The sequence below is a fragment of the Phascolarctos cinereus genome, unplaced genomic scaffold, assembly GCF_003287225.1.
Source record: "Phascolarctos cinereus isolate Bilbo 61053 unplaced genomic scaffold, phaCin_HiC Scaffold_5;HRSCAF=322, whole genome shotgun sequence".
In the NCBI taxonomy this organism is placed as follows: Eukaryota; Metazoa; Chordata; class Mammalia; order Diprotodontia; family Phascolarctidae; genus Phascolarctos; species Phascolarctos cinereus.
In genome coordinates, this window is record NW_027555958.1 from 301,147,103 (window position 1) to 301,279,098 (window position 131,996).

At 46.1% G+C, this 131,996-nt stretch overlaps 6 protein-coding genes, 1 long non-coding RNA gene and 2 other non-coding genes across 12 annotated transcripts; 4 read left to right on the top strand and 5 right to left on the bottom strand.

Annotated features, from left to right (window-relative positions):
* Positions 1-3,081: 3,081 nt before the first annotated feature.
* PSMD3 (proteasome 26S subunit, non-ATPase 3) lies at positions 3,082-13,939 on the top strand. The gene is made up of 12 exons (XM_020997685.2): positions 3,082-3,519; positions 5,163-5,353; positions 6,675-6,812; positions 7,314-7,450; positions 7,917-8,107; positions 8,327-8,430; positions 11,754-11,868; positions 11,954-12,073; positions 12,187-12,290; positions 12,588-12,743; positions 13,262-13,312; positions 13,497-13,939. The coding sequence occupies exons 1-12, from the start codon at positions 3,096-3,098 to the stop codon at positions 13,572-13,574; spliced, it is 1,809 nt and encodes a 602-aa protein (XP_020853344.1). The 5' UTR covers positions 3,082-3,095; the 3' UTR covers positions 13,575-13,939.
* Positions 13,940-27,914: 13,975 nt separating this feature from the next.
* CSF3 (colony stimulating factor 3) lies at positions 27,915-35,535 on the top strand. The gene is made up of 5 exons (XM_078156026.1): positions 27,915-33,057; positions 33,328-33,479; positions 33,964-34,071; positions 34,325-34,471; positions 34,823-35,535. The coding sequence occupies exons 1-5, from the start codon at positions 33,045-33,047 to the stop codon at positions 34,985-34,987; spliced, it is 585 nt and encodes a 194-aa protein (XP_078012152.1). The 5' UTR covers positions 27,915-33,044; the 3' UTR covers positions 34,988-35,535.
* Positions 35,536-36,797: 1,262 nt separating this feature from the next.
* On the bottom strand, positions 36,798-48,806 carry LOC110215670 (mediator of RNA polymerase II transcription subunit 24-like). Its single transcript, XM_020997301.2, has 9 exons — positions 45,235-48,806; positions 44,745-44,831; positions 43,702-43,739; positions 43,202-43,284; positions 42,542-42,720; positions 42,333-42,432; positions 40,983-41,930; positions 38,136-38,216; positions 36,798-37,745 (listed from the first exon to the last, which is right to left on the bottom strand). The coding sequence occupies exons 2-7, from the start codon at positions 44,813-44,815 to the stop codon at positions 41,319-41,321; spliced, it is 1,083 nt and encodes a 360-aa protein (XP_020852960.1). The 5' UTR covers positions 44,816-44,831; positions 45,235-48,806; the 3' UTR covers positions 36,798-37,745; positions 38,136-38,216; positions 40,983-41,318.
* On the bottom strand, positions 43,349-43,453 carry LOC144458138 (small nucleolar RNA SNORD124). Its single transcript, XR_013487689.1, has one exon. It is a non-coding gene; the product is annotated as a small nucleolar RNA SNORD124 (small nucleolar RNA).
* A 266-nt stretch (positions 48,807-49,072) lies between the features above and the next one.
* LOC110215671 (uncharacterized) lies at positions 49,073-50,003 on the top strand. Its single transcript, XR_002326590.2, has 2 exons — positions 49,073-49,161; positions 49,264-50,003. It is a non-coding gene; the product is annotated as an uncharacterized LOC110215671 (long non-coding RNA).
* LOC110215667 (mediator of RNA polymerase II transcription subunit 24) lies at positions 50,004-86,812 on the bottom strand. 2 transcript variants are annotated; one of them, XM_020997294.2, is made up of 26 exons: positions 85,984-86,812; positions 85,809-85,891; positions 83,373-83,411; positions 81,849-81,922; positions 81,119-81,348; positions 76,042-76,153; positions 75,595-75,745; positions 74,854-74,967; positions 74,271-74,318; positions 73,658-73,740; positions 73,168-73,254; positions 72,792-72,903; positions 72,273-72,415; positions 71,377-71,414; positions 70,895-71,025; positions 70,236-70,414; positions 70,027-70,126; positions 69,449-69,624; positions 68,093-68,357; positions 62,663-62,844; positions 61,864-61,954; positions 61,332-61,431; positions 57,003-57,083; positions 56,464-56,612; positions 56,147-56,276; positions 50,004-50,190 (listed from the first exon to the last, which is right to left on the bottom strand). In XM_020997294.2, the coding sequence occupies exons 1-25, from the start codon at positions 86,111-86,113 to the stop codon at positions 56,160-56,162; spliced, it is 3,015 nt and encodes a 1,004-aa protein (XP_020852953.1). In that variant the 5' UTR covers positions 86,114-86,812; the 3' UTR covers positions 50,004-50,190; positions 56,147-56,159. The 2 variants fall into 2 exon arrangements, with proteins under 2 accessions (XP_020852953.1, XP_020852955.1); XM_020997296.2 differs by having other exon boundaries at positions 70,895-70,977; positions 85,984-86,809.
* Positions 71,042-71,124, bottom strand: LOC144458139 (small nucleolar RNA SNORD124). Its single transcript, XR_013487690.1, has one exon. It is a non-coding gene; the product is annotated as a small nucleolar RNA SNORD124 (small nucleolar RNA).
* A 7,476-nt stretch (positions 86,813-94,288) lies between the features above and the next one.
* Positions 94,289-119,823, top strand: THRA (thyroid hormone receptor alpha). 3 transcript variants are annotated; one of them, XM_020997298.2, is made up of 9 exons: positions 94,289-94,544; positions 106,899-107,265; positions 109,463-109,524; positions 109,995-110,095; positions 110,497-110,644; positions 113,468-113,673; positions 114,304-114,450; positions 115,330-115,588; positions 116,230-119,823. In XM_020997298.2, exons 2-9 carry the CDS (start codon positions 107,213-107,215, stop codon positions 116,478-116,480), a joined length of 1,227 nt encoding a protein of 408 aa, XP_020852957.1. In that variant the 5' UTR covers positions 94,289-94,544; positions 106,899-107,212; the 3' UTR covers positions 116,481-119,823. The 3 variants fall into 3 exon arrangements, with proteins under 3 accessions (XP_020852957.1, XP_020852958.1, XP_020852959.1); XM_020997299.2 differs by lacking the exon at positions 106,899-107,265 and having other exon boundaries at positions 94,290-94,544; XM_020997300.2 differs by lacking the exons at positions 94,289-94,544; positions 106,899-107,265 and adding an exon at positions 108,112-108,764.
* Positions 119,824-119,960: 137 nt separating this feature from the next.
* Positions 119,961-128,021, bottom strand: NR1D1 (nuclear receptor subfamily 1 group D member 1). The gene is made up of 8 exons (XM_020997297.2): positions 127,387-128,021; positions 124,021-124,377; positions 123,653-123,741; positions 123,303-123,447; positions 122,024-122,670; positions 121,369-121,554; positions 120,731-120,941; positions 119,961-120,430 (listed from the first exon to the last, which is right to left on the bottom strand). Exons 1-8 carry the CDS (start codon positions 127,418-127,420, stop codon positions 120,231-120,233), a joined length of 1,869 nt encoding a protein of 622 aa, XP_020852956.1. The 5' UTR covers positions 127,421-128,021; the 3' UTR covers positions 119,961-120,230.
* Between the last annotated feature and the right edge of the window lie 3,975 nt (positions 128,022-131,996).

Here is a 131,996-nt window from a genome sequence, read left to right on the forward strand (position 1 = left end):
CAGATCTGATCATATCATTACCCTGCTTGTAAAGAAAGCTCCAGTAGCTATTGCCTCTAGGATAAAATAACTCCTTTGTTAACCACTTAAAGCCCTTCACAATCTGGCTCAGTCTACCTTCCCAGGCATAGTAAACACACTCTACAATCCAGCCAAATTAGTCTCCTTGTGATTCCTCCTGCACAACAATCTTCCATGTTTGTGCCTATGTCCAAACTATACCGCATGCGTGCAAAGCACTCCCCCATCTCTACCCCTTCTTAGAATCTTCAGCTTTCTTCCAAGTTCAACTCAAGGGCTACTTCCTTCAAGAGGCCTTTGTTGATCCCTTCCAGTTGTTAGTGCCTCTCTTCTCCTTCCCCATCGTTTCCTGTTTACTCTGTATATTTTAGTCCTCTCTATGTATTACTTCCCCAAATATTTGTTAGTTTCCTAGCTTTTGTGTGCTGACTTGTGGATGATCTGAAGTTCAAGAGTTCCTAGGTTAAAGAATTCCTGCATGGGTCTCCTAAGTAGAGATCTTTTTCAAAGGCAAACCTTTTGGAGAAGGAAGAGGATCCCCAAAGCTAGGGGGAACAGCAGATACATCACTGGGCCTGCAGTCAGGAAGACTTGAATTCAAATCCAGCCTCAGATACTTATTAGCGGTGTGACTCTGGGCAAATCACTCAACCTCTTCCTGCCTCAGTTTCTAAAACTGTAAAATGGGGATAACAACAGTCCCCACCTCACAGGATTGTTGTGAGGATCAAAGGATATATTTGTAAAGCACAGTGCCTGGTACATTGTAGGAGCTTAACAAATGCTTATTAAAAAACAACAGAAGAAACCCTGAAGCTGAAGGACTAACACATGGGAGGACCAGATCTGGACCTTCCCAACCTGCCCAGATCCCATGAGTTGCTCAGACAGGACAGGTTTCCTGCTTGTTCAGTAGCCCCCAAAGTGTGCTTATGTCTATGTGGGATACTGGAACAAAATGAGACTCTGAAGTCATCAAAAATTAGGAAAAGATTGACTTACCCTTAGCAGGTGGATTATAAACAAGTATAGGCATTAAGGAAATCTTGGGGTTGATTCAGCTGAGCAAAACTCCCTTTGCCTGAGCTGCCCATCTCGTTTTCCACCAACCAAACATCAAAGAGAATGTCTGGAGCTCCTCAATTGTATTCAGGTGACCAGGAAGTGAGGTCAATATCACAGGGAGTCTAATGGGTTATTTGAGTGCTTTACGTTTCTGCATTTGTTCTTGGGCTCCTGTCTTTTTCATCTTACCCATTTTGTGAGGAGTGAAATGCCTTGATGTCCATACTCAATGTGTTTTTAGCAGCTTGAGCACCTAAGAAGGAGTCAGGGAACCTGATACATAGATTTAAGGAGACTTAGACACAAGTTATACCTAAGCTTTGTTTCTAGGATTTCCCCTGGAATATGAATACAAAGTATGAGACAAGGAGAGTAAGACTCCCAGGGCTGGATTTGGTTCACATGAGCCCTGAAGTTGTGAAGCACTGGGCCAGAGGTTATACACGCGCACACACAGACACACAGACAGACAATAATACCATAAATCAGAAGCTTCTTCTGCTGGGACTCTGAAAAAAAAAAAACAGATTCAAGGGACTTCTTTCCTGTGAGGGATTTTTGGTGATGGGGAGGGAGCAGGGGTGAAAGGGAACATACTAGTACAATAGAAGGAACACTGGATTTGGAATGAACCACCAGTTACTTCACTTCCTCAGCCCTGTTTTCTTCCTCTGCAAAATAAGAGTTGAAATAGGCTAAGGATTCTTAACTTTTTTGTGATGTGAACCCTTTTAGGAATATGGTGAGGCCTATGGACTCCTCAGGTTTGTTACCTACATTCATAATTAAAGGCATTGCTAAATTTCAAGTTCTAATTATAACTGTTTAATTACATACTATAATTACTATATTCTATTATTGCATATATTATAAGCAACATATAACATTATAATCAATATATAATCAATACAGTATAATATATAACAATCAATATATTATGTCAATGTGATATTTTATAATAAAAATATTGATTACGTAAGATATAAAAAACTTAAAATAAAGATGTATATTTTCCCATCCAAGTTCATAAACTCTCCTCTGAAATCTATCTGCTGACTCCGTGTTAAAAATCCCTGGACTAAACAATCTTTGTAAGGTCCCTTCCATCTAGCTTTAAATCCAATTAATCTGAACCTGTCCTCCAGATAGAGAAAATGCAAAAAGCACTGGAATTGGAGGCCAGGAGAGACCAGGAGTCAAACCCAAGCTCTAGCACGGACTCCATGTGTGTGCCCTATAACAAATCCCTTCCTTTCTCCGTGCTTCAGTTGCCCCCCAGGTAAAAAGGGGAGGTCGACCCTCCTGGGACCCCCCTGAGTGCCCTTCCAGCCTTGGTTCCTTGGGGTCCTGTGAGGGCCCCACCCCTGGGCCCTCGCCCGTGGTCCTCAGCCATCTTGGGGTCTCCCAACCCCACGACCTGCGGCCTCTTCAAAATAACGTGGGGACCTCCCCTCCCCCTATTCCGTGACTCCATGCCCACGGAACTCTTCCCACCCCGCTCCGTCGCCCCGGCTTGGGTTTCTTTCTCTCCTCCTCGCCTTCTCCCCGCGTCTCCCACTCCTCTCCACCGGGATTTTTCCCCACACTCGCGCCGTGCCGCGGGACGGCGGCAGTTGACAGACGGACACGCAAGCGTACCTCGAGGCTTCCGGAGCTCGCGTGAAAATCCTGCCCAGCAACTCATGCTGTATTGGAGATGAGCGCTAGGATTGGCCATGCCTAATTTGACAAGCGAGATGAGCTAAAAGCAGGGGAGCCGAGGAGTCTCAGTTTGAGCCTACGGTGACCCCTGGTGGACAAGCATAGGAAAGTACACTCGAGAGGAAAATAAAAACAAAATAAACAAACCAACCCAGAGCGGGCGGCAGGGCGGGGCAGGGCGTGAAGCCGCAGATTGGCTCCTCCCCGATCCTCCACCCCTCTCTCGTTACGTCAGCCTCAGGCCTGAAGCTCGGTGCTTGATTTCTTCCCCCTGTTCCTACTCGGCTATCGGCCCCCAGGGCCTGGGCATGTCCCAGAAGCCCCAACGCCGGGGAAGGGTTTGCAGCTGCTCCGTCATCGTGCGCCAGGACCCGAGCCCGCGCGCGCGCGCACAGGCCACGTCCGGCGCCCCCGGTCCCCGGCGCGAGCGCTCACGAGAGGCCCCGGCTCCGGCCCCCCAGATTAGGCCGCGCCCCGGGACTCCGGGCGCCATGAAGCAAGAGGGCTCAGCGCGGCGCCGCGGCGCCGACAAGGCGAAGCAGCCCCCGGGCGGGGGAGAGCAAGAGCCGCCGCCGCCTCCGCCGCCACCGCCTCCCCCGGCCGCCCCCCTGGATGTGGAGATGAAGGAGGAGGCGGCGGCGGCGGCGGCCGGCGGAGCAGCCGGAGAAGGCGAGGGCAAAGTGGCCTTGGCAGAGCGCTCCCAGCGGGAGCTGGACACAGTCACCTTGGAGGGTGAGGGTCCCGGTCCGGGCCGCGCCTGCTACGGAGGGGTGAGGGAGGGGTGTGCCGGGACAGGGCCCCTCCCCCAGCCCCCAGGGGTCCCCGCGCCCCTTCTCCAACCCCACTCCGGGATGTCTTCAGATCCCTTTGCCCACCCATGCCCGCATCTCCGGAGATGGCTTTGCTGCCCCCTCCCAGAGGCCGGCCCGACGTGAACGTGACATTTGGCGGGGACCCCTGCATGCATGCATGCTCGGCGGCCGGACCCCACCTTGCCCCTTTTTGTCCGGATGGCTTTGGGCAGGCCGTCGTAAGGAGGGCTGTGCTGCACATTCCCACTTCCTTGTTTCTTTTGCTCCAAGCCCTTCCTGGCATCAGATCTCCCAGTCTCTGCTGGCACATACGCGGACCCATACATCCATGTGGGTCTTCTCCTTGACTGGGGGGGCAGCTCCCGCCACCACCGCCTTCCTTGCTACCTTGTTTTTTTTCCTCCCAAGACCTTCGGAGTTCTTGGGTTATCTACCCCCACTTGCCTTGTCCTCATTGTAGAAGAGAGGTGTTTTGTGTAAATCCCTTAATACCAGGGAATACTCTATAATCTTCACAGTTCCTTAGACCCCACTTTTTTAGGAAATCATTTCACATATATCCCACAGGTATTGGGGTTATCTTTCTGTTGAACCAAGTAAATTGCCTTCATTCAGTATTAAAGTCACCTTTCCCTGGTCAGAAAAGGGAATTGGGAATCTCTTCCTACCGTACTGATCAAACTTCTTCCATAGTAATAGAAAGATTTTCACATTTCTAATATGGTGAATATCAGTAGATATAAAGCAGGTAAACAAAAGCTTTTTGAGAGGGATCCTCAGTGGTTTTTAAGAAAATGAGAGACCAAAAAGTTTGAGAATCAATGGTCTCCTTTCCAGCTATTAGTGAACCACTTAGGTCTCCCAGAAACATTGGTATTGGTGCATCTGTGCTAACAGTTGGTACATTTGTGGTGGTGGCAGTTTTGACCTCTTCTAACCATTACAAAATCAGACATTTCTTTCTGATGATGATGTTTTTAAAATTGGTTCTGTGATTTCATAGATGTGGGAAACTTAATTTAACAAGTTTGAATCAACTTCTCTATAACTTAGAGTCCTAAAGAGTTGCTGGGAGACCTGATGTGATAGATTAAGTGACTTCCCGCTGGTCACATATTGAGTATCTGTCAGAGGCAGGACTGTACCAGGTTATTTGTCATATATATATTTATGCTCTTTGAAATTCTATTTAAATAGTAAAGACAATCTCCAGAGCAGAAGTACCACTGATTGATTATTGTTGGCATTATTACTTCCTTTTAAGTGAATTTTTCATTTTTCACTCCTCTGCCCCCTTCCTTTCTTTACTCCCTTTGTTTCCCCATCTTCATTTTTTCCTTGTTTTCTAGCTGTGCTTTAGAACTGCAAACAAGTTATTTATAAACACTCTACAACCCTAATAGTCGAATTTAGGGCTAACAAGGTTGCCATCCCCTTCTGTAAAAGAAAGTCCCATATGTAACTTTTCTAGGAGCCTAAAGTACTGATTAGTGCTTCGGCAGAAGGGCAAGCTAGGGGTTAGAGGGGGGGAGTAAAGGGGTATCTTTAATCGGTCCTCCACAGACATCAAGGAACATGTAAAGCAGCTGGAGAAGGCTGTGTCAGGCAAGGAGCCTCGCTTTGTACTGAGGGCCCTTCGGATGCTACCTTCAACTTCACGCCGTCTCAACCCCTATGTTCTCTACAAGGCTGTTCTTGGCTTTTTCACCTCCTGTAATGCCACCCGTGATTTCTTACTCGCCTTCTTGGAAGAGGTGAGTGGGTCAGACCATCATAAGGAGTGTATATTAGGCAGACTTTCTTCCCTGCAGATCCCCTTAACCAGGTCAACATCCATATCCTCCTCTCATATTTGATTTTACCTAGCCCCTAAGACCCCTATTGTCCTGAATATACAGTGTGAAGAGGTGATCAAGAAAGTTTTGCTTGGAAAGTTAATGTCTCAGTAACACCTTCAGTTAGCCAAGGAAACCAATTTTCTTTTAGCCTTACAGTCTCCTTTCCCTGGTCAGAAAAAGCAGGGAATCCTTCTATTCCCCAGCTTATACTTCTTGTATGACTAGGGTTATCTTACTGTCCCATGAACGTGTCATGCTCGTTCTTACTTACCTCTGTTTATATTTTAGGCCTCCCAACCACCCAGAGCTCTCCCTTCTTCCTTTCTCCTACCCACATCTGAACCTATCCTTCAAGGCCTAGCCCAAGTCCTAGATTTCCATCCTGAGTACTTTGTGATCTGCTGTTTCTAAAAGCCTTTGATATTCATAGTTAGCACTAGATGTGAAAGCCTAGGAAATGCAGTGATATAATAATGGAAGAACAGAACTTTTTTTTTCCAGAAAAACTGAAAAAGAAGGGTAAAAAGTAATTTCCTCACATTTTAATGAGTCTTAACATCTCTAAATGTGTCAAATGGGAATTTTTTAACAAACTAAGTTGTAAATAATACATATTTATGGTCTTGAAGCAACATAGTGACTTAGATCTGTGAGTAGCATATAAACTGGGCGTGGTGGTACACACCTGTATCCCTCATTCTGGGGAGGCAAGGCTGGTAGATCACTTGAGCCTGGCAGTTCTGAGTTGCAGTAGACCAAGACAGGTGTCCACATTAAGATCAGCACCAATATGATGACCCCCCCCCCTTGAAGTGGGTTTGTCTGAGGAGCAAAGAGGCCCAAGTTAGAGAAAAGCAGGTCAAATCCTATGTTGATCAGTAGTAGGGTAGGGTCCATTGTACTTCTAGCCTGGATGAGATAGGGGAACCTATTCTCCCCATCCTTCCTCCCCACCCAAAAAGGCAGTTTACCATTTCTATTTTTCCCCTTGAAACAAATGCTACTGCCTTATGACTTTAGAAGGTCCAGGTATTTTATATTTCTTGTTTGTCTCACAGAATTTAAGTTAGTTGTAACCTCTCTCATATCCTGTTATACAGGGTATTTTTGTTTCTCCTGCCAAATTGTAAGCTTTTGAGACTTAGAAATATGTCTTATATGTCTGAACTAATAGTGCTGAACACATTGTAAGCACTTTTAATTGGGGTACTTCCTAAGTGGCTCTGGTCTCTTCTAGCCCATGGATACAGAAGCAGATTTGCAGTTCCGTCCCAGGACAGGAAAAGCTGCCTCAGCCCCTCTCTTACCTGAAGTGGAGGCATATCTCCAACTCCTCATGGTCATCTACCTGATGAACAGCAAGCGCTACAAAGAGGTATTAAGCAGAGAAAAGTGGCAGTGGTGAGCATGGCTGTATGCACTAGACTGGCATAAGGGATTTTGGAGCAAACTATATGTAGAATGATTGGAAAAACTGGGTCCAGTTTCTGACCGTTGGGTCATTAAGAGCTCTTTTTTACTTTACAATTTACTGATTCTCCGATGTTATTATTCCCTTAACTTTCCACCAAGGGAGGACCTCTCATTGCCATCCTGAATAGATGGTAATGTCATTGGACAGGCAGTCATCGTTCATCCCCTGCTTATTGAGGGCGGTAGAGTTGGTTACTGAGGGTCACTCTGTTCAAGATACCACTAGATTCTTCCAGCCACAAGTGAACGGTCCTGCTACCCTTCTGGAGCACAAGAACAAGAGAGTAGCAGCCAGGTTCTTGGACTGGGGGAGCTGTAGATGCTTAGTTCAGTCTTCTGTGTTATATACACCAGATTACACTAAACATACACACACTCATACTTCTTTTTACTGCCTTTCTAGGCACAAAGAGTTTCCGATGATCTCATGCAGAAAATAAGTACCCAGAACCGCCGAGCCCTGGACCTGGTCGCAGCAAAGTGTTATTATTACCATGCCCGTGTCTATGAGTTCTTAGACAAGCTGGATGTGGTACGCAGGTAAGGGGACCTCTGGCCAGGCTGTGAGCAATTAAGGGTTGGGCCATTGGTGTGTAATCTACAACTTTGGGAACTGTACTAAGGCAGAGCACTGGCCTGTGACTTAGGGGCCTAGGAAAGGCAGGAATTGGAATGTGAACCCAGATCTGCCCAACTGCATGCCCACTGCTCTCTAGACTATGCCATGCTGCCTGCCTCTTAGTCCACTGAGATTATTGAGACACAGACTATTTGTTATTTCTGGATAGAACTCCATGTTCATGGAGGAAGGGAGACTGGAGGGGAAGGCTGTCAGATACCAAAGGAAACATGACCTCTACTTTTCAGTTTTATTTGGAAGGTGCTTGGTGACACTTAAGAGACATGTGAGGAGGTATAAATTATGTGTAACTGTGCTAAGGGGGCAAGAGTAATGAGTAGTTAGAGGGATTGGTCTTGTCAGCACTCACGGACGCTCTCCTTGCAGCTTCCTGCATGCCAGGTTACGGACGGCCACCCTTAGACATGATGCAGATGGCCAGGCTACTCTGCTTAACCTTCTGTTGCGAAACTACCTGCATTACAGCCTGTATGACCAGGCTGAAAAATTGGTGTCCAAGTCCGTGTTCCCTGAGCAAGCCAACAACAATGAGTGGGCAAGGTACCTCTACTATACAGGTGAGCAAGGGGACCCTTACCTGCTCTCCAGAAAAAGCTATGGGATATGCTACATTCCTCTGCCTGGAGAGTAGGCATTCCCCAGGGGAGGTCCATAGTGTGGATATGGGAGGGGGGACAGTTCAATTGGGGGCATAGGTGCTCTGGATCAGAGGAAGGGTTGGGATGGTACTTTCTGAGTAGTTCATGCTCTCCCTCCTTTTTTCCCTATACATGCAGGGCGAATCAAAGCCATCCAGCTGGAATACTCGGAGGCCCGAAGAACGATGACCAATGCTCTGCGCAAGGCCCCCCAGCACACAGCTGTAGGCTTCAAACAGACAGTAAGGAGCAGCCACCGTTTCTCTCTCTCTCTCCTCTACTCCTGATTGTCCCTCGTTAAAGTTTTAGTAAACATCTTTTTGTATATAACACTAATAACACTATACTAAGAGACATTTACAAGGTATCACCCCTTTTTTCTCAAAACTTACTGTTTAAAAGGAATTTTAGAATGCTGTTCCTGATTCATAATTATTGAGAAATGGGCATGGAGCCATTTGTTGTAGTTGCTCTAATCCAGTGATAGGCCCTCACTTAGACCAGGGCTGACCAGGCGAGTGCTTTTCTTGTGAGATGATTAGCCTAATCTGGAGGTGCTCTCTTATGGCCAAGATTATTTCTCTATGATACTAACCTGACCAGATAGGGAGTAAATTTGGCCTTGTAAGCACTTTGGCAGTTCACAGATATTTGGTATTTACTATGTTCTCAGCATTTTAGGAGATATGAAAGACGTGTAAGACCTGATTTCTGCCCTCAGATAACTCCAAACTTGGTGTTAGAAGACCTGGGTTGGAGTTTCAGCTCTGCCACTAACTAGCCTGTGTCTTTGAACAAGTTCCTGAACTTTACTTAATTTCTTAATCAGTAAAGTAAAGTTTGTACAGTCTGTATCTAGATTGTTTTGAGGATCAAATAAGATCATGTAAGCTAGTCCAGCATGAGTTGTATGGGCAGAGGACTACCTCCAGAGAAGGCTTTATGGGGGAAGAAGATAGGCCTAGAAAGATAGGTAAAATTTTGACCAACCGAGAGAGAAGTTGGAGAGAACATTTCATATGGAAGGGAGAGTAGATGCAAAGGTACCAAACAGCTTATCATCAAAGCTAGAAATATTAAAATCTCTTTACAAGCCACAACCAACTAAGACCTTTACTTTTTAACATCTTCCTTCCTAGGAAGTATGGGGTAAAAGATCATGGGGAGGAGCACAAGAAAAATAGATGTGCATAATTGGAGGGGAGTGGGGTAGGCAAGATCTGTGACGTGAAATGAGGCCAGACATCTGATGAGTCATGAAACTAGCCCTCCCAGGTTCCCCTCCAGATTCTTCAGATAACAAAGGAAGAAAGATTTGGGTTTTTAATAAGTTTTTTATTGGTATTTTCCTTTTCTTACATCACCATAGCATTGCCTGTATATGTCCCTCTCCCAGACAGCCATCCATTTGACACGTACTTCTTAGAGAGGAAAAAAGTCAGCATAACTGATCAGTACATTGAAAAAATCCAAAGTCATGTGCAGCGTTTGTGTGTAAGACCCCTGTCAACTTCCCACATTCACAAAGGGGTGGCTGGGTGTCTTCTCCCTACTGGAGGAGAGATTTGTGGTGGCTTTCTGCTTTGCCAGTCTGTCTGTGGCCCTGAACTAAAAGCAAGGAGTGGAAAATTTCTTTCAGTTGACAGTGACAGTGATAATTTTTTATTTGTTTTTAGTTTTCAACATTCACCTCCGTGAGATTTTGAGTTCCAAGTTTTCTCCTCGTCTCTCCTCTCTTCTTACTCGGTGTACAGTCTGATACATATACATTCGTATTGAACCTATTTTCACATTAGTCATGAAAAAAAGAATTAGAACCAATGGGAGAAACCATGAGAAAGAAGAAACCAAAAAAAAAAGAGAGATAAAATAATGTGCTTCAATCTGCATTCAGACTCCATAGTTTTTTTCTGGATGTGGACAGCATTTTCCATCATGGGTCTTTTGGAGTTGTCTTAGACCCTTGCATTGCTGAGAAGAGCCAGGTCTATCACAGTCATCGCACATTGTGGCTGTTACTGTGTACAGCATTCTGGTTCTGCTCACTTCACTCAGCATCAGTTCATTCAGGTCTTTCCAGGTTTTTCTGAAGTCTGCCTGTTCATCATTTCTTATAGCACAATAGTATTCTAATACATTCATATACCACAACTTGTTCAGCTATTCCCCAACTGATGGGCATCGCCTCAATTTCCAATTCCTTGCCACCACAAAAAGAGCTGCTATAAATATTTTTGTACATGTGGGTCTTTTTCCTATTTATAGAATCTCTTTGGGATATAGCCCTAGAAGTGGTATTGCTGGGTCAAAGGGTATCCACATTTTTGTAGCCCTTTGAGCATAGTTCCAAATTGTTCTCCAAGATGGTTGGATCATTTCACAACTCCACCAACAACGTATTAATATTCCAACTTTCCCACATCTTCTCCAGCATTTATCATTTTTCTGTTTTGTCATGTTAGCCAATCTGATAGGTGTGATGTGGTACCTCAGAGTTGTTTTGATTTGCATTTCTCTAATCAGAAGTGGTTTAGAGCATTTTTTCATGTGAGTATAGATAGCTTTAATTTCTTCATCTGAAAACTGCCTGTTCATATCCTTTAACTGTTTATCAGTTGGGGAATGACAGTGATAATTTCATTAAGGTTCACAGACAAATAAAAGGCAAGTTTAAACCAGCCTTATTGAGGCTTTTTTGAGTAGAACAAAAATGTTTAATAATTCATTTTAAAACTGCAAGTGGGGAACATAAAACTTTAATCAGGCAAAAAAAAATGTTTAAATATACTTAAATTCATTTAAGGGAGAGGCGGGTAGAGCTAGCAATTAAATTTTTCTGCCTGGGTAGCTACCTTTTCCTTTTTGACAATCTCCTATCCCCCACCCCCCACTCCCTGTCCACACCATCCTTCTCTCTTCCACTCTACAGATGCCCCAGACCTTCAGCTCCTGTCCTTCAGCCTCCAATCCCATCCCACACTAATGCTCAGGGGAGCACATTTATGGCCTTTAGTCCACTGAAGTTGCCTTTGTTTGCCCCCATTTCCTAGCTAACACCTTCCAGCTCAGCCACCTTTTATCTGTCCCCAGGTCTAATCTATCACTTTCTCCCTTCTTCTCCCTTCCCATTTCTTTGACAACCCTAAACTACCATCCCACCTGACCTATGGCTAGCATTTAGCAGGTCTTTGAACCTCCTGAGTTTTGATGTCCCTGCCACTGCCATGAATGCCTCTCCCATTCCACTAACAAGTAGCCTTGAGGGTAGCTGTCTCACCCTCTTTGAACAAGACTGAGGTGCTGAACAAGCATGTAGGTAGGAAATGGGAACACATGTCTTAAAGCTTTTGTCTCAAATCAACATGGGATAGAAACCTTCCCTGTGACCAACTGAAATTAAGTTGAGAGCTGGGTGCAGCCAGTGAGCCTGAGGTTCTTAAAATTTGCCTCCAAAGCAGGAGGTTCTGCTAGCCTGCTGGCACCTTTTTCCACTACAGGAGTAAGCTTCTGTCTAGTGTTTCTTATCTGAAGATCCTAGCTTTTCGTTTCACCATTCCTTCTCCAGGTACACAAGCTGCTCATTGTGGTGGAGCTACTGTTAGGGGAGATCCCAGACCGACTACAGTTCCGTCAGCCCTCACTCAAACGTTCCCTCATGCCCTACTTTCTTCTGACCCAAGGTAGGGCTGGGCTACCTCATGCCCCTGAGAGTCCTGCTTTGACCTACCTCCTTCCACCCTCATCCCAACTTTTGTCTTCTCTCAGCTGTCAGGACAGGAAATCTAGCCAAGTTCAACCTGGTTCTGGATCAGTTTGGAGAAAAGTTTCAGGCAGATGGGACCTACACCTTGATCATACGGCTGCGACACAATGTAATTAAAACAGGTAGGATCAAGGTTTGGGGGTTTAGTGAAAGAACTTCTCCATGGCTGAGATTCTTCAAAAGGACTATGTTTGGGAGAGGCCTGTGCTCATTCTGCCTTTCCTTCCTCTCCGAGGTGTGCGTATGATCAGTCTCTCCTACTCCCGAATCTCCCTGGCTGACATTGCCCAGAAGCTGCAGCTGGATAGCCCAGAAGATGCAGAGTTCATTGTTGCCAAGGTGGGCATGAGTCAGAGATCAAACTGTGGCCCAATTCATTATCTTCCTAAAGGTTAGGGGACATAGGAGTCCTAGGGGACAGGGAGGAAAGGAGAATATAGTCTTTTAATGTTGTCAGGTTTTTTTGGGAAGAAACTACAGTAGCTGTTCCAACATAGTCAAGTGGATTCTTTTACTTAACTTCCAGAGGCAGAAACAAGGTGAAGGAATAATTGTGGAAATATGGAAGCAGGAGGATATGGGGACTTGAAGGATTTTTCTGATAATCCCTTTTTGTTTTCACTGTGGGGCGTATAGGCCATCCGAGATGGTGTCATAGAGGCTAGCATCAACCACGAAAAGGGATATGTCCAGTCCAAGGAGATGATCGACATTTATTCTACCCGAGAGCCTCAGTTGGCCTTCCACCAGCGCATCTCCTTTTGCCTAGACATTCACAATATGTCTGTCAAGGTGAGCATCCCGAGGTTGGCAATGGGAATTGATGCCAGTAAGACAGCCATCTTTATGAAGTATCTGGTTGTCGTGTGCTTTTAACATAGAGTTGGTTAATACTCTCTAGTCCCAGCTCAGGTACAAGAACTGAGATATTAGAGCTGAAAGAACCTTTAAAGGTCATCTATTCCAACTTTTTCATTTTATAGATAAGCAAACTAAGGCCCATAGAGCCTAAATGACTTGCTTGGCGTAACGCACTAGTTGCAACAAAATAAGAATTTAGTAAGCCACATGTAAGGCACTGGAGGTAAAAATAAAAAAACGTAAGACTGCCCTCTAAGAGCTTATATTATACTTATTAATGGTTATAACAGCCAGAATTACAGTTCGGGTGTCCAGACATCTGATCAAGTGTGCTTCACACTACATCAGGATGTCAGTCTTTCTGCTTCTTTAAGTGAGTTGAAAAACACTAGGTTTGTAAACTTGGTTCAGCCTCAGGAGTCTTAGCTTCTGACCATCTTTCCCTTTAGGCCATGAGGTTCCCTCCCAAATCTTACAACAAGGATCTTGAGTCTGCAGAGGTAAGCCTTTACATCTTTGATTGTGAAAAACCTTGCTTTGCAGCAGGGAGAAGAGAGTCGCAGATGTTGGGGGACATTTGAGCTGTTGCCTTCGGGGTGCATTTTTATTAGCTATTGTAGTTGGGAGAGGAAGGAGTGATTCCACATAGCCCAAGACCTTGATCCCTTGACCCCTTTTCTCCAGGAGCGGCGTGAGCGAGAGCAGCAGGATCTGGAGTTTGCTAAGGAGATGGCTGAAGATGATGATGACAGCTTCCCTTGAACAGGGCGGCTGGGGAAGGGTAGGGGTGAGTGGGGGCTGGCTCTGCGTCTTCCTCCTATGGGGCCCCCCGTTTCCGGAGAGCCTCCTCCCCCACAGTGTCTCACAGACTCTGCATGTGCAGGGGTGGGGGACGGGGACTGACCCCCACCCAACCACTGGGCCTCTCTCCAGCCAGTGGCTCGGCAGGTGGAGGGCAGGCAGGCAGGCAGGTTCCCCAGGGCAGGGTCCTGGCCAGCAGGATAGGAGGGGGCAACCCCATGTTCTCCTCTGGGGAGAGGGGGTATGGGGGTGGGACACGTTGGGTTGTATGTTTTTTGAAGCTTCAATTATGACTTTTAAACAATAAAACGTTCTCCAAAGCTCTATGTCAGTTGATTACTATGCACTTATCTAGGGATTTATGCCCCTATAGGAGATCTGGGAGCCCAAAGTCTCCTGAGGGGAAAGAAAGTTGAATAGAGAGTAGGGTGAAATAAGGTTGACAAGGCTGGCAGAAGAGGAAAGTGGGAGATTCTGGTTGGGAGACAGGTAAAGAGAGGGGAGAAATGGAGCCTAGAGGGACAAGATTTTCTGTTATAAATGTGTGGTCATTGTAGTCTGTCAGCAACAGTGGACCAGTATTTTCAAGGTGGCTCCTTTGGAATCCCAAGGGTCGAACTGACTTGGAGAGCAAGGTAAAATGTGGCTATGTTCTGGTCATCTCAGGAACTCCTGAGAGCTGAAGAACTGCCCCCATCGGGTCAGACATAACCCAGGATTCTGACAGAGAAGAGTGCTACATGCGTTGTACAAAAAACTTAGGGTCCAGGGCAGCTAGGTGGCACGGTGGATAGAATGCTGGCCCTGAAGTCAGGAGGACCTGAGTTCAGATCCGGCCTCAGACCAAACACTTGGCGCTTACTAGCTGTGTGACCCTGTGTGACACTTAACCCCAATTGCCAAAAAAAAAAAAAGCTTGGGGTCCAGTCCAACTGATAGTATTCCCAAAGCCCTCCTTTCACAGGCTTGCCTTTGTTTACTGTGCTCCTTCTACCTGACTCCCTACTTCCATCTTCTGCCCAGTTGAGTTCTGTGCAACTTTCAAGGACTATTTCATCTGACTCTTGAAGCCTTCCTTGACCATCTTAGTCCCCCATGATTTCTTCTTCATCCAAACTCCAATAGTCCTTAATGTCTGTCCCACTCATTTGATATGTACTTAGATCCTGTCTTATGGTAAGGACTTAAGGAAGACTTTCATCCATGAAAGTCTTCTCTCCCCAGCTCCTGGATAAATTCTTTGAAGTCATGGATGATTTTGGCTACAAGTCGCTTCAAGTATTTTAAATACTGCCTTTATGCCAATCACCCATGACTTCCCTCTCTCGATCAGTGATGTGACCAAGATGACCTTTCTGCTCTTCACACACAGTGCCCCCTCCCAATTGTACCAGCTGTTCCCAGGCCTGGGATAATGCCCTCCCTCTCTTCCAAGACACAAGTACCACCCAATACATAAAGTTCTCGATCCACTGAGCTGCCAAGGGCTTAACCAAAACTTCGTGTGTAACTATTATACTTATTCTGTATATATGTAGTGTATGGCCTTGTCTCCCCCATTGGAATCTCAGTTCTTTGTGAGTAGGGATTGTTTCATTTGTTGTATCACCGTCTTCTAGCACGGTGCCTGGCACCTAGCAAGCAGTTAAATACTTCTAAATTGATCGTAGAGCTAACTGCCAGGCCTTAGCTTTCAAACAGAGGAGCTTACATTTCTACCTTTATTACACACCTTGTCTGCACTGAGCCATAGATATGGCCATGAGGCTATGAGAGGCCTTGCTCTCAAGGAGCTTACAATCAAAATTCCTTCTTTAAATCTCCTGTAATAAGTAAACGTTAACAGATCTAGAGGTGGAGAGAACTTTGATAGCCACCTCTTGTTTTTAATACAAGGATCAAATCCAGCAAGATTAACTGACTCAGCCAAGGTCATGTTGGCAGCAAGCCTCAGAGGTGGTATTTGAACTCACGTCCTCTGACTGCAGAACAAAGTACACTTTACTCTTTAGATAAACGTTGTCACCCTTGACTTTACCTACAGAAGTTGGAGATGGCCCCAAAATGCCATTTCCTTCAGCCTGTTAGGATCTAATCTTCCATGTTTTGTTTTGTTTTCAATTTGCATCATTTCTTGATTCTGTTCCCTTGGGAAATTGTAAAGTTTCTTTAATATCTCCAAATTTCTCCCCAAAACAAAGGTCCATTTTTTAAAATGCCAATATTCTTGTACGACAGTACAGCTGCCAGTCTTGTAATGCCACAGTCACCTATATAAAATGAGTGTCACCTACAAGGCAATGGGAAGGTGAGTGTGAGCAGGGTATAACACATAACCCAAAGAATCATCAAAGAAATGCATGAGGAGGGAAAACTGCCTATGGATAGTCCATGTGCTCTACTGATATACTTGGAATATGAAGAGAAGATGAAAACTGCCAGCATGTTAGGTGCATCTATATCAAACTTAAGGGAAGATGTACAAGAGTCCATAAAATGGGTGGGCATTGAATTTTGCATCATTGCAAATACCCATTTTGATAAGATCATAGATCTACATGGGTATTACCTCTTAACATAAGTTTCATGGTTTTTTTATCCTAAAGAACTTTATTAATCCTAAATTTATCCCTCTTCAGCTCATAGAATGCCCTCTTTTAGAATTTTGAAATTTGCTTAATAAGAAGCCCTGGGTTAACCTTGTCCATACCATTTGTGGTTATAAAGAGTTCAGTGCTATCCCTTTAGCTTTTGTCTATCCAGTATGGAATTCTGAAACTTTAAAAATCTGTCTTCATATGGATGCCTCTGGATCCCTTTGTCATCTTTGATGAAATTCTTCTAGTTCTCTCTGGTGCAGTATCATCAGAGCTGCGGGTAATATTCCAGGAAGAGCTGCAGTGTTCTTAGGGCAAGATGACATTTTCTCTTGTTTCCAACACTTCTTGATTATCCACAGCAGTGTTCTGCCTGCAGTAAACACTTAACAGATGTGTAGATAAATTGAATGCCTAAGATTTTGTTGGCCTTAGTAGCAGAGAGTGAAAGACATACGCACATCCTGGGAAAAGTTTTGAAACTGCCCTCCTGTGCTTGAAAATTATGACCATGACATAATGCTGCCCACCCATCTATTCCAGCCCTCCCAAGGTAATACATGTGGCTTGATATCACAAAATAAATCACATGAGAATTGAAACTTTCTGTCCTTAAAAGTGTATACTTTAGCAAATTGTCAGTAACTGCTTGAAAAATGCCCAAACTTTAATCAGCTAAATATGGAATTTAAACAGTTTTGAGGTACTGCCTTTACACCCATCAAACTGATAGTACAAAATGATAAAATTCTGTCTTGGGGACAGTTGTGGAGGAAGATTTGCTTATGTTTATGGAATTGTGAGTTGGTGTAATCTTTTTGTAAGGCAACATGCCAATATACAGTGTTATAAAACTGCTAAAGACCTTTGACCCAGATGTCTTCCATACTAGAACTATTCAGTAAGGATATTAAAGTAACTAAAAACCCATCTGTACAAAAGTATTCAGAACAGTTTTGTTTGTAATAGCAGAAAAAAAAAATCCATCCATTAGGGAATGATTGAATAAATTGTGTAACATAAAAATGATAGAATATTGTAGCATCTTTAAAAGTTTCAAGCATGAAGAATTTTTTAAATGTTGGAAAATATGATTGGATGCAGTAAAGGCAGAACCGTGACAATAATGGCAGACTGATATAACTAACTAGAGGAGACTGGATAATAAATGAATAATGAAAAAAATTTTTTTAAAACAGAAAGCCATCAGGAGCCAACTTTTTTTTGTCATTTTATTAACATGCATGTTCTTTTGACACATGATATTAGAAGTTACTAACCATACAATGAGCCAATCAGTTTCTTCAAGGAAGTGACTCCCAGATCCCTTTCCTGAGTGTAATACACAAGATGAGGAAAACAAATGTAAAAAGATGAGGTGAATAATCTAGTTTACCATAATCTAAGTCTTCTGAATCATTCTGTGACTATGCTGACTGGTATTCACAGAATGAATGAATAAAACTATCAGTCACCATTTTTTTTAAATTTAACAATTTTCAACACTTTCTTTTAAAGGCTTGTGGCATTTTAAACAATAGTTATGCTCTTATGATTTTTTTTAAGAAAAATATTTTAAATGTAAAGAGGGAGCATGATATTTAAAGGAATCCTGTTGTCAGAACAGAAGCTAGCACTGGGAAGCCAGGGTTCTGCCCCAAATGCTGAGTTCCTTCCCTCTGCCTCCCTGTTCCTTACCCCTCTCAGAACATTGTCCAACTAACCAGCCTGATCCCTTGTTTGGCAGCCAGGTTACCATTCCAGGCTAGAAGTCTCTGGCTACCACACCCTTCAAAACAGCTAGGTGGTGCAATGAACCTGGAGTCAGGAAGACCTGAGTTCAAATCTAACCTTAGACATTTACTAGCTATGTGACCCTGTGCGTAATCACTTAACCCTTGCCTGCCTCAGTTTACAAATCTGTAAAATAGTTCTAATAATAGCAGTTACCTTCCCAGGGCTATTGTGAGGATCAAAGGAGATACTGGCAAAATGCTTTGTAAACCTTAATGCATTGTATAAATGCTAGCTATTATAACACTCCTCTCCCAGAAGAATGGCCTTAAGTGCCAAATTGGCCTGGTGACTCACACCACAAAACCATGTATACACTGTTCCAAAGTAAACTCAGTCCTAGCCCTCCCCAGGCCCTATGGTTCTCTCTAGTTCTTTCTTCCAAAACCCTTGGCTCTGTTAACAAATTCCCCTTCATCCTAGATCTCATAGTACAGTGCCTGAAATACAATAAATGCTTAATAAATGCTTGTTTCCTCCCTTCATTCTTCCTATATCTCAGACACTCAGATCTGGACATAGGGTTAGAGCTGGAAGTCTCTTAGAAGTCAGCTGGTCTCATCCTCATCATTTTATAGATAAGGAAAGTGAGCCACAGAAAATTAAGGTGACTTGGTCAGGGTCACATGGGTATTAAGTTATAGAGCCAAGATTCCAATCCAGGTCCTCTGACCCCAGAAGCAGAGCACTCCTTAATGCCCCTTGTTCTCTCACATTTCTCCCTTCTTCTGGTGGTCGCTGAAAGCTAGTTTTCTCCTGAAGATATCATTATCTCTAGTCATCTCCAAGGCCAATGACTCCATCTCTCACACTCTTTGACATATAGAACCCCAGGAGGAGGAGTTGGCATACTATGTGCTCCCCATTGCCACTTTCAGACCCTCTCTTTGCCACCACTCGGCAGGCGTTGCCTCCTTTAAAGTTCACTCCATCCTTTCCAGATCTTCATTATTGTCATCTCTGACCCTCCAGGTCACTTTCCTGCTCTCCTCCCCAGCCCTGTTGTTGTTTAGTCTTTTTCAGTTGTGTCCAACTCTTTGTGACCCCATTTGGGGTTTTCTTGGCAAAGAGACTGAAGTGGTGTGCCATTTCCTTCTCCAGCTCATTTTACAGATGATGAAACTGAGGCAAACAAGGTTAAATGATTTGGCTAGGGTCACACAGCTGGGGAATATCTGAGGCCAGATTTGAACTCAGGTCTTCATGATTCTAGGCCCAGGAGTCTATCCATTGTGCCACCTAGCTGCCCTCCCTGGCCCACCCTGAAGCAAATTCAGTCCTTGTCTCACCATCTGCCACTCTGGCCTCCCAGTTACTTAACTTCCTCAGCTCTCATGACATCTGTCTCCAGATGTCTGTCTCTTAGCCATACATGTCCCTTCTGCCAAACATGACAGAATTTGCTGCAGGGCCCAGAAGTCCTAGTTATGGCTCTGCCTTTTGTGATTGTTTTAGTGAAGATTCTACTACTAGACCATAAGCTGCATAAAGATAAGAGATATGTCCTATTTATATCCTCCTATAAATATTAGAATCACAGAATGTCAGAGGCGGAAGAAACCATCTAATCCAAAACTTTTCAACCTGGGATTGATGGATAGATTTCAGCAGTCTTTGGATGGGGAGGATGGGTGGAATTACATCTTTATTTCAATGACTGGCTTCCTTTGTAATCCTGTGCATTTTATTTTGTACATTTAAAAACATTCTGCAGAGGGGTCCAGAGGCTTCACTAGGCTGCCCAAGGGGTCCATGACACCAAAAACTTTAGGAACCCGTGTTCTAAACCAACCCCCCTATTTTTAAAGAAGATAAATCTGAGCCCCAAAGAAGAGATGGAAAGAGTTACAGAAGAAGTGTTGTTAATAGCAGAAGGGAATTCCAGGAAAAACAATGGAATAATAGAAGGGAAGGAAAGAGCTGGATGGGGGCGAATTGTAGCCAGAGAACAGATTTTTTTTTTTTTGGCCTAGTTGGTCTTTGACTCTGAACCACAGGGATTCAGATGAGGAAGAGGAGAGAATTTCCCAGTCAAAGGACAACAGATTGTCATCCCCTTCTCAGTAACAATAATTCTACCTCCAGTCCACCTTGAGTGTTAATTTTATTTTCCCCTTCGGGTTTTCTAACTCCCAGACCAGTACTCTTTGCATACTCCACTAAGTATTCAATATATATATTTGTTGAATGAATGAACATAGCTATCAGTCATAGGAGCTAATGCTGAAAAAGGCGATAGAAGTCATCTAATCCAGCTCTACCATTTTACAGATGTCTGATTACCCCAGAGAGACTTAGAGACTTATCCAACAACAGAAAATCAAATCAATATCCGAGCAGAAGGCTGATGTAGAGCTGCCATTGAGAAGGATGAGAAAAGCAACCAAGATAAACACCAGGCCTCTCATCAGCACAGACTCAGGGACTCAGATTCTATCCCCAGTACCCTTCTCCACTTGTCATTCCGTCTTCGTTTTTTGGAGAGTACCAATGACATTGCAGAGTATCTTGATTTGCCTGTGAATTGGATTTAAGTGAGGCAGAGTTGCATGAAGTCATCAGCATCACTCTCTCTTCCAAAGTCATCAAGGTCCAGTGATGAGATGGCTGGTGATGGCCTGGGATGCAGTGGATGACCTTGGCTTCTTTGACACCCTAAGCACTCCACAGCACCTGCTTCAGCCGCCTTCATGGCAGTTGGAACAAATTGTTCTCATTGGCCCATTCTGCTGGGGAAAGTCTTCACATGCTTGGGGTAGACATCCCCCTAAATCACCAGCGGGTTTGAGGCCTTTTGGTTACCTTCAGCCTGGTTTAGTCTGTCTGCCAAGAAGGTTTTACTAGGGTGTGGCTGTTGCTCATGCTACAGCTTCTTGGTGCCACTGGTGAGAGTAGCTATCAAATAAACATCTAAGCTGGACCTTGGGGCAGAGCTGCTGTTGCCTCCTAAAAAGGAGGTGATCATCTATTGTCCTTTAGCAAGTAAACTCCCTCCTCCTCTTCCTTTTCTGAATCTCTGTTGTTCAGAATCAAAGGCTACCTGTTGGAAACTCTCATTTCTGCTCTCTCATGCTCTTCTATCGATTTTGCCCTGACCTCCCTTTCTGTCATCAATATTTGTTTTGAAATTCCCTGAAACACCCTCTATTCCCAATCTATCTGCCTCTCAAATCCCATGAACTATTATCTTCCCTCAACTTGTCACATACAGGAATATCCAAACCCATGATCTCACCATCACCCATGACTATTCATCACCCAGAGCTCTGAGATTCTGCTCTGACCATTCCCTCTTACAATTCTACCTCTTCCTTCTGTCTTATTCCTCCTAAATCCATAGTTCCTTCAGTCATATCACCTCTCCCTGCTTTCTCAGCCCATCAGGACTCTGGCCTCACTTTTCCTCTGTTCCCGATAATGACCTGATAGTTAACTGCCACCTTTATACTGTTCTCTACCCTGAAATCTCTTGTTTCTGTGTTTTCTGCTACTCTTAACTTTCTGAACACAACCTCTGGGATTTCCCCACCATCTGTCTTTTCTCACTCAAACTCATATACTGCTGAATGCCACTGGAAGAAGTCATACAGTCATGCAGATTAGGTCTACTATAAAATTATGTCATCTAAGCTCAGCTGGGCCTTGGCTGGTAAAGAGTAATTCTTTTAATTGTTCCTGACTGATTCTATCACAGTACTCACAGCTACTCTAACCTAGTAGAATTAGAAAGAAGGGTCTTCATGTGTGGCTTCTGTTTTATTTTTTAAGAGCATTGACTTTAGCATCAGAAGACCTAGGTTCAAATCTCATATCTGACCCTTATATCTCCATAACGTTGTTGTTTGTCCTTCATTCTCGAAGAGGACCAGTGATATCAGGAGAATGATATCTCAGCTTCTCAGGGAGTTGGATTTAAGTGAGGCAGAGCCAAGCAAAGTCATCAGCCTCACTCTCTCCTCCAGAGTCATCAAAGTCCAGTGGAACTTCAGACAAGTCTCTTAACTCTCTCAGCCTCAGTTTCTTCATCTGTAGAATGAGGGGGTTTTACTAGATGGCCTCTGAGGTCAACTCTACATCTATGATCCTTTGATTTTTCTCTTTAAGCCATCTACCTCATTCCTCCCCTTTTCTCCTTCCAGAGGAAGACTTCACCTAAAAATGAAAAAATCTCTCTCTGGGTAGAAGAGGTATAAATTTGTAAGTAAAGATATTATAAAAACAAAATATATCAATAAATATTTTTAATGGTGTTAAGAACACATGATAACACATGTTAAGGTTAAGTGGCCTGCCCAGGGTCATGCAGCTAGTAAGTGTCTGAGGCCAGATTTGAACCCAGATCTTCCTGACTCCAGGGCTGATGCTTTATCCACTGTACCACCTAGCTGCCCAATAACATGCCTTCTTAATAGAAATAAAATAGAAGCCACACATAGATTGTTCCAATCTATAAAGAAGAGTAGTCCCTTCTCCTTGTCAAAACCAACCTCTCCACTTGTGCCCTTGATCTCACCACTCTCATCTTCTCCAGGAGCTTGTCCCTTCTAGCATCCTCTCTTGCTATGTAAGCTTTAATCTTTCTTTATCTACTGGTTTCTTCTCTGCTGCCTACAAACATATCCAGATCTTAAAAATCCTTAAAAATCATTCACCTGATCGTTTTATCACCTAAAGCTCCATCCTGTGTCTCTCCTCTGGTTCTCAGTCAGAATCCTAGAAAAAGCCACCCACATTGGCTGCCTTTACTTCCACACCCTCCCACTCACACCTCAGCCCTTTGCAGTCTGATCTCCAACCCTCCTACTTGACTGAAACTGCTGTCTCCAAAATTACCATAATCTCTTGGGGAGAGAGAGCGAGCGCTATGCATATATGAAAATATATGTGTATATAAATGTGTGAATATATGTGCATGTATGTGTATATACATTTTATATATATATATTATATATATTATATATATATTATATATATATTTTATACATTCATATGTTATTGTTCAGTCGTTTCAGTTGTGTCCAACTCCTCACGACTCTATTTGAGGTTTTCTTGGCAGAAATACTGGGAGTTTGCCATTTCTTTCTCCATTTTACAGATGGAGAAACTGAGGCAAACAAGGTTAAGTGACTTGCCCAGGGTAATATAGCTAGTAAGTACCTGAGGCCAGATGTGAACTCAAGTCTTGCAACTCCAAGCCTAGTGTTCTATCCGCAGCACCACCTAGCTACCCCCATAATGCATATAGATAAAGATATATATTTTTATCTATACACGCATATACATTATATATGTATGTATATATGTGTGTGTGTGTATATGTATGTATGTATATATATATAAAATGTGTGTGTGTGTGTATAGATAGATAGATAGATAGATAGATAGATAGATAGATATACATATGGAGAGAGAGAGAGAGCGCACACTATCTCTTTCAGTTAAGTGGCTTGGCCAGGATCGCACACATGTGTCAGAGATAAGACTTCACCCAGGAGTTACTGGCTTTAAGGTAAGCTTTCTAGCCACTATATCACATATAAATATGCATATTTAACTCTTAGATATATGTTCTCATTCTCTCGCTCTCCTTCTTTCTCTCTCTTTTTTTCTTTCCCCCCTCCCCATATGCAGACATATGTATATGTATGTATATATGTATGTAAGGGGGCAGTTGACCATTGACCAACTGATTTGCCCCACCCAGAATGTAATCCCAAATGATGAGGTTTTAATATAACAGTAAGAAGCTAAACACCCTTTTACTCCTTTTCATACTGAGAACGCTTGGACTAGAAGTGGCACCATTGGCTGGTCTAGACATGAGCTCCACCCCTGGGGACCTTTGAATAGGTAAGACCTGAAGAGCTGGAAGCATTTCAGGCCAGAAGCAGCTCTGTGGAGGTAGATCTTTGCGCTTATACCAGAGGGCATCTGGAGAAGGAATCTTCTCCTCTCCCTACCTCATCTGCCATAGTGTTTTTTAGTAGAACTAGGGGATGCTTAGGAGGCATTCCATCCTACAGGGAACAGACAGACACATGTACAAAAAAAGCAGCACTCAGCTGATTAAGAACTCTAACCTTATTGATCGAGAGTTGAGAGGAACAGCCCAGGGGAGCCCAACTGTATGAGCTGCCCAGCGGAAGACACTTCATCAAGTGTCCTGATACTTCTACGAGTAGATAAAGGACTAGTTCCAGAATCATGAGTTGCTTTGGCCACGTGTATTCCCTACCTGTGCGCCTCATAAGTTTGTTTCCACTTTCCTCACGGGTGATGTGTTTATTTATGATAGTGCACCCCAGATTTCTAGAGAGGGATGCTTTTTATCTACTTATTAGTTGTTCTTACTAAGTCATTATAGTAAATTTCTCTGCCATGACCTAAGTGGGTAGAGCGCTGGTTCTGGAATCAGGAAGACTGAAGTTCAAATCCAGCCTCAGACACTTTAGCTGTGTGATCCTGGGCAAGTCATTTAACCTCTGTTTGCCTCAGTTCTCTCAGCTATAAAATGGGGATCATAATAGCATCTTCCACAATTGTTCTGAGAATCAAATAAGAAAATATTTGTGTAAAGCGATTAGCACAGGGCCTCTCACATAATAGGTGCTATATAAATCCTTATTATCTTCCTTCCTTCTATTGTCTATTAATGGAAAGTGAAGGTTTGTGAGCTATATATTTTAGAAGTTCAGACCCATGGGGTGCCCAAGAACCTAAACAGTAACAGCCACTCTCTAAAGACTCACACTGAGTGTGTGCTGTGAGTACAAGTTAGGAAAGTAGCCCAGATATGCATATACACATATACATCCCCATGCACATACATCTGTGTGTGCATATATACAGACATTTATATCCACACATTTTATTAATACTTTTGGTCTATACATCAGTTCTTTTAACCCTCTCCTATCCATATTGAACCCTTCCTTGTGATAGACAAGCAATTAAGCAAAAACCTCCAATCCAGTAATAATTTATACAATATTCTGTCCTAGTTATCCCCCTCCACTTTCCCCTGAGAAAAGAGGCATTTTTCAGTATCTGTTCTGAAGCCTTCATTCCTTTTTGCCATTATCCACAGTTTTACTACCTTTTAATGATCTTTTCATTTAGGAAGCTCCTCCTGATTCCTCCAGTTGCTGGTGCCTTCTCGCCGAGAAATTACTATATGTATAATTTATATTGCATTTTCTAAAAATCTGCTATTTTCTCAATGTAATGTAATACCTTGAGGACAGGGACTATTTTATTTCATGCTTGTATATCCAGCACCTAGTCCAGTACCTGGTACATGGCAGAGATCACAGACTAAAGCAGCCAGAGACCCTACATGCCATCTAATCCAAACCCCTTCATTTTATAGAGAAGGAAACTGAGGTCTAGGAATTTTAAGTGACTTTCCCAAGGTCACAGAACTAGTAAGAGTCAGAGGTGGGATATGAACTCAGGTCCTCCAACTTTTGAGCACATTAGCTACTGAACTGTGCTGGGCGCTGTAATAAATGTTTATTGAATGAATGAACAAATAAATTAATGAATGGACATTGTTGCAGGTGTGTGTATTATTCCTATTTCTGCTTATTTCACCCTGCATCTGTTCATATAAATCTTTTTGTGTTCCTTTAAATTCTTTGTATTCCTCATTTCTTGCTGCACTGTAATATTCTATTACATTAATACGCCAGAGTTTTTTAAGTCATTCCCTAATTGATGGGCACCCTTTTTATTTTCAGTTCTTTGCTACCAGAAAGAGTGCTAGAAAGGATATTTCTGTCTTTGACTTCTTTAGTTCACATGATCCATAGAAGAATCACTGAGTCAAGGGGTATAGACAGTTTAGTCATTCCTTGCATAATTTTATACTAATATTTATAAGTTAAAACAATTCATCACCTCCCAACAATGTATTAGTGTGTCTTTACTCCCACATTCCTCTAACTTTGACTCTTTGTTCCCACTTTTTTAAAATTTTTGTACCATCTTGTAGGTAGGGTAGAAGGGGAAACTTCAGAATTATTGTCATTTGCATTTTTCTTACCACTAGTGATCTGGATCACAGTTTCCTATGGCCATTTATATTTTGCAATTCTCCTTTTGAAAAGTGTTTGTTCCTCTTCTTTGGACTAGTTAGGGATTTGGAAATGTACTCATGGTTTCTTCATTTCAAAATCTAATAATTGTTTTTCTTTGTCATCACCCAATTTTGAACTCTCTTCGGCATTCAATGTGACAATCTCATCGTCCTGGATATTTTCCTTTTGGGATTTTCATGACACTTCACTCCCCTGATTCTCTTCCTGCTTTTCTGACTCAGTCTCCTTTCCTGGCTCATTAGACATGCTCTGCCCTGCTCTATGTGAGTGTCCTGAAGGACTCTGTCTTGGGCCTTCTTCTCTTGTCTAGCTCAGACCTTGACCTTTTATCAATCCATCTTATCCTCTCTTCTGGTTCTTGCATGAATTTAGAAATAGGTTCGACTAGCTCACACCAACTAAGCCAGAAGGAATCAGAGAACAGGGTTTATTACATTCAGAGTCTGTGTGTGTGTGTGTGTGTGTGTGTGTGTGTGTGAGAGAGAGAGAGAGAGAGAGAGACACACACACATCCTACCTACAGGTGATGGGAAAGTGCGTCTTTCACCTTTCAGTCTATTGCATTTCATATACTTATATGAAACAAAAACAAGCAAAAAAAGATGGTTGCTCATTACACAAACAAAGTGCTCATGTTAAGAGAATGTATGTCTAGTCTTAGCTAGAGGAGATAGGTTAAGGGATGTGTCCTTGCTAGTACAGCTGGTTTTACTAAATCAAAAGGAGCTTCTTGAAAGGCCAGATAATGGAGGTAGACATCTCAGAAGATGAAATCCTCTCTTCTTAGCAATTTAGCCTTTTTGTGCTAATAATAGAAACAAAGGAAGACACTGAAGAGAACCAGCCATTGCTTTGGTCCTACAGTTCATGCAGGGGTCACATATAGCAAAATGTCAATTATGTTCTCCCAAAAATTCACTTTAAACAAAAGTTAAGCCAGAAATTCTCTTATGACATGGTAACCCCAACAAGTTCGGCAACCATCACTATGCAGATGGCTCCTAAATCTCTACAGCCATCTGAAAGGCAGCTCTCATGGAGAACATGTGCACTGCCTCCATGCTGAACACACAGAAAGCCTTTGATTGGTTTCCAGTGACAGAGACTCAGTGGGACACACTCAGGTGCCATCTCCTTTCTTGGACCTGTGGGTTATAAAAGTGAGTTGAGAGGGCCTGCATCCCACTCCCTTTCTAGCTGTCCAGGACTCCCTCGTTATTTTTTCCCTCGCATATTCTTCAGAAATGCAGCCAGCATGGTGGGAGAGGGGGGATAAAATAGGAGGAGAGGTTTTTCCTTATCTACTTCCCCACAAGAGGTAATGACAATTGACAGCAGAAGCAGCACTTTTTTTACAGTTACAGACTTTTTTCCACACTGCCTGAGGAAGGAAGTGCAAAAATTCTGTTGCTGAATCCCAGTGTCCTGCAAAGGAGGGATTTTAAAATTCCCTAGGTAGAACGATCCTGACCTTCTGGTCTGAAAAGATACTGGGAAGCCCCATCTTTGGAGTTAATTCATGGGTGACCTCAAATTTGAGAGTGCTTGGGTTCAATGATTGGGGCAGGAGCATTCTCTAAGGAGAATTTCCATTAATAATGTGCTTCTTGGATAAGGAAGAGAATAAAAGGTCAATAGAAGCTGACCTTTCAGCTAAAGCACTAAAACTATGCTATGGGACATCTGGACCTTAATAACTCTCCCTGGTGTTGCTTGGGCAGTGCAAATTCAAGATGAATGGGAAATGCCGTGGAGCAACCCCAGAGTATCTTTACCTTCTGGCCTGATGGTTTATGTTTCTGTATTTGTCCACAGGCTCCTATGAATTCTATGCATTTTCTGTGGTGGTAAAAAAAAACAAAACTGGCCCATCTATTGAGTGCCTGTATAAGAATTCCTGCTACCCATATTGTGCAAAACTTAGAACTGAACCAAACCTAAGCTTTATTCCAGAGATCTCCCCAGAGTAAAATGTATGGGGTTGGGGCAAGAGCCAAGGAGAGAAACTAACCCTTCAGGGGGTCTAGCCTCTGGAATCAGACCCAGATGAGCCCAGAGTTTCTTGGGGAGCCTTGAGCCAGAGGTAGGTGTTTGCTGGTAAATTTTTAACAACCAGATCTTGGCAGGCGTATGTATGCACAACTTATTGAATTTAAATCTAATCTGCATTACTAACATCTTCTCCATAACTTTCTTAAGTCTAGACAATCAACAAGATGATAATTCAAGCCCTGATCTGCCTATTTCAGAAGGGTAAACACACTGAAAATTTAATAATCGGCCCTCCTGAGCACAAGCCAGCTCAAGCACACCCCTGCCAAGTTCACTTTTATTGATGTTCTTTCCTTCTTTCCCTTTTCTTTTTTTAAAATTTCATTACCTTTTCCAACTGAATCCATGCATTGGCCATATCTGAAAACGTATTCTTCATTTGGCTTTTCTAATCTACCACCTTTCTGCCAAGAAGTGGGAGGGGCACTTGGCCATCAGTCTTCTCAAGTCAGGACAGCTCACCCAACTGACCATAAATCTCTCAGTGCTCTTTTCCTTCATGGTATTGTGATCAACCTGGAGATGGTTCTACCTTTGGTAAGATTGCTCTGTCTCAGTCGTAGGAATCTTGGCAAGTTTCTCAGAATTATATGCATAATTTCTTTTTTTTCTCTTTAAATATTTTATTTTTTCCTAATTACATGTAAAGACAATTTTTAACATTCATTTTTTTTAAATTTTGACTTCCAAATTCTCTCCCTCCCTTCCTTCCCTCCCCCTTCCCTGAGTCAGTAAGCAACTCGATATAGGTTATACATGTACAATCATGCAAAACATATTTCCATGTTAGTTGTGTTGTGAAAGAAGACAGACCAAAAACAAACAATGAATAAAATAAAGACAGTAAAAAATAGTATACTTCAATCTACATTCAGACTACATCAGTTATTTCTTTGGATGTGGATAACATTTTTCATCATGAGTCCTTTGGAATTGTCTTGGATTACCGTATTGATCAGAATAGCTAGGTCATTCACAGTTGATCATTGTATAATATTGCTGTTTACTGTGTACAATGTTCTCCTGGGTCTGCTCACTTCATTCTGCATCGGGTCATGTAAATCTTTCCAGGCTTTTCTGAAATCAGCCTGCTTGCCATTTCTTGTAGCACAATAGTATTCCATCACAACTTGTTCAGCCATTCCCCGACTGATAGGTATCCCTCCCAATTTACAATTCTTTGCCAATACAAAAAGGGCTGCTATAAATATTTTTATACAAATAGGTCATTTCCCCCAACCTTCCCCCTTTTTTAATCTCTTTGGGATATAGACCTAGTAGTGGTATTGCTGCATCAAAGGCATGCTGTTTTATAGCCCTTTGGGCATAGTTCCAAATTGCTCTCCAGAATGGTTCACAACTCCACCAACAATACATTCCAATTTTCCCACATCCTCTCCAATATTTATCATTTTCCTTTTTGGTTACAATGGCCACATGTGAGGTGGTACTTCAGAAATGTTTTAATTTGCATTTCTATAAACAACCGTGATTTAGAGCATTTTTTCATATGACTATAAATAGCTTTGATTTCTTCATCTAAAAATTGCCCATTCATATCCTTTGACCATTTATCAATTGGGGAATGACTTACATTCTTACAAACTTGACTTACTTCTCTATATATTTGAGAAATGAGGCCTTTATCAGAGACACTTGCTGTAAAATTTATTCCCCAGCTTTCTGCTTTCCTCCTAATCTTGGTTGTATTGGTTTTGTTTGTGCAAAAGCTTTTTAGTATAATCAAAATTATCCATTTTATATCTAGTAATGCTTCTTATCTCTTGTTTGGTTACAAATTCTTCCCTCTTCCATAGATCTGACAGGTAAACTATTCCTTGCTCTTCTGATTTGCTTATGGTATCACCTTTTATGTCTAAATCATGTGGTCATTTCAACTTTATCTTAGTATACATATAATATAGTGTAAGATGTTGATCTATACCTGGTTTCTGCCATACTGTTTTCCAGTTTTCCCAGAAGTTTTTGTCAAATAGTGAGTTCTTGTCCCAAAAGTTAGGGTCCATGCACATCATTTTTTACAATAACAAGTCATCCTTAGCAAATAATTTGCCTTCATCCCTTTCTACCCATAAACCGGACCCACCTGTGGGCCCCTTAGCTAATTGGTGAATTTTTGTCTTAACTTTCAGGGGCCCAAACCACTTCCTCTGCTCCAAATCATGCCCTGCATCTGTAACTCATCCCCTCCCCCTTGCCAGGGGTATTGTCTTTTCCCATTAGAATGTAAACTCCTTGAGGGCAGGGACTGTCTTACTTGCTTGTATTTGTATCCCCAGTGCTTAGCACAGTGCCTGGCACATGGTAAGAACTTAATAAAAGCTTCATCTCTCTCTTTCTCTTCCCTTTGTCTGTCTCATCCCCTCTACCTTTTTCTGTCTCTGTCTTTTCCTCTCCCTCTCTGCCTCTGCCTCTCTCTGTCTCATTCTCTCTCTTTGTCTCTCTGTCTCTCTCCATCTCTGCCTCTCCCTCTCTCTATCTCTCTTACTCTCTCTGTATATACATATATATATACACATACACATTTTTATATCATATATATATGTACATATGTATAGATGCACACACACATATATAGGCAGCTAGGTGGCACAGTGGATAATGTTGGACCTGGAGTCAGGAACTCCTGAATTCAAATCCTACTTCAGACTCTAACTAGCAGTATGACCCTAGGTAAGTCACTTAACCTGTCTGCCTCAATTTTTTCATCGGTAAAATGAGAATAATTTTGGGGGGGTTCTTTTTTCATTGTATAATTCATTTATACAGACATTCCCAAATTTGGTTTCATATATTTATAAGTTTCTCCAATTCTCCTTTCCACTGCAAAATATTTACATTTTGATTAAAATTTTAGCCACTGTGGGGCTGCACTGAACTTGTATGTTTTTATTTTTTTTTAACAGATGGAAAACAAAACTCTAATTACTTTTTCTGATACATTAGCCTGGAAACATTTTGGAAATACCTTACAAGCCTTTACTCCTTAGTGTGAATAACCACTAAAATAATGCCATGAGCCAACTTTGTCAAGATAAAATGAGAATAATAATAGCACCTACCTCCCAGGCTTGTTGTGAGAATCAAATGAGATAATATTTGTAAGGTGCTTAGCACAGTACCAGGCACATAGTAGACACTGCTAGCTATTATTAGTACTTAAGCTCTGTCTGCCTCATTTTCCTCAACTGTAAAGGGTGGGAGACAGGGAGGAAGGGAGGAAGATGGGGGGGAGGGGAGTGCGGAGTAATAGCACCTACCTCCCAGGGTTGTGGTGTAGATCAAATAAGAAATCTGTAAAGCCTTGGGATGCGCACATAGTAGGTGCTTAATGAATGCCTGTTTCCTTCATTTCTTAAGTACCTACTATGTGCTGGGCCCTGTTAAATGCTGGGATACAAAGGCAAACTGATAACTAGCTCTCAAGGAGCTATAATTTATAAAGCACTTTCCTTTCAGCAACCTAATGAAAGTGTGTTATTAACATTCCAAATAATCTAACTGAGGCTTGAATAAGTGAAATGATTTGTCCACTAACAGACTGGGGAGTTGGAATCAGAGCTCAAGTCTCCTGACCCGAAGTTCAGGTTTTGTTTGATACCTGCCAGGTGTGGCCACCAGGTGGAGTGAGAGTCCCAGGTACGGCCCCCGCTTTAAGGGGGCACCGCTCATCTCAGCAATGAGGGGCAGAGCTATTCTTGAGTGTGGGGCACATGGTGGGAAAGACAGGACCCTGCAATCTTGGTCTCAAATCACTTTCCAAGGCTAGAGCTGGTCCCCATTCCCTGCGCTTTCAACAAGACACACACACACACACACACTGCCAACCTCCTTCCTGAGGGGAAAAATTCCTAACAGGGCTGTGAAAGGGGACCCACAACCTGTGACTCTCCAGGAAGATGATGAGTGCTGGGGGGGAGCGAGAACATGACCAGTACAGTCAGGAGCTACTGTGATTCTTGCTTCACTCAGGACAGATATCCGGTGTCAGCCAGCTGGGGAATTTGGGGGCTTAGGAGAATGAGTCATGGTTTGGGGGATGTGCGTGTGCTATGGGGAGTTCCCGGCACAACCTGCTCAAAGCAGCCTGAAGGTTGGAATTGTGCCTGGCAAAGAGGAAGGGGGGATGGGGGGAAAGGGTAATAGAGTTAGAACATGGTGGTGGAGTACCCTATGGTTTCTACTATGTGTCCCAATTTCAGATGCAAGAATGCAGTTATTTCCACAGGGAGAATAGGCAGTCAGACCCTGCAAAGCTTGAGGAACAAGAGACGGTCACAGGGGCCAAAGAACTATTCCCTCCCTTCTTAGCCAGGGAGACCAGCCAGGCTGGGAGAGTTAAAAGAGAAGGCTACAGTGGGAGACCGGAATGGGATAATAGGATAAAGGCGTCCCAGAAGGGTCTTTCTTCTCAGACTCCATCTGTCTTTATTGGCCTCAATTCAGTCTCTGGCTCTATTTCTGTCACCACTCTATCTCTTAGCCTCCTTCCCTCCCTCTTATCAGGCCCTTGATTCCACTGTTCTCTTGAAAAGCCCCAGGGCATCTCTGGGCTGTTGGGGTGGGGCGAGGAAGGGAGGACAGGACGTCAAAAGAGGATGAGATATTCCACAATTTCACAAAGTTTTCGCAAACTGAGTCCTTGGTGTCCCAGACCCCTGCCCTCCCCCCTCCCCACTCCACCCTAAAGCATTGTCTGGGCATTGATTTGCATAAACCTGGGAAGTCATTACTAAGAACTTTCAGCACCAGGTAATTTCCTCCCCGAATGGCCCATCTTATAAAGGCTTCAAGCAGCCAGCCCCAGACACAGCCCAGCGCCTGCAGCTCCTGACCCAAACAGGCCCCATCGACCAGACCAAAGCCCCATGAAGCTTCCCAGTGAGTCCGGTGACATGAGGGCCCTTTTTCCTTCATCTCGCAAGATGGGACTGCCTGGACTATCTATCTGTCTAGGGTTAGGAAAGGCACCTAAATGAGGAGAGTGTGGGATTCCCATTGACTTTGCAATGGGGCAGATGGGGAGAATTAGGGACACTAAAGGGACCCCATGTTGGGAATGAAAGTCTTGGAGTCTTGGGGTGGAGGAACTGGGACCCTTCTCTCACGAAAGTCTCTCTCTTGATAATTCCCCTCCCTCTCATTCCCCAGATCTGTTGCTATTCTGGCTGAGTGCACTCTGGCCTCAGCTCCTGGCCATCCCCCTGAGCTCCTCCAACTACCTGCCCCAGAACTTCCTTCCCCAAATCCAGGAGCAAGTGAGGAAGATCCAGAATGACATCGAAGAGCTGCAGCAGAGATTGGTGAGAAAGGGACCCACGGGGTAGGGAAGTAAGAGGCCCAGGGGCAGATCAAGGTGAACGTGGTAGCACCTGACCGAGAGAGCCTAGGGAGAAAAAACAAGGGTGAACTAGAACTGAGACCAGGAAACCAAATGAATGGATGCATTAAGAACAATCCCATTGTGATAGAGAGAAGCTGAGGAGGTACCAGAGGCAGGGGGAGGATAAGGATTGTAGAATTTCCTGCTGGAAGGAACTTTAGAGATCCCCTGGCCCAAGCTCACATTTTACAGGGTAGGATATGAAGAGAAGTTGAAATTGTCCAATCTTGCCACATAGTTTAAGAGCCAGAATCTGAATTCTGGCTCCAAATTCAATATTCTCTATCCACTGCCATCAAGATAGACAGTCAGACTGAAGCTAAGAAGCAGAGACTACATGTAGGGCCCAGGGGGGGATCTCCCACCACCAGCTCTACTAAGCACTCGATTCCTGCCTCTCCCAGTGTGCTGACTACAGCCTATGCCATCCAGAGGAGCTGATTTTGGTCGGCCAGTATCTGGGCATCCCCAAGCCACCTCTGAAAAACTGTTATAGTCAGGACTTGAGCATGGTAAGTGCCCCCAAGCTCTTCTCTGATCTCTGGAAGGTGAAGGAAATATAAATTCTTCCTTTCCTCTGTGGGGGTGGGTGGCAACAACAACAAAATCCTGAAGGTTTGGATTTCACTCACTCTACCCTGCCGCTCAGTGCCACAGGTTAGGGAGGGGAGGCAGGGATTTGAGAATTTCACGTAGGGAATGTGGGCCTGGAGGGTGTTCAGCCCAGCCCTGGGTCCTTTCTTCTAACAGTCTGCCAAACCCTAGGTAGCCTGCCTGAATCAGCTGCACTATGGACTCCAGCTCTACCAGGGTCTTGTGAAAGCATTGGGGGGCATCTCCCCTGAATTGGCTCCAACTCTGAACATCCTGCAGCTCGATATTGGTGATTTTGCTGCCAACATCTGGCAACAGGTGAGATTTACTACTGCCTAACTCTTCGTGATGCATTCCCTTATCTGTCAAATGAACATCCTTCTTTTTCCCTTCCTGATATTATAGATATAAAAGAATGTTTTTGTTCTTTAGGGAAAATCGTATTTAGAAGAGTTGGCTAGGTGAGGTATGGGTCGAAGGTCTAAAATGAACCCATCCCTACTATTGGTCTCAAAGGACTGTTACGGTGGGATTTGTCAAGGAGGCAGGAATCGCCTAAAGCTTGAGGTTTAGCCATGGAAGGCAGTCGGTTAAGAAGCAAGCCCCTTGGACACAGGCTTGCTGGCTTCCCCTCCATACTCTACCTCTGACACCTTCCTTCTCCCACAGATGGAAGATCTTCAAGTGGCACCTGAGATCATGCCTATCCAGGGCACCCTGCCCACCTTCAGTTCCTCCTTCCAGCGTCGAGCAGGAGCCGTCCTCATCTTTGACTACATGCAGGGCTTCCTGGACATGACATACCGGGACCTGCGCCATCTTTCCCAGTCCTGAGTTAATCCCATATTTATCCCCTATTTAATATTTATGTATTTAAACTTAGCAAGATATTTAAAGGGTGGAAGGGACTGGAGTCCCCCCCACCCCAATCCCATTCTAGGTCACAGTCAGTGTCCCTGCTCATAGCAGGGGAAAATCCTGACCAGCCATCCTGGAGGCTGGAAGATTAATAGGTAAATACCAAGTATTGCCATAAAATGACCAATCTCCAGGTGGGAGATGCTTCGTTGTTTAATATTTAAACAGCAATGTTCCCTAGGTAAATACTGGTACCCACTCTCCTGGCCTGGCCCCGGCTGGGTTGGAGGCAGAGCCTAAATCACCAGTCTTGCCAGGGTCAATCCAACTCTTCTCTGGTTTTTCCTTTGCCTCATGGGAAAAGCTCTTTGCAGAACAAAGGAAGCTTTGGCTGGGAGGTGCTGAGAATGTAAGCTCCTTGAGGGCAGGCACTGTTTTTCATTTTTGTGTTTGCATCCCCAGCGCTAAGCACATTGTAGGCATTTTAATAAATGTCTGTGGAATTGCACCTGAAATCCTACTAATTCTGTGTGGAGTAATTTTCTTTTCAAGAATTTGGGGTATGCAGAAGGTATTTATGGGAGATCAGAGGTGGTCCCTGAAGTCCTTCTAGGCTCAGGGCATTTGTGATGGCCTGTCATTTTTAGTCCTGGTATCTAGCTGCTGAGTAGATCCCCAGCTAGCTTTCTGAGAAGGGAAGGTAGGGCCGGGAGGGGCTCCCCAAACCGGAGGTCTGTCTCCTTCTTTTACACTCCTAAACAGCCTGCCTAAACCAGCTCCACTGTTGATTCCCTCTGAACGGAGAAGGGATTGGGCTTGAGTCTTCAAAGCCTGGCTGTTTCTACAAGCCTATCTGGGTTGTAACTGTTGACTTAATTATAACTGTGATCATTGTAGGACAGGCAGAATGGGGCAGTAAATAGAGATATTCTCAAAACCAGGATGGAGGGGAGGCCTATGAATGGCAGCATCTGATAAGGTAGGCTCTGAACACTCCCCACCACCTCCATGCAGACTCTCCTCACTAACTTCCCTCCCATCCCCACTTTTGTTTTGATTCTGCTGAGCCAGACAAGCAGCCTCCAGTCTGGTAATCACCACGTCGCAGGGTACTTCCACTGGCACAAAGTGCCACAATGGCTAGCTTTCTCCCTCCCTGCCTAACAACTGCCTACCCTCTAGTTCTTTAGTTTCTTTTTTTGCTAGGCAATGGGGTTAAGTGACTTGCCCAGGCTCACATAGCTAGGAAGTGTCAAGTGTCTGAGGCTGGATTTGAACTCAGGTCCTCCTGACTTCATGGCCAGTGCTGTATCCAACACACCACCTAGCTGCTCCCCTCTAGTTCTTCAGAAACCAAATTTCCTTTCCCAGGCTAGTTTCTAGAAAAGGATAATTTCTCAGCTCAGAATTATAAAGAACTGTAGGGTGCCTAGCTGTAATGGACTAGGAATTAAAAGCACCCTTCTTCCTAATCCCTCTCCTGAAGAAACTAACTAAACCAGAAGCCAACTTTGATTTGGCCTCCCAAGTAGTGTTAATGAGGGTGAGGGCTGGAAGGAATTACATTCACACATATATGAAAGCTGGGCGAGAAAGAGAGAGAGACAGAGAGAGAGAGACAGAGAGACAGAGAGCGAGAGAGAGTGAGCGCACACACAAGAGCCTAAGAGAGGGAGCAGGTAGCATTTATCTCTTTCCTCCAGCTGAGACTCTAAAACAGCACTGAGCTCCTCTTGGATTCCTCGAGGAGTGCAGGCCAGACCTAAAGAAGGACAAACACCAGTCCTCACAAGGAACAGCAGAACAGCACATTCTTTATTTATAATGAAGATGGGGTGGAAAGTGGACCCCAAAGGCATACAAAGAAATATTTCTCAACCCCAGCAGGTTAATTAGCACTTGGAAAAGCAGAATACAGGATTCTGTCTTACTTGACTGACTACATTTGTTTCAAGGGTTTTGTTATCCTTACGTTCAATGGGGGAAGGGAGAAAGGGAGGGACAGAAAATAAATACTTAGTATGTGTAAAAATTTTAATTAAAAAATAGAAAGAAAAGAGGTAAGGAGGAGGTTTAAATCTACAGTCTAATGAACTAAGGTACGATGAGAAGCTCTCCAGGAATAAAGGACCAGGTGTCAAGGAGGTAGCTGGTGGCTCAATGGATAGAACTCCCAGCCTGGAGTCAGGAAGACTCATCTTCCTTCCAGACACTTACAGGCTGTGTGACCCTAGGCAAGTCACTTAACTTGTTTGCTTTAATCCAGTGGAGAAGGAAATGGCAAACCACTCCAGTATCTTTGCCAAGAAAACCCCATGGACGGCTATGGTCCATGGGATCCCAAAGAGTTAGCCATGACTGAACAATAACAACAACAAAGTCAAGGAGTGGACATTATAAAAAAGGCTCAGAGAAGTCTCAGACTAGAAGTCAAAGGAATGATTTGGAAATTGTACAGACATCTCATCTCAGATAATTCTTATGCCCTCTGTGAATGCTAGGGGTACACTGCCCACACCTCCCCAAATTCACTCCCCAACACCAAAGAGCAGAGCTGCCAGCTCTCCACTCTGCCCCACAACTTACAGTGGTGAAAGGCATGAACTGCAGGATGCTGCCTCGCTGCCCTGCTCCAGGCAGTCCACACACTCCTCCATGAACCACTGCACAAACTGGGTGTGAGGGCCTGCCGTCCTGGCCCCCAAGATCGATGAGATGAGCAGGAACAGGTTTGCTGCGCAGCAGCGAGGACAAGAGAACATGAAGGTCAGTCAGGGCACAAGGGATGAAGGAAAATCTGGAGATGGAGAGGGAGTGTAAAGTGCAAAGGAAGGGAGGCAGGAAGACAGCAAGGAAGGAGGAGGCAGAGAGCAAAAGGAAAGGAGAAATCAGGAGTGGGGGAGAACAGATGAGAGGCAGGAAGAATGACAAGAGCGGTGACAAAAAAGAAGATAAAAAGGAAGAAACAGGAGGAGGAGAGAAGAGAAGAGATGATTTGGTACAGGGGACCACAGGACGTACTCAGGGGAAGATGAGCAGAGTGTGTCCACCACCAGGTAAGGGAAGGTGGAAGAAGGGAGTCTCATGCCCAGCTGGCCAGGCTTAGGGAAGAGAAGGAACTTACCAAGGACTCGGTTCAAAGGGTCTCTCATATTGACTGTGTGCATCTGAGAGGCTGAGAGAGAACTGCTCATGGACCTATCAGCTGGAGAGGATAAGAGGAAGAGGCAGAGGTGAAGACTACAGTGTTTGCTCAAAATACTTTCCCCCAAGGGAAGCCCTCCTCCAACCCTGAGGCCTCCCCAGCCTCCCTTCCTGGCTGACTGGTGAGATGAACCCCACTCTGTTTAAAGGTCCTAGGGAAGACCCGAAGGCAAGGTACACCCCTTTCCTCACAGAAGAGCCCCGAGAAGAAGACAGCCTCCTGGCCTAGGAGGAACACCACAGAGGGAAAATGCCTGAGTGTTGAAAGGAGGTCTCAAGGAGGAGATGAGGAAATGGCACCACAGTTGCACAATGGGAAGATAATGAAATCAAAGGAAGAGTGGACAAGAGAGGAGGGGAGGAAGGGACACCCAAAGGACATCAGTGCTGAAGACGTCATGGGATGGGGGGAGGAATGAAACCTCTGCAGTCAAGTACTGGAGGGGGACAAGGCGAAGGAGGCTGCAGTTATCTGCAATAACTAACATTTATGCTGTGCTGATAACCTGTGTGATGAAGAAAAACTGAAGCTGCACAGCCTGGTGAGTGAACTCTGGGGGCCACCAGCTCTCACTTACAGGAGCCTGCTTCTCCTCTCAGGGCACAGAGCTCAGGGACAAGGAAGCTGAGCAAATGAGGCTCCCAGGAATGGACACAAGGTGGGAGGAAAGGAGTTGCAATCCTCAGATTAAGAAGTCCCCATACCGGCCTCTCTGCCAGTCAGTGGGAAAGGGAGGGAAGAATACCAGATCCAGAGCCAGAAATCAGCTCAGGGACCAGAAGCAGGCAAAGCCTGGCCATCAGGCCACTTTCCCTGTGCCCAGCTCCTTACAAGAACTTGGGAAACTGCTCCCAGAACTAGGATGGCACCAGAACAACCTCCTTTGGGGACATCTGCTCTGAAACCTACTTTCTGCTCTACTGAACACTGTCTCAGGTCCACAAAGACTTCCTTGTTTAAAAAAATACTTACATGAGATGGCTCTCAAGGAGGGGAAGAGAATACTAGAGGAAATTTAACATATAAAAAAGAAATCAATGAAACTTATTCTTAAAAAAAAAGATAGGAATAGTGAGCAGAGCAAGGAAAGCGACAGATGCACTGTAATTCTACTCTGGTTGGACAATATCTGTAGTATTGTATTCAGTTCTAGGAACTCCATTTTAAAAAAGAGACTCAAAAGGAGGAAAGAACCCAGAAAAGGGTAACCGGGATAGTGACCAGCAGATGTCATAAAATCAATTGAAGGAATCAGGAATACTTAACTTAAAAGAATCAAGCAATCAACAAGCATTTATTCAGCACCTACTACATGGCCAGGAAAAGAATAAAACAGTCTCTCTTCTTTGAAGAGCTTATATTCCACTTGGAGAAGAGTTGACCTAGAGGTGAGGGCATGTGGGAATCCTCCCAGAGTGCCGAAGACCAATTATGTGTTAGTAATCAGCCTTGTCTGCTTGGCTCCAGAAGAAGCAGGAGCAACAGAGAGAACTTGCAAAGATGTGATGAGGTAGAATGTCTCTGTGAGACAGAGAACTCACAGGTCAAGGAAGGACCAAGAATAGGTTTAAGAAGAGTAAGGCAGTTGGACAGGCGGGATCAGAGAGACACATTTTAGAGTTCTGGGAGGTAGAACAATTCGGGATGATGGTGAGATCTAAGACGTGACCACCCTGGGGATGGCTCAAGGGCACTGAGGTTGGTGAACCTAAAGTCTCGTTACCATGCACACTGAAATTATCAAAAATGGGGGCAGGGGTTAGGGTAGCAAGGAAGACCTTCAGCTAAGGACTAAAAGCATCAAGGAAAGAGAAGCCATATGGACCAAAATATTTATAGAAGCAGGTTTAATAGCAGCAAAGAAAAGAAGAACTCCTTTCTTCATTGTAAAGGTGAGGGGTCAAGGCTATGGAATACTGCCTACATAGTCACAATTCACTGACAGGTTGATTATTTTCCATGAACTGCTTTTTTCTTTCTATGGATAATACAGAATGCAGATTAAGGCAGATGTGATATTTGCCAAAGAAGGGAAACACTATTATGGTTAAACCTTCCACCCCATACTCTCCCAAGATTTGTGTTATAGAAGAACTCCAGATCAATTCATCTACACTCTGCAGGGGTGAACAAGAGGAAGCTCCCAGTGGCTCTGCTACCAAGGCCTGTTTTATTCCACAGCAGAACTGCACTGGATGGTGAAAAGGGACCAGAAGCACTCTATGTTAAAAGGGGAACTAGCCCCCTTCCTACACAGCATTCAAGCCAGCTGCTCCTTAGCCTGGGGCCCTGCCACATTTAGTGTAAATAAACAGAAGTCATTTCCTATATACCAAGCGCCTGGGTGGGGAGGTGACGGGGGCAGAGAAGGGGGGGCCTCATATTTCTCAGGCTCTAGCCCAGGCTTGGCCCCCACCCAAAACAAACTCATACTTCCAGGAGAAGGGACACAAGCAGGGACTGCCCCTCTACAGCTCTTCCCGCTCCGGATTAGTTGCCAGAAATGGGTGGAGCCAGAATTCTTTAAAGAACAAAGAATCTTTACACCCAGGTAATGGTGTTAATCCAGTTCTGAAAATATTAACTGATCTTTAAAGAACATAATCTCTCTTTGAGCCAAAATTTGTCCATGGTTCAATGGATAGAGTGCTGAACTTGGAATCAGGAAGATGTGAGTTCAAATTCTGCCAAAGAAACTCGAAGTCTGCAGGTCTCACTTAATTTCTATCAGCTTCCTGAATCTGTATAATGACAGATAGCACCAACCTGTTAAGATTGTTGTGAGAAGAGGCAGCTAGGTGGCACAGTACACAGAGCACCAGCCCTGGATTCAAGAGGATCTGAGTTCAAATCTGACCTCAGACACATAACGCTTACTAGCTGTGTGACCCTGGGCAAGTCACTTAGCCCCACTGCCTAGCCAAAAACAAAACAAAAACAAGATTGTTGTGAGAATCAAATGAGATGACCCAGGCAAAATATTTTGCAAAGTTAAAGTGCTATATAAATATTTGCTATTATTATTATTACACTGAAATTCTTCCTTTTCATGTAGAATTTTAGCAGGAGAAATCCTTGAGCAGAGGCACAAGCTGAAGATTCTTACATCCTGGACAACTTTCCACTGAGGAGAGCAGAAGTTATCACAATGCAATGGACTCTACAGTGACAGTGAAAATATTTTAGCTGAACTTTACCATCTCTTCCCTTTACAAGACATTCAAAACAACTGTTTTCCTCATAAGAGGTGCTCAACAAGTTATTTACTGAATGAATGACTGAAAGAAGGTGAGCTCCCCAGGACCCTAAAAAGCCCAGGAAAAGGGAAAACGACCCAAGGATCAAAGGCTGGAAAGCAAGGCAAAAGGCCTCTCCAGTCCACAGATCTCCAAGATAAGTGTTCCCTCCCATATGTATGTAGAGTAAGCAGCATAAGAGAAATGATTGCTTTTCTAGCCCAAAAGCCATCATGATGATTGAAGGCACTGTAGACAGAAGTGCATGGAAAGGCTTGGAGGGGAAAGGGAAGATTACAGACCTCTCACTGTAGAACTGCAGGGTATTCTCACTGCAGAGAGGCCCTACCAGCTGTCGAATCATCTGCAATGATTTCTCACGTTCGTTCAGGCCTAGCATACGCACATGGGCCACAAGCCAAGCAACAGCACACACTGCCAGGCTGCACACCTTTCCCTTGATGTTGTCTGTGATTTTCTGGGATGGGAAACATGTTAGCTGCAGCTACCAACCCCAACCCCAAGCCCTGCCCTACACCCTTTCCTTGGACACTGCTGCCCCTGGGGAAGCATCAGATCTCAGCAAGATGAGCCCTGGGCCCACCATAATCCAGGATGCTCACACTGACACTGAGGGCTGGGAGGGAGAGGGAGAAGTGACCTAGAGACCCAGAAATGACCAAGGCTACAGAAGGAGACACCTAGGTCTTACAGTTCTACAGATGGGGAGACCCTCTACCCTAAGGAGATGCAGTGATATCCATGACTGGCACCTGGAACTTTGGAGAAGAGAGAAGAGTAAAGAGTGGTATGGGTGGGAAATGAGGATGTCACATCCTGGGACCAAAGGGCATTACTGGGCACAGGGGGGAATGGCTACCTGGATGGACTCAAAAGCCAGGACTCCATTCTCCCAGGCATTCAGAATCTCCAAGATGGCAGCTGAGATGCTGAGACAGGCCTCATGCCACTTCATCTGCCTGTTGGGAAGAAGTGGGAGGAAGGTCACCAAAATGGGAGCAAGAGCATGGCCCTGAAGGAGAAAGACCCCGACTGCTGCCCCCACTTGCATCCTTCCAGGCCACCTACACTAGCTTCATTTCAGAGGTGTTGTTGAGCAGGGCAACCAGGGATTCCACGTTGGTGGAGTCAGGCCGGAAGCAGGGGTGGTCAGGATTCAGGATCTTGCCCTCCTCAGGCATACACGTCTGCATCCAGGTCTCAAAGAAAGGCACTTCACCCACAGTGCTGGATTCTGACAGAATGACCTAGATGGATGAACAAGTCAAGGAGAGGGATAAAACATCTGCCCCCCAGGCACCCTTTACCACACTGACAATAGGGGAGTGTGACAAAAGCCCTCAGAGGACCACTGCCACCCCCACCCCTCTGCCTGGGTGGGCCCCAGCCTTTATCCTGCCAAGGCTGATATTCTCTCCTACCCACCCAAGAACCAGGTAGTTTTAGGGGAAGAAGAAAATGAGGCCTATGCCGCCATCTTGTGGTCAATATAGTCCCTAAAGAGTCTGCATGAGCCTGAAGGGCAGAAAGAGGGAAGAAGGGATCCCTGTCCCTCTCCTGAGGATCTGGGCAGCCTTTAACCAGTGGCATAGTGTGTCATGATTCCTGAGATCTGGTGATCTAGGAAGTTTCTTTGGCCTTCACAAATGGTTTCTTCCCCATTTCCGTGTCACCAAACCCCTTGTCATCCTCTACCCCACTCCCTGCTGCCCTTCCCCTCTCACTGACCTCTGAACCATAGGTCTGGGCCACATGGCACAACATGAGGAAGGAGATGTCAAAGAGCAGAGCACGGACTGAAGCTGCTTTGGCTGTAGGGAGTAGACACAGAAGTGAGGAGAAGCCTTGTTGGCCCAGGGCTGAAGGCAAGAAGGGTTCAAGTCAAGGAAGGTCAGAAAGAGAGCAGCTCCATCATAGACCTGGGACTCAGGCTCCTTTTCTTGGGGTTTCACTTTGAACATCATTCCTCCCTTGAAATATGGGGACTTCCCAAAGGTTCTGAGCCCCTCCCTTTGCTCTCTCCTCTCCATCCCAAATAGCAGAATTGGGTTCACAAAGAGGACAGGCAGGCACAATTTTAGAAGAATCTTCTGCCTACCCTTACTTGCCCTTTTCAGGGTCCTTATACAACCCTGATTAGTCATCCTTCATAGGGCAGAGACCACCCCCTCGGTGTATGTGTGTGTGTGTGTGTGTGTATTTGGGCAGAAGACAAGGAAATAACTTACAGTTTTCATTACTGATGTTCTTCATGAATTCATTCAAGCTGTGAAAAAGGGGAGCTGGGTCAAAAGAGGGGCCTGGGACAACAGAAATAGCTAGAGACAGCAGAAGAGGGAGGAAATCTGTGTTTCTCAAAGTGTTAGCCATCAGCTTTAGGGTTATAAATCACATTACACTAAAATATAGCTTTATCACCACAATCTCTGAAAACATCAAATGCCAGGTGATCGTCCACTAAATACAAACAAATTCTTGTACACTTGAAGAGCTGCCTTCCCCTGGAGATGGCTGGAACAAAATTTCATAGGAATAATAGAATGGCATGAGCTGGAAAGATCTTTAAATATCAGTTAGTCCAGTCCCCCTATTTTAGTGAGGAAATTTATGCTCAAAAGGGTCAAGTGAATGGCCAAGGTCACGGAACTCCTTATAGCCGCAGAATCAGAACTTTCTAGGTCTCCAGGTCTCCTGCCTCCCTAGTCCAAAGCTCTTCCCAGTATAGCCTCTTCTAACTTGTATTTCGTTACTGATTAGTTACCTTGTGCCCGACATTTTTTAAAATGTTTTTTCCAGTTATGTGTAAAATTTTTTAACATTAATTTTCTAAAATTCTGAGTTTCAAATTCTCTCCCTCCCTCCTCATCGAGAAGGCAATTTGATATGTTATACATGTTATGCCTAATATTTAAAGTGTCTTCACTGCCACTGGCCTAATTCCATCTTCTCCCCTACTCTCATCAGAGGGAAAACTGAGATAGGACATGGAGAAGGGCAATCCAATGATGCCAAAGGAAAGAGGGAGGAGCAGAATGATGATCAAAATCAATTCCTCATCTCCTGAGGTAGAAAGAGGTGGCTGAGACTCTAAGGGATAAGGAGCACCTAGACCCCAAGCATACAGCACATGCATTTGGCCCTTCCCTCAGACTCAATAACCCAGCCACAGTCACAAACTCAAACACTAGGCAAAGAGGCCCCATCTGGGTCAACAGGCACAGGGAGTGGAAGGGACAGCAGCCAGGGTTGGCCCAACTACACATACACTCACCGCTTGGCCATCAGGCTCTCTTTGTTCACCTCAGAGAGCAGTCCTTGTTTACTACACTCCTGGAGTAGCATGTTGATACAGTCACAGCTGGGAGAGAGAAGAGGGGGAGGGAGGGAGAATGTCTGAATAGACACACAGGGGAGCCTTCAGAGCAGAGGGCATCTGGCTTCTTCAGACCTGCTCCAATTCTAGAAGCAGAGACTTCTAGAAGCTTCTCTAGGGGTCTGAGAAAGGACAGCAAGGAAGCACTAGACTGTGGGCAGGCTGCAGGTTTGCCTGCCCCACCTGGAACACATCTACCCAACTCCTGGGGAGTTCTGTCAAACCAAGGTCTTTCCTCCCACTCTTTCTCAAGGAAGGAGGTATCTAAGGGGATCAGGAGATGAGACATCCTGATGTATAACATTCTAAAAGTAGGCGCAGGGAGCCCTAGAAACAGAATGGCTTCTCTTGGGTACATCAGCCAAACAGAGGCCCTGGGAGAACTCACTTGCACCGATGGTCAGCCTTGTCTAGCAAGGGTGTGAGCTTCAGCAGGAACTCAAAGGCACAACTGACATCCTCAGTGAAGTCCTACAAAGAGCCAGAAACCCCAATCTGGGCTCCATGCCGCCTTTTCCCTTTCTAGTCACACATGGCAATGCTGGGCACAGGCCAACTGGCTGGGTGTGCCCAATGTTGCGATGGAAGGAGAAGTGGCATCTTGCCTATTCTGCTAGTAGGATGATGATGATGATGATAATGATGTGTGTCTGTACATGTGTGTTTACTTGGGGATGAGGCTTTTAAATATAACAAGTAAAATCCATAGGATTACAAAGGAAACCAATTATATTGAGTTATCAAAATATTTTATACACAAGTTTACTAGGAGCATTCAAAAAATTCAACTCCCTGAAGAATTCCCAGTTGCTCAACTTGGACATATGATGATGAATTTCCTTCTTTCTAAATAGCATGCAGATCCAGGCTGGGCTATAACCACTCCCTCACTTCCAGTTCTCTTAAGGCAGCGATTTACACCTGAAAAGTGCTTATTTGTTCTCTCCAGTCTGCAAAAGCTTACCTTTTCCCTCTGAAAGTATGTTTTCACTTTCACTCAAACCTGAGGAATCTGGAGGGAAGATGAAGAAAAAAGCCACATAGCAATCAATTGCTTCACCCATCTTCCACTTGGCTGGTGGGAGGTAGGGAGAGTGGAGTGGGGAGAAGCCCCATCCAAGGCATAGCCAGGAACATGTCTGTCCCAGTAGCAGACAAGAATTCACAAGTGCCAGAACAGAGAGACTAGTATGTGTCAAATCATCCTGGGCTTGCCAACCCCCAACTTTTAGGGGCTATGGCTTTGGCCAAAGTCATGTAATTGGAGTTAGCAGTAAATATGACCCTGGAAAGCTCTAGACAACTCCATGTGTCTTCATGCTCTGGCTTCCCACCCTACTTTCCAGCACTAATATGGCAACTGTTGAACTAAATAGGATCCCTGTGGTGAAAAACAAAGGGGTCAAACACAGAGCTCAATTTAACTAATTTAAAGCTCAAGAAAAATGAAGAGGAACCTGGCAGAGGCAGAAGGTGGACCTGGAAATCTGGACAAGGTGGTCAATAGCAGTGAGGGGGAGATTACTTGGATTTCCTAAGGTAGCCATCTTGTGCCCATCCCTTCCCACAGTGATAAAAGGGCTATGGGAATTTGGGAGGGAATTCAAGCAAACAGTCAGGGTCGTGCCAGGATGAGAGAGCCCTTTCCTAATCTCCATTCTAAGAACTAAGAGATTAAGGGTTGACCTCAATCTATATTAGAATGGGGGTCCTCAACCACTGAGCTCTCTCAGTAATGGTCCAGAGGCTTGTTCTCCCAGTGCCAAACAAATGCAGATCAATAATCTGATTTCTAGCTGGCTGGGCTGCCCCAGGGATGAAGGCACAGCTGTTCAACCAATGGTTGCATCTCTCCTGTCAGATTCATGGTGCCCTCCAGGGGGACCACAGCATGCACTGTGGGGAACCCAGTCTTTTGCTGCTGCTCTGACAGCATGGGGGATGCTGAAAGGAAGACAGACTAAGTTCGGGTAAGAGAGTAAAAAGCACAGAACAGAGAAGAGTTCAGACCTCTAGGAGACATCTGGGCTGATGGAACTCTACTTTCCCCTGACTGGGCTCATATTCCTTTTTTTAAAAAACTCAACCATTTCCTTGATACATTTTTTTTAACATCACATACATTTCCCAATGTATTCCTCTACCTACCCTTTCACACCCAAAAAGTCATTTCTTTTGATAACAAAGTAAAAGACTGGTACTTTCCAATCCACTGAAAAAGGAAATGGCACATCACTCAGGTGTGTTTGCCAAGAAAACCCCCAATGACAGTATGGTCCATGGAGTCAGAGTCAGACAAGACTGAACAACTGATCAACTTTCTAATGAGCTCTTTAGAAAGCAACACACTCTTCTGCTTGACCTTGGAGATGGCAATTGCTGAGGCTGGCTAAGGTCTTCCCAAGCTTCAATGGTGACTGCTCAATGGCTGTCCAGGAGGCTGCTGGAGAAGACTGGGGCAGGTAGGAAAAGTGGCCTCTTTACTGTATACTTTACAGGCAACAACTCACAAAACTAGATACTCTCAGAGAACAACAGGAAATGCACCCAGAGGCCTGAGTGGTAGAATGAACTTATTGCCTTTTTCCAAACAGGATAGGAACAAAGTGGCTGACATGTCTAGAAACCCTTCCTAGTGGTCTGGCATCATGAGGATGTAACCGCTGGACCTGAGGATGAAGTATGACGTTATGACAAACAACCGGCAGGTTGAGAATTGATGGCAGCTGGTATAGCCAAGATGTCCCACAAAGTACTCCTGTCTCTGAAGCCAACCCACAGGTGGCCTTTGAATCTTGTGTTCTAATCAAGCTGCTCTTCTGGCTCTCCCTCACAGTCTCCATGCCTTTGTATTTGTTCTTCTCTCCAGAATGCCATTCCCGTTCATCTCCAATTACCCAAATCCTATCCATCTTTCAAGTCTCTGTTCAAATCCTTTCCAAATAATTTCAGCTCAGATTGATCTTTCTGGTTCTTCTCTGAACTTCTATTGTATTTCACTTAATTACATGAAAAAAAGAGGAGTATGGTGGATCTATGAATTAAAAAGAGATGCATACTTGAATCTCAAGCTCTGACACTTAATAGGTATTTGACCTGTAAGTTCTGTCTTCTGGGACAGACTATAAGCCCCTGAGGATGGACAGACAGACAGACAGACACACACACACACACACACACACACACACACACAAAACATTTGTCTTGTATCCTCAGTAGCACTGAACATATTAACAGGTACATTGTAGTTACTCTTTAAATATTTGTTTGATTGGTGTGGAAGCCAGGATGCATAATGTGACTGGGGACTCGATTAGGTGATCTGTGATATCCTTTCCAATTTTAAGTCTATGATTCTACTGTGGTAATAGAATCAAAATCCTCAGAACATATCCTGTTTACAGGAAGAGGAAAAAAAGGACATGGGATGGTTTTACAACCACTAAAGAGTGTAAAGCAGTTGTGTCTCATCGCCTTTCACTTCATATATACCGAGTACAGAAATGGTGAAAGATATTATCCACCTTCATAGAAACAAGTGGCAAGAGGAAATAAGCATAGTACAGTCTTAATATATGTGTATGAATGTATATGTATATACATGTGTATGTTTATAGATATCTACGTACATTTATTACATATATCCACACTCAATTGTAGACTTCTTTAGGGTGCTGCGGGAAGAAGGAAGGAAAAAATAAAAGGTGCACATAAGAGAACAAAAAAAAACCCACCAAAGAAGCAAAGAAAAGCTGGGCAGCTTTGAATACAATGTGTATTTATTACAAAGGTTTTCTTGAAATAGAAATGTATTGTTTTATATTGAATCCTCTCATAATGGTCTGTTGTGTACGTGGTAATGCTTTTTTTTCTTTTCTCATTTTGCATTTAAATTTAAAATAAAATAAATTTACAAAAAAACATAGGAAGCTTTTAATAAATGTTCCTTGCTTGTTTGCTTTAAGTACATCATGACTTCAGCCCATTAATTCCAAAGCTGTCCCACTTGCCTGTGTCTCCCTCTGAATCTTCTAGAGCTGGCCCTTCCTGGGGAGTTCAGATACTGTAGTTCCTTACTTCACAACAGGGCAGCTAGACGGCGCAGTGGATACGGCCCTGGAGTCAGGAGCACTCGAGTTCAAACGCAGCCTCTTGCACAAGAAAATCCCAAATGGGGTCACAGAGTCGGACAGACTGAAACTTCCTAATTGCTCCCCTTCCATACCCATCACCAGCAGCTCCCGAGTTTGGTGGCCACGGACCAGTCCCCCGCTGGTTGTAAAGAGCATCCCTGGGAGCTGATGGCACACTACAGGTAGGACGGAATGAGAGCCTTGGGGGGGGCGGGGCGCTCGGATCATGGCCTGCCCCTCCTTTCCCCGCTCCACACAGCCGTCCTCTCCTTTCCTCCCTCCAGACCTTCCAAGAAGGATGTCCCCGGTGGCTTGGGGAAGGATTTCTTCATTTGATCGCTCCTTCCACACCTGCAGGATGGCCGGCTTGGGAACAAGGAGAAGTCGGGGCAGGGCCAGGGAGGCTGGCCTGGAATCCCTACGGTCTCGGAATGGCCCAGAAAGGGGACTCTGGGGCCAGCTCTGGCTGTCGGCAGCAGCCTCTCAGTGCAGGGGTCCTCTCACTTACCCACCCCCCACCCCCCCACACGTTCTCGCCACCCCGACTTCTGCTTTCCAGACCCTTGCCCCAACTGCGGCGTCTTTCCCTGAGGAACCTCAGCCACAACAGACACACACATGCCGGAAGCGAGTTCTCCGACCAGGAAGCACGGCCATTTCGGCTTCCGCCAAAGAGCTCATATCTGATTGGTAGGGCGCGGTCGTCGAGAGCCAATGGAAAATCGGAAACATGAATTTGGTCTACCCTAGCTTGATTTCTGGGGAATTGCAGTTTTAGACCCTGGTAACCAGCCAGAGAATCCACCGAGCAATTGGATTTTGCATTGGCCTCGTTCCTACTTCTCTTTTCCTAGACGCTGACCTCACTGCAGGACCCCGCCTGTCTTCCAATGTTTTCATCACGTTCTAGAGCTGGGGTTCAGAACCATTCTTGTTCACCGGTAGCCTGGTGAAGCCTATTAACCTCTCCTAAGAATGTTTTTAAATGCACAAATAAATTACAAAGGATTACAATGGAAACCAATTCTACTAAAATATATTAATTTTTTAATCGGTCAATTATTCCAGATTAAGCTTTTGAATTCTAGCAGTTGGGTTGAGTGACGTCATACCTCGTCGTCGTCTAAGAGATCGTACCGTTAGGGGTGGGATTAAAGGTGGTGGATAAGGAGAGCGCTGAACTCTGTACCTCCTGCCTCTGCGCATGAATTCTATAGCCAAGGAAGAAAGGAAAAGGGGAGGAAGCAAAGGGGAAAACAAAGTATATATACATATATACGTGCTTTTATACATATGCCTTATATGTATATATGTGCATATATGCATATGCTTATATATACATACATACACGTCTCATTTATTCCAAGGGGAATCTAGCTGGCCAACTCATATCCTACACCTGCTACACTTATGGGTCTACCAAATACAACAAATCTAGTCCCTGAATGAGCAAAGGGGAAACTGAGGCATGAAATGGAGACGTCCCACTTATTCCCAGGGGAGAGTCTAGCTATAAGGAACCAGAAAAAAAGAAGGCAGTAGGGAGTGAGAGTGCTGCACTTCAGCAGCCTTTCCCTCTGCCTTCAAAGCTGTCTCTTTGACATCCGGTATCCCTCTTCTCTACAAAACTCCCTTCTCCGGGTCCAAAAGGAAATGAAAGAGACTGTCCAGAGTGCTGAACGGCAGAATTTGAACACACACCTTAGAGCAGCCTCACTCTGTTACCCTTCTACCTCCCTCCAGTCTTCTTAAAGTCAGCTCTTTACCTGTCCTGTGCCGAACTCTTTCACTTAAGTCTTTTCCCATGGTTCTTCCCCTAATACCTTTTCCTCTCTTTTTGAATCTCTAACTGGGGGAAGGGAAATCAAAGGCCAGGGGAATCTGAAAAGCTGGGATAATTATTGTGAGGGACTTGGGAGCCACCTTAATATTTACCAGAGTGATTGTTCAATAATTTCCCAACTATCCCCTCTATTTCTGTATTTCCCAACCCCTCACTCCCTCAGCTATACAAATCTGCTCCCCCCAACCCATCTCTACCCATACCACATTCTCATTGAATATTTCTTTCTTCCATTTCCTATAACCCAATAACCAGTCTCCTTTTGGAAAAACAAAGATTCCTGGTAGATATAGCTGTAGTCCTAATTTCATTAACTGTGTCTCAGTTTCCCCTGCTCTCCATGTCCTTTTCCTCAGTTCCCAGGGGTCTGCCAAGCAGTGAGGCAGAGTCTGAGGGAGCTTGCTTGATGCACAGCAAATCACTTAATAAGCATTTATTAAGCTTCTAGTCTGTACCAGGCTCTGTGTTAAACAGAGATAAGGTGGGGGGGGAAGGGAGGGAGAGAGCTAATGGGGGGAGAGGAATAACATGCAAACTAGATATATAGAGGACAAATCTGGGATAGTATCACAGAGAAGCCACTCAGATGAAGGAGGATTTGGAAAGCCTTCTTTCAAAAGTTGGGACTTGAAGGAATCCAAAAAAATTAATGTAGGGGTGAGATGGGAGAGAAGGGAAAGAGCATTCTGGCCAGCCAGTGAAAATGGTCTGAGGTAATGATGAGGTAGAAAAGAGTGCTTGAGGCAGATGGAGCAAGCAGCAGGTGAGATGGGAAGCAGGGTGTGACCAGCCAGAAAAGTGATCAAAGAAGACTGCTTTAAAGCCCCCATCGTGGACTTATCTGTGTGCTTTCACAAAGCACACTCAATTCCAGAACATTTCTTCCCCTCCCCTTTCCAGTTCTTTTTGCTTATCACCCCCAACTACCAGATATCTCAGGCATTTTGGAACCATGTTTGCTCTTCCCATTCCTTTGCCCCCTTCCCCTTATTCCATAAAATTGTATTTAAACCATACCTTTCACCTGGCTAACTGCCTTTGCCTTCTATGGGAAGCAGGGGCTGCTCTGTTCCTTTAAGGGAACAGGGCCTTCGGCCTATGTTCTGCCTCCTACATGTAGTAGAGCCCATTGGGATTCTGTGTCACAGGGAGCAGGCCCACTTGGGTACATCACCCCAAATAAATGCCTTTAACTTGGAAACTGTCAGACCAAATTCTTTCAGGACACTAGGACTCATACATTTATCCCTCATCATTTCAGGTAGCACCCCAACATTCTTGGGGTCCACCCTGAACTCATCACCAATGGCTACAGAGAAGGTCCAAGTGAATTCTTTCACACCTGAACCAGGTCTCCCAAATCTAACCTCAACAGTAATATGGCACCACTGGAGTTTCCTGAATAGGGAAATGGGGTCATTTTGGCCCTGGGGTCAAATATAAATCCTCTTTGGCTTTTAAATACATTCATAGGGGCAGCTAGGTATCGAAGTGGACAGAGCACCAGCCTGGAGCCAGGAGGACCTGAGCTCAAATCAGACTTCAGTCACATTGGCAAGCTGCCCCCTAGGCACAGGCCCAACTGCCTCTTCTGCTGTCCAAAGTGTAAAGGCCAAAGATGATGGAGCCTTAGGGATAACATCAAGAGATGCAAGCTCCCAAGTCGGTGCCTCTCTCTCTGAAGCTAAGGAGGAGCTGGTGGAATGGAAGGGGCTTTCAATAGCTGCTCCCCAGGGCTCTTTTCGCCATTTCCTATTGGGTGTGTGTATGGTGCCTAGTGAAAAGAAGTGATCAGGGCTCCAGTACTAGCACTAATCCTAAAGAGCTCTGTCACTTAAAGCAAGGCTTTAAAAAAAAATCAGTAAATATTTTTTTGTATCAGCAAAATTTGTCAGTACCCATCTCCCTTCCAGAAAGTCACTCCATATTAAAAATATTTTTAAAGAAAAAAAAACTAGAAAAACTCATCTATACAGAAAAAATGTTTAAAAATATATGCAACGTTAGTTTCCAACGGAGAAGGTACTGGATTGAGGCAGATTAAGTGAATAAAGAGAATGGCATAATAAAATATAAATGGAAAGTTAAAAAAAAAAGAAAATAAATGAAATGTGCCATGTGCATAGACCTCCTAAAACAGGGGTATAGGGGGTGGGAAATGGGGCAGCCTGTCCTCTCTGTAATTCTGCAGCATTTACTCTGTTGTTCCTTCCATTTTCGATGTAGCAGTCATCATAACGCCTATTTTTTTTTCTTGTCTCTGCTTCTTTCTGCATCAGATTTTGTGAATCTTTCAATGCTTCTCTATATTCACTTTGTTACAGCACAGTCAACAATTTGTTTTACCATTCCCCAAAAGATAAGCCTCCACATTGTTGCCAGTTCTTTGCTACCACAAAAAGTGCTACTATAAATATTCTGGTACATGTGGACGACTGTTTTCTTATCAATGACATCCTCAGGATATAAGCCTAGTACTGGAATGGAATCTCTGAGTCAAATGGTCGTGGATATTTTAGTCACTTTATTTACATAATTCTACACTCCTTTTCAAAATGGTTGTCTTGATTGATAGCTCCACTAACAATGACCTAGTGTGCCTCACTTCCCATAAGCCCTCTGCACTGGCTATTCTCATCTTTGCCAATTGGTGAAACCTCAGGGTAACTTTGATTTCTATTTTTCTTGTTATTATTCACTTGGAGCATTCTTTCATAAGGATAATAACTTACAATTCTTTTGAGGACTGTTTGTTCTCTTTAATATAACATAATAAGTCTTTAATCACTTATTTACTGAGGAAAGGCATTTGGTATATAACTAAACTATACACACACACAAGGGTTGTTTATATATCTTGGGCATGAAAGCCTTTATCTGACAAAGTTGATACAAAAATTTTTGTCTTATTCGACTGCTTCCATTCTTATTCTAGATAATAATTTTGTTTGGACAGAAATTCTTCGGTCTCATGCAATCCCTTACCTATTTTATTTTTTGTAATTACCTCTGTTCTGTGTTTCATTATGAATATACTTCCTACCTGTATTGGTGAAAGTTATATGACCTGCTTCCCCTCTAATTATTTGCAGGATAGGATCTTTCCTATGATAAATGTCATACACCTACCTTGAATTTAGTGTGGAATATAAGATACTGGTCTTAGTATCATTTTTACCAGACTACTTCCCACTTTTCCCAGCAGCCTTTAACAAACAGGGAGTTCTTTCCTAAGTAAAATGTATTTCCCATTTCTCAAACACTAGGTTGAGCTCCATTGTTTCTGATTCTCCCCTTATTACATTGATCTATTTTCTTCCTATTCTTTTAGCCAACAGCAAATAATTTTAAAGACAATTGCTTTATAACAGTTTGAGGCTTGAAGTGCCTATTATCTTTTCATCCTTAACCATTATCCTTCTTTTCTGGCTATTTTGTTTCTCCAAATAAATTGCTGGAAGAATATTCAATACTTGAGGCCAGGCTGTGAGAATATAATAGAAATGATAATTCTCCTGAAGTTAATTTACATTTTGAATGCAATACAAATCAAACTATCAAAGCCATACTTCAGAGAACTCAATAAAACAATAACAAAAGTCATTAAAGAAGTGAGCTATTCTTTCTAGGTCTCAGTTTTCCATTCTATAATATGGGGAAAGTTATCACAGAATCTAGAGATAAAAAGAACCTCGACAGCCATCTATTCCAAACCATACTGGGAAGAAGTCCATGCCATGGTATAATATATTATGCTGGGAGGGTAACATGAGAGACCGGTTAGGGAATGGAATTAATATCTTACTCATCTGTACTGGTGTAGGGTTTATAAAGGATCTTACCAATGATAACCCTGTGGGGGAGGTATCACATGTATTTATTATCCCCATTTTACAGATAAAAGAAACTGAGGCCCAAAGAAGTTACATGACTTACCCCATGGTCACACAAAATGATTCGGCAAACAATGATTAAGAGCCCACAAGGTGTAAGATAAAGAGGCAGCATGGTGAAGTAGATGAAAAGCCAGCCTCAGTCAGGAAGTCCTGGGTTCAAGTCCTGCCTCTGACACACTGGTTGGTTCTGTGACCTTGGACTAGTCATTTAACCTCTTAATGCCCCAAGCAATTCTCCTTATAAAGACTCTAAGTTTATGGGTTGGCACAGCAGGTGCCAATCTTCACGAGGACAGAGAGATGAATAGCTGGCATGTCTCTAGTGGTTTAAGACTGGCAAAGCTCTTTACACAGATTATCCTGTCTGATCCCACAACTACCTTGTGAGGTAGGTAGGTAGGTGTGTTATTATCCCCATTTACAGATGAGGAAACTGAGGCAGAGAGAGGGTAAGTGACTTGCCCAGGATGACACAACCAGGAAGTTTCTGAGGCAGGATTTGAAATCAGGAGTCCTGACTCCAAGTCCAACACTGCATCTTCCACTGTGCCACCCAGCCTTGAATTTCCTACCAGCAGTTCCCTATGGTCTAGTCTGAAAAACTGTGTAAGATGCTGTGCCAGGCACTGCAATACAAAAATGAAAACAGTCCCAGCTCTCAAGGGACTTAGGTTCTACTGGTTATGGAGGGGGGCAGAGATACAGTATATACATAAATAAATACAAAGTAGTTTCAAAAGGCAATGAGGAATAACGACCTGGGGGTGGAGGGGGGAGGGTCAGGAAAGGCCTTGTGAAGAAGTGGGCACCTGAGTTGGGCTCTGAAAGAAGCCAGGGATTCCAAGAGGCAGAGGCAAGGAGGGAAGGCATTCAGGGCAGCTGTACCCAGCTAACAAGTGTTTGCACTAAGATTCAAACTCAGCTTGCCTGACTTTCTTCTGTGACTGGAGGTGAGAATGCAGGACAGATGGGAGGGACTGTCATTATTCTACTACAGTGGTGCTGGATGATTCAAAGTGGGTGGCAAAGCGAAAGCTGATCAAGGAGAACCGGGAGCGGCAGCGTGAGGACGATCCGTTCACAGAAGCAGGAGCCACACTCCATCCCTGAGGAATGGGACTTTATTCATCTGGCAATGGAGGCCCACAGAAGCACCGATGCTCAAGGCAGCCACCAGAAGAAGAAATGGAAATTCGTGGCAAGGAGAGGAATGGGAAATGAACCAGGGACAGAGAAGGATGGACAGAGGACACACAGTGTCTCAAAGGAGACACTGTTTCTGCAGAAAGTCCTCCCTGATCAATAATCAGTCATCACACAGGAGAGTGCCTTGGTCTCTAAGCTGCTCAGTCTCTCCTTCTGCTCTCTCTGTTCCTCAGTTTCCTTCATTCCTCAAATGTAACCCCCCCCAAAAGAAAAGTACTTCACCTCCACCACGTTCTCAGAGTGCAGCGATGGCTTTGGCAGCCACCCGTCGGCCCAGAGGGAGACTGAGGTCCGTGATGGCCAGAACCACCTTGGGGCTGGACATGGCTGACACTTTGACCAATTCCGACACCTGCCACAAAGAAATAGAGGCAATTACCGCCCCTTTCCTGCAGTGGAACAATGGGACACCCTAAAAGAAAGTAGCCCTATCCCCTCCATGAGTGTACTCCTCGAGGATACTGCCTACACCTCCCCAAATTCACTCCCCAACACCAAAGAGCAGAGCTGCCAGCTCTCCACTCTGCCCCACAACTTACAGTGGTGAAAGGCATGAACTGCAGGATGCTGCCTCGGCTGCCCTGCTCCAGGCAGTCCACACACTCCTCCATGAACCACTGAACAAACTGGGTGTGAGGGCCTGCCGTCCTGGCCCCCAAGATCGATGAGATGAGCAGGAACAGGTTTGCTGCGCAGCAGCGGGGACAAGAGAACATGAGGGTCAGTCAGGGCACAAGGGATGAAGGAAAATCTGGAGATGGAGAGGGAGTGTAAAGTGCAAAGGAAGGGAGGCAGGAAGACAGCAAGGAAGGAGGAGGCAGAGAGCAAAAGGAAAGGAGAAATCAGGAGTGGGGGAGAACAGATGAGAGGCAGGAAGAATGACAAGAGCGGTGACAAAAAAGAAGATAAAAAGGAAGAAACAGGAGGAGGAGAGAAGAGAAGAGATGATTTGGTACAGGGGACCACAGGACGTACTCAGGGGAAGATGAGCAGAGTGTGTCCACCACCAGGTAAGGGAAGGTGGAAGAAGGGAGTCTCATGCCCAGCTGGCCAGGCTTAGGGAAGAGAAGGAACTTACCAAGGACTCGGTTCAAAGGGTCTCTCATATTGACTGTGTGCATCTGAGAGGCTGAGAGAGAACTGCTCATGGACCTATCAGCTGGAGAGGATAAGAGGAAGAGGCAGAGGTGAAGACTACAGTGTTTGCTCAAAATACTTTCCCCCAAGGGAAGCCCTCCTCCAACCCCGAGGCCTCCCCCAGCCTCCCTTCCTGGCTGACTGGTGAGATGAACCCCACTCTGTTTAAAGGTCCTAGGGAAGACCCGAAGGCAAGGTACACCCCTTTCCTCACAGAAGAGCCCCGAGAAGAAGACAGCCTCCTGGCCTAGGAGGAACACCACAGAGGGAAAATGCCTGAGTGTTGAAAGGAGGTCTCAAGGAGGAGATGAGGAAATGGCACCACAGTTGCACAATGGGAAGATAATGAAATCAAAGGAAGAGTGGACAAGAGAGGAGGGGAGGAAGGGACACCCAAAGGACATCAGTGCTGAAGACGTCATGGGATGGGGGGGAGGAATGAAACCTCTGCAGTCAAGTACTGGAGGGGGACAAGGCGAAGGAGGCTGCAGTTATCTGCAATAACTAACATTTATGCTGTGCTGATAACCTGTGTGATGAAGAAAAACTGAAGCTGCACAGCCTGGTGAGTGAACTCTGGGGGCCACCAGCTCTCACTTACAGGAGCCTGCTTCTCCTCTCAGGGCACAGAGCTCAGGGACAAGGAAGCTGAGCAAATGAGGCTCCCAGGAATGGACACAAGGTGGGAGGAAAGGAGTTGCAATCCTCAGATTAAGAAGTCCCCATACCGGCCTCTCTGCCAGTCAGTGGGAAAGGGAGGGAAGAATACCAGATCCAGAGCCAGAAATCAGCTCAGGGACCAGAAGCAGGCAAAGCCTGGCCATCAGGCCACTTTCCCTGTGCCCAGCTCCTTACAAGAACTTGGGAAACTGCTCCCAGAACTAGGATGGCACCAGAACAACCTCCTTTGGGGACATCTGCTCTGAAACCTACTTTCTGCTCCACTGAACACTGTCTCAGGTCCACAAAGACCTCCTAATTGTTCCACCTAGTGGCCTTTTCTTAGTCCCCAGCTTCCTTCAGGACCCTCTGACACCACTGCCCCACCCCTTCTCCCCTGCTTTCAGACACCACACTCTCCTGGCTCCCCCCCACCCCTCCAATGAGAGATCAGCTAGCCTGTGCTTACAGACCTCCACTGATGGGGAGCTCACTCCTGATGGAAGCTGCCCATTCCATCCAATGGTTTTGGATTGCCATTATTGTTATGCAATGTTGCCTCAGAGCAAACCAGAATCTGCCTCTTGTACCTTCCACAGACTTCTCCTAGAGCTGCCTTCCAGGGCCAGGGAGAACAAGGCTGAGCCATCTTCTGTCACAGACAGTCCCTCAAATATGTACAGCCAGCTATTAGTTCCCCTCGAAGTCTTCTGTTCTCCAGGTCCCTCGATGAGATCCTGCTACACCATGTTCTCCAGCTTTCTCACTGTCCTGGTTACCCTCTCTTTTCCATCTACTCCACATGTATCCTCTACTGGTTCTCTCAGTGCCTCAAGTGCTAGGGGAATTCCCAGAGTCTGCCCTTGGCCTCTCTTTCTCTTCTTTCCCCATTCTCTGCCTTAGCAGTCAACTAGCATCTCTGCACATGACTCTCGAGTATCTCTCCTCAACTCTTCCTCTCTCCAGACCTTCAGAGAGGCATTTCCAATCGTCTTTACCTAAAACAGTCCTCTTTGAATACCCATAATCACCTCCAACTCACTGTGTCCCACCCAACCATGTCTCCTATTTTCCCTCAAAGCTGCTCTTCTTTCTGTGACACCATCTTCAACCCAGGCTCCTGTGTTCAAAACCTTAGGGTTATCTTTGCTTCTCTTCAACCTGTCATATGCCAGCAGTTACCGTGTCTTCCCACTTCTACCTCACCAGTCCGTCAGGTACACACTTTTTCTTCTCTATTCCTAATGACTAAAGTAATTCAGCATCTCCTTGCCATCACATAACAAAGATCTGCAGCTTCAGATACAATCCTCTCCTTCAGAGGGTGTGTGTGTGTGTGTGTGTGTGTGTATACACATGTGTAATATACATGCATGCACATACATATACATAAACACATACACACACAGAGGAATGCTCCCTTTATGTGATGTTTGATTAGTTCATAATTTTTTTTTAAGTCTCATTACCAACCCTGGGTTTTTCAGAGTTCCCCATGGCTCTACTTTCTATCTCATCCACATCCTCTTTCATATCAATGCTGGGTTAATCTCCTTTACGTGTAGAGCTAGAGATATCACTCCTTTGCTCTCAACCCCCTTAAAGCCACCCCCCTCTCATTCCAAAAGGAAGATAAAGTGGAAGAAGGCAAAAGGGACCTCCCTTGCAGACCACTGTGCCCAGATGGCCCCAGTTAGAAATGAAGCAAAACTTACCAAGAATGATCAAGTTCCAACTTTTTAGCTTGGCATTCAAGGCCCTTCACAATATAGCACCATCCTGTCTTTTAGGAAGAGGAAAAAATGGAGTGCTAGTGAGCCTCCAGGAGGTAGGAAAGTGATGTAGATGAGAAGCACAGTGGAGTCCTGATCCACTTTTAGAAGAGGGGCAAAGGAGTTTGCTTGTTCCCAGAAAAATGGAGTTTCTCAAGACACAGGTTGCATCTCCTCAGGCATACTCAGACACAACCAGCAGGATAAAGCCCATTTCTAACAAAAGCACTACCACCAGCATGTTACTGCAAGTCCAGGACAGGGAGGTACCAAAGGCTAAGCCCAGGAAAGACCAGGCCACAGGGCCTTGTGCTTCACTCTTGATCCTGGGCAAACTTGGTCAAGAAAGCAAAAATGACAGTAACTGCAAAGACTGCTGACATGGAAATGACTGGAAAGTACCACCAAGGGCTGATCAGCACTAGGAAGATGGCTACCCAGGTGAGAACACCACCTGCAAGAAGAACTGACGTTCTACCCCAGACATCTGAGAAGGGACCAAGAGGAAAGACTGCAGACCTATTCATCAGGAAGGGGTGATGCAGGAATGCCTGGTAAAAAACTGTTAACCTTATGTAAAGAGGAGTCATGAGCTGGTCCCAGACAAAGAATTCATGGAAGAGCACCACCACGGCACGGTATACACTGGACCCATCAGCCCTGTTCAGGAAACTCCATTGACCAATTTGGCCAACACTATGCTGCAGAGGAAACATTTCTTCTCCTCCCCAATCACGGTGCTGCCTCCTGGGCCTGGGTCCCCACCCAGAAGCCCCAGGACCGGTCAGCCTAAGTTTTCAACCTAAGGGTCATGCTCAACAATTGATTCTCACTCACTCTCAATATCCAAACCCTTACCAAATCTTACTGAATCCACTTCAGCATCTCTCAAAGTCCCCCCTCTTATCTCTGCTCATACCACAAACACCCAGTCTAGGGTTTCATCACATTTTATATGCACTAACTTATCAGCCTCCAGGTTCTCCCTTCTCTAATCCATCTGCTACACAGTTGCCAAACTGATATTGCTAAAACACAGGTGTGACCATGTCACTTGCCTTCTCAAGAAGCTTCCGGTTACCCATTGCCTTTGGGCTAAAATACAAAGTCCTTTCACTGGTGATATTCAAGCCCTTCTCATCATGGCTCCAGTCTATGTTTCCAAGCTGCTTATACATTGCTCTCCCTTCTTCTCTCTACACTTCAGCCCACATGGCGGGCCCACTGTTCCCTGTACACAGCATTCCCCCTCCCACGTTTGGGCCTTTGCCCAAACTGTCCCCACCTTCCTTCCTGTGCCCCTCCCCCCACTTTCCCCAATTCTGTAGTGTCTTCCTCCTCACCTCTGAGACTCAGCCCAAGGGCCACTTCCTTCAAAAAGCCCTTCCTGATCCCCCTAGTTGTTGGCCTCCCCACTCTCAAGTCATGTCACTATTTTGGCATATATCTTGAATTTCTTTATCCATACCCGCGGAACCCTTCTCTAATACAATGAAGCTCCATGATGGTAGGGTCTATCTCAATTTTGTCTTTGTAGTCTCAGTACCTAGCACACTGCCTGGTGCGTAGCAGGTGCTTAAAAGATGCTTGTTGATTGATTACCTGGTGTAATTATGAGAAAGGTCACACATTTCATTTCCTTATTTGTAAAATGAGGGACCTGAACTAGAGAGTCTTTAAGGTCCATTCAACTTTAATCCTATGACCTTACCAATCCTAAACATTTGTTGAAGGAAAATGAAAGTGCCCTCAAAGGAAGCTGGAAAAAAGTTTGCTACAGCTTATCTATTTCTAGTGTGCCCAGCCCCTGCCCCTGCCTGCCAAGCTCACATACTCACTGGGGCTAGAGAGAACATTGGCATCATCCTCATTGGAACTCAGAAGTCGCATCAGCTTTGATGGCTGTGTATCATCCAGGGGGAAGAGGCTGATGTAGTCCTAGGGAATGGGGTCAAGAGAGTTAATAGCACTCAAACCTAAATACCTTGAAAAGGAGACCAATCCATAAATCCATTCCCCAACTCCTACCCCAAGAGAGGCCCTCCAACTTCAGGAAAGTAGAAAGCACCCAGCTCTGAGGCAGGAAGAGGCTCCTGCTTTGAAAGGCCTTTTGACCCTCCAAATTCAGAAATCCTTCTGGCTACTGTTTTCATCTTCCTTCTCTCCTGAAAAGAGGGAATGAGGGCATGGAAAACAGCTGCTCCCTTTCATATGAGAAGAATCTCCCAGAGGAGGAAAGATTAAGTCCCTGTTTCAGTTTTATACTCATTTTTAACAATTGGAGGAGTCACTTCTGAGGCCAGGGTACCAGTTTTGGGCCACACTTGTTATCTATCACTTTGATTATTATAATTATTTGTAAGTACTCACTTCAATGTCCTCACGATGTCTTTTCTTCTGTCGGGAAGATGCCTGCCCCTTGTGAGAGGAGTATGAGCTCAGGGCACACCACACTGCCAGCCTAGGCAAATAATTGTAAGGGGGAAGAAGAGAAGAGGAAGTCCAGTAGGAAATGGGCAAGGATGTCTGTATCTTCTTTTTTTTTTTTTCTGACAGAATCACCTGCAAGCCTTTTAACTGAACTATATCATATTTGCACTGGGATCTCTATTTGTTAGCTTTTCCTTGGAATGTCAATGTTATTCTGATTTTTTTCCTTTTTTTTATATATTTACTTAGTTTTTATTAATTTATTTTGGGTTATCAACAATCACTTCCATAAGCTTGAGTTTTAAATTTTTCTCCCCCTCTGCCCTCACCTCCCTCCCCAAGAAGGCATACAATCTCATATAGGCTATACATACACATTCCTATTAAACATATTTTCACATTAGTCATGTTATAAGGAAAAACATATTGCTTTTTTTTGGGGGGGGTGAGGCAATCAGGGTTAAGTGAGTTGCTCAGAGTCACACAGCTAGTAAGTGTCAAATGTCTGAGGCCAGATTTGAACTCAGATCCTCCTGACTCCAAGGCTAGAGTTCTATCCACTGTGCCACCTAGCTACCCCTGGATCTCTGTATCTTCTAAGCCAACCCAAATCAACAGCAAAGAATTGGTTGTATGAGGCTGAATTCTTTAATCCCTCTGCTGTGACATGAAGGGGACAGGGTCTCCTTTCAGGACTGATCTGAAGCCACAGGAAATGGGAAGGAGTAGGGAAGCTTACTTGGCCAGGGCTGTGCCTGGGGGATCCATGAGGCTATGCCATTTGGAAGAGTCTGTGAGAAGGCCAGGAAGGATGTGGCCCAGCAGTATCAGGGTGACTTGCTGCATGTCTAGGCAGAAGATGGAGTATAGCAGCTCCACAGCTCGAAGGGTATACTCCTTTCGAGTCTCCTTCAGCAGCTCCTAGAACGAATAAGGAAGCAGAAATAGGAACATAGGACCTTCGACCTTAGGCATTTCCTACCTCTGCATCTTCAAATGTACATTTCCTCTTCTTCTACAACGAAGTTCCTTCTTTCTCCTTTACATCTTTGAACTCTCCAAGAATTCCTCCCAGACTAACTCCAACGCTGCATTTTCCTGGCAGTCACCAATCTTGATTAATGCTTATTACAATTAGTTCAACAAACATTTATAAAACATCTACTATAGGGGCCAGCTAGGTGGAGCAATGGATAGAGCACTGGCCCTGAAGTCAGGAGGACCTGAGTTCAAATCCGGCCTCAGACCAAACACTTGACACTTACGAGCTGTGTGACCCTGGGCAAGTCACTTAACCCCAACTGCCTAAAAAAAAAACCATCTACTATATTTAAAGTGCTAGGGATACAAAGATAAAAATGGCAGTCCCTGACTTCAAGGAGCTGAGAGATATATTACAAGTGGTTCACAGAAAAAGAGGCAAAGGGAAAATCAAAACGTCCTCAAGATGGGAGAAAGCAAAGAGCCCTAAGAGTGATGCAAGTGGGCAAGAGCAGAAAAGGAGATTGGGACAGTTTCACACAAGTTTTACCACCTGAGCTGAGCCCTGAAGGGTGGAAATGTTCTACAAATAGATGATGAGTCAATGCTAGTCAGAAGATGGCACTGGGATTCCTGTTTGGCTGAACCAACCAAGAAAAAATAGGGCAGGAAACAGTCATCGGAGGCAGACCGTACACAACAGAATGAGGAGTTCTGGGACAGCTAGGTGGCACAGCGGATTGAGCACCGGCCCTGGAGTCAGGAGGACCTGAGTTCAAATCGGACCTAGACACTTGACACTTAACTGTGTGACCCTGGGCAAGTCACTTAACCCCAACTGCCTCACCAAAAAGAAAAAAAAAATCACTGGCCAAGAAAGAGTGACTGCAGTATAGTAATAAAGTATGAAACCAGATAGCAAAGGACAGAGAAGTCAGTGGTAAGGAAATGGGGGCAAGAAGTATAAAGATTCGATTCTAGTGTTTAGCAGTGACAACAGGGAGAGCTACAGGACAAAAGATAGCTCTAGGGATAAGCAGAATCAAAGGAAGGAGTCAGGAGAAGAGAGAGTGAAAATGAGAGAAGGAATGACACAGGGAAAGATATCAAAGGACATAGTGGGGATTGAAGGAAGAAAGAGAAGGGTTAGTCTTCAAAAGAAGGGCCAGTTCATATTCTCAGACTGTAGACAAGAAGTAGAAAATGTATAAATGAGGGGTAGCTAGGTGGCACAGCAGATAGAGCAAGAGTTCAAATCCAGCCTTGGACCAAACACTTGATACTTACTAGCTATGTGACCCTGGGCAAGTCACTTAACTCCAACTGCCTAAAAATTTTTTTAAAAAAAGTATAAATGGTGTGAGGTGTGTAACAGAGAGATAAGAGAGTTTATAATGAATGGCATCAACTTTCTCTGTTAATAGGAGACAAGGTGACCTACTGAGAAAGAAGAAGTTAGGGACTTAAGCAGATGGAAAATTAGCAATAGCAGCTATAAGAAGTGTGTTTGGAGAGACAACCAGAGATCATTAAAAGAAAAAGAAAAAAAAAAGGATTTCCACAAAATATTAAGGAGCTAGTGAAAGTTAGATAACTAGAATTTGGAGTGAGCCTCATTGGTCTGCCTATATGACCTTCTCCAGCAAGGTTGAGTGGCTTAGGAATACGGGTAGAAATAAAGGTGGTGAGGGTGGCACCAGATGGAAGACTGGCAGCTCATTAACATGAGGACATGAAAAATAAGAGATTCATGAATCAAGGACAATGCCCTGTTGATCTGCCTGACTCTAGGGCTAGGACTACAAAGGGAAAAAGTAAGGTCAGAAAAGGGTGACACTGGAAAAACAGAGACAAACAATAAGGGTATGGAAGCAAGACACATGAACCTATTTAAAAAGACAAATCTGAGGGGCAGCTAGGTGGCGCAGTGGATAGAGCACTGTCCCTGAAGTCAGGAGGACCCGAGTTCAAATCCGGCCTCAGACCAAACACTTGACACTTACTAGCTGTGTGACCCTGGGCAAGTCACTTAACCCCAACTGCCTTAAAAAAAAAAGACAAATTTGACATCACGGGTATTAATGAGATATGGTGGTATTGGAATATTCTTGTAGGAGAGCACAGTAGTAAAAAAGAATAAGTAAAAAAAAAAAAGCTAGCGTAGTATTATATATGCATAAGATGTGAAGGAACCTATAAGGGGAAATTGTCTTCTGGATTTAATTCTCACTAACAGGGAAGAATTTGTTGTTTGGGATGAAAATGATGGAAACTTTTAGTGCAGGAAATGACTACTCCCTCCTAGAGTAGGGGAAAGCAGATTTAAAAGGATTCAGACAAAGGACAAGTAGCACCCTGTGGCCTAAATTCTACTGAGGAAGTCAATCCAGAAGGAAGAGGAAGCTCTAAAGGATACAAGATAAAAAGAAATAATTTCAACAAAGAAAAAAAAATGGCAGTTGTCTAATGAGACTAGTAAAAACACTAAGGAAACTCACTGACCAGCTTAGATTTTAAAAACGCATTTACAGATGAAACTAAAAAGCTTTTCCAGGATAGCTAAGATTGGAATAATTAAGAAAAACTTAGGAATTAGGAAAATTAGGGGAAAAAACACTTTCCATCAAATATTTGTGTCAGAGAAATGACACAATTATATAAGACTCCACTGGATAAACGGCCAAAGCAGTTGTCAAAAAAAAAAGTAAATTGTTAATACCATATGAAAGATTGTCCCCAAATCACTGAAAAGAGACATGCAAATCAAAATAGCTGTGGGATTTTGGCTCACAGCTGTGAGGTTTCAGGTTACACCCTGAGAACTGTTAAAGATGAAAAGAGGGAAACATAATGATGAAAGCATGAGCTGCAAAATGGTAGGACTACTAATAAATTGTTGGTGAAGCTGTGAATTGGTCCATCCTATTCTGAAAAGCAATTTGGAATTATACCGGAAATATGACAAAAATGTTGATTCCCACTTCTAAACAGATCCCAAAGATGTCGAAGACAGAACCCATATATACCAAAATATTCATAGCAACATTTTTGTGGTAGAAATTAAACCTGAAAAATGTCAATTAAATATGGAATGGCTGAACAAATTGTAATTCTATAAAGACAATGGAATATTAATGTGCTATAGAAATGGTAAATATGAATTCAGAGAACCATGAATTTATATGACCTGATGGAAAGTGGGCTAAGCTTAATGAGGAAAACAATATATATGACTACAGCACGTAAAAGAACAAAACCCCAGGCCTAGAATATTCTCCCTCAACTCCACCTACTGACTTCCCTAGATTCCTTTAAGTTCAAACTAAAATCCCATCTTTTACAGGAAGCTTCTCTTAGTTCTAGGGCCTTCCCTCCGTTATTTCCTATTTCTCCTATATATAACTTGCTTTGTACATATTTGTTTGCATGATGTCTCTCCCATAAGCTCCCCAGAGCTTAACACCCTGCCCGGGACTTAATAAATGTTTATTGACTGGTCACTGAACATCTAGAAAAGAAAACAGTGATCACAGTCACACCACAGATTCATCAAGAACAAGTCGTGTAAGACTGAAGCACATTTCCTTTTCTGGCAAGATTAGCAGACTGGTAGGTGATGATGATGAATGACAGTCAGCATTTATATAGGGCCTACTATGTACCAGACACGGTGCTTCACAAATACTGCCTATTTTTATCTTCACAGCAACCTGGGAGGTAAGTGTTGTTATTAGCTCCACTTCAGAGGAAGGCTGTAGATACAGTTTACACGTGAAAAGTCTCTCATGCTCTTCTCATGGATAAAATAGAGAGATGTGGGTTAGATAATCACTATTAAGTGTATTTCAACAGGATGAATGGCTGAACTTACCCACAGAATAGTCCTGGATGGCTGGCTCACTGTCTACTTAGAAGGAATTAGTTCTTTCCCTCTCACTGAAACTCTTCCAAGTGTGACTGACTCCTTATTGGACAGAGGGAGTGGGTTCTTACTTAGGTATGGCTTTGCCAGGGGGCCTCTGAATTCCCTTCCAACTCAGAGATTCTGTGGTAACCTCTGCACCAACAGGATGCTATTAACCTTTTTATCATTGATCTTGATAATGAGATAAATAACAAGCACATCCAATTTCATAAAGACATGAATTAGAGGAATTATCAGATGACAGAGTAAGGGTTCCAAAAACTCTTAATAGGATATTGATTTGCGTAAACCTCATAATGTGATATTAACAGGAAAAAATATAAACTCTTACACTAGGTACAAAAAATGAACTTCCGGGATGTGGCTAAACAGCAATTCCTATAAAAACGATCTGGGGGATTTGGTAGCTTGTTAGCTCAATGTCAGTTAACAGTGTAATATGATAGCCAAAAAAAAAAATCTAATTTGACTTTAGGCTACATTGAGACAAACAATAGTGAAGGGCTAGGGAGTTGAAGACAGCATCATTATATTCTGCTCTGCTCTGACTATAGCTTCGATACTATGTTCAGTTCCAGGAACCATATTTTAGGAACGACACTGATGATTAGGAGAACATCCCAGAGAAAAGCAACCAGGATGATAAGTAGCTCATGTCATATAAGGCTAAGTTAAAGGAACTTAGCTTGGAGAATCAATCGACCAGCATTTATTAAGCATCTAATATCTGCCAGGCAACATTCTAAAGGTACAAAGACAAAGAATGAAACAACCTCTATTCTTAAAAAGCTTACATTCCACTTAGAGAGGAGCTAACTTAGAGGCCAGGGAACATGAGAATCATCTCAGAGTACTCGAAGGACTATCATGTGGAAGTCACCAGCTGTGTTCTGCTTGGCTCCAGAAGAACCAGGAGCAGTAGGGTATGAAATCCTGCACATACTGTCAGACTCAACTGTGCTGATTTGCTTTCTTCTCTATGTTCTAACCCTACTGAATGGAGAAGGCTGGAGACAGGAGGAAAAGTTTGGAAATGAACTTGATTTAAAAACCAAAGACATCAATAAATAAATAATAAAATAATAAAGGATAAAAAACAAATTTGTACAGGAGGAAGAATAGCAACAGAGCATCAGACAGGTGAGAGTGATGGTTGGCTGGGACACACTGGATGTTAATAAAGACTTCTTAAAGGATGACTGAGACCAAGGCCTTCTCTCTTCCCCAGAGCTGTCTGGCTTATTCCCAACCCACAATACACACCTTGACCAAGTTGTTGCAGAACCAGTAAACACCACCCATATGCAGCAGGGTGTCAAAGACATGGATGGACCGGCTATCCACCCAGCCCTTCTCCAGAACCTCTGCAAAGATGCTTGTCAGCACCTCCTTGATAGGTCTTTTGGGGGGCAGGAGGTTCCAATAGGGCATTGTATCCATGCCGGTAGATGGGAATTTGATCTGTGTGGCTGTCTGCTGTAGAACATCTGCGCACATGTGCTCCAGAATTGAGCTCATGATCACCACCCTGTGGACATATAAAATGCAAATGTGAGCAGATGCGGTACCTGCCAAGAAAGGGAGACACCAATAGGAATAAGTGTAGCAACCCTTGCTCTCCAAAGGCTTGTGGTACAAAAAAACTCACGATGAATAAATCCACATTCTGCAGTGGAAATGAACAAAAGGAAGCTCCTAACATTGGTCAGTGATGGCCTAAGAAAGAGACATACCCTATATCAAAATGGGAAATATCTCCCCTTCTTTCAAGGTATTCCAGCAGGCCTCTCTCTAACACTGGGCATTACCAGACCCCTCATCTAAATAAATACAAGTCACATCCCAAGAACTAAGTGTTGAGGGGTAAGGTAGGAAATGGGGCCCTGGATTTTTCAGGCTCTAGTCCAGGCTTGGCCACCACTCAAAACAAAACAATTTTTCCAGACACAAGATCATAGGCAGATACTACCTTCATAACTATTCTGGGGTCTGGCTCCCCTGGGCAGAAATAAGACCATTATATTTGAACTGGGCGCTAAATCTGTTCCCAAAACAGTAAATCATCTTTGGAATACTATCATTATGTAAGCCTCAGACTCTCAATTTCTACACTAAATTTCCTCCTTTTCTTGTAGAATTTTAGCAGGAGGAAATCCTTGAGCAGAGGCACAAGCTGAAGATTCTTACATCCTGGACAACTTTCCACTGAGGAGAGCAGAAGTTATCACAATGCAATGGACTCTACAGTGACAGTGAAAATATTTTAGCTGAACTTTACCATCTCTTCCCTTTACAAGACATTCAAAACAACTGTTTTCCTCATAAGAGGTGCTCAACAAGTTATTTACTGAATGAATGACTGAAAGAAGGTGAGCTCCCCAGGACCCTAAAAAGCCCAGGAAAAGGGAAAACGACCCAAGGATCAAAGGCTGGAAAGCAAGGCAAAAGGCCTCTCCAGTCCACAGATCTCCAAGATAAGTGTTCCCTCCCATATGTATGTAGAGTAAGCAGCATAAGAGAAATGATTGCTTTTCTAGCCCAAAAGCCATCATGATGATTGAAGGCACTGTAGACAGAAGTGCATGGAAAGGCTTGGAGGGGAAAGGGAAGATTACAGACCTCTCACTGTAGAACTGCAGGGTATTCTCACTGCAGAGAGGCCCTACCAGCTGTCGAATCATCTGCAATGATTTCTCACGTTCGTCCAGGCCTAGCATACGCACATGGGCCACAAGCCAAGCAACAGCACACACTGCCAGGCTGCACACCTTTCCCTTGATGTTGTCTGTGATTTTCTGGGATGGGAAACATGTTAGCTGCAGCTACCAACCCCAACCCCAAGCCCTGCCCTACACCCTTTCCTTGGACACTGCTGCCCCTGGGGAAGCATCAGATCTCAGCAAGATGAGCCCTGGGCCCACCATAATCCAGGATGCTCACACTGACACTGAGGGCTGGGAGGGAGAGGGAGAAGTGACCTAGAGACCCAGAAATGACCAAGGCTACAGAAGGAGACACCTAGGTCTTACAGTTCTACAGATGGGGAGACCCTCTACCCTAAGGAGATGCAGTGATATCCATGACTGGCACCTGGAACTTTGGAGAAGAGAGAAGAGTAAAGAGTGGTATGGGTGGGAAATGAGGATGTCACATCCTGGGACCAAAGGGCATTACTGGGCACAGGGGGGAATGGCTACCTGGATGGACTCAAAAGCCAGGACTCCATTCTCCCAGGCATTCAGAATCTCCAAGATGGCAGCTGAGATGCTGAGACAGGCCTCATGCCACTTCATCTGCCTGTTGGGAAGAAGTGGGAGGAAGGTCACCAAAATGGGAGCAAGAGCATGGCCCTGAAGGAGAAAGACCCCGACTGCTGCCCCCACTTGCATCCTTCCAGGCCACCTACACTAGCTTCATTTCAGAGGTGTTGTTGAGCAGGGCAACCAGGGATTCCACGTTGGTGGAGTCAGGCCGGAAGCAGGGGTGGTCAGGATTCAGGATCTTGCCCTCCTCAGGCATACACGTCTGCATCCAGGTCTCAAAGAAAGGCACTTCACCCACAGTGCTGGATTCTGACAGAATGACCTAGATGGATGAACAAGTCAAGAGAGGGATAAAACATCTGCCCCCCAGGCACCCTTTACCACACTGACAATAGGGGAGTGTGACAAAAGCCCTCAGAGGACCACTGCCACCCCACCTCTGCCTGGGTGGGCCCCAGCCTTTATCCTGCCAAGGCTGATATTCTCTTCCACCCACCCAAGAACCAGGTAGTTTTAGGGGAAGAAGAAAATGAGGCCTATGCCGCCATCTTGTGGTCAATATGGTCCCTAAAGAGTCTGCATGAGCCTGAAGGGCAGAAAGAGGGAAGAAGAAGGGATCCCTGTCCCTCTCCTGAGGATCTGGGCAGCCTTTAACCAGTGGCATAGTGTGTCATGATTCCTGAGATCTGGTGATCTAGGAAGTTTCTTTGGCCTTCACAAATGGTTTCTTCCCCATTTCCGTGTCACCAAACCCCTTGTCATCCTCTACCCTACTCCCTGCTGCCCTTCCCCTCTCACTGACCTCTGAACCATAGGTCTGGGCCACATGGCACAACATGAGGAAGGAGATGTCAAAGAGCAGAGCACGGACTGAAGCTGCTTTGGCTGTAGGGAGTAGACACAGAAGCGAGGAGAAGCCTTGCTGGCCCAGGGCTGAAGGCAAGAAGGGTTCAAGTCAAGGAAGGTCGGAAAGAGAGCAGCTCCATCACAGACCTGGGACTCACTTTGAACATCATTTCTCCCTTGAAATATGGGGACTTCCCAAAGGTTCTGAGACCCTCCTCTGTCCTCTCCTCCCCAAACAGCAGAACTGGGTTCACAAAGAGGACAGGCAGGCACAATTTTAGAAGAATCCTTGGCCTGCCCTTACTTGCCCTTTTCAGGGTCCTTAAACAACTCTGATTAGTCATCCATCATCTGGTAAAGACTACTCTGTGTGTGTGTGTGTGTGTGTGTGTGTGTGTGTGTGTGTGTGTGTGTGCAGAGGACAAGGAAATAACTTACAGTTTTCATTACTGATGTTCTTCGTGAATTCATTCAAGCTGTGAAAAAGGGGAGCTGGGTCAAAAGAGGGGCCTGAGACAACAGGAACAGCTAGAGACAGCAGAAGAGGGAGGAAATCTGTGCTTCTCAACTAGTGTCAGTCACTAGCATTGGGGTTATAAATCACATTATACTAAAATATAGCTTTATCACCACAATCTCTGAAAATATCAAATGCCAGCTGATGGTCCACTAAATTCTAGTACACTTGAAGAACTGCCTTCCCCCGGAGATGACTAGAACAGGATTTCATAGGAAACTGTGCATAATGGAATGGCATGAGCTGTAAAGGTCTTCAAATACCAGTTAGTCCAGTCTCTCTATTCTAGTGAGGAAATTTATGCTCAAAAGGGTCAAGTGAATTGCCCAAGGTCACAGAACTCCTTAGCAGCAGAATCAGAACTTTCTAAGTTTCTAGGTCTCCTGCCTCCCTAGTCCAAAGCTCTTTCCAGTATAGACTCTCCTAACTTGTATTTGGTCAATGACTGGTCATTCCTTATGTCCAATATTTAAAGTGTCTTCACTTCCACTGGCCTGCCTGCCTTCTATCTTCTCTCCCACTCTCATCAGAAGGAAAACTGAGACAGAAGATGGTGAGGGACAATCTAAGTGGAAAACTGATAATTCAATCCAGAGAGCACAGCTCTGGGCTTTGTATGTATCCTGGGGGGAAGTACAACCAGAACATCTATTCTGGGGGCTCTAACCTTCTGTCCTTAGGACTTCTGGGACTTCTAGGGATTTACCCACTATCACCACTTCCCAAATCTTAATACCTGGTCTCTTCCAGACATTTGACTTTTATTTCCAACTTCCCATCTTTGTTCTTTTCAAAGCACAAGCATTCTAATACTCACCTAATGAATTTTCGGGCAAAGGACTTGAGTTTTCCAGTGGCGGCAGCAGCAGCTAACAACAAATCCAGGCTCTTCCCAGAAAGCATGTGGCCAAGAACCCCCAACAGTCCTTCTGGGGACTTGGAGTGATCTGCATCCATTGTCTAGAAATAAGGACAAGAAGCTGGACTCTACTAAGAAATTGTCAGTATCCCAAAAGCTCTCTTGTCTACAACCTAAACCACATAGTTTTCTCTCCAAAACCTTCAAATAAACAGGACATTGACCAACATTCTCTCATCTTCCCGCTTTGGGAAGTCCTTTTGAAGTTTTGTCTTCTGACAGATCAGACTGAGATCAGGTCGTCAGACACAGAATGGGAGAAGGGGCTGTTAAGGTACATGACAGTGGCAAACTAAAACACTCTAGTATCATGGTAACTGTGTAAAAGTGAGAAGAGAAAAAGAAAGAAGCTTATAGACAGGAGGAAGATAAGTTCAGGGAGAAGAGACCTCAAGTAGGACTGAGGTGAGGACACACCTTGAGAATGTTAGTGACTGTGGGCTCTGCTCGAAGAATCAGCCCTGGATTGGGCTGGATGTTGGCATTTTCAGCTGATTTCAACCAAGGGGATTGGTCTCGGTCAGCTACACTGTGGAGTGGATGGGAATGGGGAGAAGTAAGAGTCAAAGTCAATTCCTGATCTCCTGAGGTACAGAGAAATGGCTGAGTCTAAGGGATAAGGAGCACCTAGACCCCAAGCATACAGCACATGCATTTGGCCCTTCCCTCAGACTCAATAACCCAGCCACAGTCACAAACTCAAACACTAGGCAAAGAGGCCCCATCTGGGTCAACAGGCACAGGGAGTGGAAGGGACAGCAGCCAGGGTTGGCCCAACTACACATACACTCACCGCTTGGCCATCAGGCTCTCTTTGTTCACCTCAGAGAGCAGTCCTTGTTTACTACACTCCTGGAGTAGCATGTTGATACAGTCACAGCTGGGAGAGAGAAGAGGGGGAGGGAGGGAGAATGTCTGAATAGACACACAGGGGAGCCTTCAGAGCAGAGGGCATCTGGCTTCTTCAGACCTGCTCCAATTCTAGAAGCAGAGACTTCTAGAAGCTTCTCTAGGGGTCTGAGAAAGGACAGCAAGGAAGCACTAGACTGTGGGCAGGCTGCAGGTTTGCCTGCCCCACCTGGAACACATCTACCCAACTCCTGGGGAGTTCTGTCAAACCAAGGTCTTTCCTCCCACTCTTTCTCAAGGAAGGAGGTATCTAAGGGGATCAGGAGATGAGACATCCTGATGTATAACATTCTAAAAGTAGGCGCAGGGAGCCCTAGAAACAGAATGGCTTCTCTTGGGTACATCAGCCAAACAGAGGCCCTGGGAGAACTCACTTGCACCGATGGTCAGCCTTGTCTAGCAAGGGTGTGAGCTTCAGCAGGAACTCAAAGGCACAACTGACATCCTCAGTGAAGTCCTACAAAGAGCCAGAAACCCCAATCTGGGCTCCATGCTGCCTTTTCCCTTTCTAGTCACACATGGCAATGCTGGGCACAGGTGTTATTCTGCTAGGCCTGTGGCCCAGGCCAACTGGCTGGGTGTGCCCAATGTTGTGATGGAAGGAGAAGTGGCATCTTGCCTATTCTGCTAGTAGGATGATGATGATGATGATGATGATGTGTGTCTGTACATGTGTGTTTACTTGGGGATGAGGCTTTTAAATATAACAAGTAAAATCCATAGGATTACAAAAGAAACCAGTTATACTGAGTTATTAAAATACTTTCAATACATAAGTTCCTGATCTAGAGGCACTCAAACAATTCAACTCCCTGAAGAGTTCCTAGTAGCCCGGCCTCAGGATATGACCATAAATTTCCTTCTTCTCACTGGTAGCCAGTTTCCCTGTTAGGCCATAAATGTTTCCTCTCTTCGCCCTGTCCTCCTAAGGTAGCACTTTATACCACAATACTGAATATGCACCCTCTCCAATCTGGGGCAACTTACCTTGTCCCCCTGAGGGTATTTCTTCAGTTTCACCAAAACCTGAGGAATCTAGAGGGGGGAAGAAGAAGAAGAAGAAGAAGAAGAAGAAGAAGAAGAAGAAGAAGGCCAGGGGGAATCAATGTCTTCTTTCTTCCATCTGGCCCAGGAAAAGAAGCCCCATCCCACGTGCAAACTGCAACATACCTATTCCAGTAAGAGACAAGAATTCACAGATGCCAGACCACAAAGAGTCCAGTGTTTGTCAAAGCACCCTGGGCTAGCTCAGCTCCCAGTTTCAAGGGACCATGGCTTAGGGTACACTATCACAGAAGTGGAGTTAGCAATGAGTATGACCCCAGAGAGGTATGGGCAATCCCATGTGTGTCCATGTTCTGGCTCCCACCCCACATTCCTGCACTATGATGTGGCAACTATTGAACTGAATAGAATCTCAATAGTAAAGAACAAAGGGGTCAGCCATGGAGCTCAATTTAACTAACTTAAAGCTCAGGAACTATGAATAGGAACGTGGCAGAGGCTAATAGCACAAGGAGATCATTTGGGTTGCAACATGGCTTCTTACTCCCAATCCTTCCCCCAGTACCTTGAGGAAAGTGAAGGCTGTCCACTTGAGCTCCTCAGTGCCCTCAGGGGATTCAATGAGACCCACAAAACAAGCTTTCCAGATCTCAAGGACAAAGAGAGGGGTGGGAATACGCTAAAGTAGAAAACAAAAACAATAATGTACATTTGGGGTAGGTAGACAACAAACAAGAACTCCTGATGGGGAACCCTCCTCTACTAGTACAAATCAGCACAAGCACTGCAATCCCAGCCAGAGGGAGTTGTCTAGGGCCCTGTGAGGTGACATGACTTGCCCTGGATCACAGAGTCAGCATGTGTCCCAAGGAGACCTTGAACCCACGTCTTCCTCACGTGGAGCTCAGCCCTCTAATCACTATGTCCTCATAATTACATTAGTGTTTTAAAGTTTCCAAGGCACTTACTTCACAACAACCCCATGAGGTAATTAATTTTAGTACCTTCATCCTATAGCTAAAGAAACTGAAGGCCATTGGCCCAAAGTCAAACAGCTAGTAAGATTTCAAACTCAGTCTTTCTGACTAGTGCCAGAATGGAAAAGCCCTTCCTTAATCTTTATTCTAAGAACTAAGAGATTAAGGGGTGACCTCAAACTGTATTAGAATGGGAGTCCTCAACCACTGAGCTCTCTCAGTAACTGTCCAGAGGCTTCTTCTCCCAGTGCCTGACAAATGCAGCTCAATGCTCTGATTTCTAGCTGGCTTGGCTGCCCTAGGGATGAAGGTACACACTGTCCCCACACCTGCATCCTCTTCACCATCATCAGCTGTTCAACCAATGGCTGCATCTCTCCTGTCAGATTCATGGTGCCCTCCAGGAGGACCACAGCATGCACTGTGGGGAACCCAGTCTTGTGCAGCTGCTCTGAGTGCATAGACAGCATGATGGGGATGCTGAAAGGAAGACAAAAAGACTAAATTTGGGCAAGAGAGTGAAAAGCACAGAACAGAGAAGAGTGCAGACCTCTAGGAGATATCTGGGCTCATGAAACTCTGTTTTTTCCCCAACAGGCTCACCGGACTGCCTGGCACATCCTCCTTTTTTGTTTTTTTAATTAAAAAAAAAACCTCAGACATTTTACTGATACCTTTTGTTTTGACATCCCATACATTTCCCAATGTATTCCTCTACCTACCCTGTCACTCCCAAAGAACCACCCCTTATGATAAAGAATTTAAAAGACTGGTACCTTCTAATGAGTGCTCCACACTCTTCGGCTTGACTCTGGAGATGGGAGTTGCTAAGGCTGGCAAAGGTCTCCACAAGCTTCAATAGTGACTGCTCAATGGCTGTCCAGGAGGCTGTTGGAGAAAGACAGGATGAGATGAGAAATACTGGCCTCTTTAAAGGCAACAACACACAATATTAGTACTCTCAGAGAACAACAGGGTATGTACCCAGGGACCTAAGTGGTAGCATGCACTTTTTGCCCTTTTCTAAACAGAGTAGGAACAACAGTGGCTGAAATTCCCAGAAAGTTTTCCAAGGCCTCTGGCATCATGAGAGTTTATACTGCTGATACCACTACTAGCTCTGTATCCCAAAGAGATCAAAGAAAAGGGAACAGGACCTGTATGTACAAAAATATTAATAGCAGCTCTTTTGGTGGTGGCAAAGAACTGCAAACTAAATGGATACCCATTGATTAGAGAATGGCTAAACAAGCTGTGATATATAATTGGGATGGAATCCTATTATTCTATAAGCATGTCCAGCAAGATGGTTTCAGAAAAACCTGGGAAGACTTATATGAACTGATGTAAAGTGAGGTGAGCAGGACCAAGAGAACACTGTACATAGTAACAGTAATACTGAAACGATGACCAACCATGAAGGATTTAGCTATTCTGGTCAAGATAATGATCCAAGACAATGCCAAAAGACTCTTAATGAAAAATGCTATGCACCTCCAGAGAAACGATGAATTCTGAGTGTACACTGAAGCACACTTTTTTTACTTTCTTTGTTTCTTGCTTTTTATTTTTTTGTCATGGCTGATATGGAAATATGTTTTGCATGATTTCACATGTAAAGTTGATACAATGCTTGCCTTCTCAATATAATAGGTAGGAGACAGGCAGAAAGGAAAGAGAGAATTTGGAACTGAAATTTAAAAAAAAAACTAGTGTTAGAGGCAACTAGGTAGCACAGTGGATAGAGCACTGGCCCTGGAATCAGGAGGACCTGAGTTCATAGACAGCCTCAGACACTTACTAGCTCTGTGACTCTGGGCAAATCACTTAAACCCAACTGCCTCTAAAAAGAAAAAGTTAAAAAAAAATTAATGTTAAAAATAAACATAAGTCATAACAAGCCAAGATCCAGAAAGATTTCAATAGGTTGAACAGTTAGGCTAAATCTATAAAATAAAATTAACAGAGATAAGGCTCTGTTGTTATTGTCCAATCGTTTCAGTCATGTCCAACTATTCCTGACCCCATTTGGGACTTTTTTGGCAGATACTGGAGTGGTTTGCCATTTTCTTCTTCTTCTTTTTTTTTGGTGAGGCAATCGGGGATAAGTGACTTGCCCAGGGTCACACAACTAGTGTCAAATGTCTGAGGCCAGATTTGAACTCAGGTCCTCCTGACTCCAAGGCTGGAGCTCTATCCACTCCGTCACCTAGCTGCCCCAATGCCTTTTTCTTCTCCAGCTCATTTTACAGATAAGGAAACTCAGGCAAACGGAGTTAAGTGACTTGTCCAGAGTCATACATCTAGTAAGTGTCTGAGGTCAGATTTGAACTCAGGAAGATTCATCTTCCTGACTCCAGGCCCAACATTCTATCTACTGTGACAACTAGCTTACAAGACAATGTTTAAAAGTATATATAGCTGCTGGATCTGAGGACTGGGTGTGACATTATCAAAAACAGCAGGAAAAAAAAGTGGAGAATTGATGGCAGTTAGTACAGAAAGGATGTCCCACAAAGTATTTCTGCCTCTGGAGCCAACCCACAGGGTGGCCTTGAATCTTCTGTTCTAATCAAGCTGCTCTCCTCACTCTCCCTCAGTTTCTATGCCTTTATATTTGCTTTTCTCTCCAGAATGCCATTTGTTTTCATCTCCAACTACCCAAATCCTATCTATCCTTCAACTCTTTGTTCAAATCCTTTCCCAAATTATTCTAGCCCAGACTCATCTTTCTGGTTCTTCTCTAAACTTCTGCATTTCTTTTTTTTTTGGGGGGGTGGCTTTTTTTTTGGTGAGGCTATTGGGGTTAAGTGACTTGCCCAGGGCCACACAGACAGCGTCAAGTGTGTGAGGCCAGATTCGAACTCCGGTCCTCCTGACTCCAAGGCTGGCGCTCTATCCACTGTACCACCTGCCTGCCCCAATAAGTGCATGAAGCTGGATCATTACACTTAATATTTAATTACATTTTTAAAAAGAGATGCATCTTTCAATCTCATGAGAGCTCTAATACTTCCTAGGTATGTAATTTGGGCAACTCATTGAAACTATTTGAGTCAAAACTGCTTCACCTGTAAAACAAAGATAATAATACTTGCACTAAATAATTTACACAGTTCTGTGAGAAAAAGCAATTTGCAAATGTAAATACACTACACAAATGTGAGTTCATTTAGTATTAGGATCAATGAAATTGCTGGTATTCGTCATGGAATTCCTGAGAGTCAAATAGTGGATAGGACCATATAACTGATAGACTTCCAAATGTTACAAGGACAACAAAATATAAGCTATGAGATCGAGTTAAGACCCTAACTCGTTTTTATCTAGTAGTCATCTTTCTGAACTTCTAACATGGAACATAAAAGTTTTCTTAATTAGTCTTATCTAGGAAACCAAACTCAAGGCTGCCCTTCTCTACAGTTAACATCTAGTCAGTTAAAATCTGGGCACTTAAGTGTCTTTTCACCTCCAGGGACTCAGTCTGCTTCCATGGATGAAGTTTTTCTTTTCTGCCTCTGAAGGTTCTGGTATCACATAAGATAATATAAGTAAATAAGCATATGACACATAAAAGCATGCCACTATGAACACTTAAAAGGACATTTGGGACAAGTATACATGTCAAGGATTATTTCCAATGACAAACTAACAAAATAATGAAGACCAGGCTACCAAGCAAGTTCTTCCTGTTTGCTGTTTTGTATTAATTTTCTCATCTATATAACAACTGCCTTGTCTCCCCAGTTAGAAGAAGAGAGCTCCTGATTACAGGAGTATGTATAGCTTTTTTTTTTAAATTTACACCTTTAATGTTATGCTAATCAAATCATTAAAGGGAAATTTTACAGAACTTGATAAAATAATAACAAAACTCATTAGCCAAAATAAAAGATCTAGAATAGCAAGGAGAATAATGAAAAGAGTTAGGGCAAAGGAAGAACAGCATTTCCAGATAGTGAAAGTATATTATTTTTTAAATTACACATTTTTAAAATCAGTTAAAATATGCCTTCTCAACTTTCTGTCTACCTACCACTAATTCGGAACAAAACCCATTACAAACATATATAGTCAAGCAAAACAGATTTTCTCATTGGCTATGTCCAAAAAATTATTTATCTCATTCTGTATTCCGAGTCCTTTACCTCTCTATCAGGAATAGGTAGCATGTTTCATTACTAGTCCTCTGAAATCATGGTTGGTCATTATTAACAAGCTTAATTTTTTCAGAGTTGTTTGTCTTCACCATAACTTGTTCAGCCTTTCTCCAACATATAGGCACTCCCTCAGATTCCCAATTTTTGCCACCTCAAAAAGAGCTATAATATTATTGGGCATCCCTAGAGTTTGTTTTGCTTAGGATTATTTCTCCCTTTATCTGCCCTCTTTCTACCCTTTCTTTCTGATTTCCCTAAGTGAAATATATTTCTATACCCAACTGTGTGTGTGTCTGTGTGTGCAGTCTTCTCTCCTTTGACCAGTTCAGATGACAGTGAGGTTGAAGTGTCAGCTGCCTCCTCCCATGCCTTCAGCAAGCATATATGTGTACTTGCTAACCCAGATTGCATAAAATAATTTTCTCTAACCTTCCTTTCCCTTCTCTCCCCCCATGTATCCTTCTTCCCCTCTCATTTTTTTCCTTGTAGAATTATACTCAGTTTTTCTGGGTAAGTTATTTTTGGCTATAAAGCTATATCCTTTGCCTTCTGGAATCTCTTATTTCAATCTCTCTACTCCTTCATGGTGATGGTTGCTATATTATGTGTGATTCTGACTATGACTCTGTGGTACTTAAATTCTTTTTTCTGACTGCTTGCAGTGTTTTTTTTTCTTTGACCTAGAAGCTCTGGATTTTGGCTATAATGTTCCTGGGAATTTTCATTTTAGGGTTTCTTTCAGGAGACAACCAGTAGATTCTTTCTGTTTCCATTTTGCCCTCTGATCCTAAAAGGTGCGGACAGCTTTCTTTTAAGGTTTCTTGAAATATGTCTAGGCTTTTTGTTTGGCCACAGCATTCAGGCAGTTCGATGATTAACTTTTTTCTCCTCAATCTATTTTCCAGGTCAGTTGTTTTTGCTGCGAGATACCTTACCTTTTCTTCTTTTTTTCCTAGTTCCCCCAGTCTGAGCTCTGCAAGTTCCTGACCTGTATTTGGGTCTGAGCAATAATATAATGCTGCTTGTCTCAGCTATTATCTGCCAGCTAGAATGATTTGCTGGCTCACAGTGAAACTGTTGGTTTGTCTTTGGTCTGGGATTTCTGCCCTCATTATTTCTCTGAAGGTTTCCAACTGAGATAGAAGCTGGAACTGAGACCTAGCTCTGCCCCATGGGGTCCGAGCTACACCTATCCTACCTTTCTCAGTATACTGCCCAGGACTTTCCTACCCAAGAATGCCATCCTCAGGGACTGGGATTTGTCAGTCTGCTCTGGATCTACAACCTGGAACTGGGTAGCAAGTAAACTGGCACAGGAGTATGTATACCTTATACCTATTTTGTATCCCCAGTAATACTGAGCACATTACAAGGCATGTGGTAGTTACTCACTAAAAACCTCTTGGTTGACTGATAGGGAAAACAGGATGAATACTGTGGGATAAGGCTAGGTTAGATGACCTGTGAGATCCCTTCAAACACTTAAATCTGTAAATGTATAATGGGAAGGGTGGTACTACAGTCAAAATTCCCAAAACACGATCAGTATTTACAGGGACAGAAACAAAGAGGATATGGGATAGTTTCACAACCCAATGAAAAGGGTAACAGCACCCTGCTTCACCTCCTTTGAAATCACACACTACACATGGAAATGGTGGTGAATGAGAATTAGGAGGCAAGGACAACATACAGACTTCCTCCAGTTTGGCAATATGTAACAGGGCTCGATTCTTGGTGCTGCTGAGGATCTTCTTAAGTTGCTGAAGACACATGGTGAGTTGTTTCTCCCCTGTTGTGGCCCCCATCTCAAGGCCCTCCCGAAGTCGCTCTGCTGAGGCAGTTGTGCATCGAAGCAGCCAATGAAGGGCACTGAGGAGGGCACGGCACAGACCTATGCACTCCTCTGCCTTGCCATGACAACTGTAGAAAAAGGAATATAGCCCACCTGGCTCTGAGTCTCCTTTCAAGTCCAATCACATGGCCTCCCTCTACCCCACTCACTACAACAACGGTTCTTAACCTTTTTTTTGTCCTGAACCACACAGGCAGGCTGGTAAAGCCTATGGACCCCTTGTCAGAAAAAAGTTTTTAAATGCATTTAAAAGAAAGTAGAATAATAAAGGAAGCCAATTATGTTAAATACAGATATCAAAAATTTTTTTTTAAAGTTCATGACCCCAAGTTAAGAACCCCTGTACTAATTCTGACCAGCCCCAACATGACTTCTTTCCTCACTCTGCCTTGGAAACCTTCAGAATTCTTCCTCTGGGAACTAAAATCACAGGGGCCAAGAACAAGAGTACAATAAGGTACAAGGCATAAGTAGCCCTCCCAACTACTCTCAGCCCATTCTAAGTTTATTTCCCAAATTAAAAGCCAATCCCTATGTGCTCTGCAAGGAAAAGAAGCAATGAAGCTACCTTAGTCGGTCACAAAACATGTCCATGATATCCAACAGGGCCTGGATACAGAGGTCACGGGAAAAATCATCAAACTGTAAGAATAACAGAGAAGATGATGTTCAAGGCCAACCCATCTCCTTCTTCCGGTTCATGGGACTCTACCCACTCTCTCCTGGTGATCTCTGTTGGGTTCAATTATCACTTCTGTGAGGATGACTCCCAAATCTATATAACCTGATCTAAGCTTTCCCCTGAATTACAGTAGTATATTGCCAATTTTCTGCTGGACATTTTGACTCAGATGACTCACCGGCACTTGAAATTCAACTTGTCCAAAATTGAACTCATTCTCTCCCCAGTTAAATGCACTTCTCCTCCAAACATCCCAGTATCTGTTGAAGGTCCCACCATCTTCCCAATCATCCAAGTCTGAAACCTTTCAGTCATGCTTCTAACTCTTCCTTTCCCCCTTATCCTCTATTTTCAAATAACTGCCAAGTTTTATTGATTCTAATTCTATAACAACTCTCCCATCCATCAGTGTCTCTACCTCACACTGCCACCACACTGGTTCTGGCTCTTATCAACTCTCATAAGGATAATTGTTATATCCCCCTAACTGGTAATTGGTTGTTTTCTCTCCATTCTCTCCTTCCTCAAATACGTCATTCATACAGCTGTGAAAATAATCCCTTTAAGGCACAAGCAAGCCTGACTCTGACACCCCCTTGCTCAAAAAACACCAATAGTTCAGTACCAAATGAGATTATAAATGCTTATTTCCTTCCCCACTCTTCCCCCAGTTCCCTACTGCTCAAAGAACAAATTGCAATATCCTTACCCTGGAATTTAAAGCCCTCTACAATTTAGTTTCTACCTTATTTTGCATTATTTGCCCCTCCATATACATCCTCTATTCTAATCAACTCAACTATTAGTTATTCCTGACCTGGTCAAGCTAACCCCCACTTCTTTGCATTTTTTCAAGTCACTACCCACACCTGGATTGCACTCCTCATCTCAACTTTTCCAATTTCATAACTTTGATGAGATGATGACACCATATTACTCCTCTCTCTCTGCTTAAACATTCTTAGGGCACTTTCCTCTCTCCTTTGCCCACTTTACTGCTTACCTTGTATTATGCTTAACTTTGCACATATCATTTCCTGCTGCCAACCCCAGCAGAATTTATGCTTCGAGGTCAGAAGCTTTTTTCATGATTTCCTCTGTGCTTATCACACAGGCAGCTTATGTCTTTATTGAACTGGACGGTACAGAAAGAGCACCCAAGCACCACTTCTCAAATGCTTTCTATCTTATTTTGGGTTCATGAGTAGTCCTTCAGCACCAGAAACTCTCACTTAGTGGGCAGTTCCTGTTGACACCACAATGTGCCCTGTATTTCTGGCAGGTGAAAACAATGTCTCAAGGATTATCTGATCAGAAAAAGCAAAAAGCTGTAAGGGACTCTATCACTGAAATCTTACAACACCTCCTACACCTTACCAGATTATAATGGAAAAGGGGTTAAGAACATACCTTGCTGATGGCCGTGAGTACTGTCGAGTAAGACACCATCTAAGGGAGAGAAGCACATAGGAAAGAGAAACAGAGTAGACCTGGGTCGAGGAAGAATAACTGCCAGCTCAAATGGTGTGTTAAGTCAATGTTTCTGATCTGAAGAGGTAGACTTGGGAACAAGGCATATCCCGGAAATCTCATTCTTCCAAGAAATATTCCCCAAATCATTCTAAGAGTGGTAGAAACATGCAATTCCCTCATCCCTTCTTTGACAAAAATGTGAATGGGTGTCAATGGTACAACTAAAGAAATAGCTGACGAGTCTTCTAAGGTCCTTTGTTTATATTATAACTCATTTATCAATTATATGCAATGGTCAATCAACTGAGGATGGGCTGGAAAGAAAAATATAACTTCAATCACAGAGAATGACCTTTATGAACAAGGACTAAAGAAAAACATTTTTTGTAGTAAATGATTTATGGAATGATAAAGTCAAAAAGGACCTTAAAGGTAGTTGGTTCAAGCTCCTCATTTTATCAATGAAGGAAATGAGGTAATGAGTTTGCTGAACTAGTACTTTAGCTACTGTACAACTTGATTTGCTTTTAAGGACACATTCTCTGGAATACATGCATTCCAGGAAAGTCTACTAACAAAGAAAATTTCTTTTAAATGAATGCACTTAAAAATACAATAAATCTTTTGTGTGTGAGTGTGTGTGTGTGTGGGGGGGCAATTGGGGTTAAGTGAGTTGCCCAGGATCACACAGCTAAGAAGTGTCTGAGGCCAGATTTGAACCGAGTTCCTCCAGACTCCACGGCTGGTGCTATATCCACTGTCCACCTAGCTGCCCCAAATCCAATAAATATTTTAAAATTATATATTGAAAGGGAAGTAACTAATAAAATCGGACTGCTGCTATTACTCTTAACATTTATATCAATATTGTACCTTCTTAAACATTTTTATCTTCTGACCATAAAAAAAATATAGTGGAAAAAATACAATTTAAAGACTTGTAATTTTGTTGGTGTGGATATCTTTTCCACCAATGAAGATTACAGCCCTTCTCTAATTTAACCAAGCCCATCTCTGAAGTCTTCTCAGTTTGAAAGACCTATCAGAGTTAGTCCTCCACTGACATAACCCTCAAGAATCCAGGATTACCTACATAACACAACAGAATAAGCCTGTACTAGAGGATCCAAATATATAAAAAATTAAAATACAATAACCAAGCACTACTCATGGTCAAGAATGTAATGATTAGCAAATTAGTAAGCAGTCTATGTAAAATGAATATCCTGCTCCTTATGACTTATGTAGGTCTACGTTCACATTAAAAGGAATGTACTGGTCTTTGTTGGATATTAACTTGTAGAAGTTTAGCTAACAAACTAAAGAATAACACATACTATAAAAAGAGTGTGGTACTCTTGCCAATGATGGAGGCAAGGACTCAATGATAAAGAGGATCCCTAAATTTTACTAAGTTCTCTGGCTACCATTTCCTTCAAGTGAATAAATAACAATTCACTAATCTCTTAAGTTACTTGAGTAGCTAGTTGGTGCAGTGGATAGAGTGTCAGGCCTGGAGTCAGGAAGACCTGAGTTCAAATCCAGCCTCACACACTTACTAGACTCCAGGCAAGTCTCTTAACCCCATTTACCTCAGTTTCCTCATCAGTAAAATGAGCTGGAGAAGGAAATGGTAAACCACTCCTATATCTCTGCCAAGAAAATCCAAAATGAGGTCACAAAGAGTTAGACAAGACTGAACGACAACAAGGTCCTTAAGTTCAGAATTCCGTCAAGGGAGTTTTGTTTCATTAAGTAAAAGATACCTGTAACCAGATCGAAAAAGTACAAAACCATAGAGAGGTCATAAAATGCTTTTTTACATAGTGTGTTGTTAAGTTACGTTTCACTATAACTACTTCAGTCTTCAATATCTATTCACATAATGGCAAATGTCTAAATCTTATCTCCCAGCAGGCAAAGAAAGCTCTGTGCAACTCGCACAATACTGTGCTGACTAGAAAGTCACCACCTTTTTTAAATAAAATTTTCTCTTATTTCAAAATATAACATATTATTACTTCATTATTATTATTATGAAGTATTCTGTTATTCGGAACTTAACAAATACAAATAAATGCGAATGTTTTCATAAGCAAAGAACAGTGAAAGAGGATTATGGAACTATAAATCCCCGTAACTTCAGCTTGCTTTTCTAAAGAACACAACTTCAGCCTGTTAGTTCCAAAGCTGTCCCACTTGCCTGTGTTTCTCTCTGAACAGGCCCTTATTGGGTGATTCAGATACTGTTGTTATCCCCTACTTCATAAATGCTTTCCTTTTACATCCATCACCAGCAGCTTCAAGGGGACTTCCTGTTTGGTGGACATGGAACAAGACACCTCTGGTTCTAGAGAGTAAGAGATAGCATACCTGGGAGCTGATGGCGTACTTCAGGTACGACAGAATAAGAGGGTTGGGGGACGGTCCGATCATGGCTTGCTCCAGCAGGGCTTCTACAAGGGGAACACAAAAGCAATAGGGCTGATTTGGGGCCCCCTCCTTTCCCCGCTCTGGACAGCCGTCCTCTCCCTCCCTTCCTGCAGACCTGCCAGATTGAGGATGTCCCAAGTGGCTCCCTTGGGGAAGAACTTCTTCATGTTGATAGCCCACTGATAATCGCTCCATCGCTCCTTCCACGCCTGCAGGATGGCCTGCTTGAGATTCACAACCTTCATGGCTCCACGCTAAGGCGGTGGGGACAAGGGAAGCCGAGTCAAAACCCGGGAGACGAGGCTCGCCTAGTTTCGGGGGTGGGGTCACCCACGGGCTCTTCCCGCTTCTCGTCCAGCAGCCAGCGCCAGAATGGGGCAGCTCTGAAACTGGGACTGACCAGGCAGCAAGGTGTTAAGCCGGCTCTGGCTGTCAGCAGCAGCCCCTCAGTGCAGGGGTCCCCTGACTTTCTCCCCACACGTTCTCGCCATCCCAGCTTCCCTTTTTTCTCCAGCCCCTCTTCCCAACTGCTGTCTTTGGTCGAAGAACCTCAGCCACAACAGACTCACACCCGGCGGAAGTCACTTCTCTAGCCCGGAAGCACGGCCATTTTGGCTTCCGCCAAGGAGCTCACATCTAATTGGTCGCCAGCAGCCATCGAGAGCCAATGGAAATATTTGAAGAATTGAGCTTGGACGACCCTCGCTTGATTTCTGGGAATTGTAGTTTTACACGCGCTGGGGAACTGAGGTCGCCAGCGGAAGCTCGACCTGGTACCGCCCTCAATTCTCTTTTCCTAGGACGCTGACGTCATTGCACGATCCTGCAGTACCTCGGCTCCTGGCGTCATGGTCAAGTCCCAGAAGTTCAGAGTTTTTCTTGTATCATGGCATGGACCGCTTTGACAGGCTAGTAGATCCTCTGAACTTTAAATTATGTTTCTAAATGCATAAAATAAAATACACGAAACTACAAAGGAAATGAATTCTACCGAAATTCAGTTATTAAAATAAAAAAAAGTCTGGGACCTGAAGTTTAGCATCCTTGAATCCTACCTTGTGATAAGACTGTACAACAACAACAAGGTCCTTAAGTTCAGAATTCTGTCAAGGAAGTTTTGTTTCACTAAATAAAAGATACCTGTAACCTGATCAAAAAAGTACAAAACCATAGGGAGGTCACAAAATGCTTTTTTACATAGTGTGTTGTTAAGTTACACCTCACTATAACTACATCAGTCTTCGATATCTATTCACATAACGGCAACATCTATTCACATAATGGCAATATCTATTCACATAATGGTCTTAAATCTTATCTTCTAGCAGGCAAAGAAAGCTCGGTGCAACTTACACAATACTATGCTGACTAGGAAGTCACCATTTTTAAATAAAATTTTCTCTTATTTTAAAATATAACGTATTATTACTTCATTATTATTATGAAGTATTCTGTTATTCTGAACTTAAGAAATACCAATAAATGTGAACGTTTTCACTAGCAAACCTTGTGATGTCATTTCTTACGTCACTGCCTGATGTGGTTTGGGTGAAGGTCGTGGAGGGGTGCACTGAATTCTAATGCCTTCTGCCCCGCTCTAGAATTCTCTTCTGTAGTTGAGAAGGCTAGGGGTGTGTGGGTGAAAAGAGAGGACTCTTCATCCTGGTTTTGCATAGGAAATTGTGGCACAAGATAAAAGAGGGCCCTTAGTTCACCCCCAACCACCAACATTCCTCTTTGAATGGGCAAAGGGGAAACTAAGGTATGAAACAAAGGTGTCTCATTTATTCCAAGGAGAGAGTTCTAGCTGTCCGAATGCCAAATCCCACACTGAACTCTGAATACCACACCAACTCTGAATTAGCAAAGGGGAAACTGAGCAATGAAACAAAGCTGTCCCACCTATTCCTAAACGAGAGTCTAGCTGCCCAACTCATATGCCTGAAGCACTCTGCATTTTCAGACACTGGCCTTCCACACTGGGAGCAAGGAAACAGAAAGCAGAGAGAAAGGAGTAGAGTGCAGAAGTCCCCACTCCTTCCCCATTTCTCCGAAATTGAGGCTTCACAGCATTTGGCAGCTAGGTGGCGCGATATATAGCGCTCTGGACCTGGGGCTGAGCTCTTAATCCAGTCAATGCAGGGCGGGTCACTTAATCTTTGTGTCTTCATCTGTAAAATGGGAATAATAATAGCACCTACCTAGCTGGGTTGTATTGAGGGTCAAATGATATATCTGTAAAACACTTTGCAAATCTTAAAGTACTATATTCATGCTAGCTACTATTATTATCTTGTGCCCTTCCCTCTCCAAAATTCCCCTTCTCTCCTTGCTCCCTACTCTTCACTACTGGTGTTTCTATTTTCCTGACACCATAGGGAATAGTGTTTATACAAAACAACTGGCAAAGCAGGAAGAAAGATGACTGGGGCCCCTTTGCCTTGAACCCCCTGCCGCATACCTCACTGTGACCATCTTTCCATCCCAGGAAGTGCGCTCTCTTGCTCTCTCTTTCCCTTTCTCTCTCCCCCCCTTCCTCCCTCCCTCTCTCTCTCCCTCTCTCTTCCTCTCTCTCTCTGTCTCTCTCTCCCTCCTCTCTCCCTTCCTCCCTGTCTGTCTCTTTCTCTCCCTCTCTCTCTTTCTCCCCACTCTCTCTCCCTCTCCCCCCCCTTTATAGTCCTTTCTTTCCTACCTCTTTCCTCTCCCCTTCTTTAATCTCCCCTCACTATCTATAAAGCTTTGATCTTATTCCTTCAACATGTCCCTCACTGAGATGTCCCTGGCCTCAACTACCCCTTCTCTACCTAATCCCATCAAGGCTAAAGAATATTTGAGGATCGTAGAGCCTGCTCCTCAGCCACTCAGAGAGTGGAGCCCATGGTGGAAGGGAAGAATATTTAGGGGATGAGGATGTCAGCATTCAGAGTTTAGACCCTCCCCCTCTGGCAAAGAGCTCTGGATAGCTGTCTCTGGGGCCTCCCCTTCCCCCATTTCCAGTTCCAGACTAGAAGCCATCCTCTATAGTTCCCTCTTTCCTCCTCCCACTTCCCCTCCTCCCACACCAACTCTCTCTCAAAGATCAGGGAAGGGAAGATTTTCCTCAGGGTTAGACTACAGTTCCAGCCTATCTCTATTTCAGTCTTTGTTTCAATATCTTCTTCCTCGAACAAGCTCCTTGGAAACCCCTGATTCTCTTTAGCTAGCTGCCCTCTTCTCTTGAACTCAGAGACAGCTTTCCCCTGCCAGGACAACTCCCAACTCCCCACCTGGCCATGCCTACTGTAAGGATAGGACCACCACATCATTACTTGAGATATTTATGTATGATGAGAGGACTGGGTCTTGATGGCTGTCATCATGAAAGCCTTAGTCCAGCTACATTAGTGCTTCCAACAGTCTACTTCTCTTCTACTACTAATTCAACCTCATTGTTACCTCACTCCCTCCTCCCATCCTATTTTAAAAACTCACTCATCACAAAGAACCTAAGCTTCTGTTTCTTTGAAGTTACTGTTTCCCCTCTCTTCCTTCACTTCCAGAGTTAGACAGAACCAAGGGAAGAAAGGGCCTAAGTGTTGAAGAAAAGGCCAATTTCTACCCACAGCAGGGAAAAGCCCATTAAGAAAGAATGACGTGGCAACATCTGGTGCAGCTGCAGAGAATCTGGAGTCTGGGAAAGGTCAATGAGAAGTCAGCACATTGGTTAAGGAAGTTTCACCACCCAAGCTAGGAAAGGGTGTCAGGAAGACAGTAATAGAAATTCTGTTCATTATATGGCACAGGAGTGTCAAAGAACTTATTGGTGTAGGACACCTGGGAGATATCCACCTATTTCCTTCAAAGAGAGATCAAAGCTCTAGACGGGATGTCTCTAACTGTAGTACTACTTCCTGAAAATCTGCCCAGGTGCCAACTGAGAGGAATCAACTGGCAACAGATGGGGGAAGGAGAGGTCCAGCAAAGTGCCCACACACACACATACAAATAGCTAACACTAGGCCAAGCTTACCTCAGAAGTGCCTGCCTTCCATCCCCACCCCTAACTCCTAACCTATGTCTTCCTTTCTGTAGATCCAGAGAGGAAGATGTCCATAGCACTGTGCTCCTTCACAAGGATCAATTTCTAAGAAAAGAAGCCAAGATTTCCCTACATTCAACCCTGAGAGGGGACTTTCACTTTCTTTGTTTCTCTTCATTTGTGCCTGTCCTATCGCTATCATTCCTAGAAAGAAATGAATACCTATGACCAATTCCTCTCTTCCCCCAGGAGCAAAAAGGACATGAAAGATAGAGACTATCCAGGGTGCTGAAAAGTGAAACTTGAACCTTACAGCAGCCTCACCTTGTCTGAAGCACCAGAACTCCTTAGAAAATTTTCTGTGCCCATTCACCCAATACGTTCCTTTCATTGGGAAGAGAAAAATCAGCCACCTGCCCTTGGAAGTTAAACACAGAAAGGAGCCACGGAATTGCCCACTTACTTTATTCCTACATCTATGTCTTGAGAATTGTTCCCTCTGCCACATTATCCCTTCTTCTATGTCATTGCCCCATATTCTGATGGCAAAGGGCCAACCCTCTCCTAGACAAAGTGTATCATCACCACCCTTCTTCTAGACTTAGGGTATGACCTTTAATCTAGAGGTTCAGAGGATAGGAATGATTAATAGCTAATAAGTATGTATGGGGGGATTGTAACAAGTTTGATGTAAATGGAACTTGGCAGACATTGATGGGAAGAGGAGAGAGTTCCTACAGAAAGTAGAAATCAAAGAGAGAATTTGGGGATTCATGCTTATCCCACTGGGAGAAAGCTCAGAAAAATCTGGTTTGGTGGAGAGTAGGGGTCAAGCATCCTCAACCTCCTTCTTGCTTTATACGTAAGGTCAGCCTCTTGCCTATCCTGTGCTGAGTCTTCTTGTTAAGTCTTTTCCCACAGTCCTTCCCCAAATACCCTTACCTGTCTTTTGTCCCTAGTTGGGATGAAGGGAAATCAGAGACCAGAGGAACAGAGAAAGCAGAAGAAATTATTGTGGGGGACTTAACTGGCCTCCTTAGTACTTATCAGGGTAATTACTTGATAATTTCCCAACTGTCTGTCTTTCCCAGTCCCTTGTTCCCTCAAGTCTACCAAATCTACCTACCCCCCATCCCTACCTCCTCCACACACTCTCCTCTTAACATTCCTCTCCTCAGGATCCCAATAACCAATCCCCTTTCTGAAAAGTAAAGATTCCTGGTAGAAATACCTATATTCTTGATTTCATCAACCATCTGTGCCACAGTTTCCCCTGCTCTCCCTTTTTTCCTCCCCAACTCTCAGAGGTCTGCCAAGCAGTGAGGCAGTGCCAAGAGAGCTTGGAGAGTTTCCTTCACATTGTTATCTGCTGGTACCAACTCTCCTTGGCCTAAGGGTGTCCTGGAGGTGGGTGAGACAGAGAAAGCTTATTTCCAGAATTGGCAAGTTGGTGCCCATCTGTCACAAAGACGTAGAATGATTCTGGGGGCATGGAGTTTCCTGGGGTGTTGGCTCTTAGGCAGAGGTCTTCTTAGGGAGATAACTGTCTAGAGCCCCTATTTATAGGGGAATGGGAGAGGAAGAAATTGTGGGGGTATTCCATAATAACAGACCCCAGGTGGGAAAGAGGAGGGGTTTAGTTAACAGATTCTGTCAACAAAAGCTAGAGAACAGGCTGTTCCTGCTGGCTGCTCCCCTAACTTACAAGGACTAAAGAAAAGGGGACCCTTAGACCACCCTCCCTCAGGTTCCTTTTCCTGGCTGTCCTATCCTTAATATACTATAGTCTTCTATTCCCCTGTTCCTTCTCTTCCTTTCCACCATCTCAAAGCAGGGAGGAAGATGGAGGCATAGGAAAATCCATGTTCACTATTAAGCTAAGGCTGGGAGAAGTCAATGAGTAGAAGACAAAATTCTTGCTGGGTAGAACTGGTGCCAACTTAGACTTCTATCCTCATGCAGCCTGGTCCTACTGCCCTTGAGGAAGCAGGGGGTGAATTGGGTCTGGGAAAAACTGGAGGCTCCAAGGGGGAGGATGGTTAAGGGATAGAAGAGGTTAGGCTGGGCTGGGTGCCCCCGTGTTGGGTTGACTCTAAGCAGCTGGCTCGGTACCATCTCTCAGGGAAGCATGCCAGTCATTTCCTGCCCTTGCCCCTGTCCTCTAGCCTGGACTGACTGAGTGCCAAGAGAAAGGACCTGGACTAAGGTTGGGGGAAGGGAAGAAGAAGGTTAGGAAAGACAGCACTAATTTGCTTTGGGGTAGGGGAGCTTCAGCTTCCTCCAGATCTTCCATTAGATGAGCACAGTAGATGGATTACAATTACTTCCCTCCTCAGGACTCAGTCTCTTGGGGCCAAGAAGCCCTTTCCTGTCCCATTGTCCAATATCTCCAGGCCTATGGTATTTAGGACAAAGGGAGATTGAACAGGTGGTGAGGGGCACATGGAATGAGGTATGAGGCAGCTTCTCTTTTCCCTTCATCTCCCTTCTCCCCTCATTCTACCCAGATCTAGGTCACTGCGAATGCCTAGTCCCTCCCCTACACTGCTGCCCCCACCAAAGCTCCTGTGTGTCAAGGGGAGAACTTGGTGTAGGACTCTTAGTATGAGGGTGGTCTACTTGACTTCTGAGCTCTGCACCCCTGCCTTCAGCTTTACTGGCTGTCCTGCCTCCATGGAATGTGGTTGCTAGCAGTTGCCTATCTAGGTATTGATTCCTATGCTGCATTCTACATGTACTGGAATCCTGTAATATGCCCTACTACCCTCACAACTTTATATACTCTACATTGCAACTCGACATTGTAACCTTTACCCAATAACTTTACATTATATGGTGAAATCCCTCCCATCATCACTATGAGAAGCAGTGCATTGAAAAAGAAAAAGCTACAGATAGATTTGTCATCAGAAGACCTCAGTTTAAATCCTGACTCTCTGTGTGATCTTGGACAAGTCACTTGAACTCTCTGGGCTTCAATTTCCTCATCAGTAAAACGAAGGTGTGAGTCCAGAGTAATTTCTACAAAAGGTTGTACTGGATGATCTCAGAGACCATCTCCAGATCAAAAACTGTAATGTTATGATCACTGCATTCCATAGTCTGAAGACTGTCTCCTCTCCCTCCTCCTGATCCCATGAGAGATCTGGACAGCAAAACTTCAGGGAAGACAAGCTCCCAAGAAAGTTCCACTGTGACAGAATTACTTCTAGAGAGGAGAGGTTGGGGCAATCTGATCCATCCAGGCTGTTTCTGGTCAGACAAATTTTCCAAATGTAAATTAGGTGATCCACCAAACTGCACCCCCACCTCCCTATGAGAAGGGAGCAGGGAAAGAGGGGCCCCGCCCTGGGGAGCCGTGGGAAGGCAATGGCCTCAGCTGGTAAAACTGGGCTAATGACAGCAGGGGAACCGGCAGGGCCAGAGTGGGGGGCTGGGGTAATTAGAGCTCTGCCCGACCTGGAAGATCCCAAGATGAAAAGGGTTTTGGCGTCACTGGGTTGGTTTTATGTCCATGAATGCAGCTGTATGTGTATGCATGGGAAGGTGTGTGGCATAGGGGTAGAGAGGGGCTGGCACATCGGAGAAGTCTCTTTTTGGATGACTCCTACAATTTGCACATACCCCAAAGGGTTCTGAGTTCCAGGTTCTGGATTCCGGTTCTGTTCTCCAGCCCGTTTAAAAAAAAAATCAAATTCTCTCAGCATCACAGTGAGACATATGAGCAGGCCAGGAGAGATACATGTAGGTATCTTAGAGGTACATAGTCCTTTCCAGGTCTCTTCCTTTAGAATGTGAGCTCCTTGAGGGCAGGGACTGCGTTTTTGCCTTTCTTTACATCCTCAGCGCCGAGCACAATACCTGGCTCGTAATAATCCCTGAATAAATACTTGTGGAGTGACTAACTTACTGCATCCTCCTGCCTGAGAAGCAGAGGGTCTTAAGAAAAATGGCTGGTAACAAGAAGTGGCCTACAGGAGGACGGAGACTAGTGAAAGAAGGAGGGCTCAGAGTAGGACAGCGAGAAGAATCGAGTGGAATGGAGTGTCAGAGAGTAAATTAACGAGAACCGAGAGATTCACTGGGGACCGATCCGGCGAGGATGGGCATTTGTGAGTAAGACGGCCTGGGATAGGATGGGACTAGGGGGGACGCGATAGATGCATGAATGGACAGAGTGCACAGTGCAATCAATCAGAGTAAGATGAAGAAGGTGAGAGGAGGTAGGGGGCGGGGCGGGGCGGGCCGGGGCCGGGCTGGGTAGAGTCGACCCGGCCGGGATGGCCGGGGCTGGGGGAAGCCTCCGGGCTGCGAGGCTCGGCCTGCAGGGAGCAGCAGTGAGCCAGGCCCGGGCGGCGCGGAGCCTGGAGCCGGAGCCGGAGCCCGAGCCGAGCCCGAGCCCGAGCCCGAGCCCGAGCCCGAGCCCGAGCCCGAGCGGAGCGGGGCGGGGGAGGGAGGAGCTAGCACGGCCGCCGCCTCTGCTGGAGGAGCCTCGGGGCCGCCACACTTGCCCCCCTCCCCCTCTCTCACTCGCACTCACACCCGGGGACAGGAGGCGGGCGGCCCCGGCCCCACCGGTCCCCCATGGCCACCCCCGGGCCCCGGCGCTGAGCCACCCGCCACCCCTCCCCACGCACAGCCCAGCCCGCCACGCCGAGGTAAGGGGGAGGGGGAGGGGGTATTAATATGCAAATACATTGCGATTGATTATGCAAAGCCACCGGACGCTTGCTTGCTAAGGTCCTAGTCTCGACTGGGGGCGTCCCCGGGGACCCTCTGCCTGCACCACCAACCCCTGGGTGACACTGTCAGCGCTGGGGTGCTTGCAACTTATCAACTCCCCGGAGTAAATGGAGGACGCAGGCGGGGGAGGGGGACGGGACGGTTGCAGCGGGTTGGTGACCAGGAGGGGGGCGGTGGTGTTGCAGGGGCAGATGGCGCCTGGGCCTCGCCCCCCACCCCCGCCGCCTCCGCCCCACGGATCCCCGGCCTCTCTCGGTCCCGTTTGCTACGCATTGTAGGAGCCACGGCCCCGGCTGCCAGGCGGCCCCTGTTCCCCCGCCAGTTGCCGCCGCCGCGGTTTGTTTACGGTACGGGCGGCCTGTTTCTCCCCCCACCCTCCGCCCTCCCGACTGCCTGAGCCGAGCTGCTTTTGCAAAGCTTCCTCAGGCGGAGGGGTGGGGGAGCGTTGCAGCTTACCCGGGTCGCGAGAAGCTCCCCAACCCCTTCACACGCCTCCCCAGATCGGGGCTGCATGGCCCTCCAGTTGCAACACTCCCAGCTGCAAAAACGCGGCTTGGGGGATGAAAAAAAAGGAGTTGGTAGGAGAACTCCGGGGTCCCTGGGAAGCGCCCGGAGAGTTGCATGCTCGGGGCCACTTGGGGAAGTGCGAGAGAAATAGGGAGGGAGGTAAGGGGTTTGCAACGTGTCTCTCAAGCCCCTGGCAGATGGGGTTTCCCCGTCTTCTGGATGAGAAAAGGCCAAAGGGTGGCGGGGTCAGAGTTTGAAGGGAGGGTAAGGTAGGAGGAGCAAGGCACGGTTGGTAGTACTCTGGAAGCCCTCTGACCTGGCAGAAGCTCTCCGACGTGAGGAGAAAGGGGGTTGTTGTCCGGGAGGTGGAGGTTAGGGGGGAGAGGCTGTGAAAGCCAGACTCACTGGGATAGGCACAGACACATAGGGACGCAGGGAGTCAAGGACAGGAGGGTGATAGACACACCCACACTGGGCCAGGAAGACTGAACACTCGTGAGCAAGTGCACACGCTGAGATGGACACACCCACAGGGGGACCCAAGGACAGGGAGACAGACACGGGCACATACCCACACACAGACTTTCCTATACACAGACATTACTATACATAGTCCCAGATTCAGTCACAACCAACAAACAAATACTGTATTTATGGAGGACCTAGTGTCTAGGCACCACTGTGCTGCTCTTCATTGAGAGAGATACCAAGAATAGAGAGATTCTTGCCCTCATGGAGTTTAATCAATCAGTCAGTATTTATTAATCCTCTACTATGTGCCAGGCACTAAGCTAATCCAAAGGGATGCAAAAAGAGGCAAAAGACAGACCTTCCCCTCAAGGAGTTTACATTCTGATTAGAGAAAGAAGACTGCCACAAAAAATAAAAGCTATCTCAGACAAATGCAAGTATATAGTAATATGCATGCTCTCCTACTCCAAGGGTCCTTAACCTGTGGGCTGTAAACCTTGTTGTTTTTTAATTTTTTTATTTTTTAGATAATTATTTCAATATAATTGGTTTCTTTTTATAATCTTACCGTATTTAAAAACAGCATTTTGAGAAGGGCTCATAATCTTCACCAGACTGACCGGAAGGGGTCCATGACACCAAAAAAGGTTAACAACACCTCTGTATTTAGACTGTAAATCCCTTGAAGGCAAGGATAGTATGTATCTTGTACCTGTTTACATCCAACAGCATTTAGCCCAGTGTTTCTCGTGTAATAGCTGCTCTGTATTTGTTGATTAAATGATAGAGTAACAAATTTACTGTGTCATACATGCAGGCGTTCTCCGAGGCAAATGCACACATTCTTTCTCTATCTCTCATGCTTCTTCCTGCGTCTCCCTCCTCTAAGGCATGGACTGTTTTAAAGGAGATTAGGAAGAGAAATTTGTGTGAGAGGGGAGGTAAGGGGTTTCGGAGGACTGAGACAATGACCCCAGACAATAACCCTGCAGGCTGCCTTGATTACTAGGGGCAGCAAGGTTGTATTTAAGGGAACTAGGCTTAACTCTCTGCCTCCCATTTCCCTACCCTAAAAGTGACTTGGGGAAGTCATTTGCTTGAATCTTTCCTCCTTTCCCCAAAGCCCTCCCCATAACCTCAACTAGACATCTTTCTGCTATCCTTTTCGGTCCCACCTTCTGCCCCTCTGTTCAAATTGCTGTATTTGTGTGTGTTTTGTCCCTTTATCTGTTTATCTCTCTGTCTGGCCTCTTTCTCTTTGACTCCCTATCTTTATTTCTTTATTCCTGTCACTTTCTTTTGTGTGCCTCCCAGTCTGTGTATCTCTGTCAGCATTATGATCTTGTCCCCTAGAGCTAGGGACTGGTTAGGACATCCTTCATATTTCTGTGGTTGCTAATAGTGAGCTTTTCCCTGCTGCCTCCCCAGGGGTCAGCAGGAGGTTGGGGTGGGGGTGGGGGGTGGAAGGGGCTCTGCTGGCTTCTCAGGACATCCTGGATTTCCTTACCAAGAGAAAAGCACAGCTGTGGCCACCAGGGTTTCAGGGATGGGGGTGGGGAAGGGTGCTTCCTATGGTTCTGTTCAAGCAGGCCTCTCTACCTGGCTAAGCTAAGCCTAAACACAGGGCCAAAATAAGGGTAGCTCTAGGGAACTCGTGGGATTTCCTAATACCAATGGGGATTCCTACCTTTTTGGCTTCCCAGGGCTCCCTATCCAATTCTAAAGCTTAGTAGGTAACGGTATTGGTGTTTCCTATGCCCCACCCCATCCTAAGATCTATGGGAATTAGCACTCTGGGGAAAGGGTTAGGAACTAGGCCATTGACACTGGAGTATCACTCTCTCTGGGGCCTATTCCAGGTACTTGAACTCCTTATTTTGTGGAGACTGATCCTGAACTTGCCTTGGGGGCCAGATTTAGGGACTAACCCTGATTTCTTTCTCTTCCTTTCCCCCTACTTATGATTTCTCCCTCATCCCCAGCTTTGCCACTTCCCCTCAAAGTCCAACCTACTTTATGCCCCCTATGTACTTTGCCACCAACATATCTCCGAGGGTATCCTTCTCTTTCGTGGATGTAGAGACATTTAAGGCCCATAGTAATGCCATAGTGCCCATGGCACTGACCCAGAATAGTTTGTGATAGAAATGCCTAGCCCTCCCTCTCCAAAGCTCTTAGAGGACTTTGTGAAGTGAAGGGGAAAAGGAAGGAGAATCCTAGAGCCTGATTTGGCTGGCCCCTCCCCTTGTTCTTCCTTTCCTGTCCCTGTGGTATCACTGTGTGATTGCTGGGATAGACACCTGGGTAGCTAGCTCCACTTGGCCTGGGCTTCCCTCATTCCCTGGCTTACCTGGAGGAGGTGGCATAGGGTCATTGATCAAAGTGATACTGATTCCACTTCACTCAGCCTGTGTTTCTCCATAAATAGTAAAACTGAGTCCTGGTCAGGGATAGAACTATCTGAGGAAAGGGGCCATGAGCTTGTATGTCATGGGGAGGGGGCTGGAGGAGCTGGGAAAAGTTGGATGCAGGAAAAGAGAGTGAGGTTGAGTCAGGCTTCCCTCTGGAACATCCCTGAATGGAGGAAATATGGATAGGTCTGTTCTGCGGATTTCCTGTCTCTTTCTCCTATCCCTGACTCAGAGACCCCTCCCCCACAGAGGTGGGGGCTTGGGGGTGGGGAAGGCAAACAAGTTTTGCAACTGGAGACTTGTGGAGAAGAGATTGTGGCTTGGGGATAGGGCCCCCTGAGTACCCTCTTTCCTCCAGCCCCCCACTCCCTAGAGAAAACTCAAGGGACTTCAGAATGGGGATTCCCCATCCCTGGGTTGTGGATGGGTAGGCAGGTGGGCTGGGTTAATTATTGTCATCTCTGTCTGTGGCTTTATTTGTCCGATTCTGTTGTACTTGTGGGGTTGGAAGTTGGGTCAAGGGCCAGGTTCCCACTGCTACCCAACTTGACAATGAAAGCATAGTTGGGGAACAGTATGTTTTTGTTGAAGATTTATCTTCTCTTCCAAAGCTGAGGAAATCCCCGTGAACCCAGGAATGTTATTGGAACAGGTTGGGAAACAATAGTACCAAGTAGGTGAGGGGGAACCTATCAGGTGGAGCATGAAGGTTTGAGACTCAAACCATCCATCTAGCTAGGTGACATCTCCTCCCCCAGTCCCTTTCTGTTGCCGTGGTGATGATGTGCCACCTCCCCTCCCCCTACTCCTGCCCCTGTTATCAAGCTGCCAGCTCTACCCACTCCAGGTGAGGCATGGGACAGTTGGAGATGCCAGGAAGAGCTGCCACCCCACTTTGGAGTGGAAACAGGGAACTCTGGAGAGGGGTACAAAGGGTACATTTTCCTTCGTAGAGCTGGCAGTCTGTTTGGAGGTGGAGATTGGGGAAGCATTGCTAGAGACCCATGCCCTGGATAGTATTGGCCATTTGCAGTACTCCTGGACTTGGTTCTTTTAAATGCCTGCAGCCTTCTAATGCCAAGGCAGGAGGTGAAGAGCTGATCTTTCCCTGGTGGGAAGACTGGACATGCCCAACATCAAGTGTGTGCTGCCTGCTGCCTTCTTGACTAGGAGGGGCTTAGGTGCCAGGCAGCTCCAAAGGCAAAGGGGATAGATTTGAAACCAATAATTAACCTGGCCAAAAAGCACAGGTGTTTCCCCAGATATACTCCATTATTGCCCCTGAAGGCAGGGTGAGAGGGGAAAAAAAGACTTTTTTTCATTTTTTGGAGGTGGGGAAATGGAGTAAACAGAGTCTAGATAGAAGAAGTTGTTGCCTGAGGCATATTGGTCTTGGGGCTAGGGAGAAAGACTGAAAGCCCAGTGAGTGAAGGGTTAATACCTGCTACTTTAGCTGGCCTCACCTCCAGCAATGGAAGATTGGTTGGTGTGATCAGGTACAGTCCCACTGCCCACCCTATTCTCAGTACTCCCTTATTGAAGGTGTTCTCAGTGCTGCTCTGTACCTCAATTTCTCTTTATGTTTTCATTTTTTTGTTTTTGGCTAGGCAATGGGGTTAAGTGACTTGCCCAGGGTCACGCAGCTAGTAAGTGTTATGTGTCTGAGGCCAGATTTGAGCTCAGGTCCTCTTGACTCCAGGGCCGGTGCTCTATCCACTGTGCCACCTAGCTGCACCCCCCACCCCAGTTTCTCTTTAGAAGAGAAAGAGTGCTCATAAGGGAAAAGGAGTTGGAGAGGCACAGAACTACGTAATATTGTGCTTGGGGATGTGCTAGAAGATTTTCTGATCTCAGGCTAGCTGCTGCAGTTTGGGGTGTGGTTAGGGGGAGATGGGCAGCACCATCCCTGCCTTCTCCTGCTAGTGTTTGGTTGGAAGCCCAAAAGCCTGAGCCTCTGGCAGCTGCCTGCTTTTATGTATAAGCATGTGTGTACATGTGTGTGTTCTTGTAATTGTACATATGTGTGAGCCCAGGGAAGAAGGGGTTTGGCATGGAAAGGCTGTACTGGAATGGGGGAGCTGTGTGCAGAGTGTTGTGTGGGCCTCACGCATGCGGGGTGAATGTACATGTCTGCACGTGTCTCTGTGTGTGCGAGCTCTTGGTGCTCAGCTGCACTCACTCTGTCTCTGTCTCTCACTCAGCTTTTCTCTTCTTATTTGCTCTGAATCTGCTTGCTTCTGAGTATGTGGGCTTTGGGGCTCCACCCCACTGTGGAGTAGGAAAGGAAGACTGCCTTGTTCCCTTGTTCTCCCCTTCCTAGATTGAAGATGCCATCCTTCTTTGATCCCCCTCCCCTGTAGCCCAGAGCTCTTTCGTGTGTGTGTGTGTGTGTGTGTGTTTGCCCTCCCCCAGGGTGAGAACTGGGAGGTTGTGGTGGGGAACCCCTAAGCCCAAGGGATTCCCTGCTTCCCTTGCTGTGTCTTCTGTGGTGAAAGCCCCAGTCTCTTGACATTCATACCTCCAGTTTTCAGCTGCCCTGAGTCGGGGCTCCAGTTACTCTGGCTGTTGGTTGAGCTCCTGGGGGAAAGAGGGAGGGAGAGAAGAATGTGCCAGGTTGAGAAGGAGAATTCACCCACTTCTGGCTTTCCAACCATTTTAATCTTCCTCTTTCTTCCCAGAGGGGTCTTGGAGGGTGGAGGGTGAAGGGTTTGGGAGAATGCCTGCTGTCCAGGCTGGTGGGAGGGCTTGCCAGAAGGGGATAGAGCACTAGTGAAATGAGGGGAGTGGGGGGAAGAGCCATTGGAGGTTGGGGTATGGTTATTGACACTGCTATCCAATGCTTAGCAATGGAGGATGAGTGGGGAGTGACCCCTGGGTACTATCACCCACTTACCTCCATGCCAGATATGAGATTGACTGGATTTGTCCCAGGGGTGGGGAGGAGAGCCCAGCAGGTGGGTGAGGCTGGGCTTGGGAGGGGAGAAGGAGGCATAGTCCTTTGATGCTAGCTAGCACTGGGCATAGTGCCCAAGTCAGTGGCTGCTGTTTATGTCTTTATGTCTCTGTCCTGGGGTGGGGGGAGGAGAGGAATTTCCTGTTGTATTCCTTAGCAGAGGAGGGGGCTTCTTTGTTAAGAAATAAACACACTTCTCTCCCTCCTCTTTCTCTTTTCTGACCTCTGGGTTCCACCTGGGCCCTTTTCTGACCCTACCCCCCACCTTGTGGTCCAGCATACTGCTTTATGGGGAAAGGGAGAAAAGCAGGGTATCAGCTGGGAAAAGGAAAGTGTTTTCTAATGGGCCAACTGAGAGAATCCTGCCTACTGCTCTCTTGTCTTTGTTGCCCAGCTGTCCAAAGCTGTGCAGTAGAATGCACTCTTTTTTTTAAAAAATATCACTCTTAGGAGGTAGTGGTTTTCTCTCTGTGTCTCCCTCTCCCCTGGCAGAATGAGAACTGGGGGGGGGTTGCTTGGAGTACTATCCTCTCCTTGTCAGAAGACTGAATGAAAGGTCGATGAGCTGTAAGTTAGCTCTGGGGAAGGAGGTGAGCCTAGGCTCTAGCCCCAGGGAGAGAGGTCTGCCTTCTTGAGAAGCAATGGCAGTGAGGGGGACTTTGCAGAATACTTAAGGTTCTCTGTGTCAGCCTGTGCCATCCTGTGGCTGAGTGTGTGCGTCAGTGTTTGCCTCTATGTACTTTTGTTGTGTATTTTCTTCTTGTGGGTCTGTTTTCTCTTATGTTAGTATTCATGGATGTCTCAGAGTGAGCATGGACAGGTCTCTTTTTGTGTATGGACCCTGGTTTGCATGCATGTGCCCATTTTTCTACTGGTGCCTACATTCATGTGTATCTTCACTTTCCTCTTGCCCTGGTATAGGGGGATGGGGGACCCTCAAAGGGAATTCCCCCACCCCTACTCTAGCAGCAGACTGAGGGGTGAGGGGGAGGGAGGTGTGAATGCACCCACGACACTATTAATAACCCACATGCCAGGCCACCACGCACCAGCTGTCACCGTGGAAACCACTCCTCCTTCCTTCTCTCTCCTATCTTTGATGGGGTGGGACTTAGGACAGAATGCCCCTCACCCCCACTCTCTTTGTCTCCCTTTCTTTTCCCTCTCTTATTTCTGATTGCCTCTTCCTTTCTGTCACCTCCTTCTCTTTGTGTCTGCCTCTCTTTCCCATCTATGTTTCCTCTATTTTTATCTTTCTCTCCCTATCTCCCTCCCTCTGTACTCATAGCCCTCCCTCTCTTCTCAACTCCCTCACTCTTTCCCCATCTCTCTTACCCTATCTCCCTTTTTTCTTCTCCCCCATCTCCCTCTCTCTCCCTATCTCCCTCCCTCTTTTCCTGTTTCCCTCCCTCTCTCCCCAGCTCCTGCTCTCCCCAACTCACTCACTCTTACCCCATCTCCCTTCCTCTCCCCATCCCCCTCTTCTCCAACTTCCTTCTTTCCCTGTCTCCTTTCTTGTTTTTCCATCTTCCTCTCCCTTCCCTCCTTCCCCCACCCCCGCCATTTTCCCTTTCTTCTTCCTACTATCCCTCCTTTCTCTTTATATGTTCCCCTCTGTGTCTCTGTTTCCATATCTGGCAGGTGTGTGGGGGGGAGGGGGCCTAGGCTTTCTCTCCGGTGCAGTGTGGACAAAGTTCAGGGGCCTGGGTTGGGTGGGGCAGTGAGCCAAGAACAGACAGACACCAGAGAGGTAGGAGGTGGGTGTGTGGGTGTGTGGATATGGTGGAGGAGTTGGGGTGGAAGTAGAGTTGAGGTTTAAATTCTGAGGAAAGGGGTAGAGGTGAGAATATATACATTCTCTCCTAGTCCTGGGAGTTCCCCAGTGGCATGGAGACTGCCAACCCCTAAGTTGCTTGTGTATTAGGATCAGACTGCAGGACAACATGGAAATGGGGGCTGATTGGCAGTAGAAGGTTGGCATAGTGCCCATGGATGCCGCATTGGCCTCATGTCTCCCCCCTCCCCCCTTTACTAAAGCACTCAGACTTAATGAAATGCTTCCTTCTCCATGGGCACAGTGCCCACATTGCCACCCCCAACAGCTCTATAAGAGGAGGGGTGAAGAGTGATGTCAACTGACAGGTGGGCCCTTGCTGTCTTTCAGTCTGTCATTCTAGTTGTTCTGGGTTGAGAGTGAAAAGCCCAAAGTGTTTTTCTTCTCCTTTCAGGAAGAAGCTTTGAGCATTAAACTCAATATACTGGGGGAGGGGAAGAGGGGAGAGAAGAAAAACCACTTTTCAGGCTGGGCACTGAATCTCCGTTTCCCCTTGGCTGGGGCTCTACACCCCCCACACCATACCACCACATACAGGCATAAATGTGAACCTATGCAGAGATCCAGTAGGGTTGGGAGTCCTGGGAATGGAACGAGAAGGGCAGCAGCCCCTGTCTGGCTGTCTCCTCTCCTCTGCTTTGCCATTCTTTTGCTTAAGAAATTTAGATATGGCCTTGAAGAAGGGAAAATGTCTCTCCCTCCTAACTCCCCCAACAGCAATAAAAACTAAAACACAGAAGGTAGAGACATTGTCACATAGTGAGTAGATGGCCAGAGTCAGGAAGACCTGGCTTCAAATCCTAGCTCTAAATTTAAGCTGAATGACTATGGGTAAATTCCCTAACCTCTCTGATCCCATTTCCCCATCTTTAAAATGAAGAAAATTTCTACTTCACAGAGTTGTTGTGAGGGCTCAGATGTCATGGTCCTCAATGCAAAGTTTTTTGCAAAATTTAAAGCACTATGTAAAGCACTAAATAAATTGGCTATTACTGTTATTATCATTACCAACTTGATGCTGGGATCCAGGTATGGATACCCAACCTGTAGGTAAGACACCTCTTTTCCCTGGCAAGGGAGGTTGAGATAAACAGGGCTTATGAATGACCAGAAGGACCACATGTTCGTAACACCTTGGGCATCAGTCCGCTCTGTATAGGTGTCCTTCCCCTCAGGGGCATGAGTGTCAACACTGTGTCCATTTTAAGTCAGGGCCTGGGTGGGACTGGTGCATTAAGTATGGTAGCTACTTTGACATGATGCCCAGGCCTGTGCTCTCTGGGAATAGAGGAGCTGTGGCCATCCATTTGGAGTCTGGATTAGGAGCATAGGGATTTGAAGAAGGGTTTGCCAAAGCTAGTAGGTGCTGACACCACCACCCCTGGTCTTAATGAACAACTCCACAAACTGTCCTCTTAGGCCATAGGACTGTGGCCTGTTTCTGGGTCCACTATATCGGGCTGTCCCTCTCATCATGCCCACTCTTGTACAGGCCTTCCTCCTTTCCCCAGGGGTGCTTAGGCCTCCTGCTGGTGAGTGGATTTTTCCAGCTTCTGTAAACAAGTGGTGGCAGTGTGCCAGGCAGGCAGGAGACGGGTGGGGGCAGTGCCTGCAGCCAGGGTGTGCCAAGCACCAAGGCATGGCCTGAAGGGAGACAGGGAGACACACAGAGACAGAGACACTAAAGAGACTGAGCACAGCATCAAGACAGAAAAAGGGCCAGAGAGATACAGATATCAAATACTCTCATTGTCCAGCCCCCTTCTACTGTACCATCCCCATCCCACTCCCAGCCCAGAGAGCAGCTTCTCAGTCCCGTCCCGTCCCCCCCCCCCGTGCTACCATCCCAGGGAGTAGGAGGCCACAGTGCTCAACCTTCAAACCCCCCCTTTCCCCCTCCCCCCCACCCCTTAGGGCTGGCTGCACCATTATAAATTTATAACAGGAATTTCTCCAGCAGCCAAGAAAAACTTGACCTACTTTCCTGATGGCTCCCAGCCTGAGACTCCCCGCCTGGCCCCCCAGTCCTCTCTTGGGCCCCTCAGTCTCCTGCCAGCCCTACCCCCAAAGATATCTGTAGCAGAATGGGCAACCCCTCTGTTTCCATCCCCTTCCAACTGCGAATCTAGATCCGGGGACCCTGCTTCTGTGTTCCAGGCCTCTTGCCCCATGCCCTGACTCTTTTCCTTATCTTTCCCCCCAGTCTCTTATCCACTTCCCAGGGGTGGGGCTTGGGGGCCCAAGGGCGAGGTCTCTGGTGCAGAAGCCACATGACCTTCTGCCCTCTCTTCTCTCCGCACACATAACTACGAATTCACATACCAGCACCCCACATGCACACCCCAGCCCACAATCTCTAGTCTTATACCTGTGCTATGACATCAGAGTGACTGAAAAGGTGGATGGTCCAGGACAACCTTGCCCCTGTTCCCTTTCTCCTAGCCCCTTTGGGGAGCAGGATCATGACTCGGCCCCACTAGCTTGGGTACAGGTATAGGTACAGGTAAGGTGGAGATTAACCATAGCAGTAGTCTGTGGGATGAGGGGGCTCCTGAGTCATTGAGTGAGAGACATATCTTAGTAGGTTGGCAGAAGGGGGAATGGAGAGCATAAGTACGGAGAACTGGCTATATTTCCTTATCTGTGAACACATTGTGTCTCTTCTGTAGAAGGTAAGCTCCTTCAGGGTAGGGACTATCTTACTTCAGCATTTGTATTTAATAGTAATAATCATAAAAGCTAGCATAAAATTTGCAAAGCTCTTTACACATTATCTCATTTGATCCTTACCACAACTCTATGGAGTAGATGATTGTATTTCACAGACGTGGAAACTGAGGCAGAAAGAAGGGAAGAGACATAGGATCATATTTAAATATGTGCTACTTAAGTAAGTACTTAAATCAAGATTCAAACTCAGGTCTTCCTGCCTCCACCTTTGGTGCTCTATCTTCTACATGAGTGGTGGTGTCACTCAAATGGCTATAAGGACCCCTTCAGGCAGCATGTTGACATAGAAAGCCACATATTAGCATCATCTATGTTCTATTGTATTTTTATTGGTTTTTATTAAATGTTTCCCAGTTACATCTTAATCTGGCCCCACTGAGGAGTGATGGCCGCATGGGGACTGTGCCTGCAGCCCTTGATACCTGTGCTGCACACACCTAGATACCTCTGGCACCCATGGCTCCTTTTCTATTTGAATTTGACACCACTGATGTAAAAGAGAGAGCACCAGAGATGGAGTTAGGAAGACCCGAATGTGAATTTTCTCTTAAGCACTTACTTAAATAGTACATCTTTAAAATGGGGATAAATTAAGATAACCTACCTCACAGGATGCGAGAGGGTTTCACTTCCCTAACAGTGTACGTAGCAGTTTGATTGATCATGGACAGAGAACTCTTCTCTTCTGTCCACATCTCCTCCTCATTCTTCTCCTCATCATCCTAGTCTAGCATTTATATCTTGCCAAGTGCTTTAAATGTTATCTCATTTGATTCTCATAACAACCCTTGAAGACAGATGCTGTTATTTTCCCCATTTTACAGATGAGGAAACTGAGGCAAACAGCAGTTAAGTGACTTGCCTGGGGTCACACAGCTAGTAAGTGGCTGAGGCTACATTTGAACTCAGGTCTTCCGGACACCAAGTCAAGCCCTCTACCTCCTTCTCCACCTGGCTCTCCCTTGGAGTTCCACTTGTTTCTGGTGGCATTCATAGAAAATGCCAAAGTTGGTGTTTGACTTGTCATCTCACCTCTCTTTGCTTATGCTGTGTCCTGTCCCTTAGGAGCTTTGCTGAACGTTTAGGGAGATTGGGCTGGAGGTGGAGTAGTTGTCCCACTTCTGATGGTATCAGACCTCCTTCACTGTGAGCCTGATTGGGAGGGATGGGTGGTGGAGGAGGCAGGAACACTTTAAATGCCTGGATCTCCCCTCGTCTTCACAGCATCAGCTCTCCTTCGGCACCAGCCACCAGTCTCATAATGGGCTTCAGGGAGCCTTACTGTTAATTTGAAATAACCCCCCACCCCACCTCTACCCCCATGGGCACCTGTCTCAATCCTTGCTCTCTCTTCTTTCCTCAGGGCCCTCAGGACAAGACTCTACGGCTGTTCCCCCCTCCCCCCAACTCAGGACTCCCCCCAAGAGCCAGCTTATCCCCCCAGCCCTTCTACCGCATCATTCCCTGGCCGCCCCCCTGCCACCCGCCCCTTGTGGGGCACGGGGCATGGCATGGAAGGCCAAACGCTGAGGCCAGGCACCATGGGCGCTGTACCTTAGAGCCCGGGTGGTGGTGGGGGGGGGAGGCTTGTGGCTCTGCCTGCAGGAGGTTGCTGTGCCTACTTCAGTCTGTTGGAGTGCTGGGGGAGGGGGGCAATCCTGGATGGAATTGCAGTGAATGGAACAGAAGCCAAGCAAACTGGATTGTGGGTCTGACCCAGAGGAGAACAGGTAATGAGCATGATAGGCTGCAGCCCCAGCCCGCAGAGGTGGGCATCGTCTTGCTGAATTAATGATGTAAGATGTAAGCTATTTCACTTGATTGCTAGTTCGTAGTTTTAGAGAAAGATGGAATTGTCAAGTTTAATCCCCCTCATTTTACAGATGAAAAAACCAAGGCTCAGAAAAGTTGTGACTTGTCTACAATCCCAAGGGTAGAGTGACAGAGCTGAGATCTGAACCCAGGTCCACTGATTGAGGGTGCAGAACTTTTCCCACATGGCATGTTTCTCTGAGGGTGACTATGGCAGCGGTGTGGCTGGCTGACCACTGTTCCCCAGACAGCCCTGTGTTTTGTCTTGGAGGAGATATGGTTACCTCCCGATTCCCTACTAGAGCAGGTAGTTCTGGCAGGAGGTGATGGTGTGCAGCAGAGAGGCTGGGGGAGGGGAGGGTGTTGAGCAGGTGGGCATATAATGTTTCCATGGTACATGAGCCCGTGGACAGATGGCCACTCTGCACATACATGTTTAGAGCATGTTGGGTCCCCATTAGTTCTTCTTTGTTCATATGAGGGGAAGGGAAAAAGGAATCTCTTGGGGTTTCTCCCAGGGAGTAGGAGTAGGTTCTGTGTATACCTATGCAGAGGTAGCCATTTGCGCACCTATGTGTGGAGGAGGGAATGCTGTTTTTGCTCTGTGTGAGAAGAATTTAGGGGAGAGGCAGAGGGTGTCATTGCCCACCCTAATTGTCTCCATGTGGCACAGCGCCCTGTCCCAATTGGCGTGGGGCCTAGAGTGCTGGGTACAGCCTGTGCTCGTGGCTGGGGAGGGGGGAGAGGGTGCTCTGGGGAGCGGTGTGGCTGTTGCTAAGGAGATGGGAGCTACGCCAAGAGGCTCGAAGCCCAGCCTGGCTCAGCAAACTGGTGAGGGGGGAATAGGGCCACAGCAGGGTTCCAAGGGAAGAGGAGGAGATAGGTGAAGCCTGAGAACTCTAGCCTGGGTAGGAGTGGGTTTCCTGGGAATACATGGAAGCTTCCTTTCCCTAATCCCAGTTGGGCTATGGGGAGGTAGACTGTGCCTCCTCTCCATGTCTCTCCCTCTGGATGTTTCTTACATAGACTGTGTTCTGATGACACTTGGCCATGGGAGCTTAAGGGTTGCCATCTCTGGTTTTCGTAGGGCTGAGTCAGGATCGTGCTGAACGTTTTGTGAAGCATACCTGTGTCACCTGATCTGTCTGGGAATGGCGGGGACTTACTAGACACAGTCCATGCTAGAGCACTTCCCATCCTCTTCACATCCTCTCTACCCACACTGCTTTAGGGTCTCCTCTGCTGTCACTGCCCCCCCCCCAATCTTTTCGCCACCTTGTGGCCATTCCTGGAATTGCCTGTATCCAGATATTCCAAGTTCAGGAAAATGAGTGAGGCTCGCCCTCATCTAACAACACCCAACCCAGAAGAAAGTCTCATCCTCCAGCCATTTAGGAACCAGACACTGAGACACTGGGTAATTTCAGTTAGGGATACATAAAGCATATTTGTGTTTGAAGTTACCACCATATAAAGAGGGATATGGAATAAGCAATCCACCACTGGGGGGTAGGGGGGAGTAGGGAAGTTATACAACATTGGTATGCATATAGAGGGTTATATAAAGTGTGTGTGTGTTGGGGATTATGCAATATGTATGCATATACTAAAGGTTATATAATATGCGTATCTCCTGGAGGCTGTGGAACATGCATGTTCATTCTAAAAGTTGCTTAGAAGGTTTTTTCATGTCAACATGCAAATGCCCTGGAATTATGCATCATATGTGTGCATGGATCTAAGCTTGTGTAATCTGCTAGTATGTTCATCCTGAGTCATGTAACCCATGGGCATGTACTAAAGGTTATGTGAATGTGGAGTTCTGTAGAATGTGCAGATTCCAGGGCTTGTCACCCAGACATGTATATATGTAGTGGGACTCTGGAACTTGCCTGCTACCTGACCAAACTGCTTATCTACCAGTCCTGAACTTCTCAGATAGCAGGACCCTTCCCAGCCCTCTCAGCTGACCTTGGAGGTTGGTGGAGCTCAACATAATATGGGGAGGTAGTTGGGACTGGGGAGGTGGGGTCATTGCCTCCCTCCAGTGAGTAGGGTTTCTGCCAAAGACCATCCAGAATAAAGTTCATGTGGCTTCCCCCATTCCTCAACCAGGTCACTGGATGGCAAGCGGAAAAGAAAGACCAGCCAATGTTCCCTGAAAACCAGCATGTCAGGTGAGATGGACTGTCTATATCCCTCCCTACCCCCTTTGTCTCCCCTAAGCCATTCCAGGCTAATTCTGGTGGCTGGGCAGCTGTCAACTCCTGTGCCCTGGGAGAAGGGTTATAGCTCTTTACTGAGCTCCTAAAGGAAATTAGAGTGTCTGGGGGCATATTCTTGACCTTTGAGTTTTGAGTCAGGGAGGACAATTGTTTGCCTTTTAACACACATCCCACTTGGTCCTGGGTTGGAAAGATTATGAGACTGACTCAGTGTTACATTTCTAATGTTATCTTGACACTATGTATGCCATAGCATGTCCTCACCCCATACAACCATTCCTATGGGAATAGCCCAGAAGTGGGGGTGGGAAATGGGATCAGGCTGACAAGGAAATGCTGAGATATGGAGAGGGACAGTAGCCTTGGCCTTGAGGCTCTTCCTGACCCCTAAAGCTATGTCTCCTTGCCTCCCTGTCTTATAGGGTACATCCCTAGTTACCTGGACAAAGATGAGCAGTGTGTCGTGTGTGGAGACAAGGCCACAGGTTATCATTACCGATGCATCACTTGTGAAGGCTGCAAGGTACAGACCCCCACACTATTCCCTCCTCCAATTGGCCTCTTTTCACACTGCTCCCCATCCCTCCCACTAGTCTCTGTTATCTTCTCCCATCTTTGCTAGGTGGCCGTTATAAGACCCCTTATCCTCATCTTCCTCTCCATTATCCCCAACTACTTTCACCATATCCAGACCCATCTCCCCCCAGTTGCTGAACTTTCAAACCTGTCCAATTGTGTCTTCCTATGTAGACAGTCCATGAGCTATAAAAATCCATAGAATTCTCTATGACCCCATCCCTGTAGACTTTGGTGAGGGGTCCTCTTTAATCTGTCTCTTCCTTTCAGGCTTTTTGGTTCAAATGTCTGGTGGGTTGGAGGGGCGGGAATCTAGAAGTTGGTCCTTTATCTGCACCCATCTCCTAGGGCTTCTTCCGGCGCACGATCCAGAAAAATCTTCATCCCACTTACTCCTGCAAATATGATGGCTGTTGCATCATTGACAAGATCACCCGAAACCAGTGCCAGCTGTGTCGCTTTAAGAAATGCATCTCCGTGGGCATGGCCATGGACTGTAAGAGCATGGAGTTGGGGAAGCATGGTCAGGGCAGAAAGAAGTGACCCAGGGTCAAAGTACTTGTCTTCTAGGGTCTCAGTTCCCTACCCCCACATCCCAGGCCATCCTTACCACAACTCCTCATCCAGCTGATTCAACAAGCATGTTTTATTATTAAATGTCTTTGTATATTGTAGCTACTGAACTAGGGCCTGGGGCTATGAGGATAAAAACTCATATCACAGAGCACTTTAAAGTTTAAAGCACTGTCCTCACAACAACCCTGTGAAGCTCATAGGCCACCCATTTTTCTTATTTTCTAGATGAAGAGACTGAGGCTCTGAGAGGTTTAATGAATTGCTTTTGGTCCCCTAGCTACTGAGTATCTAGAGTAGGATTTGAACCTAGGTCTCATGACTCCAAGGCCAGCGCTTTCTGCCAAGCTGCCTCTCAAAATAGATGTGACACAGATCCTGCTCTCAAGGGGCTTATGATCTGATGGAGGGAAGGACTGTGATACTGAAAGAGATAAACATAGGGCCTGTGCCTGTGATTTCACTGGTGTACTCAACTCCTGGGTGAGCAAACTCCCTTAGCTGATATAGGGTATCACCTCCTCTGCGACTAACAGTCTTAAGAGAGTTGCTTAGGGCACTGTGAAGGTTACCTTATGAAGTCACATAGTCAGTATGGATCAGAGGTGAGACCTGAACTCAGGCTTTCCTCACTCTAAAAAGTCAGTTTGATATCCACTGTGCCATGCTGCCTTATAAGAGATGGTAACTCACATTTACATGAAGTTTTAAGTTTTGCAAAAGACTTTATTTATATCCTTTGAGCCTCACTAACAACCCTGGGAGGTGGATGCTCTGATTATCTCCATTTTGCAGAAGAGGAAACTGAGGCTGAGTGACTTGTACACGATAAAGGCAACAGAGACATACAAGTCAAGTGCTGGGGGGAATTTGAAACATTCACCTTTGTTCCCTTCCCAGTATCTCTTTCTTTGCTCAAAGTCCACTGAAGTGACTTCCTCAGAAAAAGATGGACAGTGTCTAGGGACACTCTTTTTTTTTCTTTTTTTTTTTTTTGGCAAGGCAGCTGGGGGTAAGGGACTTGCCCAGGGTCACACAGCTGGTGTCTGTGTAAAATATCTGAGGCCAGATTTGACTAGGAACACTCTTAAGACCGTACTGCACCTCCTCTCCCTTAAAAAAAAGTTCCCCCTAGGCAATAGGCCCCATTGCCTCTTCTGCCTTTCAAAGTATAAAGGCCATAGATGATGGAGCCTTAGGGAGAAATGGGATAAAGAGGGAAAGATGCAAACTTCCAGCTTGGTCCTCTTCTCCCTCTCTAAAGCTGCACCCACTGGTTACCAAAAAGGATATCCCATTCCTGGCTGGGAAGTGGGAGAGGCTTCCGATAACTGGCTGCTAGATCTCTTTAGTTATTTTCCATTGGTTGAAAGAATGAGTTAAGGGATGGCCTAATAAGAAAACAGACAAACAAACAACTGATCAAGGCTCAAGGCCCAGAACCTTTCCTAAAGACCTTTGTCACTTTAAGCAATGTTTTCTAGGTCTCAGTTTTCCATTCTATAATAGGGGGAAAATTATCATAGAATCTAGAGATTAAAAGGGACCTTGGCAGCCATCTATTCCAAACCATACTGGGAAGAACTCCACACCATGATATAATAAAGTATGCTGGGAGGATAACAAGAGACTGGTTAGGGAACAGAATTAATAGCTTGTCTGTGATGAGGTAGGGTTTATAAAGCTCCTTACCAATAACAACCTTGTGGAGGATGTATCACGTGTATTTATTATCCCCATTTTACAGATACAGAAACTGAGGCCCAGAGAAGTTATATGACTTGCCTCATGGTCATACAACATGATTCAGCAAACAATGATTAAGAGCCCACAAGGTGTAAGATAAAGAGGCAGCATGGTGAAGTAGATGAAAAGCCAGCCTCAGCCAGGAAGTCCTGGGTTCAAGTCCTGCCTCTGACACACTGGTTGGTTCTGTGACCCTGGACTAGTCATTTAACTTCTTAATGCCCCAAGCAATTCTCCTTATAAAGACTCTAAGTTTATAGGTTGGCAGAGCAGGTGCCAGTCTTCACGAGGACAGAGAGATGAATAGCTGGCATGTCTCTAGTGGTTTAAGACTGGCAAAGCTCTTTACATAGATTATCCCGTCTGATCCCACAACTACCTTGTGAGGTAGGTAGGTAGGTGTGTTATTATCCCCATTTACAGATGAGGAAACTGAGGCAGAGAGAGGGTAAGTGACTTGCCCAGGATGACACAACCAGGAAGTTTCTGAGGCAGGATTTGAAATCAGGAGTCCTGACTCCAAGTCCAACACTGCATCTTCCACTGTGCCACCCAGCCTTGAATTTCCTACCAGCAGTTCCCTATGGTCTAGTCTGAAAAACTGTGTAAGATGCTGTGCCAGGCACTGCAATGAAAACAGTCCCAGCTCTCAAGGGACTTAGGTTCTACTGGTTATGGAGGGGGGCAGAGATACAGTATATACATAAATAAATACAAAGTAGTTTCAAAAGGCAATGAGGAATAACAACCACCAGGCGGTGGGTGGGGATAGGGGGGGAGGGTCAGGAAAGGCCTTGTGAAGAAGTGGGCACCTGAGTTGGGCTCTGAAAGAAGCCAGGGATTCCAAGAGGCAGAGGCAAGAAGGGAAGGCATTCAGGGCAGCTGTACCCAGCTAACAAGTGTTTGCACTAAGATTCAAACTCAGCTTGTCTGACTTTCTTCTGTGACTGGAGGTGAGAGTGCAGGACAGATGGGAGGGACTGTCATTATTCTACTACAGTGGTGCTGGATGATTCAAAGCGGGTGGCAAAGCGAAAGCTGATCGAGGAGAACCGGGAGCGGCGGCGCAAGGAAGAGATGATTCGCTCATTGCAGCAGCGGCCAGAGCCCAGCCCTGAAGAATGGGATCTTATTCATCTGGTAACAGAGGCCCACCGAAGCACCAATGCCCAAGGAAGCCATTGGAAGCAGAAACGGAAATTCTTGGTAAGGAGGAGGGGAAATCAAACCAGGGACAGAAAAGGATAGACAGAGGATAGATGGATGCTAAGTGGCCATTAAGAGGAGAAATGCTGGCATTTTCTAGAAAGTCCTCTGTGATTAATACTCGGTCATCATAAGGAGTAGGAGAGTAAGGAGACGGGAGGGTATGGATCGTGATCAGGCTGAAAAACTTCCTGAGGTCAGGGCTTGAGTCTCCCTTTGAACTTAGACGAGGAGTTCCCTTGTTGTAAGGGCCGAGTCGTCCCCATCAGACTGGAAATAGAGATGGTAGGCTTTTCTCTCGTTGATTGGGAGTTCCATGAGGACTACAGCCTGTCTTTCTTCTGTATCCCCCCCACCACAGGACTCTGTCTACTGTCAGGGTGGGGATAGGCTGAATGAAGTCCCAAGTGAATGGGCATCTGGGGGAAGAGAGACACAATATCAGGACAGGAAGCTGGCATCAGGCTGCCAGATTTCTGTGCTCTGCCTTTGGTGCTGTTGTGAAGAAGGAGGAAGGTGCCAGCCTCCTCCTTCCTGCGCTGCCCTGGAGCTCCCCCTGCTGGGCAGTGTCCTATAGTGAGGGGTTAAATGGGGTCCCTGGCCCTGCCTGACCCCTGACCCTTCCTCTAGCCAGAGGACATTGGCCAGTCACCCATGGCCTCAATGCCAGATGGGGACAAGGTGGACCTGGAGGCCTTCAGTGAGTTTACCAAGATCATCACCCCAGCCATCACCCGCGTGGTGGACTTTGCCAAAAAACTGCCCATGTTCTCCGAGGTGGGTATCGGGAAGGAGAGGGGTATGGGACTTGGGGAGGCAGTTTGGGACAGGAGAGAAACCTGGGACTATTCTCAAAATCACCCCATCTGAGAATGTTTATCTGCGAAGTCCCAAAGCCATTCCATTTCATCCATTCATCACCTACCACTGGGAACATTAGGTTTTCAGAAGAGAATTGCCACTGGTTTCATCCTTCTCTTTTCCTCACTCCTGCTGCCTGTTGTGCTGCCTGAAATCTGGAGAAAGAGACAGTGCTAGTTACCCTAACACACCTCCCCCTTCCCCCCCTCCTGGTAGCTGGAAATTTCTTCCATAGTTTAACCAAATAATAACTGATAATTATGTATAGCTTTCAGACTTATAAAGTGCATTACATACATTATCTCATTTAATCCTGATAACCCAATGGGATAGTATGGCAGGTATTATGAGTTCCATTTTACAGATTAAAAAAACTGAGACTCAGCGAGATTAAGCTAGTAAGCGCTGGAACGCAAGACTCTCCTGATCCCAAGTCCAGCACCATTTCCATTACCCCAGGAGTTTTCAGTCTTTCTGTGGGTCATGGACACCCTTTGGCAGTCTGATGAAGCCTAGCTGTTCGTGTATGCATAAAATAAAATGGTAGGATTACAAAGGAAACTGGCTCTATTGAAATATAATTCCCAAAATATTTTTAAAAACCAATTCTTGGACTCCTAGATTAAGATCTCATGCATTATCTCCTTGCTACCTTTCTCCTATCTGCTGTTGTAGCAACTAATTCAGCTTTAGGGGGATCCTTGGGCTCCAGCCCTGGTGAGGGGAAAGTGTGGAGATCTAGGGACCAGAGGAGGAGGGATTGACTTTCTTACCTCTTCATCCCATTTCTGTCAGCTGCCTTGTGAAGACCAGATCATCTTGCTGAAGGGCTGCTGCATGGAGATCATGTCTCTGCGGGCTGCCGTACGCTATGACCCCGAGAGTGAGACCTTAACGCTGAGTGGGGAGATGGCGGTCAAACGGGAGCAGCTGAAGAATGGTGGCCTGGGGGTGGTCTCTGATGCCATCTTCGACCTGGGCAAGTCACTGTCTGCCTTCAACCTGGACGACACGGAAGTGGCTCTGCTTCAGGCTGTGCTGCTCATGTCTTCAGGTACCAGTTGTGAGACCTTTGGGAAGAGGCTTTGGGACGCTGGTTTCTTCTTTCTGCTCCTTCTGATGTGTCTGTCTCCTTCAACCTCTCTCTGTTCTCTCTGTCCCTCTCTCTGTCTCTCTCTCTGTCTCTCTTTTAGCCCCCAGCCCCTCAAGCTCTCCCCTAAGTGGTCTTCAGTCTCTTTCTCTTCTCCTCATTTTCTCTCTCTTCTCTTCAGTGTCTCCTCCACCCTTTTCTGTCTCTCAGCCTCTTCCTCTCCCTTAGTTTTTCCCCTATCCCCCTGTCCCTCTGTCTCCCTACTGTTCCTCAGGCTTTCTTCCAGCTCAGTCTCTTAGTCTATCCCATGACTTTCTCTGTTCCTCAGTCTCTTTCCTAGGCCTCTCAGTCCCTCAGTCTCCCATTGGTCCCTTGGTTTCTCCGCCTAGTTCTCAGTCCCTCAGTTTCTCCCCCAGCCCTTAGTCCCTTAGCTCCATTCCTGTTCTGTGTCTGTCAGAGTCCTTCCTCTGTCCTCCTAGTATTCTTTCCCTAGCCTTTCCCCTCAGGGGGCCTTTGCTGGCATCTCCTTCCTCTTGGGATCCTCTGGCCTTTCCCCAGTTGTCCAGGCAAGCAGCCATTCCTTGCCTCCCTTGTCTCCAATACAGACCGCTCGGGCCTGCTGTGTGTGGACAAGATTGAGAAGTGCCAGGAGGCTTACCTGCTGGCTTTCGAGCACTACATCAACTACCGAAAACACAACATTCCCCACTTCTGGCCCAAGCTGCTGATGAAGGTGACTGACCTCCGGATGATCGGGGCCTGCCATGCCAGCCGGTTCCTGCACATGAAAGTCGAGTGCCCCACTGAACTCTTTCCCCCACTCTTCCTCGAGGTCTTCGAGGATCAGGAAGTTTAAACCCCCAATGCTGGGAGATGAGGAGGGGCGGGGCCTGTGGAGCTGCAGGGGGTGCAGCAGGAGAAGGGGCAGGGCTAAGGGATACCACCCTACATCCCTCTTCTGTCTTTCCTTCTATATATTTTTGCCTCCCACACACAGCCTAGCCAAGATGCCTCCTCAGAGACCTCCTTCCTGCCCTGGGATCAGGCAAAAGAAACAAACAAACAAAAGGAAAACCAACTCAAGAAAATGAAAAAGGACAGTGCCAGTGGGAAGGGGAGTCCTCTGGCAATTTTTAGGAGCCCCACCCCCCAGGGCAGGGGGAAGATGGGGAGAAGAGATGGGACAAGGAGCCATCTGAACTCTAGGGGAAGGATGAGGGGTTGTGGGGGGAGCTGCCCTCAACCCCTCCCCCCACCAAAAAAGCCTCCCCCTCTCCCTCTTATTCCTTAACCCAGGTCCTGGACTAGGGCCCCCTCTTTTCATGCTCAGATACCTGGGTTGCACAGAGAAGCCTCAGCATTGGCTCCTCCCTGGGAGGTTAAAAGTTACAGTCACTCTAACTGCACTTTGGAAGCAAGAGGGTAAAAGAAAGAAAAGTGGAGAAAAAAATAGAGAAAGAGAAAAAGACAAAAAAAAGAGACAGAGAGATGATGATATTAAATTATTAACTGAGGCCGGCTGGGGAGAGGACCTGGGGTGGGGGAGATAGGACAAGACTTACCCATCCCAATGCACTTTGACAGCTGCCCCCCCCCAAAAAAAAAGTGAGACCCACCACCACCACCATCACCTCCTGGGTGGGGCTGCCAATCAGAGTTAAAGCCACAGAGTCCTGGCCACCTCCATTTCCCTCCCCTCCCCACTTGCCTTGCCCCCTTGGCGCACACACCTTTGCACCCTCTGCTCGCCACTTGTGCCCGCTAATTCTGAGCTCCATCTACCTCTCACACTGGATGCCAGCCAGTACCCCTTATATGGCTCCCTGTTAAAATGCCCACCATCCCAGAGACTTTCTTCCCCTAAACGGTGCCTGCCCCAGGCAGGCACCAGTCCACCTTGGCATCCACACCAGGAAAGACTATGGTCCCAGCTCTCCACCCTCCTCCCCATATCCTGCAGAGTTAGCTACAGTCAAGAGGCTGCATTGGAGGGGATTCTTGAATCTGGGTGTCTCCCACCGCTCTGCTCCTAGGCCACTTTTCTCCAAGATTCCAGTCCCCTCCCCACACATGATGCACTAACCCCATCCCTAATTTTATCCTGTCCTCCATTGCTGGCAGTACCCTGATGTCTCAGAAGGTACCATGATGGTGGTAGTATGGAGGGGCTAGGGAAGTGGCACTTAATTTTTGTTTTGGGTAGGACAGTGGAGGGTTTTGAGGGGATATTGATTTTTGTCTCTGAAATTCTTTGGCCCCATCTGCCACCCTCCTCCATCCCCCCACCAGGGATTTCCTGCTCCTTTAAACTAATTCAGGAACTCCAGCCTGAGCTGTGCCCCTACCCTCACCCCAGGAAAAGGAAAACCAGGGGAGGGGATGTCTTTCTGGCTTTGTCTGATTTGAGTGTGCAGCCCACGTCCTCCTGCCCCCAACCAGGGACTGGAGGAGCTAGCCCCCCAGAAAGGGAATCAGCAGGTTAAGAGAAATATGGGGTCACATATATGGGCAAGGAAGGAGACACTTGCCCCAAGAAGCCATGGGTGATGGGATAAGAGTGTTGGGGGTGAGGGGAGTTGTGGATTTCCTCCTCTTTGCACTACTTGGGCAAAAATGTCTTAAGCAGTAGAGGATTTGCCACCTCTCCCCTCGGCCTAACCCCTGCACTGACACCCCACACCACCCTTCCTGAAACTTCAAACCCTGGTCCTGAGCTCTACTGAGTAGAGTATGGCCTTCTGCCCACCCAAGGAAATGTCCTGGCCTAAGACTAAGAGATGCCATCCTCACTACCCCCCTTCCATTGCCCAATACACATAGCCCAGATCTGAGGGGTAGGGAGATGAGACAAGGTTGTGTGTGTGTGTGTGCACATGCATGTTTGTCCATGTGTCTGTCCACATTTGCCTCGCACACTTTCTGTCTCTGTCTCTGTCTCTTTATCCTGGGGCACTGATTCTGACTCCGGGTCACTAGAATGAGTCTCCTTCCTCAAAGTTTCCACCCCCACCCCCACCCCCACAACAGGGCCAGCAATGTACTTGCTCTATCGTCTACTTTTTTTCAGCCATGGACACAACAGGGAAGGCTTAGGGGCTAAGTGGGATTGGCCCCTTTATAGGCATTTGGGAATTACTTCAGCACACAACCCCCCCCAACCACACCAGATGAGCTATGACCTACCCCCATGTTACCCTGCATTGTCTTGGTATCAGGGGTGGGGGATGGACAGCAGCCTGGGGTAAGGTCTGTCCAAGTTTGTGTTATGGATGATGCATGTTTTGTGTGTGTGTGTGTCTGTGTGTGTGTGTATGAATGTTCCAAGTTCATGTGTATACTTAATTTGGGGAAGGTCTGGAGGGGCTGTGGAGACAGGAAGTCTTAGAGCACCTGCTCTAGATTCATAAATTCCCCTATCCCTACTGTGGGAAGTAGAGGATTAGGGGTCCCAATCTTGGAGATCATTGGTGCTAATAAAGGAGGGGAGGGTGGACAGACTAGACTTGAGGGTGCTTAGCAAACCCCCTCCAGTATTGGGCCAGGGCACGTCAGTGGTGGGGGTGGGGCTTAGTGTTGCAGTATTGGCTGCGGGAAGGGTGCCCAGGATAGGATGAGGGGGGCCCTAGAGCCATGACCACTACACTGCCCCCCTTCCCACTCCCTACCCCCACCCTGCCTCCTTCCCCAACTCAGTATTCCCCCACCCATCATTCTGAACACACATACCTCATCCAGCTCCCCACCTTGCTCTGTCCCAGATGGGGGGAGTGGGGAGAGAGGAGCCCCCTGTCCCTGCCCTCATCCCCTGGTGGCCGGCCTACAGGGTAGAGAGGGGGTGGGGGGCAAAGACACCGTCCACAAGGGGGACTAGGGGAACACTTACCCCAAAACTCCTGGGGGGGTACTGCCGGGGGGCGCTACTGAATGTATGAGAAGCTGGTGCTGTGGGGTGGGGGTGGGGGGAAGATATGGCTGGTTGGGAGTAGCTCCTTCCCTTAGGGAGGGATAAGGGCCGGTGGGAGGAATGGGGGGAGGCCTATCCTGACCCCCACCCCATATTGACAATCAGTATGTCTGTTATGTGCGATTTTTCACCCCGTTGTGTTTTGGGTCAGGATTTTAAAGAAAGATATTTTTATGGTAATTGTCGCTCGTCTATTTTACTATATATTTATGTAATAAATATATGATGAAAATAACTCCCCCGTGGACCCTTCTGTGTCTGTATCTGTTCGATGTTCCCCTTCCCACCCCAAATTTGCTGGTAGAGTAGGCTTTCGATCCAGCAGGAAGTACCCTCTTCCCCCCACCCCTAACACACATCACAGAAGCCATATCAGATAGATGTCAACTACTGATTTGAGATGGGAACAGGGCACATCGAATGACTGGGGGTTCAGTGGGAGGAGATAGAGCAGTTCCATTGGGAGGGAGCTATTTACAAGAAGGGTGGGGGTGGGGCAGAGGCTCATCGTGGAATATTTTATCACAATATAAATAAGAGTCTGGGGGGAGGGATGGTGTTTGCTTTGTCTCTTTTATCTCAAAGGAGAGAGAAGTGCAGAGTTCGGTTCTGTCCAAGGAGAGGGCCTGATGGAGGCTGGAGTCACTGGGCATCCACTCGGAAGGACAGCAGCTTCTCGGAATGCATGTTGTTGAGGGTACGGAGGTCAGGCAACTTAAGCAGCAGCTTGGTGAAGCGGGAAGTCTCTGAGGGCCTGTTCTTCAGGACCAGCGCCCGAAGTGCCCGGAGCAGTGTCTCCTGCAGCTGCTCCACAGAGGCTGAGTTCTCCATGCCTGATCGGTCTGTTGGGAAAAGGGAAGAGGGCAGGGAGTGACGGAGGGTTGTCAGGCTGGAAAGGTCCCTGGACGCGGACACTACATTGCTCACAAGATAGCCAGAATGGTGGGAGAGAATACGAAAGAACACTACAGGCCATGTTGCCTCTAGCATCTCAAGTCTTCAGAGGACATCACCAGAGGGTACAGAAGCTTGTCCCTGACATCCCTTTGCAAACAGGAGAGATCTGACCAGGGACTGAGAGCCAGAATCACGTCTGTCACAGCATCCCCTCCACATGCCCTCTGGCCAGGGTCATAGCCTACCTGCAGAGACAAGCACCACTGCAGTAAACAGCCCTAGCTCCTCTTCTGTGAGGGCCAGGGAGTTGAGCTTTTCACTGAAGTCGAACATGGCATTGAGCAGGTCCCCCATGCCCATGGCGCCCAGTTCCTGCAGACTGTAGGTTGTGCGGCTCAGAAACATCACTGTTTGCTCTTTCACATTGAACAGTGAAGCGAAACGTACCATCAGCACCTGAACAGAGGTATGTGAATCAGTCCAGGTAGCTGAGGGAATAGGGGCCACCTGCCCCCTAAATTTCCGAATCTCACCAGTTAGAGTAAAGGACACCAAATTTTGCATTTGGACAGTGTATTTAAATTTCCAGGATGTATCTGGATTATACCTAAGAAAGAGCTTCCTGCAACCAGAGTCCTTCTGAAAATGGAGTCTCCTTTCCCCAAGGTAGAAGAATGGGAGAGCACACATCTTGCTGTGGGAATCAACAAGATAACCTCTCCTGTTCTCAGTCCAAGGGGAGATAGGGGTCAGGGTAGGGGAGCAGGAGAGGAGTGGGAAGGGTTTAGATTCCAAAGGACCTGGGATGGGGATTAGTGACCAATTCTAGAAAGAGGTATCTTTGTCCCCCTACCAACTGATACTCCAGGGCAGGGGAACTTACCTCAAAGGTACCAGCCTTAAGAAGAGTGACCTGGTCATGTTGAGAGAGATCACAGAAGCCTGGGATATGTTTAGCAAATTCTACAACTTCACGCACAGCAGGTGTGAAGCTCATTGAGAAGTCCTCCCAGATCTCTTGAACACTTCGCCCACTGCGCCCATGGGGGTACATATTCATGGGGCATGCCTTGAAGAAGAAACGATAGGAGATATAAGCTGAATGGCTCCAATGGAATTCCAAGGCATAAACTTCTGCAGGAAGTGGGTGCCCAATGTAGATTCTGCCATAGGCCGGATTCCTAAGAGATGGCAAATTCAACTTAATAGTAAGTAGGGATGAAGGTGAAGATAGAGCTTAAGTACCAGACTGGAGGGAGTGCCTAGGCAAAGCCTTGATTAGATCACGGAATGGAACACTCTCCATGGTACGTAGGCCACATCCCCAGGGTTCCAGACCACTACGAAGAACACTGACAGACTCATGCTACTCTTATCCTCTTAGAAAAGTGGACTGCCCCTTTTGACAGGGGGTCCCCAAAAGTTGGGAAAAGTAATGCTTTACACTTAAAAGTCCTCTGCCACCCCATCTCAAGTCCAAATCTAGGACATAATCTCAACTCCAATCTCATGCCTTTTTGGGCTTCCAAAACACTCACCAACAGAATGTTCTTAGATCGGTCCTGCCAGGGGCAGCCAGTTGAAGTTTCAGCCTCTGGGGTTTGATACATGTGGGTAGGGCAGAGGCGGTGCCCATTGCTATTGTGCTGGTGACATCCATGGTGGGGGGCAGCCGTTGGCCAGGCTGGTGGGTATGCGTTTGGAGCTGGACGAAGTCCATTCCGGGCCTCATTGTGGCGCTGGGTGGCGGCAGAGTTGTTGTCATCAGGAGGTGCTGGAGGGCAGCGATGGTTTTCCCAGCGGGGTGTTGTAGATACTGGGGGACCATTGGGCGTCTGGTTGGCATTCAGGCCACTGGGTGCAGGGCCCAGCTTGTCATGGGCATAGGTGAAGATCTCTCTGTGGGCTCGGGCCACCTGGGAGATCACATCCTCCACTTTGGCCTCGGGGCTTGGAGATCGAGGTGGTGTCAGCTGTTGGGGAAACTGGGAGAAGCCCACAAGGGGTGAGGGAGCTGGAACTGGGGGTGGTGAGGAGCCCAGTGGGCCAGGTGCAGGGATTCTGGCAGGTGAGGCCTCAAGTGGGCACTGAGTGCTCAGCTGGTTATTAGCCAGGTTCATGGCACTTTGCATTTCGGCAAGCATCCTTTGCTTCTCTCTCTTTGGGATCCGTCCAAAACGTACGGCTGGTATGTAGAGAAGATAGAGATATCAGGAAATTTTTCCTCCATCCCTCACCTCCCTTCCTTCCCCATGATCACATATGATCTGCTCCCATTCTGGAGAGAGGGGGGTGTGAACAAGAGGTTCTCGACACTAAATACTGGAAGAGGGAATGGGGTCAGAGGAGCCAACTCTAAGCCGGGCACAATAAGCAGACAGGGACAGTCCAGTCTGGCTCAGAAGGAGGTAAAGGATGACTCCGGTCCCTGATCAGAGCCTTCAAGGGCACCTGGAACAGCGGGAAAAACACCGGGTCTGGGAGTTAGGAGATTAGGTTCCAACCTCATCTCTGTCATTAACCTCTGTGAACTTAGGCTTCAGTGCCTTCCTCTAATAAAATGAGGGAAGTGGATGAAATGACTGACCCCCTCAGGACCTTTCCAGCTCTCACACTTCTATATAGCCATGTATCTGTGGATCTGGAGCTCTGATGGAAATGGGATGTAAATTATTCTGTAAATCCATTTCAGTTTTAGGGGTGAGAGAGAAGGAAGTACTTTAAAAATCAACCTGAAAGGCATAAGGAGTTCAGAGCTGGGGTCTAGGATAAGTGGAGGGGTGGTGAAGGGAAGGGGGAGGGTAATCAAGCCCTCACCATCTCGGGACATGCCAACAGACAGGCATTTCTTGAATCGGCACTGCTGACAGCGGTTACGATTGATACGGATAATGGAGCAACTCTCATTCTTTAGGCACTTTTTGTACTGGATGTTCTGCTGAATGCTTCGTCGGAAGAAGCCCTAGAAGGGAAGTGAGGGGAGGTATCAGTCTGGGTCAGCAAGACCCACGACAGGCTGCCCCCAGCCCCCAGACTAGAAAGAGCCATAAATCTTTCTGCCCCACCTTGTTCCCTTGGACTCAAGAGGCCCTGGAGACCAAAAGGCTCATTCTCGGCCCTTCTTCAAATCCCTGGGAAGCTCCCCAAGCCCCCTGTACCCTGTTCACCTTGCAGCCTTCACAAGCGTGGACTCCATAGTGGAAGCCAGAGGCAACATCCCCACACACCTTACAAAGGAGCACCATGCCATTGAGCTCTGGAGGAACAGAAACAAAGGGTAAGCCAGCCTCCTTGGGGAGTACTTTGTTGACCCCCAGAGAGAAAGGGTTCTATCCCACAGGTGAGGGTTAAGTTTGGCTATAGAAGGCACAGCCCAACTGAATTTTTCTAAAATGAGATTTTCCAGGGGAGAAGGGGAGAGTGAGAAGGGACAATCCTATCCATTTTTTAAGTGAAATGAAAATTATGCAAACAAGAGGAAAAATGAGCATCTATTCCTTAACCAGTACCACCCCCAACCCACTCTGGGACTCACTGGTGATGCTGCTGGTACTCTTGCTGGGGGACACTCGGCTGCTGTCCTCCATGGCTACCTGCAGTCCTCCAGGGGAGCCTCCATTATAGAAGGAGGCAGAGGAAGAAGAGGAAGATGAGGAGGAAGATGAAGATGATGATGATGAAGGGGAGCCATCTTCCCTCAAGCCAGGAGGGCCACTCCCAAAGGGCCGGCCTGGGTCCTGGGTGAGGGAGCCAGTGGGGGAGGGTGGAAAGTAGGTAGGGAAGGCGTGGGTCAGGGACTGGAAGCTGCCGTTGGAGCTCTCACTGCAGAGAGAAACAGGGCTAGTTCGGCTAGGAGAGGAGCCATTGGAACCGATGTAGGTGATGACTCCACCTGGCAGAGGAGGAAAGAGACAGATGGAGGGGGAAGTTAGCTTATAGAGATCCCTCAGGGGGCTACTATGTCTTCTCAGAGTGCCACCCAACCCTAAAGAGTTATCCAGTTGCCTTCTTTCCAGCTCCTGAAACTGGGGTGGGTAGAGGCTTCCCCTAAGATGTTTTGACCCCCTCAAAGAGCCAATTTTTGGCAATTCTCTTACTCAAAAGAGCAGGCCAAAATGACTGATGTAAAGTTCTTGTATCCTCAGTGCCAGTAGACAAGTCCCTCTCACCCAACATATATTACTGCAGTAGGGAGACACGTTGAAGGCCTTGTATACTGGCTCCTACAATTGCCTTGGGTCCCCTCCCCTAAAGAATATGAGTTGCTATGGCTGACCTAGTTGTGCATGGCTGAACCTAGGAGGATGAAAGGGAGGAGGGGCCAGGTCCCAAGACCCATTCCCTCCAGGAAAGACCTTCTGATCTTAGTACCAAGACCATCACCATAGATGAAGATTCAGCCTAAGGATGACTCCCACAATGGAGAAATAGGGTTCATGTTAAATTAGGTAATGAAACTCTCTTCCCTATTTTTCTCAGTTTTCAAGATCATGTCTTCTCCTAAGTTTTCCCAGGTTTGTAGGAAATAGAGCTGTTAAAGTACTTTCATAGAACCTCTTAACTTTAGGGTTAGGATTGGGGAAAAAGAAGCCCAGTATAGAAATGAGTGGCCCAAGGTCATATAACTGGTATTTAATCAGCAGATAAAGATTCCAACCCAGATTTTTGGACTGTAAATGGGGTGTTCTTTTCATTATAAGAGCTATCCTTTTTATATTCATTATTCCACTCATTATAAGGTCAATCCCTGTGTTGGGGAGGAAAGTCCTTCTCAACCTTCTAGCCTGGAGTCTTGAAGAGAATATGGCCACAGTGACTTTATTCTGAGTGCCCTGGACAGGCATAATGGTTTAAGTGGTGACAGCTGGTTTGGAATATGAACAGTCAGGCTCTGAGCTAGAAATACCGCTTCCCAGATTCTCTCCAAAAAGGAACAAGAGCTTTGTCCCTTTGTGTAAATGCTCACGAAAGCTGTGCTATCTATCTGGAAGACACCTGAATAGCCACACCCCTAAGGCTCCAATCAGGCACTCTGAGGCAAAGGGGCAAGAAGCCTGCCACACCTATGTGGAACCACTGACCTGTCTTCTGTGCAGGACAGACTGGGGTGGACAAGGGAGGTGAAGGTGGAGGAGGGCACGTGTGAGCAGGCATACCACACATGGTGCCTAAATAGGCACATGCTGACTGCTCACACACACAGACACACTGAGATGGGCGGGGATAACCTCAAAATAGCTCAAGACTGATCTGGGTAAACCCAACTCTCCATAAACCAATTGCGCAATAATCCAACTCCTGGAGTTTCAAAGTTTGGAGGCGGGTAGAGGAAAAATGAGCCCTAGTCTGGTAATAAATCAATCTGATCCAAGCTCCCCCAAAGAAGTCCCTGCTATCTATAGCTGAGTGGTATCTTCGAGAACATAGAGGAGGGGCAGGAAGCCTCAGGTCTGACAAGCTCCTCCATAATTTGGATTTTGTTTTCCCATTTGCTTCTAGGAGCTGACAGACAAGTTGTTTCCTGTTGTGACTTGAAAATTTGTATGGAGGCAGAGGGTATGTAGGACAAAAAGAAGCAGCCTAGCAAAGGGCCTTGGACACAGCAGAGATAACAAATGTTTAAATTGTTGGTAGGTTGTGGAGGGCACAATTAACAACCAGGTTAAGTCTCTGGAATACGGGGATACAAAGGCCAGGACCAGGAAGAGGAATAAGGCTGCAACAAACTGAGATGCAGGGAGAATGCGGCAATTGAAGGAGGCACCGAGAATATGTGTGAGGCTCCTTGGCTTTAGAAACTGGAGGCAGTGCAAGGTCACGGCTGGCCCCAGCCAACTCAGCTACCCGTGGGGGAGGTGGAGAAAAAGAAGCAGGCGGGGGCAGTGAGTCAGCCCGGCTTCACCCAGATCCCGACGCACCGGGCGGGGAGGGGCTGGGCCCTCAGCCGGCCACACGTCCCCACTCCACGTGTGCCGTTTGCACGTGGCTCCCCAACGAGGAACCCCGGAACTGGAGACCCCGCCCCACACGCTTCCCGTCAGGCCAGGAGGGGCCCCACCTCGACGTCCCCGAGCCTGGGAGTCAGGGGCGGAGCTGAAGGGGGAACCAGCAGAGCTGGATAGGGCGGGAGGAGAGAGGACGGGGGGGGGGGGGACCCACGTTGCCCCGGAGACGGGGAGGCGGAGCTCATTATGTAACGGGGCCGGCAGGTGTCGGCCAATGGGGAAGCAGCCGCGGCAACGGCTGAATGAAAACAAACGCAGCACGTGGGCCCAGCCCGGAGGCCATGTGAGCCGAGGGGCAGCCTGGGCTCCCGAGCCGACCCTGGCCCAGGCCGGCCCCAGCCCTGGTTCTGGCCCGGCTCCCGCATGCCCTCTCTTCCCCACCCCCTCTCCGGCCTAAGAGGAGGGTCCGCTCACCAGGTACCCTGACCCCAAGCCCACTGCAGGCATCCCGAGCAGCCCGCCCCTATGGAGGATGGCTCCTGCTCTTCAGCTCTGCTCCTCAGCTCCAAGCCCCAGCAAGTTTAGCCTTTCCTTCCTCTCAGGTTTCAGGGACGCCCCGGGAGGGGAGGAAGGCAAGGCGAGGCGTCCGCCAGCTGCCCCACGGCGCCAGGACAAATTACAGTGGGGGAGCGAGGGCCCAGAGGAGCTGCTTTTGAGATCCCCGGCTAATCCTCTTACCCTCAGTGCCTACCCAAAGGCCCTCCTCCTCTGGCCTCCGGGGGTCCCCAGTAGAGGGTTCCAAGAAAGATACCCTTTTTCCCCAACCCTGAAAATCCACTCTGAGACGCCATTACGACCCATGCCGGGCATCTCCGCTCCCTCCCCCTGCTTCCAGTAAAGGGGAGATCTCAGGAGATGCTAGTGGTGCAGAGATGGTAGCCCAGGGGCCACTGTACCTGTGTTATTGTTGGAGTCCAGAGTGGTCGTCATGTCTTCACCAAATGACAGCTCTCATTCAAACAGGACCGCGTCTCAAATTGTAGTTTCGGACTGCGGCCCTCACCCACTGCGCACTGGTTGACGGTGGGGAATCCCCCAACCTAGTATACTCAGGGTCAGGGTCCCTGGCACCTGGCGACGAAGTCTTTGGATGACTAGATGACAACAGCCCTCCAGAAGGGGACGAAGCTGGGGCAGCAGAGATCTGCTTTGCATGGGAGGAGCGGCAGGAGAGAAAGGGTGCAATCAGTCTGCAGTAGCTCTGGCTGGAAAAGAGAGGGGAGGGTCTCAGCAATGCACTGAAGGGGCTACTGCCCAGTAGCTTTGCGGCAGTGCGGCGTTGCAATCCAGAAGGTGGCTGATACCAGTGGTCCTGGATGGAGAGAGGCTGGAGTCGGGAGGTGGATAGGTGATGGGGAGAAGACGAGTGCCCTGATGCGCTCGCTCAGCTGCAATATTTCACTCTGCCAATCTCAGCCGCCTTTTGCCCGAGCCGCTTTCCCTGGGACAGAGGGCTCTGCGCAGGCGCCAAAAGCCCAGGGCTCCCGAGCCCGCACGCGGCACTGGAGCAGGTACCATGTGATCCCAGGGAGCGCCTCGTGCCCCAGTGACACACTTTTCCAGCAGCAGGCACGTTGAACTCAGTGCGCCTGCGTCACCCGAGGATTGCTGGGATTTGTAGTTTATGCAGCAGGCAAGCTCCTTAACACTGTTTTATTTCCTTCTGCCTTAGAAAACCTCTAGCGTGGCCTTAGGCGGAGCTGGAAGTGGAGTGGGATGGGGTGGAGAGTAGGGGGTGGCGGGTTTGGGAAGTGTGTGTGGCAGAAGCATGTGAATTCCTGAGGAATGACTGGCAAGCCTGGCTGCTCCCTTGGAGATCAAACAGCCCTTTCTGCAACCTTGCAAACGTGAGGGGTTCACGTGATTGCAGAACTGACCCCGGGCTGAGGTTGCCAACCACACGGGGAAAAACAACCACTGTTAGGTTGTGGGAGCCTACCCCAGAGCGTGGAGGCTAAGCCTTCTAATGCCCCTGAGCTTGGTCCTGAGGCTAGAAGGAAATGAGACTTCTCCGTACTCCCCCTACAACCTCCATACCCGGTGAGGGGACACCTTGGGGATGAAGAATTAAATGTCCTTTGCCCCTGGAGCACAAGAAGTGTCTGGGTAGAGGGGAAGGTGCCCTAGGAAAGCCCTGTCCTTTTGGCTGACAACACCACCTATTTGAGGTGACCTCAGGATGAATCATTTCCCGTCCTCTGGGAAGAAATATGGGGGAAGGAACAGCCTAGTGAAAGTGCTTTGAGATCTTCCAATAGTGAGACTGGGCAAACCCAAATTCTTTAGAGTGGTGGAAGGAGGGTGGATCTCAATTGCTCCACCCCCTACACCTGCCAGAAATTCTAGGGGATGAGCCAAGTATTGTGAGAGTGCAGCTAGAGGAGCCTGAGCTGGCAGATGGAAAAATGAGTATGGTTGTGGAAGGGGGCAAGATCAGGGTGGGGAGCAAAGGGGAAACTTGGTCACTCATCAGCCGAGTAGGCCCTGTAGTAGAGAGAATGCCACACTTGGATTCAAAACCTAGTTTTAAATCTCACCTCTGATGTTTACTAGCTCTTAAGCCACAGGTGAGTTACTACTTAATTTTTCTGATACTTAATTTCCTCATCTCCGAAATGCTGATAGTTATACCTGTAGTAATAGCTACCTCACAGAGTTATTATGAAGCTCAAATAAAATCATATATGTAAAGTGCTTAAAAATAGAAATACAAATGTCAGTTATTATTATTAGCCCTTCCCATGCCCAGCTGCCTATTTCTCAGTCTGACAGTGCTTCTAGGAAGGCTTTCTTCATTTAGCTCTCAGTCTCACACTTAGGACCTCCACTTACTCAGATTCTGTCCCTGGGGACAGTGTCTACTGGGGACCTGAGAAACAATAATAATCACTGTCTACAGGGAGAGGTCTCTGAAAGGGGTGTGGGGAAGTTTAATGGAGTGGTTAGGAAAACACTTTAACATGGGAGAAAATGTCTAAAAGAGGAAAAAAGCAGCTGAACTGCTGGATATTTCTGGCGTAGTTCTATGTAGAAAGCAAACTGCCCTGGATGGGGTGGGCCTTAACCTTCCCTATCTCACCACCTCTTGGTCTTCTGCCAGTACAAGAGGCCTTTGGTGAATTAAGGAGAAAAAGAAGTGCCATTTCTCTCTTCTACTCAAGTATATTCCAGCCCTTTGCCCAGAGCCAGTGAGGTTGCAGCTGGGTCTGGGAGGGATCAAACCACACAGGCAAAGACACTTTTCAGGAAAACTTGGTTCATAATGCAGGCTCCTCCTGCTCCTCACCACTGCCCCTCCTTTTCCCTACCACCGGAGAGAAGGAAGAGGAAAGGCAGGTTGCCATACCCTGTTCTGCCTACTTTATATCACCTCCAAGGTAGAGCCAGTGGTTGGTTGCTTATACAGAGCTGCTTTCTGGCTAGACCAGAGCCAGAATGGAAACAGCAACATGAGAAACCATTCCCTCTGCAACCAGCTCAGATGATCAGGAGATTCCAACCTTTCCCCTCCTCTGAGCAGACTGTCCCATGCCAAGTCTGGGTCTTTTCTGGAACTATATAATTAGTTTTCTTATTGCTAAACTCTTCCCCCCTTCCCATTATTTTTTACCCCTGGCTTATCCATTTGCCATTTTGAGATACATACATATATGCATACATAAATACACACAGGGGACAAATCCCTGAGCTTTGCAGTGAAGTAAGAGGGACATAGGAGAGGGAGAGTGGACTTAGCTGGGAGTTGCATTTACACTAAGACCTAGTTCCCAATCAGCAAAACTCTCGTTACTGGTGAGAGATTGAATTGTTTATGAAGGGTGCCACCAGCTTGTGTTAGGGGTGGGGACTGCTTTCTATAGGGCTCTTCCTTTTTAATTCTGTTACAGAAAAAAAAAGCTTTGGGAGTCTCCTTCCCAAACAACATGGGAAGGAGAGATAGAGGGGGAAGTGAAAAAAGTTCAGTTTAGGGCTGCCAGCCTCAACCCTGGTCTTCTCCTCTGTACATTTCTTAGGCAGCTGGGTGTAGGATGTGACAATAAGAGGAAATCTCTGCTTTACTAACTAAATTACCAGGCCAGAAACCCAAGCAGAGGGTGAAGTAAATTCCACCCCCAAAAAAGGGGATGGGAGAGGGCAAAGGCTGGGTTTCTGGTCTTTTGGGGATCCAGAGATGTCTCTTATCTCTCCTTCCTCCCAGTTTGTTATCAACCTTGAGGTATCTCTGTGACTTCGACATACAGCAGGTGTATCTCAGTACTGCCCACTCCCCCCTCCAGGTCAGCATGAGATTCGTAGCCTTCCTCTAACCTTTCTTCCATTGCTAAATCCAGTCTATGAAAGGACAGTGTTCCTAATAAAATGTTAAACCAGGATTAATAGGAAATCAGTAAACAGCCAGTGGTGTCCTGAAGCTTCATGAGTTGTGCTTTACCCACTGCTACCATCTCTAATGTCTAAGATTCAGGGATTGAAGGCTGGTCTCGTTGTTTAAGTTGACATTTGTACGAAGTAGGAATTGTTTCCAAAGTATGTCATTCCCCATCTCCCCTTGATTTCCTTGGGCAAATTATTAAAGGGGCTAGGAAGGAAGGGAGGGGGCTTTGAGCTGAAAAGAATCTAGGAGTTTGGAGCTTTGGTTAGTATATTAGGATGAGAGACCCCAAAGGCCCAGCAATCTTCCTGTCAGTATTTGGGGGTAACGCCCAGTGAGTGGCCTAGATCTCAGGCAGACTTGCTGACTTCGGGTGGGTCCCAGTTGAAAACCAGGTCAGGTTACAGTCTAGCTCTTCCAACCCCTCCTCCCCTCACCAGGTGAACCACTGCCCTATGTAAAAACCTGCCAAGCTATGTGGTGTAACTCAAAGGGGAAGGAGACAGAGGTAAAGGGGGCGGGGTGACGTTAGGGGAGAATCAGGGGAATAAGTCTGCGCTAGAGGGACCTTCTTCCCCTTGTGTCCCCACACATCCATCCCTCTCTTTCACTCTTGAAGGAGCTTGGCCTCGTTACATTAAGAGCAAGCTATCCTATCTCTCCCTCAGTCAGAGAGCTGGGGTGTCCTCCTGATCTGCCCAGATTGAGTATCAGGCACACACTCCAGCAGGGACAAAGTCTGACCCATATGGCCTGGGCAGGAGGAGGTAGGGGAAGGGGAATAGTTAGATGACATGACACTTGTCCACGTCTGGATCAGAAAAATCTCTTTTTTTTCTTCTAGGTCTCCCAGCTCCTTTTCCTCACTACCCCTTGCCTTTTTTTTACCTAAAAACAAAAACAAAAACAAAAACAAAAAACAAAAACATTCTTTTGAAATAAATGATGTCAATATCTAAGGAATGTTTGACGGGACTATCTTGGTATTAGTTCAGTTTTCCCTTTGGTGAGGGGATGGTGATGGCTTGCTTGGTTGACTTGCCTGGTTGCCCCCACCCCCATCTGTCCAGATATAGGCAAAGGAAAAAAGCATTTATTAAGTACCTACTACGTGCTAAGCACTGTGCTGCAGGC

What these genes read in the sequence shown, in the direction of transcription:
- PSMD3 (XM_020997685.2), top strand. Translation starts at nt 3,096, where the DNA reads ATGTCCCAGAAGCCCCAACGCCGGGGAAGGGTTTGCAGCTGCTCCGTC. An exon ending in TACTCGCCTTCTTGGAAGAG is followed by an intron (nt 5,354 to 6,674) that starts GTGAGTGGGTCA and finishes GGTCTCTTCTAG; the next exon opens with CCCATGGATACAGAAGCAGA. An exon ending in ACAGCAAGCGCTACAAAGAG is followed by an intron (nt 6,813 to 7,313) that starts GTATTAAGCAGA and finishes CTGCCTTTCTAG; the next exon opens with GCACAAAGAGTTTCCGATGA.
- CSF3 (XM_078156026.1), top strand. An exon ending in AAGAGCTGCAGCAGAGATTG is followed by an intron (nt 33,480 to 33,963) that starts GTGAGAAAGGGA and finishes TGCCTCTCCCAG; the next exon opens with TGTGCTGACTACAGCCTATG. An exon ending in CTGCCAACATCTGGCAACAG is followed by an intron (nt 34,472 to 34,822) that starts GTGAGATTTACT and finishes CTTCTCCCACAG; the next exon opens with ATGGAAGATCTTCAAGTGGC.
- LOC110215670 (XM_020997301.2), bottom strand. Translation starts at nt 44,815, where the DNA reads ATGCTACTCCAGGAGTGTAGTAAACAAGGACTGCTCTCTGAGGTGAAC. An exon ending in CCCAGACCTATGGTTCAGAG is followed by an intron (nt 42,721 to 43,201) that starts GTCAGTGAGAGG and finishes TCATCCATCTAG; the next exon opens with GTCATTCTGTCAGAATCCAG. An exon ending in ACCTCTGAAATGAAGCTAGT is followed by an intron (nt 42,433 to 42,541) that starts GTAGGTGGCCTG and finishes TCTTCCCAACAG; the next exon opens with GCAGATGAAGTGGCATGAGG.
- LOC110215667 (XM_020997294.2), bottom strand. Translation starts at nt 86,113, where the DNA reads ATGAAGGTTGTGAATCTCAAGCAGGCCATCCTGCAGGCGTGGAAGGAG. An exon ending in AAGGCTGACCATCGGTGCAA is followed by an intron (nt 73,255 to 73,657) that starts GTGAGTTCTCCC and finishes TCTCTCTCCCAG; the next exon opens with CTGTGACTGTATCAACATGC. An exon ending in CTGCAGTTCTACAGTGAGAG is followed by an intron (nt 68,358 to 69,448) that starts GTCTGTAATCTT and finishes ATATGTCCACAG; the next exon opens with GGTGGTGATCATGAGCTCAA.
- THRA (XM_020997298.2), top strand. Translation starts at nt 107,213, where the DNA reads ATGGAACAGAAGCCAAGCAAACTGGATTGTGGGTCTGACCCAGAGGAG. An exon ending in CGTGGGCATGGCCATGGACT is followed by an intron (nt 110,645 to 113,467) that starts GTAAGAGCATGG and finishes ATTCTACTACAG; the next exon opens with TGGTGCTGGATGATTCAAAG. An exon ending in AACTGCCCATGTTCTCCGAG is followed by an intron (nt 114,451 to 115,329) that starts GTGGGTATCGGG and finishes CATTTCTGTCAG; the next exon opens with CTGCCTTGTGAAGACCAGAT.
- NR1D1 (XM_020997297.2), bottom strand. Translation starts at nt 127,420, where the DNA reads ATGACGACCACTCTGGACTCCAACAATAACACAG. An exon ending in TGTTGGCATGTCCCGAGATG is followed by an intron (nt 122,671 to 123,302) that starts GTGAGGGCTTGA and finishes TCTACATACCAG; the next exon opens with CCGTACGTTTTGGACGGATC. An exon ending in GATCTAAGAACATTCTGTTG is followed by an intron (nt 121,555 to 122,023) that starts GTGAGTGTTTTG and finishes TTCTTCTTCAAG; the next exon opens with GCATGCCCCATGAATATGTA.